Source organism: Mesoplodon densirostris, chromosome 6, assembly GCF_025265405.1.
Source record: "Mesoplodon densirostris isolate mMesDen1 chromosome 6, mMesDen1 primary haplotype, whole genome shotgun sequence".
Lineage (NCBI taxonomy): Eukaryota > Metazoa > Chordata > Mammalia > Artiodactyla > Ziphiidae > Mesoplodon > Mesoplodon densirostris.
The window spans coordinates 115,341,496-115,450,503 of record NC_082666.1 but is presented as its reverse complement, the minus strand read 5'-3'; the positions used below and the strand labels follow the sequence as shown (position 1 = coordinate 115,450,503).

General features: G+C 44.5%; 2 protein-coding genes across 10 annotated transcripts; both read left to right on the top strand.

Moving 5' to 3' along the window:
* Positions 1-55,577: 55,577 nt before the first annotated feature.
* On the top strand, positions 55,578-60,975 carry CKS2 (CDC28 protein kinase regulatory subunit 2). The gene is made up of 3 exons (XM_060101659.1): positions 55,578-55,756; positions 59,265-59,392; positions 60,652-60,975. The coding sequence occupies exons 1-3, from the start codon at positions 55,698-55,700 to the stop codon at positions 60,702-60,704; spliced, it is 240 nt and encodes a 79-aa protein (XP_059957642.1). The 5' UTR covers positions 55,578-55,697; the 3' UTR covers positions 60,705-60,975.
* Positions 60,976-62,954: 1,979 nt separating this feature from the next.
* Positions 62,955-102,541, top strand: SECISBP2 (SECIS binding protein 2). Of its 9 annotated transcripts, none has more exons than XM_060102457.1 (17): positions 62,963-63,093; positions 64,095-64,243; positions 69,409-69,658; positions 69,904-70,027; positions 71,307-71,536; positions 74,794-74,875; positions 76,576-76,664; positions 78,214-78,336; positions 79,640-79,729; positions 81,050-81,182; positions 88,580-88,746; positions 89,456-89,594; positions 91,123-91,246; positions 91,883-92,103; positions 100,494-100,648; positions 100,968-101,160; positions 101,607-102,541. In XM_060102457.1, the coding sequence occupies exons 1-17, from the start codon at positions 63,058-63,060 to the stop codon at positions 101,708-101,710; spliced, it is 2,409 nt and encodes an 802-aa protein (XP_059958440.1). In that variant the 5' UTR covers positions 62,963-63,057; the 3' UTR covers positions 101,711-102,541. The 9 variants fall into 9 exon arrangements, with proteins under 9 accessions (XP_059958446.1, XP_059958440.1, XP_059958439.1 ...); XM_060102456.1 differs by having other exon boundaries at positions 76,573-76,664; XM_060102454.1 differs by having other exon boundaries at positions 76,459-76,664.
* The last annotated feature ends 6,467 nt before the right edge of the window (positions 102,542-109,008 follow it).

Below are 109,008 nucleotides of genomic sequence, written 5' to 3'. Positions count from 1 at the left end.
GAATTAGGCTTTCTCAGAAGGCACGTCTTAGAACCAGCAGGTGAGTTGGTCGAGTGCAGCTCTGAAAGCTTTGCTTACCAGCCTTGAATGCTGCTTCTTGCTCTGGGCCCTTGAAACCTCCTTGCCTACCTATATTAATGCCCCATGGCTTGAGCTTTGCCACTGAGGATCACCTGGACCCACTGTCTTGGGGTCAGAGTCCCTAGGGAAGATGCCATCTTCCCTGGAGCTCACCTCTCCCTGGGCCACTTCACCCTGTCCTCTCTCCTACTTCCTCAGAGGCCTCCTCAAGTTACCTGTCTATCCTGAGGGAATCTTCCCCAGTTTCCCTCTAAGGACCCGTTGACAGTCCCCCACCCTCCTCCTCCTGAGAATGGGAAATGGCATCCAACTTCCCATCACTACAGATATGCACTATCCCACGAAAATAAAAATAATCTGAATATAAACAGTACTCATGGAGAATTGTCAAAGTGAAATTATTTCCAACCAGTCACTGCTGTGCATTACTTAGCCAGCCCTAGATAGGAAATGCCTTTCAATATTCCTTTGTGTGTGGAATACCAGAGACCCTTTTAAAATGTAAGTTGTTCCTGTTTATAAAACACACCCAACAAGCACAACTGGTACGATGTAACACAAATGCAATTTTATTTTCCTTTCTTGTTGTCTCTTTAAAAATGTGCTCGAGGGCTTTCCTGGTGGCGCAGTGGTTGAGTGTCCGCCTGCCGATGCAGGGGACACGGGTTCGTGCCCCGGTCCGGGAAGATCCCACATGCCACGAAGCAGCTGGGCCCATGAGCCATGGCCGCTGGGCCTGCGCGTCCGGAGCCTGTGCTCCGCAACGGGAGAGGCCACAACAGTGAGAGGCCCGTGTACTGCACACACACACACACACACACACACAAAATGTGCTCAGTGGGGGATGTTTATCAACCTCGGCCCTTGCTCAGGTAGGTCCCAAATATGCCCAAGTTAAAAAAATTTTTTAGGGCTTCCCTGGTGGCGCAGTGGTTGAGAGTCCACCTGCCGATGCAGGGGACACGGGTTCGTGCCCCGGTCCCGGAGGATCCCGCATGCCACGGAGCGGCTGGGCCCGTGAGCCATGGCCACTGAGCCTGGGCGTTCGAAGCCTGTGCTCCGCAATGGCAGAGGCCACAACAGTGAGAGGCCCGTGTACCGCAAAAAAAAAAAAAAAAAAAAAAAAAAATTTAAATCTTAGGTGATTTTAAGTGACCAACACAGGCTCATTTGGTAGCTGAGTCACCTCTCCCCGCACTGGGCTCTGAGCTGGGCTGCAGGGAGAACCAGTTCTGCCTCCCCTTTCTTGCTCGTCCCCTCCCCCTACACTGATGAGCTACCAGTGTCTGGTCTCTGGGCTCGGCAGGAGAAAGGAAATGGGGGCACAGAGTCCTTACCTGACTGAAACGATTACAGAATGCTTTGCCCTCTCTGGGATGGCCGCTGACAAATGCCAGCTCTTTGCTCTCATAAGCACTTTCACAGCAGAGAAGCAGTGCACACACATCCCCTCCCCTCCTCCCTCCCCCCTCACCCAGGTCCCTTCCACTGCAACACCACCACTCCCACCCCACCCCCCAGGCATAGGCAATACATCTCATCCCCCAGACTGCCGCTCCCTGCTGTGTCCCGGGCTTCTGATGGTCCTCCCCTCCAGACTCACCTAGGGGAAGTCCCACTGGCCTCCCACGTGCTCCTGCCTCCCCAACTTGTTACCAACTAAATCAGGTCCCGCTGTTAGCCCTTACAAAATCAATTACATACTCCTAAATGGTAGAGGAGAAAGGGGCCTTCAATCAGAAGGCCGGCCATCTGGGGAGATGGTGGACTCAGCATCCCCCAAAAACCACCTCTGAAGATTCGGCTTGGCCTTGAGAGGTAATCTCAGTTAATCACTGGGATGTGCGCAGGCTTGTGTACAGGCTTGTCGATTCCTTGTGATCTTCCTCTAGGTGTTATCTTGTTCACACAGTTTGGTCCACATAGTTTGTTCCTGAGATTACTGAAGGGGAAGCTAGGGAAGAGATCTGGTCATCAGTTAATTACTTACTCTTCATTTCTACTTCTTTGATCTATAGAAAGAACCGACAAGTTAGGCAAGGTTTTGTGTGATTAAAAGATTTGAAAGGTGTGCTTGGGCTGGAGATGAACAGAGCGTGGGGGTGCCTGGGTTAAATGTTAGTTGCAATATAGCTTTGAGAAAGTGACAGGAAAAGGGGCTTCCTGCTGAGAGCAGTTTCCTGTAAAGAGCTGCTTACAAACTCTTGCTCATAGGAACCTCATTTATTCCCGTGTACCCTTTAACTGGGGAAGCCTTTCCAGTTATTATTGCTATATAACAAAATACCCCAAAACTTAGTGGTATAAAACAACCACCATTTTGTTGTGATCATTTGGTCAGTTAGAAACAAACATCCCAATACAAAACAGGTAAAAGATTAGAACAGATACTTTACCAATGAAAATATAAAAGTGGCATATCAGCACATAATAGGATGTTCAATAGTATTAATCACGAGGGAAATGCAAATTACAACGTCAATGAGATGTCAACACACACCTATTCAAATATCTAAAATTAAGAAGACTGACCATACCAAGTGCTGGTGAGAAGGTGGAGACGCTGGAACTCTCACACGCTGCTGCTGGTGGGATGTAAAATGGGACAGCCACTTCTGAAAACAGCTTGGCATTTGATTCAGTTCAGCATGCAACTACCATGTGACCCAGCAACTTCTCCCCTAGATATTCACAGGAGAGAAATGAAAACTGATGTCACACAGGCTTGTACAGGAATGTTCCCAGTGGCTACACGTAGCACAACATCAGGTCGTGGTCAGGGAATGTGGTGGTCCTGACGTTGATCTTTTGATGCTTGTCCTTCCCTGTGGCCCCACATGCTCTCAGTTTTCATAACTCTCCTACATAAGCTAAAAACGGTGCAATCGCAACAGAGTTTAGTATAGGAGTTGGTGAACCACAGCCTATAGTCCAAGTATAGTCACCTGCCTGTATCTTGTAAATAAAGGTCTATTGGAATACCATCCTGCCCCTAATTTAGGTACTGTCTATTTAGCACTATGACTGCAGAGTTAAGTAGTTGTGATACAGACTATATGGCCCTTGACCTCTGGTCAAGCAGAGAAGAGCTCGGGATCTGGTTCAGGTAAGCTCAGATTCTGCTGTGCCTCTAACTGGCTGAGTAATCCCAGGTCAGTTACTCAGCTCCTCTCTGCGTCAGTTTCCTAAGTTAGCAGGAGTTAGGCATGTAAAGCACATAGAATGCTGCTGGTAAGCACTTCACAAATGTTAGCAGTTATTATTATTTGTTTGGCACAAGGTCCTAAGAATGTGCTTTATTTTATTTCCAGCTTTTGATTTGGTTCTTCAAATATTTCATATCTTTACTAAATATTTGGCTGATTGATCTGTTCATTTCTGGAAGAGATGTGTTAAAATCTGCCACTATCCTTGTAGATTTTTGCTTTATAATATGTTGAAAAAGAGTTGTTATGTATAAAAATTAATAAAGAGAAACCTCAGTTAAAATAGAGTCAGGAGGCCAGAAGGGGGAGCTCTCACACCCCACAGGTGATAGCAGAGCCCGAGAGGCAGAAGAAAGTCTTTCTCTTCTTACCTGGTAAGAGCTCAGCCAATGAGAAACTGCTAATTCAGCCAATGGAAAAGCAGTATACTCTCAATTCCTCCAATGGACTCTTGGTTTACTATGGCCCTCCCAACTTCCTTTCCCTCTCTTTCAAAGAAAGAAGTCTTGCACATGGCTTGCCATGGTTGCAGACCCCAAATTGCAATTCTTTGCTGATACCAAATAAACCGATTTTTTGCTGGAGAAATAACTGAGAGTCTATTGTTTTAGGTCAACATAGGTTTTGTGCTTTTTAAATTGTTATATCTTCCTGGTAATTATTCCTTTATCATCAATAATGACCCTTATTAATCCTTAAATATTTTTTCTTCAGAGTCTAGTTTATCTTAAATTTATACTGCTATATCATCTTTCATTTGGTTACTGTTTTTAAAAGTTATATATCACGGTCATCATTCCTTGATTATGTCTTAGGTGCTGTCTTATAAGTCATAGAACTCAATTGTTTTTTCTTATTCCAAATGAATTTTTTTTCTTGTATTGGATATGTTTAATAAATTTTCATTTATTGGATTATAGATATATTTGTTTATTTCTTTCATTTGATTTAGCTTTATGTTTCCTTTCTATCAAGTTGATAATATTTTCTCCATATTCCTTTTCCTCTGAATTGCTGAAAGGAAAACCATAGCCCCCAAAATGGTGTCACTCATGCTAAAAGCCCATGATACCAAAACTAGATTTAATACCTGATCTAATTGCAGTTTCAACCTCTTCCAGAAATGTAATCTTAATCAACCAGTTTGGAATTTTCTGGTCAGCACCAATGAGGAAATCTGTCAAGAAAATGTCCTGATATAAAAATAATCCTTTCTTTTATTTTGCTAATATCTCCCTTGCTCCACCTTTCTTCCTATAAAAACCTTCCATTTTTTTACAACCCCTCCGAGCACCCTTCTAGTTGCTAAACAGGATGCTGCCTGATTCATGAATTGCCTAATAAAGCCAATTAGATTTTCAAATTTACTTGGTTGAATTTGTTTTTTAACAGTATTAATTTAGAAGTTATAATCTTTTTTTGCTGAGATAGAGACAGAAGAGAGAGATTTTTAATAATAGGTAACCCAACATAAGGATTTTAAAACTTAATCATGAATTACATGTCCCATCCCCCAGCTTCCCTCTCCAGAGGCACCAACTCTTACCAGGTTTCTTCCAGGAACATTCTATGCTTCAGATACTGCGTTGAATTCTCCCCCACGTTAATTTTCAAGTCTACCATCTGTTTTTCTCCCCCTTATTATATTCCTCCTTTTTCCTTAATCCTTCCATTCTTCCACCAACCTTAGCAGGAGGAGACAAGCAGAGAGAGACAAGAAGTGGAGAACAGAATTTGGAAGTGAGGGAAGAAGAAAAGAATTATCAAAGAAACTTAAACTCAGAAAGAAGCTTTAAAAGGACTAGTCCAACCAGAGTTCCATATATATTTGGTCTTTGTCCCCAGTTCCTGGCAGAGCTCTTAAAACCCTCACAATCTCCTGAGTGGTTAGAGTGTCCATTATTATTCATAAAGAGACCCAGTGAGTTTATTTTAATGAGGTGACTCAAGCTGGGGTCTCAGGATGGGGCTGATCACCAGAAGGACCAAACAGGAGATTAGAGGGTGAAGACTTTCCTAGACTTCCAGATGTGGAGGGGAGATGGAGATTGAGTTATAAAAACCCTTGAACAATGAGATTCAGGCCGCTTCCAGCTTGATGAACACATTGATGTGCTGGGAGGTGGCTTGTCCGGAGTGGGCATGGAAGCTTGCACCTCCCACCCCTTACCTTGCCCTATGTATCTCTTCCATGTGGCTGTTCTGATTTGTCCCCTTTACAGCAAATCAGGGAATGTAAGTAAAGTAAGAATAAGGTCTGTGAGTCTTTCTAGTAAATTATCAAACCTAAGGAAGAGGACATGGGAACCTTCTATTTATAGCTGGTGGGTCAGAAACACAGGTGACAACCTGGGGTGAGAGTTGGTGTCAGAATGAACCAGAATGAATGAATTGTAGGACACCCACCTGGTGTCAGAATTGGAGAACGGATTGGTGTCAGGAAGCACCCCATGTCTGGTGTCAAAAAAGAGACATCACATTTCCAGAAGAGGAAAACAGGGATGACAGGCATGAGGGACACTGCATTGCTTCACCACACTCTGATTATACATGTGTGAGAGTTAAAAAAAAAAAAAAAAAAAAAAAAAACCTTCAAGAAGATTGAGCCAGTCCTGGATGAGAGGAGCAGAGATAGCTTTTGGGAAGAACCTGAAGTCCCCAGATGTGCTGATCAAACGCTGTCCCACTTCATCACATGCATCCTTCTGATCTCAGATGAAGGAAACAAGTCAATACGGTACACAAATCCCTGCGTAGGAAAGACATTGGTGATGTGCAAGTGTCTCTTTTGTTTCTTGGTAAGAATTTTCATTCTGGGGACTTCCCTGGTGGTCCAGTGGATAAGACACCATGCTCCCAATGCAGGGGGCCTGGGTTTGATCCCTAGTCGGGGAACTAGATCCCACATGCATGCCACAACTAAGAAGTCTGCACGCCGCAACTAAAGATCCCACCTGCTGGAACTAAGACCAGGCACAGCCATAAATAAATATTAAAAAAATAATAATTTTCATTCTGAAGATCTTTTACTAGGATTTGAAAATCTGGTAAACCAAAATTTTGTTGACTTGATTATAAGAAGATTGCCAAGGAAATAGCTTTAAAGTATGCAATTTTATTTGCTAAGTAGGGTAAACATTCCATATTTTACAAAGTTTTAAAACATTATATTTTCCTTTGACTAATAAATTTAAGTAACAAAATAGAGCATGCATACATTCATAGACATATGCATATTTTTAAGCTACTCGAATTGCTAAACTTCTTACAACCAAAGAGACTATATTAGTCAGGAGTTCTTCTGTTGCAAGGGACTGAAACAGAATTCAAAACTATCTTAAAAAAGCAAAGAAAACCTAAATAAATGGAGGGCATGCCGTATTCATAGGCTGGAAGACTCAAAATGGTAAAGGTGTCAATTGTGCCTAAATCGATCTATAGATTTAATGCAATCCTATCCAAATCCCTGCACATTTTTCCCCCTTTGGTATACATAGCCATGCTTATTCTAAAACATATATGGAAATGGAAAGGTCCTAGAATAACCAAAACAGTTCTGAAAAAGAAGAATAAAGCTGCAGGACAAGTCTTCCTAATTCTGATGGGCTGAGTTGTGTCCTCCAAAATTTGTATGTTGAAGCCCTAACCCCCAGTACCTTAGAATGTGACTGTATCTGGAGACAGGGACTTTAAAGAGGTGATTAAGTTAAATGGGGTCAAACAGATCATGAACTTAGATGTAAAACATAAAAATATAAAACTTGTAGGAAAAAATCTTTGGGATCTAGGACTAGGCAAAGAGTTCATAGACTTGACACCAAATGTGAAATTCACAAAAGGAAACATGACAAATTGGACCTCATCTAAATTAAAATGTTTTGATCTGTTAAAGGCCCTTTAAAAGAATGAAAAAATGAGCTACAGACTAGGAGAAAATACTTGCAAACCACATGTCCGACCAAGGACTAGTATCTAGAATATATAACTCAACTCACAACTCAACAATTAAAAATTTTTTCAATTAGAAAGTGGGCAAAAGGGGGGCTTCCCTGGTGGCACAGTTGTTAAGAATCTGCCTGCCAATGCAGGGGACACAGATTCCAGCCCTGGTCCGGGAAGATCCCACATGCCTCGGAGTAACTAAGCCCATGCGCCACAACTACTGAGCCTGCGCCCTAGAGCCCACGAGTCACAACTACTGAGCCCACATGCCACAACTACTGAAGCCCGCCTGCCTAGAGCCCGTGATTCACAAGGGAAGCCACCGCAATGAGAAGCCCGTGTACCACAAGGAAGAGTAGCCCCTCTCACCACACCTAGAGAAAGCCCACGCGCAGCAACGAAGACCCAGTACAGCCAAAAACAAGTAAATTAATTTTTTTAAAAAAGAGAGTGGGCAAAAGGGACTTCCCTGGTGGTCCAGTGGTTAAGAATCTGCCTTCCAATGCAAGATACACAGGTTTGATCCCTGGGTGGGGAACTAAGATCCCACATGCCTTGGGGCAACTAGCCCTCTCACTGCAACTAATGAGGTCATGTGCTCTAGAGCCTGCGCACCACAACTAGAGAGAAGCCCGAGCACTGCAATGAAGAGCCCACGCACCACAACTAAGACCTGATGCAGCCAAGTAAATTAATTAATTAATTAATTTTAGAAAAAGAAAAAATGGGCAAAAGACATGAACAGATATTTTACAGAAGAGGACGTACAGATGGCAGATAAGGACTTGAAAAGATGTTCAATTTTATTATTCAATAGGAAAACATAAATTAAAACCATAATGAGATATTGCTACACTTTTATCAAAGTAAAAATTAGTGACCACACTAAATGCTGGCAAAGATGCAGAGAAACTGAGTCACTCATACATTGCTGGTGAGAATATAAAATGGTACAGCCACATTGGTAAATGGTTGGGTAATTTCTCAAAAAATTAAACATGCAATTACCATATGACCCATAATTTTGTACTCTTGGGCATTTATCTCAGATAAATGAAAACTTGTGTTCACATCAAAACCTGCATACTAATATTTATAGCAGTGTCATTAGTAAGAGCCAAAATTGGAAAGATCCTGGGTGTTCTTAAACTGCTGCGTGTGTGACTTACCATAGAATCTACTCAGTAACTTTTAAAAAATGAACTACTAATGCAAGCAACAACTTGGATGAATCTCTAGAGAACTGTGCTAAATGAAAAAGCCAGTCCTAAAAGGTTACATACCACATGATACCATTTACATAACATTCTTGAAATGGCAAACTTACAGAAGTGAAGAACAGATTAGCAGTTGCCACGCATTAAGGATGGAGAGGTGAGAGAGGCAGACAGGGAAGGCATGTGACATGACAACACTAGGGATCCTTGTGGCGATGGAATTGGTTGGTACCTTTGTTACCAGGCAAGGGCTGGCTGCCTGACGCACATAGAAGACGATACTATGGCACCAGCTTTTGAGAAAAGAAAGAGCTTTATTGTGAGGTCAACCAGCAAGGAGACAGGAGGCTAGGCTCTCACATCTGTCTCCTGCATCCAGGGTTCAGGGCGAAATTTAAGGGGGTAGGGGAATTTCAAGCTTGGAAGCTGATTGGCTAGTCTCATATCAGTATAAGCTACACATGCTGCTGGAAGCCAGCTTTTCCTCACTGAAGGACTTCTCACTTCATAAAGGGCTCCAGTGGCAACATTTCTATTCTTTATGTTCCACATTCTTGGTTCCGGGGTCATTCGGGAGACATGGGCTCCTGTCTTGCATATGCGCAGTACTGTCTCTGTAAAATAACTCCAGGTTTGATTCATCAACAACCTGCTTTAAGGAGGCAAAACCAGTGTAAGCTGGTCAGTGTTTCATGTGCTATTTTATGTTGACTCTGGTGTGGATACACAGACCTGCACATGTGATAAAACTGCACAGGATGACACACACACACTCACATACACATAGAGTTGCACACAAATGAGTATGTGTAAAACAGGAATTCTGAATAAGACCTGTGGATTATATCTGTGTCAATATCCTTGTTGTGGAGGTACTACAGTATTGAAAGATGTTACTGCTGGGGAAACTGGGTAAAGGGTAGATGGGATCTCTCTGTATTATTTTTCACAACTGTATGTGAATCTACAATTATATTAAAAAGTTTAAATACACTCATTGTCATAGCACATTATTCACAATAGCCAAAAAGTGGAAGCAGCCCAAGTGTTCATCAGTGGATACATGGTATAGAAAATGTGGTCTATCCATACAATGGAATGTTATTCAGCCTTAAAATGGAAAGGAATCTGACAACATGGGTCAATCTTAAGGATATTAGGCTAAATGAAATAAGCCAGTCACAAAAGGACAAACAAACACTGTCTGATTCCATTCGTATGAGGTTTCTAGAATAGTCAAATTCAAAAAGACAGAAAGTATACTGGTGGGTGCCAGGGGCTGGGGTGAGAACGGGTGGGAGTTAGTATTTAATGAGGGCAGGGTTTCAGTTTGGGAAGATGAGAAAGTTCTGGAGATGGATGGCGGTGATGGTTGCACAATAATGAGAATGCACTTAGTGTCACTAAACTGTACACTTAAAAATTATTAAGATAGGGCTTCCCTGGGCTTCCCTGGTGGCGCAGTGGTTGAGAGTCCGCCTGCCGATGCAGGGGACACGGGTTTGTGCTCTGGTCCAGGAGGATCCCACATGCCGCGGAGCGGCTGGGCCCATGAGCCATGGCCGCTGGGCCTGCACGTCCGGAGCCTGTGCTCCGCAACGGGAGAGGCCACAGCAGTGAGAGGCCTGCATACCACACACACACAAAAAATTAACATGGTAAATTTTAGGTTATGTGTACCTTGCCACAGTTTTTAAAAATTTTTTTTATGTTTAAAAAGAAAAAGACAACTAGCTTAAGCAAAGGAAAAGTGACTCACTGGCTCATGTAATGGACAACCTTAGGCATGGGTCTGGGTCCCGGCATGGCTGGCCCCAGGGCCTAACGTGGGGTCACCAGGACCTGTCTCCTCCATCTTTGGGTCTGCTGTTTTCTCTGTAACATCCATCTCAGGCAAGCTCTCACCACTTGAGGGCAAAAATGGCCAGGGGCAAGTCTCGGGTGATATTGTTTACAAGAAATGACGTCCAGAGGGAAAAGCAAAACGCTGTCTCTCCAAATAGCCATTTCACTTCCTAAAAAGAACTCAACTAGTAGAGCCCAGGCCTCAGGTTGCACCTGAGGTGGGGAAAATGGGGCATGTGATTGACACCCCCTGCCCAGTGTTACCTGGAATGAACTCAGTTCCATTTCCAGGAGGAAGGTCTGCAGGTATGTCCACCACAGTGAGAACACAAAATTCATGACATCAAAATTGTACTTCAGGACTTCCCTGGTGGCGCAGTGGTTAAGAATCCGCCTGCCAATACAGGGGACACGGGTTCGAGCCCTGGTCCGGGAAGATCCCACATGCCACGGAGCAACTAAGCCCGTGCACCACAACTACTGAGCCTGCACTCTAGAGCCTGCGAGGTACAACTACTGAAGTCCGTGTGCCTAGAGCTCATGCTCCACAACAAGAGAAGCCACTGAAATGAGAAGCTCACACATCACAACAAAGAGTACACTCTTGCCACAACTAGAGAAAGTCCGCATGCACCAACGCAGCCAAAAATAAATAAATAAATATTAAATATTAAAATATTAATGATGAATTATTTTAAAAATTGTACTTCAATATGATGGTATCAAGAGACTTTTCCCAGAAAAAATAAATCCTGGAGCATCTAGACACAAAAATGGGCAAAATTGTACAAATTTATAGAAACAATTCTCTGATGATAACTGAATCACTAGGTCTATGGAGTATTACAATTTATATTGTAAAGAAAATGAGAACTTATAATCAGTGGAGACAAAGAAGGTGGCTTGGAATTAGGAACAAAGTTTTCTGTGCTTTAATGGCACATATTTCTGCTGTATTTGGCAGGAAGCTTTGTTTCTATTAAGATTCTTCCATTTAGTTTTTCTAGAATTCCTCCTTGAAACAGTCTGCAGGGAGTGCTGGTCAAGGACACTGGGTACGCACATACAACACAGTATTAATCTACTTTGCAAGTATAACCTAAGGTGCCTCTTTTGCTAAGACAGGACTCTTTGTTGAGCAGGCATTTGCAGCTCTTGTGTGTGTGGTGTAGAGATAAAACAGAACCAGGGACAAGGGTGGTGGCCTCGGCTGACTCCAAGACAGTTAGAAGGAGCCCATGTGGCTCCTAACGGCTCTTCCCACCCCCTTGCGTCATGCCCTCCCCCGTCCAGAGTGTGGGCGTGAGCAAGGTGAAGTGCGCATGTCCAGGAAGTTCAGAGCAGGCAGTTCAGGTCTGCTCTCTGGAACCGTGGGCCCCAGGGCAGAGCCTCTGGCCTCTTTGCATGATTCTCCTGCTGCACTTTCCTTGCTGTGTGGCCGCAGGCCTTGGCCCTCTGTGCCTCCCTCAGAACCCTGCCTACAGCCTAATACCCTGAATGTATGCCAGCTCAAGTGGCTTCCTTGTCTCCAGGAGGCAACAGAGCCTGGAGGGTCAGGATTCAGGGCCCGGTTGCAGAAGACAGCTTCAGGAGAGCATTTTCCCAGGGGCAAAACATTACTTAAATTACCATGAGATAGACAGACCGAGGTATCCACAGGTAAAATGACACGTTTTCTGGGATCTGCTTTAAAATACTCCAGTTTAAAAAAAAAATACGAGGGGAGTGTTAAAACAGTAGAATGTTAATATCTGTTGAAGCTAGCAATGGATTCGTGGGGCTTACAATACTGGTGTCTCTACTTTTGTGTATTATTTGAAGTCCTCATAACACAACAGATTTTTAAAGTTGTTGTCAACTTTGACCTCCTACACCTTTGACCCCTTTGGCAGGCTGAGCAGTCTCACACAAGGCACGCTGGAGGACACAGCAGGGCTCTCGGCCAGCAGGCCCGAGTACGGCATGGTGGTTACTAAACATAGTGTATGGTCAGGCCACTCAGGTTGACTCTTCTCTTGATCCCTGTACATTCCCTGCCCAACGAGTGCCTGCTTCACCTACACCCTGCTCACGACTCACCTTCCTACCTACTTGCCCCAGGCTCCAGCTAGTGATGGTTCTTATCAAAGGGTGGTGAGGGGCGTGCCCCTCTGCTGGTTTCCCTGGTAACTAATGAGCCCACCTGACATCAATTCCCCTATAACTGGTAATCTCCCCTTCCCCCGGGAGCGAAGACTGCCACCATGTCCTGCCCGCTGTCCACCGCACACGGTGGGGTGTCACCCCAGGACCTTGTTTCGGACATGTAAGCTCCCCCATCCTTTAAACCATTGATGTCTATGTTGCTGACTCAGGGTTCTTTCTTTGGTCTTGAAGCTGTGCAAGCACAGGTCTTGTAGGCCTGCGGGGTGCAGCCCAACACATGGGAACACTTCTGGACCACTCTCCAGAGCCCCGAGTTCCTTCCCTGTCCCCTGAGTCACCCCCACCCTCCACAGAGACCCCAGAGACCCCATAATCCAGCCAGTGGAGGAGGGGCTTGGAGGGGCTCCTCTCCAGCTGTCTGGCTTTTCTGATTGGTGCCATTGCCAAGCGAGTTGTTAAGGTTTGCATGTGGTCCCTGAGGATGATTAACAAATAGGAGAAGGGAGGTGGGACCAGGGATAGATGATGGTTCCCTCCCTTCACTGGGTGACTGAGTTTTCTGTTGGGTGAGGGGTCGTTGCACCAGCAAGAGCGAGAGCGGGAGCACCTCACGGGTGTGGTGAGGCTGGGGGGCTGAAGGGTGGGCGGTGAGACACAGGGCAGGTGGGCTCACTCAAAGCCAGCTTCCTTCCAGCAGGCTTTCCCGCACTGCAGTGACTAGAAAGCTAAGTCTGCATTTCCCAGTCTCCCTTGCCGCCAGGACCCTGAGTTCAGCCAAGCAGATGGGAGAAGGGAGTGGTGAGAAGTAGCGCAGGGAAACACATCTCCTGGTGCAGGTCCAGTGGAGGTTCTAGAATCACAGAGGATTGATTCTGGCATGGGAATCCCATTATAAAAGTCCTAAGCATCTTCTGGTTCCCCTTGGTTCCTCCAGGAATTTCTTTAAGCCAATCGATACTCTTTTTGCTTAAGAATGCATTTCTTTTTGCTTAAACCCACTTGAGTGGATTCCATGCCCACTTTGTATAATAGTTCATGCTAGAAGAGCCACAGTTTTCTTAAGAATTTAGGGAAGAGGGGCTTCCCTGGTGGCACAGTGGTTGAGGGTCCGCCTGTCGATGCAGGGGACACGGGTTCGTGCCCCGGTCCGGGAAGATCCCACATGCCGCGGAGAGGCTGGGCCCGTGAGCCATGGCCACTGAGCCTGTGCGTCCAGAGCCTGTGCTCTACAACGGGAGAGGCCCCAACAGTGAGAGGCCCACGTACAGCAAAAAAAAAAAAAAAAGAGAGAGAGAGAATTTAGGGAGGAGAGCGCTGTACTCAAAGGATAATAGATAAAAAGCTAAACTAGAATGAAAGACCCCAGCCTGAGCTCCAGAAAGCGTGCCTCAGTTGGCAGGGCCTGTGACCACCCCTGACCTGTGGCCCCCATCCCCCAGCACTCTGGTTCTCACTTCTAGGACCCGAGCCTTAGCATCGGTCCACTGTCAGCTCCATTCCCGAGTCCCCTGAAGAAGCTTCTCCTTTCTCCACAGCTATTGACTTGCCAGAGCCCTCCTACGCCTTTTCATCCATTCCTTCACCTTGGGAAGGATGTTCATTTCCAGGGCTCGGCCTTTGCTGACCAGCACATCTAGGACCCCACCCTTGGTCAGTCCTGACCAACTCAGACCCCCTCATGTCCAGGTTCACCTCCCGGTCCCCTGTGTCCCCTCAGTCCTCATTCACTCTGTCACCTACAGGTATGGATCTCGATTGAGTGTTGTTATATGAGGGCCCAGGGTCCATCATCACTTTTTCTAAAAAGCCTTCTCTTATCAAGTCAACCTTGTCACTGCTGTGCCCCCATCACATTGGTCTGCCATGGCCTTGTCACATGCCTGTCCTCCCTGGCTGAGAGGAGGCACAGAGACCAGGGATCATCCCCGATGATCCTGATGTGGTCAACAGATGCTTTTTAATGGAATTAAATGTACTCATTGTATTAGGGTTTCGCAAAGAAACAGAACCAATTGAATGTGTGTGTGTATAAAGAGAGGTTTATTTTAAGGAAATGGCACACACGATCGCAGGGGCTGGCAAGTCTGAGGTCCGCAGGGCGGGGTGCAAGGATGGTGGAATAGCTGATGCTGATGTTGCAACCAGAGTCAGAATCCCCTCTTCCCCCTGGAGGTCAGTCTTTGCTCTTAAAGCCTTCAACTGAGTGGAAGAGCCCCACCCACATTATATTAATATAAAGTAATCTGCTTTACGCAAATCTACTGATTTAAATGCGAATCTCATCTACAGAATACCTTCACAGTGATGCGTGGACTGGGCACCATAGCCTAATAAAGGTGACACATAACATTCACCATATTGATACACCTTTTGTCCAACACCTGGTAGTTGTTCAACTCTAACTGAGCAGGACCCTATGGGGCCTTCCCAGGGCAGACCTTTCCCCCCATCCTTTGCTTTAGCTCCTCTCTGAAGTCCCCAGATAACAGTATCTGAGGCACATTTCCAGATGTGAAAACCCCCCACCAAATGAAAGATGTTAACTACTTGACGACCATGAGCACGTAGCCCCCAGACCTACTGGTGCCTAAGGTCTGATCATGTTAACGCCTGTTACCTCACCAACAGCCTATCAGAGAATTGTGCACGAGCTGATCACATACCCTGCCACCCCCTTCCCTCACCTGGCCTTTAAAAATGCTTTGCTGAAACCCGGGAGTTCACGGTTTTGGCGGGGGGGCATGAGCCACACATCTCCCTGCATGACCCTGCAGTAAACTTTCTCCGCTCCAAACTCTGACGTTTCCCACTGTGCTTCAGGCACACGAATTTGTGCTAACACAGTAAGTGAGGGAAGGAGGAAGGTCGGAGGGAGAGGGAGGGAGGTGGGGGGGCTTCGCCCTCCCACCCGCCCCAGGTTAGGTGCGCGGGGCTCATGAGAAGACAACCAGGCATCCGGATTCACCTAACTCTGTGGTGTTAAACAAAATCCAATCCCATAAGTGGTAAAGCTCTAGCTGGCTTTATTGAACAATTCATGAATCAGGCAGCAAAGGACTACAGAAAAGGAAAGGTTTTGAAAGGCATGACAAGGAAGTCATAAACAAACAAACAAAAAAAATGATTTCAGGCTTAGGTGACCTACCTATGAGGGACGGAAGGGGTCTATGTGGTAGATTACCTTGTCTTCCTTTGGGGCATGGAGAGTGCCCATGTGACAGATTACCTCATTGGGGTTGACCAGAAAACTCCGTTCCTGAGAGAGGCTGTAACGGTGGTTGGGTTAGGTATAAAGCCCCGGGTTTGGTGGCATGGCTTAGCATAAGTGACTCCATTTGGGACCTGTGATTTTCCTTTTAACAGTAGCTAGGTGGAAGTTTCCAGAAACAGGGCATTTCTTTTTTCCAGCTTTAGTTTCTGAACTTCCCAGTGCTGAGTTGAATGGACACCTCACTGCCTCCTTCCTCTGGGATTAGCCTGGCCTCCTTGGGTTTCCTAGGAAAATCAGGAACATGCTAGTAGACTGGACCTTACGAAAAGCAGCATGACTGCAAAGGAGTGCCTTCGTCAGCCCCACAATGCCCACCTTGAATTTCAAATTGCGGCCCATTTTTTTAAAGCAATGTTTTGTCTCGGTCTGCCTGTCTAAACTCTCCCAACCCAGAGCCTCTCTAACCACTTGCTGGCAGCTCTGAGGAAGGGCTGCGTTATCTCCAGAAGGCACCCGCACCCCAGTGTATCTCCCCAAATATTCACACATAGCATAATGTGTTATTTTAACATACTCCAAACACTCTCTCAGAATATAGTTTAAAACACATCGAATCACTTCCTTATGATGCAGTGATAAAAACTCGAAAAACAATTTAGTTGTGACAGATTCCATCAGGGAAAAGAAAAAAATCTTGCTTTAGTTTTCACTTTCTGTGACTAGTTACCTCTCTTTTAAATGTTGTTTCAAATCTTCCTCATTTGGAAGCTCCTTTACACCATTTATGCCATTTCATTACATTCCTTATTCTTCTCCTAGACTACACCGACTCTAAATTTGCTTCCTGTTTTCAGAAAAAAAGAAGAAAGGTGTCTTCAAAACAATACAGTAATGTTCCTAATGAGGGTCTGAAGCCCATGGCACACTTCATCAGCAGAAACCATTTTTCCCAAGATTAGAAAATTTCGGAGGCAAGGCGAGGAGTTCCAGCTCCTGAATCTTGTCCCCGGAATACCCTGGGAGGGGTAGGCGTGGTGGGGCAGGGCTGCTGAGCTCTGAAGTAGGAGCTCCCTGTGGCTCCCAGGCCAAGTTCAAGTTCAGGGACCAGACTGGAGGTCAGGTCCAGCCTCTAAGACACACACATCAGCTCAGACATGTGCTTTCCCGGAAATTCGTTCATCCATACCAGGCAAATATCAAAGCCGATAGCACATTCTCAGGGAGCTGAGACGGATGGTAGACCAAATAGGACATGGTAGAAAAACACACTTGCTCACCGTGTACTTCTGAGAGCTCACTCCTGACTTTAGGCATTTCTTTTCTTCACACTTCAACACACAGTCAAGTGGCTTAAGCCTCCAGTGAGGAACCAGTCCCACTTGCCCAGGACTGTCCCAGTTTTAAAACTGAAAGTCCTGTGTCCCTGTTATCCCCTCAGTCCCAGGTAACAGTTTGTCACTCTACTTAAGTGGGCATCTGACTGAACCCAGGTATGAGACCCTCAGAAGGCACACACCAGATTCATAGCAGGCAAAAACAATCAATGCCGTTCGAAGTTGGGAGAATGCTGACTTGAGGAAAGGGCTAACAACTGAAAAGGGACCTGGGGTCTCCGGGAGGCTGGTCAAATTCTAGTTCTTTATCTGGTGCTGGTGGTCTGGAGGTTCAGTTTGCAAAGATGCTGTGAACTGCTCCACGTGACGTGTGTACTTCTTTGTATGGATAACACACTTCGATACAGAGAGAGTCAGAGAGAGGAGCTAGATTTGCAGCATCCCTCAGGATTTCCTACAAGGTTTTCATTAGATTCCGCTCCTGAGACTGGAATGAACTAAATTTTGTTCCCTCACAATTCATACGTTGAAGCGTTAACTCCCAAGGTCACTGTATTAGGAGATAAGGTTTTAAAGGAGGTGATTAGAGTTAAATGAGGTCATAAGGTTGAGGCCCTAATCTGATAGGATTAGTGTCCTTAGCAGAAGAGCAACAGACATCAGGGCTCTCTCCCTCCATGCTGTGAGGAAAAGCCATGTGAGGACACAGCAAGAAAGCAGCTGTCTCACCAACACCAACCCTGCCAGCACCTCGCTCTTGGACTTCAGCCTCCAAAACTGTGAGAAATAAATGTCTGTTGTCTAACCCACCGAGCCTGAGGTATTTTGTCTTGGCAGCCAAGCAGACTATGATGAAACCTATCTGAGTACACTGTAAGAAGTCTTCCTCCCTCCCGGTCACCCCACTGAGGCCACGGTCACGGCCAGCACCCTGGGTATCCTTTTAGAGATATTCTGTGCAAGTACAAAGGGTGATATAATATACCTGCTGTTCTGTTCTGCCCACGGCAATTTTCACTTTCCACATTAATAAGGAAAAGTCCGCCTTAGTCTTCTTATTACAGACAGAGTATACCATTTAATGAATGTAGCATCATTTATTAAACCATTCCCCTGTTAATGGACATTTTGGTTGTTTCCAATATTCCCATTCCATGTTTCAATGGAGAACTTTTATTTATGTCATTTCACGTGTGCATGAGTATACCTGAGAAAGCTCTAGGAGTGGACTTAACTAGGCCTCTTGGTCAGATGTATTAGTTAGGTCAGTAGATGTTGCACAAGTGCCCTCCATAGACCTTGAACCCATGGCACTGGCAGTGCCCGTCTCACGTCCTCACCCCACGGTGTGTGGTCACACTTACTAATCTTGCCAATATGAGAGAGGAAAGTGATCTCTCAAGATTAAGACCACTCTCATGTTCTGGTTTTCTATTCATTTCAATAAAACAATGCCAAGCCCAATAGACTGGTCAAGGAATTACACAACTGAACACTCCTGCTGAGAGAGGATGGAAAGCGGCCAAGTGGCATCTTGGCTGGCAGGCAGAGGTCCCAAGCCATTGCGCAGAACCTTCATTTGTCAGCAGAATTTTGCATCTCAAAGGCCGTTTAGGTGTGACAATATGAACTGTGCAAAAATCTGTGTCCTCAGAGGGGAGGCACAAGCAGCCGAGGCCCAGCTCTTGCTGAGGCAGCCCAGTTCTTCCTTGTCCACTGACCAACACAGAGACCCTCTGCCTCTCTGCTCTGGTCCAACGTGACTTCATCTGGGGGAGACTGGGCCCCAAAGGATTTGCTAGGCCACAAATGCATGAATGATATATTGCATTTTTACTTTTGCTCCTTGTCACTTATACAGCATCCCTTATCATATTTGTATTAATTCACTCATTTGATTACTACTTATAGAATACTGCACCCAGTGCAGACCAGGGAAGACCACTATAGATCAGTGGAGGTCAGTATAGACCAGGACAGACCAGTATAGACCACTGTAGACCAGTACAGACCAATATAGACCTATGCAGACCATAGAGACAATGCAGACCAGTAGAGTCCAGTACGGACTAGTGCAGACCAGGACAGACCAGCGTAGACCAGTGCAGACAAGGACAGGCTTCTGCAGCTGCTCGGGTGGCTGTGACTCTTCAAAGGCTACACAGACCAGAGCAGCCTGCTTGACCACGCAAACTTGACAAGCACCCATTTTGTGCCAGGTATCAGGATACAGCAGGAAACACAACAGAAGGACAGCCCTGACCTCTCAGAGCTTACACTGCAGTGGAGGAGAGAGAAGGTAAACAAGATACATAGGTAAGATGTCTAGTACACCAGGCAGTGATGGGTGCTGATGAGAAACATAAAATCAAAGAGTGGAACCAGGGTGTGCTGCAATGGGTAGGAGGTGTGAGTTCAGGCTGGGTGTCCAGGGACGGCCTGCTGAGCAAGGGGCATGGAGGGAGTCCTGCTCCGGAGAAGCCGAGGGAAATTGCAATAGAAGTCTAGGAGAAAAGCATAGGGCAGAGGGGATGGCAGATGCACAGTCCCTGAGCGGAGCATTTTGCATGCTCAAGGAAGGGCTCAGAAACCGGATGCCTGGACAGAGGGAGGGGAGGGAGCGCGGTAAGCCCTGAAGCAGAGGGTCAGTATGGGACGGCCATGCAGGGCCTTGGAGGCCACAGGGAGCACTGAATTCACTCTGAGCAAGACGAGAAGGTGTGCATTCAGAACAGACTTACATTTTTTCTCCTTTTAGGATGGCGCTGGCTGCTGCATGGAGAACAGAGACAGGTACAGGGGCAGAGGGCAAGTTAAACTGTGATGCAGCAGTCCAGGTGCGAGGGCACGGTGCCTCGGACCCGGCCAGGAACAGAGCACGGGGTAGTGGCATTCTGGGTGTATCTTGAAGGTAGAGCGGATGGGATTTGCTCATGGATTCGATGTGGGTTGTGGAAAAGGAGTCAAGGACAAGCTGAAGATTGTTGGCATGTGAACGGGAAGCATGCTGTTTCCATTTGTGACTTGGGGAAGACTGTGGGCGGAGCAGGCCTGGCAGGGAGGGGGGGATTGGTTTTAGACATGCTAAGTTCAAGATATTAGAAGTCCAAGGGCAATGTTAAGAAAGCTGTCAGATATAGGAATCTAGAGCTGAAGGAAAAAGTAAGGGCTAGACGTGTAAATTTGGGCATGGTCAGCATATCTGTGGTATTTAAAGCCATAAGATCATGGCTCGAGTGTGGATAGAAAAGAGAACACAATCCAAATCCGGAGTTTGGGGAGCATTCCAGCAGCTAGGGTTTGAGGAGAGGGGAAAGAATGGCCCGAGAAGAAGGAAAAGAGGGAGAGAGTAACCAACTTTGTCCAATGGTCCTCAGTTAGATTGAAACAGAGAGTGGATGGTTGGATTTAGAAGTGTGGGCATTTCTTGGGACTTCCCTGGCGGTCCAGTGGTTAAGACTCCGTGCTTCCACTGCAGGGGGCGCTGGTTTGGTCCCTGATCAGGGAACTAAGGTCTCACATGCCCCATGGCGCGGCCAAAAAAAAAAAAAAAAAAGAGGTGTGGGCATTTCCTGGTGGCCTAAGTAAGAGCAGCTGTGGCAGATTGCACTGGACCCAGAAGAGAACAGGAAGACAGAACACAGAGATGACCCTTACAAGGGTATTTGTTGTAACCTTAGAGTATAAAGCTAAGAAGAGATAAGGGGTAAGGTGTTAGCCAGAAAGGGAGGTGAAGTCAGGAAAGAGATTCGGCTTTAGGAGGTGGTAAGAGGTATCTCTCATTCTATGGTCTTGCTAGTCTTTTACTTTGGGATCCATTTTGAAGACAGTAATGATGATGGTAAATAGAAAGATAGATGAATTTATAGCCTAATTCTTTCAGTCATTCTATTGATTCAAAAATACCTGGTGCATATCTAATATGGGGCTAGCACCATGGTAACACCAGAAATCAAAGGAAAAGCAAAGGGGCCTGGTCTTCAGAGGCACGGTTGGGGAACATTCTTCACTAGACTGGCAAATATGTTTCATTTCTAATATTACCACCGAGTTTAGTAAGAAACATCTGTGCTACCAAAATGGGATGGGGAGATATTTTTTGTTTCATTCAACAGCAATCTGCATTTCCAATGACTCCTCTCAATATTCATGTGTAGTAGAATTCTGGTATAAAATAAAGATCATCATTATAAGAATATAGGTATACCTGGAGATATATAACAATTGGACACACAAAGTGTAACAACTTGGAACAGTTTAGGCCTGGTAGGGCGTAGTTAAGGCACACTTCTCCTCATCTAGTTCCCTGACACTCCAAATATGAAGGACAATGATGATTTTAGTCATTGATGCTGTTCCACATTTCTCAAACAAACATCTCACTGAGCACTCACTAAGTCCCTGGTCCTGTGCTAAGTACCAGGAATAGAGTGATGGGGCAAAGACTGACACAGCCCCTTCCTGAAAGCAAACTTAACAGTGGGACCATATCTCACCTGGAGGAACAGTGAGGGCTCCCTGAGGAAGTCATGTAGGAGTTGAAACCTGAAAGACATGACGGTTGGGAGAAGACTTCCCGGGGGAGGGAGAAGAATAGGCAAAGGCTCTGCAGCATGAGGGACCTGGAGCATAGAGAGAACAGAAGAAGGCCAGTGTGGCTGGAGAGCAGAGAGAAAGGGGAGAGTAGGGCCCACAGGTCCCTGAGGTCAGCAGGACAAGCCACCCAGAGCCTTCTTGGACCCCAAACGTCACTACGTGAAAGACAAGCTCATTGCTTCTTATGGACTCTTCATGCCATGTTCCATGCCTCCATAGTGAGCAACGTGGGTATCACAAGAAGATGGGAGAACAGAATAGAGTGACAACCAGGTGTCTTTAGTGTCACCATTGACACTTAGGACTGCAATAGGAAATGTATTTATTTGTGAGAACTTGTCAAGTACACCAGCTGCTCCTTTGAAGTCTCAAACCTTTGAGACTCAACAAAGAACTTTGGAATAGTTAGAACTAGGCTCCTATAATGACAAACTCCAGATAGTTTTTGCTTACCTTAGTAGAAGTTGATTTCTCTTACACATAAATAAACCTAGCCCAGAAGCTTTAGCAGCACCCACATTCCAGAAAGCTAGGAGAAATGAATAAAGACGGCAAAAGATGCAAGTTGCTGGATCTTAAGGAAAGCTCCAAGAAGGTTAAATCGTTTTAACTGCGTAGAGACACAGCCATGTGACCACAAGTAGCTGCAAGTGATGCTGGGAAATGTAGTCTTTACTCTGAGCAGCTAGGAGCCCGTCTAAACTTGTACTATCACCAGGAGAACAAATTGTGAGTAATAACAAACCCCTGACTTTATATCACACCTTGTAATTTCCCAGTGTTTCAAGTACCTTGCAAAGGTAATATAATTTAAATTCTGATGATTTCGATGATCTCAATTGATTCATTTCAACATTTTCAAAATGTTTCAATAGTTTATAATCCTCCACACTGAAATCTAAATAAGTTCCTATATTTCATCTACCTCTAGCCAACATTCTCCAAGTTTAAAAATATTATTCATAAAATAAAGAATATTGTTAACTAAATGTTCATATTAACTTTTCTAATTTTCATGATATATATGTAAATTAAGAATGTTTAACACAATAATTAATACACCACCCTACTCTTGGCAGTAATTCATGATAATTCTAAATGGTAGGACTTTTTGAAATGTGTTTATTTTAGCCTTAATTCTGCTCCAAATTTCTACACCAGTAAGGCACTTTCCTCTCAGTAGCTCCATCTGCTAATTGAAATTTTGTTTTAAGAAACCATGGTAACACGTGTTTTGCCATAACACAGAGTGGAGGAGTTAATTTCAGGTTCTTCGCGCAAAATCAAGCCTTCTGTGAAACACAAAGGCAATCAAATTATTGGGAGAGATGTTTCTTAAGAACCCCATTCAGATAATTCATGATTGGTGGAGTTCCACAGAAGGGTAGTAACAAGGTAGCCTACCCTTATAAAATGCATTTTTTTAACCTTGGGTAAAAGTGAGTTGAGTTAGTCATACTTTTTCATTTGTAAAATATAATTAGCATCAGTCTGTGCAAGAAGCTTCTCTTGTTTATTCTGCCCTCCACTTCAGAACCTGGCACCTCCCATTTCCTACTTCCTCCTCACCACTGGCATCCTCTTGAGGTGCTGTGTATTAGATTTCCATGAGCTTGTCTCTTGGTAGTGTTGTTTTGTGTGTGTGCACATTTTAGGTCACAGAAATGGTTCTGTGCTTTTGTAACTGAGCAGGACCCTATGGGGCCTTCCCAGAACAGCTCCCCAACCCATGTCCTCCACCTGCCTCTTGTCTATAGAAAAACATTAGCTTCCTAGGCCTTAGCCGAATTCCAAAGAGTAAATTTAATCAGAGAAGTGAGAAAATGAAGAAGGAAAGGAAAACAGTCAAACTAGACAAAATATTAGTAGTTTGGCCATTAAACAAAGTCAAGGACCTTTAGTTCCTCCTCAAGGGCTGTAGGTAATATTCTGAGCCATGTTCTTTGAGCTGTTTTGCAGATACTGAAACCCCCACCGGGTGGAAGAAGTTAACTGTATGCTGCCCACAGGCACATATGTAGATAGATCACAGATCCACTGGAACCAGAAGACTGATGATATTGACTCCTGATTACCTCACCACCAACCAATCAGAAGAACGTCCACGAGCTGATCATGCACCTCACAACCCCCTTCCCTCACCCTGTCTTTAAACACCTTCCCCCAGGGACTTCCCTGGTGGTCTAGTGGGTAAGACACCGCCCTCCCAATGCAGGGGGCCTGGGTTCGATCCCCAGTTGGGGAACTAGATCCCACATGCGTGTTGCAACTAAAGATCCTGCATGCCGCAACTAAGAAGTCTGCACGCTTCAACTAGAGATCCCGCGCATCGCAACAAAGATCCTGTGAGGGCTTCTTAAGCACTAGCTGCTCCCTGGACTCTTTGCTTGGCACCCTGCAATAAATGCTGCACTTTCCTTCACCACAGCTGGTGTCAATAAATAGGCTTTACTGTACACAGGCAAACGGACTCAAGTTTGGTTCAGTAACACTTTCTCCCACTGGTTTTCCCCCTTCAACACCATGGTTCGTTATTTCTAGCCATGTATTTCTGAGCTTGCTCCCACTCCATTTAAATTATCCATCCTCCCCAAGATCAGCATCTTGGCTGCCCCAACTCCCTGCCACACCCCACCATCACGAGCACTGTGGTGTATGTTCCCTTGTCAGCCTGCAGGGGGATACCTGGCAACATGCATCCTGGAGTGTGTCTCAGAGACAAAGCCAACCGTATCCTTCATTTCAATGGTATCTGTCAAGTCTCAGCAGGAAGCAGATGAAAAATTATCCACTAGGCAATTGGAGGAGGGCTTGATAAAGAGATTCTGTGAAAATACACTCACAAGGGTTAGTGAGAGTACAGCCATGACCACCCCTGGGTCCTGTGGTTCCAGGGAAGGAGTCCTGTGGAGAGGGTCACCTTGATGGAGCATGGCCACTAGCAGAGGGACTGAGGCAGCCTGACCCTCCTCATCAGTCTCCCACCCCTCAGAGCCCTCCACTGGGAAACACACCAGAGGGCAGAGGGCAGAGGGCAGGATTCCCTGATGTAACTGTCTTGTCCCCCCACACAGAGGATGGGGACCCCATCAAAGAGCCAATGTCAGGTGGCGGCACAGCCATGTTCTAAACTATAGTAAATCTTATCATTACAAATTCAATTCACCAGAAAGTTCTACATGCACCCAATCAAGCGGGCCCCTGGGAGGCCACGGACACCGAAAACAATTTTTCTAAGTTGTAGGGTTGCCATTTAACATTTATGGTTCTGTGGCCAGTAGATACGACCCTGTCGGTCTGATTCTGAAAATCACTTGTAAAGGATGTAAAATGTCACTTATCCTCTGGGTTTGATGGAGTACCTGCCACGAATCTTCGTTCATGGTTTTGAAGCGGCTTTTTGTTTTTGTGCGTGTGTTTAGTCTAAAAAATATTAATACTGAGACTCTACTCCAGAACAATGAAATCAGAATCTCTGGGCCTGAGGTGTGGCCTTGGGGTGTGTAAGTGTGCGTCGTGTACATGAGTGTGTATGCACGTGTGCATTCACTTTTAAATCTCAGAGGGAAAAACATGTAATTTCTGGAAGTGTTCAGTGGCACCAAATTGCCATCAGGGACCACGGAGAAGAAGGAGGACACAGGAAGGGACACCAAGGCAGCCAGGGCACCTGGTGCTTACTACCTCACTCTTTCTGACCCTCCTCCTGCACCGAATCAGCCACAGATGAGAGAGCCGGCTGCTGAGTGAAGAGATGAGAGAGATGTGGCCTCGCCACGTGCGAAACTGTGGCCTGATGTCCCAGGCATTGCTCTGCTGGCAAGCTGTCTGTGTCCCCTGCAGAGAAGTTTCTGGGGCTCAGCCAGCAGGGAGTGAAGACGGTTTCAATTACAGTTCATCAGCGTGTCCAGTTAGGAAGGCAGCACAGGACCAGATCTCGACGTGGATCCTACCTCCAAGAGCACCGTCCACCCATGGCAGTAATAGGCTGGATGCAGAACTGAAATTCATTCCTTTAAACACAGTTTTAATGAGTTTTCTAAAGTGAGATTATTCACTTGATCTTTTTTGAACTCACTGTCTTCCAGCTAACTCAAATTGCTTCTGAAACAAATATCCTTTTAAATATCCTCAGTCAAGATTTCTTCTCTACAAGCTGGGCTGGTCCCAGTTCACCAGAATAACTTAGATCAGCATGGTGTTTACAGTTCTCAGAGGGTTCTCCTGTGTGTTATTCTGAGCAGCTCGGAGAAGCGTTTGTAGAGTGTGTGACCTGGGCCAGGCACTGGCCAGACGCCTCCTCAGACTCAATCTTTTTTATTCTCTAATGTCACGAGCCAATGTTATCACCTTACACCTAAGGTAAGGGAGAAAAGCGAATTCAGTGCTTTGGCCTGAGGTCCCATCTCCTGCCAGGGCAAGACTGGAGTCCAGAAGGTCCCAGGACAAAACATGCACTTCTCCACCCCGTGAAGATGTCGATGCCCTGATCCCCAGAGCCTGTGACTGCTATCTTACATGGCTAGTGTGATTAAGGGCACGGACCTTGAGATGGGGAGAGTAGCCTTCCTTATTCAGGTGGGCTCAATCTAGTCCCATGAGTCCTTAAAAGAGGAGAACATCTCCAGTTGAGAGAGAGGGATGTGAGGATGGAAGGTGGCTGGGGAGATGTGACATGAGGAGGACCACCTCTGCTTTGCTGGCTTTGAAGATGGAGGAAGGAGGTCAGAGCCAAAGAATGTGGGGAGGCGCTAGAAGATGGAAGAGGCAAGGAAACGGATGGTGAAGTGATTTTATGAGGTGATTCTTCATAAAATTAAATAGAGTTACTCTATGATCCAGAAATTCCACTTCTGTGTGTATACCCCAAAGAATTGAAAGTGGAAACTCAGATATTTGTACACCCATGTTCATTGCAACATTATTCACAATAGCCAAAAAGTGGAAATAACCCATGTGTTCATCAATGGAAGAACTGGATAAGCAGAATATGGTATATCCACCCAATAAAATACTATTCAGCCTGGAAAAGTGAGAAAATTCTAATACATGCTACAACATGAATGAACCTTGAGGATATTATGCTAAGTGAAATAAGCCAATCACAGAAGGATAAATATTGTATGATTCCACTTATGTAAGGTACTTAGAGCAGTCAAATTCATAGAGATTGAATACAGAATAGTGGTCACCAGGGACTGGGGGAGAGGGAAATAGGGAACTTAATGCACATAGAGTTTTACTTAGGAATGATGAAGAAGTTCTGGAGATGGATGGTGGTGGGGTTGCACCACCATACACATGTACTTAGTGCCACAAAACGGTACGATTAAAATGGTTAAAATGGTAAATTTTATGGCATGTACATTTTGCCACAACAACAAAGAATCAGAGGAAACAACAAGAAGACAAAATTCTGAAGCATTCAAGTCGTTGGTTCCAACTGCATCCTGATCCCTGGGTTGCATGAAACACCCATTTCTCTAGTTGGTTTGTGTTGCTTGCAACCAAAAGAATTTGGTTGTTACTTGTAATAAAGATACCTGCCCCCCACCCCACCCCAAGATCATAAGGATCTGGAGAATGTGATCCTATCTCATTATTGATATGAGATGTTTACTGATAAAAATAAATAAACATATAGACAGAGAGGAGAGAAGGGGTGTCATTCTTGTAAGTTGTCTGTGTTGGTCACCTTGGTCGGCCCCACTGCAGCTATAACTATGCTTTTGTGCATGGTGAGTTGGTTGAATCAAGGGTGTGAAATAAGAGAGATAATAAATTCCCCAAATTAATCTAGGATAGAAAAAAAAAAACCTTCTCTGAAAACTAGTTACTGTAATGTTGTAGTAACTGAGAAACTGAGCCAGGGAAAGCACATTAACACATCTGCAAGTTGGCACTACCTGGACCCTTCTCAGTAACCATGGTAACTACTGATATGTGGGTAAAAATAAAAAGGTATTAACTTTTAATGCCTATATAGCTAGTTTAATCAGTCTTTGCCTAAGTACCAGACATTTTTATTTAAAAAAAGGACGGAATCATTGAATTTTAATGAAGATATTATGAATTACAACAAAAACTGGAAGCCAGTGGATAATAAAAACTAATATGTTTTGACCTTGAAACTAACCAACAGTGTAGACTCTGAAGTTTACAAGGATAATTTTTAAGGAACTGTCTCATATAGAACATCACTGAGGATGAGGACACTATAAATGAACACAAATTAGAAGTTATACATTAAATTAAAGTTATGTTTCTTCCTTGAAATGGTTTAAGTCTAACTCATACTGGAGTCTGAAGCAATAAAAAAAGAAGAGACATTAAGAAAAAAAAAATAGAGCCTTACTGCCCAATACCCGCTATCTCAAAAAGCAACTGCTTCAAGATGCATCAGGAAACTCTACCAATAATATTCTAGTTCCTCAGTTGAGCATTAGGAGTGTGAGTGTTGATTTTATCATTCTTCTTTTAATTTTACACATACAGTAAATATTGTCTTTTGCATCTAAGGTTTATTTCACAATGAAATAAAATAAAAATAAAAAATAAAGAATAAGTAGAGGAAGAAGCCCCCCTTTCAAAACATAAGGTCTCAGGCCAGCCTAGAGGAGAGAATAAAAGTTGCAGCTGAGAGAGAGAAAAAAAAACATTCCCTGAGACCCTGTGATTCTCAGACTCACCAGGAGAGTTTGTTAAAACACTTGTTGATGGGCCCACCCCAGAGTTTTTGACCCAACAAGTCTGGGGTGAGCCTGAGAATCTGCATTTCTAACAGGTTCCCAGGTGCTGCTGGTGCTGCTGCTGCTCTGGGCCACACCCTGGGAACCTGTGCTCTGAACCATTCATTCTGAAGTCAGTCTGCCCCACCCTCTCTATTTGTTTGACTATTTTATTATGCTGGGTCACATGGTGAGGTCCCACCAAGGGCTGACTTCCACCTTCAAAAGAGGTATGGTATTTTGTGACACATAAAAAGAACTTTTTGCTTTTGTTCCAGTATTCTTCCCTTCATTTTCATTTCTTTTTATTTTAAATTTCACATGCACCCAGTTTACAGGGTCAAAGTCATTGGAAAATCAAAGAATTAAAATATTTTCCTTTTCACCCAGCATACTGAAGACATTATATTCATTTGGCAATGACAAATACATGTAATATATCAAAATTAAACAGACATTCCATTCTTAAATTTCTTCTCTGGCTTCAGCTACCTATTGAACCACCTTTGAACCACCTATTGAACCAAGCCTAATTGTTGCAGGAAGGGGGACCCCTTCCAGGGCCCGAGACTGGGCTCTTGTTTGACACTCAGAAATGAATTGTCTGAGGAGACACACGTGCTGACAAAGCAAGAGACTTTATTGATAAGGGGCACCCAGGTGGAGAGCTGCAGGGTAAGGGAACCCAGGAGAACTGCTCTGCCTTGTGGCTCACATTCTTGAATTTTACAGTAATAGGGTTAGTTTCCAGGTTGTCCCTGGCCACTCATTCTGACTCAGGGTCCTTCCTGGTGGCGTGGGCATCACTCAGCCAAGATGGATTCCAGCGAGAAGGATTCTGGGAGGTTGGTAAAACATACGGACTGGCGTTTCCTCTCTCCTTTTAACCTTTCCCGAATTCTTTCAATTTGTGTTTTTAGCTCATTAGTTCCACATTCCTTATCTTACAACAGGACCTCCTGTTGTAAGATAACTCATGCAAGTGGTCACTATTGGGCCTGGCCAAGGTGGGGGGGTTTAGTCAGTGGTTCCCCTAACATAATTATGACAAATTAAAACAGTGTTGTACTTCATTAGAGGTCCATATTAAGTGCTCATGATAGAGGTTTACAGTAGTGCTTACTCCTATGAAGTGAAACAGGAGGGAAGGGGGCAGGGCACAACCTTTGAAAGAGTGACATAGCCCTTGAGGATAGACATAAACTGGTTAGAACCAACTAGGTCCAAGATGGCGGAAGATTCGACTTCTAGTGGACCTCGAGCCTCATTATACACTCATTGTAATACATCAGCATGCGAAATGACACACAAACAAGCACCATGACACTTCTGAGACCAACCATAAAAGGTCAAAAAGTGGGCAGTGGCCCGATCCCTGAAAATCTCCACCCCCTTCCCCCAAATAGTTGGAATAATCCCCCCACTCATTAGCCTGTGAAATTACCTAGCACATAAAAACTAACCACGTGGGACCTCCCTGGTTGTCCCAAGGCTAAGACTCTGTGCTCCCAGTGCAGAGGGCCTGGGTTTGATCCCTGGTCAGGGAAATAGATCCAACATGCATGTTGCAACTAAGGGTTCTCATGCTACAACTAAAGATCCTGCATGCAGCAGTGAAGATCCCGTGTGCTGCAACTAAGACCCAATGCAGCCAAATAAATATATAAATATTAAAAAATAAAAAAACTAACCACACAATATTTTGGGGCCTCTCGCCTTTTAAGATAGCCCATACTCTGTCTGTGGAGTGTGTTTCTCTCTAAATAAATCCACTTCTTTTTTTTTTTTTTTTTTTTAATTTTATTTTACAAATTAAATCAGTTATACATATACATATGTTCCCATATCCCCTCCCTTTTGCGTCTCCCTCCCACCCTCCCTATCCCACCCCTCCAGGCGGTCACAAAGAACCGAGCTGATCTCCCTATGCTATGCGGCTGCTTCCCACTAGTTATCTACCTTACGTTTGGTAGTGTATATATGTCCATGCCGCTCTTTCACTTTGTCACAGCTTACCCTTCCCCCTCCCCATATCCTCAAGTCCATGCTCTAGTAGGTCTGTGTCTTTATTCCTGTCTTACCCCTATGTTCTTGATGACATTTTTTTCTTAAATTCCATATATATGTGTCAGCATACAGTATTTGTCTTTCTCTTTCTGACTTACTTCACTCTGTATGACAGACTCTAGGTCCATCCACCTCATTACAAATAGCTCAATTTCATTTGTTTTTATGGCTGAGTAATATTCCATTGTATATATGTGCCACATCTTCTTTATCCATTCATTTGTTGATGGACACTTAGGTTGCTTCCATGTCCTGGCTATTGTAAATAGAGCTGCAATGAACATTTTGGTACATGACTCTTTTTGAATTATGGTTTTCTCAGGGTATATGCCCAGTAGTGGGATTGCTGGGTCATATGGTAGTTCTATTTGTAGTTTTTTAAGGAACCTCCATACCGTTCTCCATAGTGGCTGTACCAATTCACATTCCCACCAGCAGTGCAAGAGTGTTCCCTTTTTTCCACACCCTCTCCAGCATTTATTGTTTCTAGATTTTTTGATGATGGCCATTCTGACTGGTGTGAGATGATATCTCATTGTAGTTTTGATTTGCATTTCTCTAATGAGTAAAGATGTTGAGCATCCTTTCATGTGTTTGTTGGCAGTCTGTATATCTTCTGTGGAGAAATGCCTATTTAGGTCTTCTGCCCATTTTTGGATTGGGTTGTTTGTTTTTTTGCTATTGAGCTGCATGAGCTGCTTATAAATTTTGGAGATTAATCCTTTGTCAGTTGCTTCATTTGCAAATATTTTCTCCCATTCTGAGGGTTGTCTTTTGGTCTTGTTTATGGTTTCCTTTGCTGTGCAAAAGCTTTGAAGTTTCATTAGGTCCCATGTGTTTATTTTTGTCTTTATTTCCATTTCTCTAGGAGGTGGGTCAAAAAGGATCTTGCTGTGATTTATGTCATAGAGTGTTCTGCCTATGTTTTCCTCTAGGAGTTTGATAGTGTCTGGCCTTACATTTAGGTCTTTAATCCATTTTGAGCTAATTTTTGTGTATGGTGTTAGGGAGTGATCTAATCTCATACTTTTACATGTCCCTGTCCAGTTTTCCCAGCACCACTTATTGAAGAGACTGTCCTTTCTCCACTGTACATTCCTGCCTCCTTTATCAAAGATAAGGTGACCATATGTCCGTGGGTTTATCTCTGGGCTTTCTATCCTGTTCCATTGATCTATCTTTCTGTTTTTGTGCCAGTACCATACTGTCTTGATTACTGTAGCTTTGTAGTATAGTCTGAAGTCAGGGAGCCTGATTCCTCCAGCTCCGTTTTTCGTTCTCAAGATTGCTTTGGCTATTCGGGGTCTTTTGTGTTTCCATACAAATTGTGAAATTTTTTGTTCTAGTTCTGTGAAAAATGCCATTGGTAGTTTGATAGGTATTGCATTGAATCTGTAGATTGCTTTGGGTAGTAGAGTCATTTTCACAATGTTGATTCTTCCAATCCAAGAACATGGTACATCTCTCCATCTATTTGTATCATCTTTAATTTCTTTCATCAGTGTCTTATAATTTTCTGCATACAGGTCTTTTGTCTCCTTAGGTAGGTTTATTCCTAGATATTTTATTCTTTTTGTTGCAATGGTAAATGGGAGTGTTTCCTTAATTTCACTTTCAGATTTTTCATCATTAGTATATAGGAAGGCCAGAGATTTCTGTGCATTAATTTTGTATCCTGCAACTTTACCAAATTCATTGATTAGCTCTAGTAGTTTTCTGGTAGCATCTTTAGGATTCTCTATGTATAGTATCATGTCATCTGCAAACAGTGACAGCTTTACTTCTTCTTTTCCCATTTGGATTCCTTTTATTTCCTTTTCTTCTCTGATTGCTGTGGCTAAAACTTCCAAAACTATGTTGAATAAGAGTGGTGAGAGTGGGCAACCTTGTCTTGTTCCTGATCTTAGTGGAAATGGTTTCAGTTTTTCACCATTGAGGACGATGCTGGCTGTGGGTTTGTCATATATGGCCTTTATTATGTTGAGGAAAGTTCCCTCTATGCCTACTTTCTGCAGGGTTTTTATCATAAATGGGTGTTGAATTTTGTCAAAAGCTTTCTCTGCATCTATTGAGATGATCATATGGTTTTTCTCCTTCAGTTTGTTAATATGGTGTATCACGTTGATTGATTTGCGTATATTGAAGAATCCTTGCATTCCTGGAATAAACCCCACTTGATCATGGTGTATGATCCTTTTAATGTGCTGTTGGATTCTGTTTGCTAGTATTTTGTTGAGGATTTTTGCATCTATGTTCATCAGTGATATTGGCCTGTAGTTTTCTTTCTTTGTGACATCCTTGTCTGGTTTTGGTATCAAGGTGATGGTGGCCTCGTAGAATGAGTTTGGGAGTGTTCCTCCCTCTGCTATATTTTGGAAGAGTTTGAGAAGGATAGGTGTTAGCTCTTCTCTAAATGCTTGATAGAATTCCCCTGTGAAGCCATCTGGTCCTGGGCTTTTGTTTGTTGGAAGATTTTTAATCACAGTCTCAATTTCAGTGCTTGTGATTGGTCTGTTCATATTTTCTATTTCTTCCTGATTCAGTCTTGGCAGGTTGTGCATTTCTAAGAATTTGTCCATTTCTTCCAGGTTGTCCATTTTATTGGCATAGAGTTGCTTATAGTAATCTCTCATGATCTTTTGTATTTCTGCAGTGTCAGTTGTTACTTCTCCTTTTTCATTTCTAATTCTATTGATTTGAGTCTTCTCCCTTTTTTTCTTGATGAGTCTGGCTAATGGTTTATCAATTTTGTTTATCTTCTCAAAGAACCAGCTTTTAGTTTTATAGATCTTTGCTATCGTTTCCTTCATTTCTTTTTCATTTATTTCTGATCTGATTTTTATGATTTCTTTCCTTCTGCTAACTTTGGGATGTTTTTGTTCTTCTTTCTCTAATTGCTTTAGGTGCAAGGTTAGGTTGTTTATTCGAGATATTTCCTGTTTCTTAAGGTGGGATTGTATTGCCATAAACTTCCCTCTTAGAACTGCTTTTGCTGCATCCCATAGGTTTTGGGTCGTCGTGTCTCCATTGTCATTTGTTTCTAGGTATTTTTTAATTTCCTCTTTGATTTCTTCAGTGATCACTTCGTTATTAAGTAGTGTATTGTTTAGCCTCCATGTGTTTGTATGTTTTACAGCTCTTTTCCTGTAATTGATATCTAGTCTCATAGCATTGTGGTCGGAAAAGATACTTGATACAATTTCAATTTTCTTAAATTTACCAAGGCTTGATTTGTGACCCAAGATATGATCTATCCTGGAGAATGTTCCATGAGCACTTGAGAAAAATGTGTATTCTGATGTTTTTGGATGGAATGTCCTATAAATATCAATTAAGTCCATCTTGTTTAATGTATCATTTAAAGCTTGTGTTTCCTTATTTATTTTCATTTTGGATGACCTGTCCATTGGTGAAAGTGGGGTGTTAAAGTCCCCTACTATGATTGTGTTACTGTCGATTTCTCCTTTTATGGCTGTTAATATTTCCCTTATGTATTGAGGTGCTCCTATGTTTGGTGCATAAATATTTACAATTGTTATATCTTCTTCTTGGATTGATCCCTTGATCATTATGTAGTGTCCTTCTTTGTCTCTTCTAGTAGTCTTTATTTTAAAGTCTATTTTGTCTGATATGAGAATTGCTACTCCAGCTTTCTTTTGGTTTCCATTTGCATGGAATATCTTTTTCCATCCCCTTACTTTCAGTCTGTATGTGTCTCTAGGTCTGAAGTGGGTCTCTTGTAGACAGCATATATATGGGTCTTGTTTTTGTATCCATTCAGCCAGTCTGTGTCTTTTGGTGGGAGCATTTAGTCCATTTACATTTAAGGTAATTATTGATATGTATGTTCCTATTCCCATTTTCTTAATTGTTTTGGGTTCGTTATTGTAGTTCTTTTCCTTCTGTTGTGTTTCTTGCCTAGAGAAGTTCCTTTAGCATTTGTTGTAAAGCTGGTTTGGTGGTGCTGAACTCTCTCAGCTTTTGCTTGTCTGTAAACGTTTTAATTTCTCCATCAAATCTGAATGAGATCCTTGCTGGGTAGAGTAATCTTGGTTGCAGGTTTTTCTCCTTCATCACTTTAAGTATGTCCTGCCACTCCCTTCTGGCTTGTAGAGTTTCTGCTGAGAGATCAGCTGTTATCCTGATGGGGATTCCCTTGTGTGTTATTTGTTGTTTTTGCCTTGCTGCTTTTAATATGATTTCTTTGTGTTTAATTTTTGACAGTTTGATTAATATGTGTCTTGGTGTATTTCTCCTTGGATTTATTCTGTATGGGACTCTCTGTGCCTCCTGGACTTGATTAACTATTTCCTTTCCCATATTAGGGAAGTTTTCAACTATAATCTCTTCAAATATTTTCTCAGTCCCTTTCTTTTTCTCTTCTTCTTCTGGAACCCCTATAATTCGAATGTTGGTGCGTTTAATGTTGTCCCAGAGGTCTCTGAGACTGTCCTAAATCCACTTCTTACCTATCACTTTGTCTCTCACTGAATTCTTTCTGTTATGAGACAAAAAGAACCTGAGCTTCATTAAGTCCTGAGACCAGGTGTGTGATCTCAATTAAAAGACAGTGGGTTGGGTTGTTTGTTTTTTTGCTGTTGAGCTGCATGATCTACTTATAAATTTTGGAGATTAATCCTTTGTCAGTTGCTTCATTTGCAAATATTTTCTCCCATTCTGAGGGTTGTCTTTTCGTCTTGTTTATGGTTTCCTTTGCTGTGCAAAAGCTTTCAAGTTTCATTAGGTCCCATTTGTTTATTTTTGTTTTGATTTCCATTTCTCTAGGAGGTGGGTCCAAAAGGATCTTGCTGTGATTTATGTCATAGAGTGTTCTGCCTATGTTTTCCTCTAAGAGTTTGATAGTTTCTGGGCTTATATTTAGGTCTTTAATCCATTTTGAGCTTATTTTTGTGTATGGTGTTAGGGAGTGATCTAATCTCATACTTTTACATGTCCCTGTCCAGTTTTCCCAGCACCACTTATTGAAGAGGCTGTCCTTTCTCCACTGTACATTCCTGCCTCCTTTATCAAAGATAAGGTGACCATATGTGTGTGGGTTTATCTCTGGGCTTTCTATCTTGTTCCATTGATCTATCTTTCTGTTTTTGTGCCAGTACCATACTGTCTTGATTACTGTAGCTTTGTAGTATAGTCTGAAGTCAGGGAGCCTGATTCCTCCAGCTCCGTTTTTCGTTCCCAAAATTGCTTTGGCTATTTGGGGTCTTTTGTGTTTCCAAACAAATTTTGAATTTTTTTGTTCTAGTTCTCTGAAAAATGCCAGTGGTAGTTTGATAGGGATTGCATTGAATCTGTAGATTGCTTTGGGTAGTAGACTCATTTTCACAATATTGATTCTTCCAATCCAGGAACATGGTATATCTCTCCATCTATTTGTATCATCTTTAATTTCTTTCATCAGTGTCTTATAATTTTCTGAATACAGGTCTTTTGTCTCCTTGGGTAGGTCAGAAAGAGAAAGATAAATACCATATGCTAACACATATATATGGAATTTAAGAAAAAAAAAGTCATGAGGAACTTAGGGGTAAAACAGGAATAAAGACACAGACCTACTTGAGGATGGACTTGAGGATATGGGGAGGGGGAAGTGTAAGCTGTGACAAAGCGAGAGAGAGGCGTGGACATATATACACTACCAAACGTAAGTTAGATAGATAGTGGGAAGCAGCCGTATAGCACAGGGAGATCAGCTCGGTGCTTTGTGACCGCCTGGAGGAGTGGGATAGGGAGGGTGGGAGGGAGGGAGATGCAAGAGGAAAGGGATATGGGAACAGATGTATATGTATAACTGATTCACTTTGTTATAAAGCAGAAACTAATAGACCATTGTGAATCAATTATACTCCAATAAAGTTGCAAAAAAAAAAAAAGAATCTGCTGTATATAAAAAAAACAAAAACAAAAACAAAAAACAAACAAACAAAACAAAAAAAAGACAGTGGGTTCTGGCTGGGTTTGAGTTCTAGCCTGTGGTTTCAAGTCCCAGTCTGGGTTTGGCTTGGTTCGAGTCCCGGCTCATGGATTCAATTCCCATCTGAGTTGTGTGGTTTCAGCAGGACAAGTCTCATTTCTTAGAATGTATCTTTTTTTGGCTGTAACTTGAGGCTTGCGGGATCTTAGTTCCCTGACCAGAGGGATTTAACCCATGCAGTGAAAGCGTGGAGTCCTAACCACTGGACCGCCAGGGAATTCCCAGTAAGTTTTTTTTTTTTTTTTTTTTTTTTTTTTTTTTTTACTATTTATTTATTTAGGCTGTGCCGGGTCTTAGTTGCGGCATGCAGGATTTCTGTTGCCACGTGCGAGATCTTTAGTTGCTGCATGCAGAATCTTTAGCTGCAGTATGTGAACTCCTAATTGCGGTATGCATGTGGGATTTTGTTCCCTGACCAGGGACTGATCCCCGGCCCTCTGCATTGGGAGCACAGAGTCTTAGCCACTGGACCACCAGGGAAGTCCCCCCCCCCCACCGCCGTAAGTATCTTTTAACACTGGAGTCAATAAAGGGTATTCTTTTGTTTTCTACCTTTCCTGCTGTCTGTTAGCTTTTTTTTTCTTATTTTATTTGTTACTTTAAAAGTTACTAATGAGAAAAGCCCACATTTAAAGATAACGCTTTTCCAGCTACCTGTTCCTGAGACTGGCCAGTCTTCTCCCTGAGCCCCAGCCCGCTCCCTGTACCCTACAACCAGCCACGTGCTGCAACTGAGCCTATGTTAGTTATCAGGAATCCTGTGAGTCTGTTGCTAAACAGTTGGAGCTTGAAATCTGGTACTGGGGGAGGATTTACACCAAGGAAATGGGGGCAAATGCTGCTAGGGCTTCCTCCACCCCCAGAGCGGGTTGTTAACTGTTACTTAGTGCACACTGCCTACAAACCTACAGCAAAAAGAAGGAAGGGAGGGAGGGAGGGAGGGAGGAAGGAAGGAACACAGGGAGAGAGCGGGGAGGGAGAGAGAGAAGGAAGGAAGGGAAAAAGGAGAAAAGGAAGAAATGGGTATCTCTGAAGCTTATAAACCTGAGGAGCAGCAAACCCTCTTGTGACTGTTCCCAGAATTGCAGAGGATGCAGGGAGAAGGCGACACGATCAAGATTTCATCCCAAACACATTTTATATAAGGCTTTAGAGGGAGAGTGTTGTTGGTTTAGTTCAATGTCACCTATCTCCAAGCAGACTTTCCTTAAACCACCCGAGGACGTCACTTAAATATCTTTCTCAAGAACTGGAAATACCTTCTTATGAAGAGTAGGCTTTTCTTTGTGTTAGTATAGAAGGCCTACAACATTTTTTTTTAAGAACATAAATTTTCTGTGGGTTCCTGTGGGCCTGTCCCAGCAAGGTGGTGCGCCCTGAAATTGTCTGTGTCCTCAGCCGTCCAGAGAACCCATGTGAGGAAAACAAACAGACATATAAAACACAAACCCCACCAGGCCACCCAACAATGGTTTCCCACTGTATCTAAAATAAAGCCCAAACTCCTCGCCAAGCCCCATGGCCCTGGGCCACGTATGTCCTGCTAGTTCTGGTGCTTGGCTCCCACCCTCCCTGCCCATCCCACCCACCCTGCACTGTCCCCTACCCATTAAGCAGGTGTTTGCTCAAAGACCACTCTTCAGTGGGGTCTTTTCTGGGGACCTGTTCTAAATCAGTGCACACCCACCATCTGTCCATTGGTCACATCACCAGGTTGGTTTTCCTCCATCTGTCTCTACCTGGAATCATGCTGATTGTTTCTGTGTTTAAGTAACTGTCTGACTGCTCAGTAGAATGGAAGCTGGAGGCTCAGTGTGAATAATGCCTTTGTCTTACTCGCAATGTGTCCCCCATGGCAGGCCTCTGGCATCGGGAAGGCAACAGATGTCCACAAAGGAATTGGGAGCCCAGCACCAACCCAGCCTCCCACCTGGGTGTAGGGTAACCAACTCTCCCAGTTTGCCTGGAGTTGTCCCTGTTTTAGCATTGAAAGTCCCCATCCTGGTCAACCCCTCAGCTCTGGTCACCCTCTAACCGGGTTATATACTTACCTAGAATTACCTTCTGGAATGATTGTGAAAAGTAACTTAAATGACACTAACATATTTTAATATAAAAGCTTCCACTGAAAACAGAATTAAACTTGCAGATTATCCTTTAATACTCTGTGAAAAGTTATTTGAATTAGCAGAATTAACCTGTCTTAGTATATTCATTTGTATTTGCCTTAGTACTTAAAATATATATGCACCATATTGTTTAAAAAAAAGGATCATATTGCATTTGTCAGGTAGTGTTTTTAATTTTAAATATCACTGCAGAAATAATGTGTTACAAACACTGCATGCATGACTCATTGCTGGTAGGGTTTGAAACTTCCCACTCGAAGTTACTTAGATTCCTAAAATAAGTTTATTCCTGTGTTTCTTTTACATTATAACTTCCTGATAAGAACTCAAAATATTGCGTTTTTCCCATTTTCGAAAAAAATATTCTTCAGCATTTCTACTTCTCCTTGAAATTGAAGGGAAAACCACTGTCAGAAGTAATTACACCAAGGACATTGATTAAGCTATCAAAGTTATCTAAGTTGGGAAGGGATTAATTGGCTTTCTGTTTATGTTTACCAGAATGACTCGCTGAAATCACCAAACTTTTCAAAAGGTAAATTTAAAATCTCTATTTAGTGAATTAGAGAGCAACCATGTGCAATCTGGGACCACCCAAAGTGTTCAGAAGAGCTGTGATCTCTATCATATGTGTGCTGAAAATGTATTAGAGGCCAGCAACGTATTTCTGACTGCTGTTTGTATCATCCAGTAGGCGAGGAGACAGCTGGCAAAGAGAGACATGAGGCCAAGGGCCACAGAGGACATCGGGTAGTGAAGTGGATAAACATCACCCTCCCTGATCTTTCCAGTGCTCACTCTCACCCTCGTCAGGCTGTCCACCTGCCCTCTGAAATCACGAAGAGCCAGCAGGTTGGGAGAGGGCACAGAAGCAGCTTGTAAGCTTTTCCAGTCTACGTTGACTGCTGACCTTGCAGAAGGAACTGCCTCTCCCGTGTCCCTCCCCTACTGACTGTTGATCATATTCCAAGGCCAACAAGAGACTTGCTAGACAAAGTCTCGAGTACAAATCTAGAAAGTCACTGCCTTAGTTCACACCCATGGCATTTCTTACAGTGTGAGCCAGTGAACACCCACATCCCCAAATCACAAAAGAGCTTTTTAAGAAGACGGCTTCCTGAGCTCTGCTGCATCAGAATCCCTGGGAGGGGCCCCAGGAACCTGCATTTGTAACACATCCTCCGATGGTTCTGGTGCACACTAGGGTTGAGTCTCGGTGACCCTTGATCTTCAGAGCATAACTTTCATAAACCCCTCCCCCGAAAGACATCTACCATCCCAGCCATGCCCGTGGACAGCTCCCTTCCCGACATCCTTCTCTATGGGAAATACCCATGGGGCCTGAGGATCTGAAATTAAGTGCACACAAAAGTGCCTCCCTGACTTGGTCTCCTGAAAAGAATAGCCTGTTTCCCAAGTCAACGTCACATATAAAATAGCACACGTCGGTCTTCTCTGCAGAACTTGGTCTTCCCTTGACTTGAAGAGGCCAACTTCACGTCTGCCTGTCCTTGAGCGTGTTTCTCTGGCAGACAGACAGCGAGCCACTTGGCAGGTGTGGCTATCCCTGTCTCTTGCACAAACCCTGGACCCACAAGCTAGACTCGAAGCTGCCTGTGACAGTGCTGTTCCCACACCCTTGCTGACATTCTTCAATTCGGCAGTATCCTGGTAGCTGTTTTTAGAAGTAAAGCTTCACTGGACACTCAGAAAAAGTAAATATTAAAACATACCTGGGGACTTCCTTGGTGGTCCAGTGGTTAAGAATCCACCTTCCAATGCAGGGGATGCGGGTTTGATCCATGGTCAGGGAACTAAGATCCCACATGCCGCAGGCAAGTAAGCCTGCGGGCTCTGGAGCCTGCGCACCACAACTAGAGAGCCTGTGTGCCGCAACGAAGAGCCCACATTCCACAACTAAGACTCAATGCAGCCAAATAAATAAATAAATAAATAAATAAATAAAAATAAAGCATAACTAAGCTAGCAATAACTAATTTATTAAATGTAACTACAGCACAAAATAATGCCAGATGTGTTGGAATATTATCAATATAGAGCAGTGGACTCTAAAACACACAAAAAATGGATTTACGTAAAAGCATTGCCTAAGTGCAAATAAATTTTAAAATATATGTAATTTAAAATACTATATAATGATTACAAATAGGAATTGGGTTGTTGTCTTTATAAATAGTTCCTACTTTCTCTTTTTCTTGGTTACCAGAATCAAGTTTTGGACCAGCTCATTCTGGACTATCTCTAAATACCTCAGCTACTACCAGAAAAGCACCAAGAACTGTAACTATAAAAAAATGAACATTGGGCTTCCCAGGTGGCACAGTGGTTGAGAATCTGCCTGCCAAAGCAGGGGACACGGGTTCGAGCCCTGGTCTGGGAAGATCCCACATGCCGCGGAGCAGCTGGGCCCGTGAGCCACAGCTACTGAGCATGAGCGTCTGGAGCCTGTGCTCCGCAACAAGAGAGGCTGTGATAGTGAGAGGCCCACACGCCGCGATGAAGAGTGGCCCCCGCTTGCCACAACTAGAGAAAGCCCTCGCACAGAAACGAAGACCCAACACAGCCATAAGTAAGTAAGTAAGTAAATAAGTAAGTAAATAAGTAAGTAAGTAAGTAAGTAAGTAAATAAATAAATAAATAACAATGAACATTGCCTGGGATCGAAGAAGGCCCTCAGCTGATATCAAAGGCTGCCCACGTGCCTCCACGACTCTTGGACAATTGATTTTCCATTGATACCACCTGGGAAAAGGGCACTGATCTTCAAGGTTCACTCCAAGGAGACGGCTGTCCTCCTGACAGGGCACCTCTCCCACTCAGCTACTCAGTACAACACATCCAGGCACCAACCAGCTCTCTCCACTTCTAGAGCAGCCCTAGCAATTCTCCACCCTCCCAGAAGGCTCTAGTCTTGCAAATCCCAACTAAGCAGCATGCTGGTAGAAACTCAGAGTAAAAGTTCTGGACAGTGAAAATAAATAGCATGAAATCCTTGCACGTAACCTCATCAGAATCCTTCAAAACCTTCCACAGGGCACACTGACTATTCTCGCTTAGATTCGTGTGGCCATTTCTGATCACAAGTAGCATTAGAAGGAAAAGTATAGATGGGGATGGAGGTAAGTGTTTAAATAATAGATACATGAATTCGCCAGTGATGAGGCAAAATAAAAACAGGAGATACTCAGTACCTACTACAAACCAGGCATTGTGTTGACCCTGGAGACGTAACTGAGCAGGATCCTATGAGGCCTTCCCAGAATAGACCTCCAGCCATGTCCTCTGCCTGCCTTTTGTAGAAAAACTTTAGCCAAGGAAAAATTTTTTTTGTTTTGTTTTTGTTTTTTTTGTTTTTGTCTTTCTTTTTTCAAGGAAAAATTTTAATCAGAGAAGTGAGAAAATGCAGAAAGAAAGGAAAACAGTCAAGCAAGACAAAATAATAATACTTTAGCCATTAAACAAAGTCAAGGACTTATAGTTCTACCTCGAGGACTGTAGATAATATTCTGAGCCATGTGCTTTGAGCTGTTTTGCAGATACTAAAACCCCCACCAGGTGGGAGAAGTTAACTGTATGCTGCCCACAAGCATGTAGACCCCAGACCGCTTAGAACCAGAAGGTTGATGATGCTGACTCCCAATTGGCTCACCACCAACCAATCAGAAGAATGCCCACAAGCTGATCACGCACTCCTCTTTGAACACTAAAAGACTCCTCACTACCCCCTCCAGAGCAGGGTGTATAGTCTGGAGGGCATTAGCCCCCTCTGGCCCCCTTTTCCTGGCAAAGCTATTTCTTTCTATAATACTTCACCCAAAACTCTGTCTCTGAGATTTAATCCAGCACCCGTGTACAGAGGCCGAATTTCAGCAACAGAGAGACGAAAATAAGTAAGATCTTGCACTCAAGTTATACACAGTCTGTGTGTTTAGACTAACCCACAAATGATTAACTTTAATATAATGAAAAGAAAGTAGCCATTACATTAGTACAGGTACCAAATTTGACCTAACTTCAGCATAAATGGCATTTGCTGGAACGGTGTTGGTGACTCAAATAATTATTGGCCAATCTAGACAATCAGCCAAGAGAGACAGAAAACGAAGCAACCCCAAAGATCTCAGTCACAAGAATTCCTACGCTGTCACCTAAGTTTGCTGCCATTCTAATTGCCTCTCATCTCAAGATTCACTTTCCTGAGAGAAAAGATGTTGTCGTTCTAATATGCATTAACAACCCTTCTTGTGGTCAGGGGGACAAAGTCCCCTAGATTGCAGACCAAGAATCACCTGGAGTGAGGACTGAAGTGGGAGATGCCTTGTCTTGCCAGCACACACAGAGACACATCTTTCCATACAGATCTCTGCCTAACCAAGAGGCCTCTGACTAACATTCTGCAAATACCACCAACACAGTCACCTACTCCCCAGTGGAACACAACCCAAAATGACATTTAGCAACTGCATCTGAGGTAGGAGAAAGATGGGCCCCTGGGCTGGACAGCTGGTGTCTGTCAAGTGGAGTAGATTTGAAGCTTGGTTCTCACCCAGATACTCCAAGGACAAAGCAAGTGGCAGAAGCTGAGCTCTGCTGAAGTAAAGAGATAAGATGACCACTCCTAAGGTCAAGGAAAACTTCCCTGTCTGCGCATGTGCAAGAAGGCTCCTTGGGGGTTAAAAAGGGAGGGGGCACCACCCCATAATAAGTGTGGACATGCACCCACAGCCCTCTTCAGTGGGATCCATCTTAGCAAAAAGTTGTGCATGCATCTTGGGGAGGGTCCTGGGACCAGTGAGGTGTGAAGAAAGAAACAAGATAATTGGTGAAAGGTAACTGTCCTATACAAGAGATTTAAAAATAATGTATTTCTTCCTTGCTTCTGTCATAAGTAAACAAACTGCTTCTCTGTGTGCTCTCCCACATGTTATGCTGTGTCTCTAATAATAAACTTTGTACCTGTTTTTACAGGTTTTGCCTCCTTGAAACATTCTTGCTTTCAATGGGGGTAAGAGCCAAGGGAACTTTGTTTCTGACCTCTATAGCCTCTGGTGGTCTAGTGGCTAGGATTCCTGGTTTTCATCCAGGCTACCCAGGTTCAATTCTTGTTCAGGGAATTAAGATCTCGCTTCACGCCACCGCTCACTGCTGCCTTTCCGAGATCACATCCAGAGTAAGATATGGTACCCAGCTGGTGCTACACATTGGTTTATCTTGCTGGCACATTGGACACTTGATTATGGCCAAGTGAGTTGTATCAATAGAAGTTCATGTTTTTGAGTCCAAGGAAGCAGAAGAATCTTTTAATAATTGTTCCTCCAGACCCCCTAGTTGTTAAGAGTCTCTCCTATAGAAAGGGCCCTTTGGTTAGCATTCAAACTGAGCATTGTATTCTTAGGTTCTGGGCCTCTTCAAGCAGCAGAGTCTCAGGTCCCTGCCCCGAGTCCTGTTGCCTGCAGACCTCCAATTTCAGTCCTTCCAAGTACCTGACGGATGACAGGACCCATGTAAGGACTGACACAAGCATGACAGAGGGGTCCCCCTCCCCACTTGCCTTCTCCCTTTGCCCGCTTTCTGTCTTTTCGACTACCTGCCTTCCTTGTGCCATGAACTTAGACTACCCAGTGGACCACAAGGCTAGCAAAAGCAGTAACTGGTAAATGGTTATCAGGATTGTACCAACAACTCCAAACAAAGGGCATGAAAATAGGAAACCACCCCCCACCCACGTTTTGGTTAAAATAGAAAATGCTGCCTATGTTAAAACTGCAAGGATGTGTACTCAACTTTCTCCTGTCCTATAAAAATGCTGACCCTTCTCCAGTTGGGGGCCGGGGGTGGGGTGCTCACTGGGTGCCCATCAGCTGAAGAAAGCCTTTAACCTCATTTGGTCTCTTAACTCATTTTCCTTTTTACGAGGCATAGGTCCAGATCTGCGGCTCAGGCCATCTTGGTTTGCAGGCAAAGTGGACATTGAGGTGCTATATTCAAACAACGCCTACTTGGAAGACATTTGTCCTTCTCTGTTGTCCATCAGAGCCACCTAAAAAGGACGCAGTGCCTCAAGTGTGTATTTCTCTTAAGTGCAGCCATATTCTTACACCAAACTCCTTTATTTTTCATTTGTAATTCTCAGTGAGTCAGCCACAGGGTCATATGTTTCATATGTTCAGGTGGAGAGAGATGAAAGAGTGGAAACACAGGCACCCTAGGAGGGGAACAGTGCAATCCCATGTCTTCCAGAAGCTTCTTTGTGTTTTCACGGACTTGCCAGGCCCAATTCAGTACTGACCACCATCTTGTGATGCTTCAGTGTTGTTGGAGGAGGTCATCGAGAGGATGTGACCTCTAGTTGATGTGAGAGCAGGATCCTGGCAATCAGAGGTTCCTTACCCACTCCCCTGTCCTTGGAATGTACACTCCATCCACTATTCCCACAGCTGGAGCTGTTTCAGAGACTTAGTCTTGAGAGAGCTCTGTGTTGTTGAGACCGTCTGGACTGAATATGTGACTGAACCCAGGTAAGGCCTCTCTGTAAACTCTTAAGATTCTTGTGGGCAGGTGTGAAGGTCTACTGGTCTGCGGCCACCCAAGACGGACTCCTATGTAAGCTCCCTTGATTATTACTGTCACCTACCAATCTGGAGGGTTCTGCCTCTTTCTTTGGTCTTTCCTTGCCACCTGTGTAAGGGGGCCAGTTTGCAAACCAACAAATGTTCCTGGGTACAACTGCCTTATGGCCAGGTGAATCAGCTGGAGCCCAAGTCAGGATGGAAGCTTGGAGCCCTGGGGTCCATGATCATAGGGGAATTCTGTCCCCACAACAGGTCCATATCTGTATGCCTCTATTCTGACATTTTAAATTTCTTCCTATATATTTTATGCCAAGATTTCTGGCCCTGTAATGTTCCTTTGTTCGAGCCAGGATTTGGTCTAGGTTGTGTCAGCCAACCCAGGAAACTGTTGGAATTGTAACCAGCTGCAAGCTAGCACCTTGAATGCAGAACTTCTGATAAGGACATCCACAGAAGCGATGTCGTCCTATCCAAAATTAGGTTTTGCCCTTCTTAGCCTCCCACGCTCAGAAAATTTCTTTCCTCAAGTATAAATTAGTAAACTCCTGCAATTCCTCCTCTTTCTTACTCTGGTTCAGTCACACACACCCCACCTACGCACCATATACCACACCCAATCACACACACAACACAGTGCACCCACACCCCAGGCAGGTTAAGTATGAATCCTGGGAAGCTCAGAGCAGGAGGATAATGTTTTTCTACAGGAGAGGCAGCTTTGTTGAGCTAGAGAAGCATACGGGAAGGGGATACTTAAGAGGACTTAGGGTCCTCTGAGTCTTCCAAATTGCCCCGATGACACCAATACCAATTTTGGGAACCCATCCTTTCCAAATTAATGCTGTAATTTCAAGGAAGAAACCTGGTGAGATAGTGAATTCAACTGGCAGTCTAGTTCAGGAACCTGTAAAATCCGTCTCTGAGGTTTGGTTTTGCAGAGATCTCAAAGCCAAAGCTTCAGGGATGCTTTCAGAATGTCAAGGAAAGACCCTGAGATTTGTCTCCTGCCTCACAGGGGAACTGAGATTCGTGACATTCTTTTCTCATTTTAAATCAGCTCCTGAGTCCAAAACAATCGTGGAACACTGTGTTCTTGGCAGTTCCCTTCTCCTTTTATGGGGTCTCGAGCTCTGTCAGGAGACCTAGAGCCTCAGGGAGCCGCAGGCAATGGCTCAACAGGCCAGCTCTCTGCGGTGCACTGACTGTCACAGAACAGGAGCCGGTGACACAGCCCTCCCTCAGCCAGCTAACACTTCCAATGTCCCACAAGCCTATAACCCACTTCTGCTGAAAGCCTTTTTTTTAAAGTCATTATGGTTGTTTGGAGGCTAAATCTATAAAAGTGAATTACCCCCAGGTCACTCACAGGATCAGAGAGCAGGAGAGGGGCAGCCCGGGGGCTTGGGGAAGGACACCCAGCCCACGACTTGGGGACAACTGCCACTGCATGACTTGCTTCAGCTGTGTTCAGTCCCTCTCAACATCCAGACTCCAGGAGACATGACAGCTTGTTCATATGGGGCCACGTGCTCTTCAGGCGGTTGAGGGTTAGGGTCCCAGGTTCTATAGCGCAAATGAAAGATGTCTGTGACAGGGCTAGTGGGGGAAAGTAGAAAGATCTATGGAAACAGAAAGGAGGGATTGCACTGATTTCACTTGGAGTAGAGGGAGTAATGGGAATTTGCCAAACAGGAAGGAAATTCTGGATCAACATACCCCTCAAAAAACTAAAAAAAAATTAATACTCCTGGGGCCATGAGCAATAATCCACTCGGCCCTGAGGTAGCGATCAGAACCAGTTATGGGGAAAATCACATTCCCCATGTTGGTATGTCCCATGGATGGGTGTGGGCTGTAGACCCAAGCAGCTTGGGGGACGTGGAGTTGACATCCACGGTCATTGATGCTCCCTTAACCTGGCCTGGGTCAGGAACTTCTGGCAGCTCCCTTGGGCACTTGCTGGCAGGGTCAGAGTGCCAGTTGAGGGAAAGGGCATTGGGTGGGGGGGGTCACTAAGGGTCCACAGAGGGGTCCTGAGACCATTCTGTCCTGTGGCCTCCTCATTTCTTCTCAGACTTAAAGTATTCTGAGGAAGCAGGGAGATTTTGTGAGCTCTACCTTCAAGTATAAAAAAAGAGAGGTGGGACTTCCCTGACGTTTCAACAGTTAAGACTCCCGTTTCCAATGCAGGGGACGTGGGTTCCATCCCTCATCGGGGAACTAATATCCCACATGCTGAGCAGCCAATGGGGAAAAAAAAAAAAAAAAAAAAACCAGAAAGGGAGAAGAAGTGCAGCAGAATTTTTCAGCTCTCACTGAGTACAGAATATAGGGCCTACAGACCCAGAAGCTGTCTGGGGTCCACTAGCCAAGTGCTTCCCTGTTCAATCTCCAAAATCTATGCTAGTTTTGACTTAGGAACTTCTAGGGGCATATATAGTAACTGTTATTTTTTATAAAACCATGCTTAAATTTATAATTCATGCTGATTTTTAAAAATGTTTTACTTTGGAATAACTTCAAATTTACAGGAAAATTGGAAGAATAATACAAAACACTCCCATATAACCTTTACCCCCAAATCACATTTTTTTCAAAATTACCTCAATTCACAATTTTTTACATTCCATCACATTTGTTTTATCATTTCCTCTCTCTGTCTTTCTTTCTCCATACACTCACAGACACATTAAAGAATGTCCTCATTCTGAGGAAATTACTGTATTTGTGTGTATATACTTATAGTGTTTTATATATAAAAATATATATAGTATGTAAGATATGTAGATATATATAGTAAAACAGTACATGCCTTTTTTTTTTTTTCTTTTGGCCATACCTCACAGCATGAGGAACTTTCCTGACCAGGGATTGAGCCTGAGCCCCCTGCAGTGGAAGCACAGAGTCTTAACCACTGGACCACCAAGGGAGCCCTGTACATGTCTAATTTTGAAGCATTTGAGAGTAGGTTGCAGACATGCTCCTTTATCCTTAATACTGAAGTATGTATTTCTTAAGAATGGGGACATTATTTACCTAACCACCGTATACTTATCAAATTCAGAAAATTTAACTTCGACACTTTATATGACCTACCATCCTTTAAATGTCTCAAAAACGCCTTTGTACCCTTTTTTCTTTTTCCTGGTACAGGATCACATACTGCATTTAGTTGTCATATCCCTTTGGCCTGCTTTAATCTGGAACTGTTCCTCAACCTTTGTCTTTCATATTAACAATTGTTAGTACCTCTGTTCATTTATTTTAAAGACTACTCCATTTCCGTTTGATGTTTCCTCACTGGTAGATTTAGGTGGTGTATTTTTGGCTTAAGTGGTGGTGGTCCCACATCTGAAGGCATGTGATTTCCATCTACTCTTATGGGTGATGTGCCTTTGATCACTTGGTTAAGGTGTCCAGTTTCTCCTCTTTGTAAGTAGGATTTTCCCCTTTGTAATTAGTAAGTAACTTGTGTGGAAAATTGTCACACATTTTACCAAACTATCAGAACAAGATAAAGAAAAGCTTTCTGCATATGACTTGGCATACCAAAATGACTTCCTAAGTATTTAACAGATTCAGAAATGGGGACATCATTGCATCCAGGTCATGGATTCCCGGAGGCACAGCTCTGCAGCTCTCTGCAATGCACAGCACCTTGCAAAGTGCAGATAAATGAACAATACCCCAGTCCTCCTCCTCCTCCTCCTTTTAAAGGCCTTCACAGTACCATGACTGAGGTCTTTTGTTCATGGCCCCAGGATTATTAGGTCTTTTTGTATTTTCTGAGGGGAACATTGGTCCAGAATATTCCTCCTGTTTGGCAAATCCTCACCCCTCCCTCTGGAAGCAGCAATCACTTTCTCCATGAAGTTTACCTGGGGCATTTTTCCCTCCTCTCCAGGTGAAAAGAATTTATTCCCTCCTCCTCCCCTCCTCTGAATCAAAACTGCTTCCAACTGTGCAATGTCTCACCTGGGAACTAGTAGGAAAATCTATTTAACTGAGGTGGCTCCTCAGCCCTTAAGTGTTTGCGTTCTTCTAAAACTCTCTGATTGTTAGGACTTTATGTGAAATTTTTCTGTCTTGAGGGAAGATTTGCATGAGGTAACACAGGATGCAGCTAGTGCCTGTGCACACAGCCTAGTAGTCTGCATGCAGCCAAGCTCCAGGAGGCTCTGCCCAGAGACTGAAATGAGCAGGACCCTACGGGGCTCCCGGGCACAGAGCCTTTCTGTTTCCCTGTTTCTTATTTGTAGGGAATAGACTCCAGCCTCCACTACCTTCCCTGAGTCCCAAAGGACAGATTAGAACAGTTGCTAATCAGGGAAGGGAGGGGAGGCAGAGACAAGGGAGGAAACCACCTGAGGCCAGATTAAAGGAGTGCAGGCTCTGCACACACCCTGATCCTTCTCAGCAACGTTGCCCTTGAGCCATTGCTATAAAACTCCTCACTAATCTTCCCAGTTGGGACATACGGTTTTTCAGGGCACAAGCCTGCTGTGTCCCCCTTTGCCTGGCAGAGCAATGCAGGTATCCTTTTTTACTTCACCCCAAACTCCATCTCTGAGATTTGATTCAGCACCAGTGCACAGAGGTTGAGTTTTCAGCATCAAGACCACGAGGTGAAGGGCCTCCCAGGAGCTGTGGCTCACAGCCGACCAGAGGGAGATATCCCACATTCTAGTGGAGATTTTCAAACGTAAGAAGTGTACAGATCACTTTTGAAGGGAAGTAAGTCTCTCCAATCAATCACCAGTGTAAACTTTATATCCATTACCCTAGGGGAAAAAAACCCACATAGTTTTATTATGACGTTATATACCTAAATATACAAAAATAGAATACGGCTTATACCTTTTAAACAAAGACATCAAAATGTCAAATACAAGCTAAACTAACTTCAGTTTAAATACAAATTAAATTGACTTTAATGCGATAGATGTTTTGCTGAAACCAATCATCACCCTCAACACACTATGATAGTCTTAAAGACGGGTTTTTTTTGAGGCCAGCATGACTTACCAATCCCACTGGGCTTTTTGATACTTCATATTGTGACACTGATTTATAAAAGCAATACTTAGTTGGTCTTTGACCTTGTTTCTGGCACTGAGCTCCTAAAATGCTAGTAATTTACAAAGACCAGAGAGCAATAAAGGCATCCTCCTATGTTAATGAGGTGACTTTCAGAATGCACATAAGAATGGGGGCTGGCTACCAGTGTAACCAAACACCGGAGTAGAGTGTTGGAAATTTCAGTCCCACCTCCTGACCTCCGGGGAGGGGAGAGGGGCTGGAGGCTGAATCAGTCGCCAATGGCCAGTGATTTAGTCAATCAGGCCTGTGTAACGAGGTCTCCATGAAAACCCAAAAAAGAAAAAAGATGGGGTTTGGAGAGCTTCTGGTTGGTGAACGTGTGGAGGCTTGGTGAGAGCTCAGGGAGGGCATGGAAGCTCTGTTCATGCCTTGCCCTGTGCATCTCTTGCATCTGGATGCTCCTGAGTTGAATCTTTTTATAATTAACCAGTAATCTAGGAAGTAAGATGTTTCTCTGAGTTCTGTGAGCCACTCTAGCAAATTAATTAAACCTGAGGAGGGAGTTGTGGGAACCTCTGATCCATAGCTGGTTGGTCAGAAGTTCAGGTGACAATCTGGACTTGCAATTGGCATCCTGAGTTGCAGGGGGTCGTAGGAACCTCCAGTTTGTATTTGGTCGATTAGAAGCACAGGTAACAAAACTGGGCTTGCAACTGGTGTCTGAAGTGTGTGTGTGGTGGGGCCGCGGGCAGTCTTGTACGACTGAGCCTTAACCTGTGGGATCTGATGCTATCTCCAGGTAGTGTCAGCACTGAGATGAATTGCAGAATGCCCAGCTGGTGTCAGAGAATTGCTTGGTGGTGTTGGTAAGGGGAGCCTCCCCCGGTCCCACACCGGCCCCAACCATTCAGGAATTTGTGATCAGGAACAAAAGACAAATCCTTTATTACTTTATTCTAACAACTGCAAAAACCTTCCTATAGTGTACCTTTTGTTTTCCTTTGACATATTCTAACTCTGTTAGTTTCTCATTGGTCCACACAATTAAAGGAAGACTAATAGGAACAAAAAACATGCTTGGGCTCTGAAATTAAGAAGTCATATAGATGATGTACAATTAATTTGTCCATGGACTTAAAACGCAAAGTTTAAACAGCCTGGCAGGGAACTTGAGGATCCTTCCCATCTGTGGAACATAATTTGAGAAACGTTGCTCTTAAAAGCTGTTTTCTTTCACAGCTTATTCTCTTCATCCATTCACATCCTTTGGCAACCTTTAAAAGATTCCATAGTAATAAATGACAAAAATCTTAAGCAGAACCCAGTTTTTCACCTATGAAAAGGTGACAAAATATTTCAATAAGAATAGTAACAATATGATTAGGTAAATTCAGACTTTGCTTTTTTAGACAATAAATGTATGAAGTTACTTACTTTGCTTTATTTCCAATATATTTTAAATTGTCTTGAATTTATTCTACTCCTTTCAACACTTTGTGAACAGTAATACATTTTCTTCTTGAATCCAGTGTTGCTTTTGAGATTGTTATTGTCTATTCTTGTTGCTTTGTAGGTGTGATTGGCAACTTCTCCCTGGAAGCTTTTAGAACTTTCCTTTCTCTTTGATGTTCTTAAATTGCACTATAATCTCTCTCTGGCACTCTATAAACCCTTTCAATCTGAAGTCTTTTTTATCTTGCCTTAAAACTGGGAAATTCACAGCCATTATATTTGTATAGTATTTCCTCTCCTGTTTATTCTCTCCCTTGTATCAAATGAGACTCTTGTATCGAATATTGTCACTTCTCCCTTTAGCCTCCAGGTCTTTTTACTTCATGTTTTCCATCTCTACCCCTAACTGATGGTTTCTGGGACTATTACTCAGCCCTGTGTTCAGCTCACTGATTTGCTCTTCATTAGTATCCACAATGCTTTCAGTTTACCTACTGAATTTTTATTTCAACTATTTAGCTTTCAATAATATTGCTATTTGACCTTTCCTTAAGACTGCAATTACTAATATCCTTTAATCTCTTATGATATTTATAACTTATAGTCATAATTCCAAAAAAAATAATCAAATGTAAAAAAGAAAAACTTTTAAAGTATGTGGTGAACTACAATGTGTATTTATGATAAAAATTTAGCAAATTAGTAATGAAAAGAGTACACACAACCTCAAAATGACAAAGTATCTAGAACTTCAACAAAACTGCAGTGAACATTATACTGGGCTGGTTATTACATCCCAAAGTCAGTTTGTCTATCAAGTTATCTTAATTTTTATAAGCCACTGCTACACTGTGTTAATTACTATTGGTTCTTAATAAATCACGATCTACTAGAATCCATTAGTGTCTTTGCTATTCTTGGCCCTTTTTTCGTCCATATTATTTATAGTCAAATAAGTCCTTTGAATATGGTATTTTTATTGGAATTTGACTGGACCATCAATTTGGAGATAATTTATATCTTAACCATATTGAGTCTTCCTAAGCATGAACATAGTATATTTGTCCATTTATTCAAGTCTTCATTTATGTCTCTCAAAATTTCATAATTTTGGGCTTCCCTGGTGGCGCAGTGGTTGAGTCCACCTGCTGATGCAGGGGACACGGGTTCGTGTCCTGGTCCGGGAAGGTCCCACATGCCGCGGAGCGAGCGGCTGGGCCCGTGAGCCATGGCCACTGAGCCTGCGCGTCCGGAGCCTGTGCTCCACAACTGGAGAGTCCACAACAGTGAGAGGCCCGTGTACTGCAAAAAAAAAAAAAAAAAAATTTCATAAGTTTGCATATCAGCACTTTGTATATCCTTTGTTAGGCTTATTCCTAGGTAGGTGAATTTGATGCTACTACTTTCTTTTTGAATAGGTTTTCTAGTTGTTTCTGCTCTATAGGAATGCAACAGACTTTGGATATTAATCTTAGACATATAATTACATCAGTTGCAAATGATAGTTTTATTTCTCTTTCCAAATAATTTGCCTTAAACTTCTCTTAATTGTGATGGCTGACTTCTGTACCTTGTTCAATGTAACTGGAGATAATAGAACATTTTAAAGAGAATGCTCCCAGTGTTTCCTCATAAGAATTATATTGTTTTTTATAGATACCTTTACAAGGTTAACGAAGTTTCCTCCTACTCCTAATTACTAAGTGTTATCACTGATGAGTGCTGGGTTTACAAAGAGTTTGTATTATAAGAGTGGTGAATTTTAACAAATGTTTTCTTCTGCTTCCATTGAGAGGATTTTTTTCTCAGTTACACTGTTAATGTGGTGAATTACATGAACAGATTTTCTAATATTAAACTATCCTTGCATTTGAAGATAGTATATCACCCTTTCAAAAAACACAATTGGATTCAGTTGGCCAGCATTTTATTTAGGATTTTTACATGTATCTATTTGAGTGAAAGGTACAGGTACTTTCCTTTCTTTCTTTTTTTTTTTTTTTTGCGGTACGCGGGCCTCTCACTGTTGTGGCCTCTCCCGTTGTGGAGCACAGGCTCCGGATGCGCAGGCTCCGCGGCCATGGCTCACGGGCCCAGCCGCTCCGCGGCATGTGGGATCTTCCCGGACCGGGGCACGAACCCGTGTCCCCTGCATCGGCAGGCGGACTCTCAACCACTGCGCCACCAGGGAAGCCCTCATGTTGTTTTTTTTTTTGAATCAACATTATTCTTGCCTAATAGAATAAACTCTTCTGCTCTAGAAGAGTTTATAATTAAGAAATAAACTCTTGGTAAAACTTTTCTGTAAAGCCATTTGGGGGCTAGAGCTTTATTTTTACTTTATGTTTTTAGTTGAAATATGCATATACCGTACATACGATTCACCCTTACCTATACAGTTCTGTTTTTTCCTATTCACAAAGTTATGCTGCCACTACCAGAGTTGGACTTTTAATTACTGCTGTAAGTTAACTGATATAAGGACTCTTCAGTCTTTCTCTGGCTTCTTGAGCCAGTAGAGGAAGACAAGCAAGGGGAAGCAGATGAAGGAAAGACGGGGAGACCAAATAGAAAACAACTATCAGAGAATAACGAGGAATCATAAGTGTAGTAATGACACGGCGCTAAGTATTTTTTAAATTTTTCTTGAGATCGTATACCGTGTACAGAGACATACAGAGAAGTATTATCTCAGAGTGAAATAACATTATATTTGGGATCTCTTTAAAAATATTCTAGGAAAAAGGGGGAATAGATGAAACAAGATGGGCCAAACGTTAATGGCTGAAGCTGAGCAACTGGTATATGGAAGGTGATTACATTACTATTCTACTTTTCTGTGTCTTAGATTTTTCCACAATGGTCTCTGTAAAAATATGCCTCTTAGTAAGCTTTTCTTTCCCAGGTTCCACCAAAAAGTTAGTGACTTCCTTACCCATCTCCCTTAACGGGTTATTCACATCTTTTCTTTTTTTGGCTGAGTCATGCCGGATCTTAGTTCCCGGACCAGGGATCAAACCCACGTCCACGGCAGTGAAAGCGCCCAGTCCTAACCACTGAACCGCCAGGGAATTCCCTACACGTACCTGTATTTTAAACTAGGATTCAATGCTAAGAAGCCAAAGGAATTTTTGCTAACCACTTTTAATCCCATTGTCGTCTACTAAATATCATTATTTTAGTAATCTTTTTATTTTCCCATATGCACGCACACACGCATATCTACAGAGTTGTCGGAGTGCGCAAACGGCATGGGAAGCCAGTTTTCACCTAACATAGGTCTCTGGGCCATGGCCCCACCACCATCTACGCAGCACTCCGTGGCGAAGTTCCGGAACGTCCCACTCCTCCTGGCGGCGCGCATCGCCGCGGTGAGACATCTGGACGTCTTCCTCATGTCTGGGCACAACTTCCGCTTCTCCGCGTCCTTACTCCCACAAACAGGCCTCGGGCACCCGCCGTAATACTCCTCCCCTCACGCTTCCCACGCCTGGGTTTCCCACAGTCTAGGACCATTGGCTGGCCTTCCTCACTTTCCCACTGACTTAAGACGCGAAGCCGGGTCTGGGGAAGGTGCGCGTGCGCACAGACTGCCGTTCGTTGGGCAGCACCGCCCCCCTCCACCCTCGCCAAACCCCGCGATACCTTACCCCTCCCGCAGGTTCGCTGCCCCAACGGCTCCGCGGACCTGGAACTTTCTAAACCCCTGCGCACGCGCTCTTCGGCCCTTAACGTCCCGGCTCCGCCCTTCCCTGGCCGCTCCCCTTTTCGTCAGAGAGCTCCCCGCCCTCACGCCACGCCAATCATCCATTTCTTTCCTAGTCCGACCTCGCAACAGGCCTCTGATTGGCTGACCTTGGGTGCGAACGCCGCGGAGGGGCGGCGACGATAGGCTAGGAGCCGGTCCCGGCCTAGCCGCAGAGTGCGTGGAAGGTGATTGGTCAACACCGTCGTCCAATCAGAGGCGGGCTGTCGGATTCAAACCGGACTCGTTTGGCTTACGGTCGGTTGGTCTCAGTGAAGTCGTTGCCTTCACTTGACGAGGACGTGTCGCTCTCCTGCGCCCGTTCTTCGCGCCTCGTCGCTCCAGTCCCGTGCTGCCCACCGCCCTCCCGCAGGATGGCCCATAAGCAGATCTACTACTCGGACAAGTACTTCGATGAGCACTACGAGTACAGGTGAGCGGACCGGACGGCCTAACTCAGCCGCGGCCCCGGCCGAGCCTGAGCTGGAACTCGGGCCGGGGGGAGGGTACCAGGGGCCAGGACCGGGAATCGGGGTCGAAGCGCATCGGGCTGAGGTTTGGGTCGGAGCTCGGGGCCGGGGGCCGGAGGTAGGGTCAGGGTCGAGCCCGGGGGCCGGCCGGGAATCGCGGTTGTGTCGGGATCGGGCCGCCCGGGCGGGAGCTTGCGCTTCTCCTCGCCTGGCGGGCCAGCCCGGCCGGCTTCCGCCCTTTGTTTCTGTCTGTGATGAGGACGAGGCTGGGGCGGGGATGGGGCCGCTTCTGGTGCAGAATTGGTGCCTTAAGGGGAAGGGACCGAGGGCCTAAGCGGACCCCGCGTAGCTGAAGTGCAACGCCGAGAGCCCGAATCGCAGCGGGTCCTAAGAACCTTAGGCCTAGTTCGCATTTAGGCAAACGTCCCCCTCCCAGTCACAGCGGGCGAAGGGCTGTCGGAAGGGTAATTTTGCTCAGGTAACGTCGCCAGAGAAACACTTCTCTTTTTCTCTCATTTGATGTTAATGGCACTAAAAAGTAGCTTGTGGGGGAGTCCCCCTAAAATGAGCTTCCTTGGGATTCGAAATGTGTCTGGGGTATGGCGACTTCGGCAGGGGCTAGTGCGTATTATCCCTCTTGGGTTATTATTAAAGGGGCTTCCTTTTGAGACAAAATTGAGAACTCGAATGGATTGGGGGCATTTTTTTTCTGCTAGTGTGTATCGGCAAAATTTTTAGCTTTGAGGGATTTTTGGTTTCTGCATCATTATGTGATGCACTAGAGCATAGTTGCTAAATGTGTAAGATTAGCAAATTGGATTGTGTGAGGGAAGAAACACTTAACATTAGCCTTAAATGTATGCAGGAGACTTAGCTGGGGTGTGGCTTCAGAGACCAGCGGCACCCAGTTCTCCTGGGTGGTGACTACGACGCTGCATTCTGGGAAACTACCAACTTGTAGGAGGGGCCAAATAGTGACCTTATTTTCTGCCTCCTATCCTTCTACGTTAGATTTCCAAGAATGCTATTTGAGTTAGACAGGATATAACAGTGGGTGGCCTCTTTTTTCCCTCCCCTTATAGTACCTTGTAATTCTTTCTTAGTATCTTGTAAATCTTTCTCTGGAGAAAAACGGAGGATTTCTCTGGGCAGCTTTGCAGGTTAGTAATACCTGCATTGTCCAGCAGGGGTTATCCAATAATGGACAGGATGTAAACCACAATCTTTCTAAAACTGGGAAAATATTAATTGTGAGACATGTCTGGCTCCGAGTAGTACTTTTCAGGACTTTTCCTGGCAGTAGTTCCGTTTTCTAGTTTCAGTAATACTAGCATAATCATTGATGAGCACGAAGTAAACTAGTGCGTGCTATCAAGATTTTAGCCTAATAGACTACGTGGTTTGTGTGTAGTAATGAATAGAAGAAAATCCTGTCATATCTGAAATGATACGTTCTAATCCAATTTTAATCTAATGACTATCTAATCCAGTATTAATCTAATTAGTATCTAATCCAATATTAACTAAACCTGGACTTTCTTGACCAAGCCACTTGCCTTTATCCAACAGGACAGTAATGTCCAGAGAAGGGAAATTTAATTGTATCTTGCAGTGTTATCTTAGTAGCTCCTTTGTTGTTTGTACTGTTTTGGACTTTTTTTTTTTTTTTAAACCCCCTCTTCACCCTCCATGATAAGCCCTTGGTACTGAAATAAATGTTAGATTTTTGGAAACAATTCTCCTTACATGTAGTTAGAAATATATAGAGGAGTTATATCCATGCAGAAAAAAATACAGGTAGACTCCCCATCTGAGTTTGAAGCTACTTACACATTTTTCCCTCGTAATCAAATCCTGATGAAGTTAGCCTGTCTCCGTGGTTTATGGAGAAGGTAGGGTATATGACTTATATCTAGACATAAATTGGAACATTTTGTACGGCATACATAATATGCGTACAAAAGCTAGTTTGCATTTTACATTTCTCTTGAGACTAATCAACAATTAGGTGGAAGATAGAAATAAGGTAACAGGCTATTTGCAGAGCCTTAAAAGTAGATGTTGAAGCAGTATTTCAAGAGTCAATGAGCTAGCTGGTAAGTATTGCTAAGAATCATCATGTAGTTCACTGGAACTGGTAAAATTTTTACCAACTATGATAGTAAGCGTAATTTGACTTGGTGGCCTTGTGGCCAGCAAGCAACATAACACAACAGTTCTAAGGCTTGATTTTGTTATGCAAATTATAGGGAATTGGTACTTAACCAACCACTCACAGACTAGAACTTAAGTTGATGACAATTTAGTGCTTATTATGGGTTATGGGTTCAGTTTTCCTGTGACCAGACTGCGCCTTTCTTACACCCCAGCCAACAAATTCGCAGACATATATCTAATACTGGTCAAAAAATTTGGTTGGTGGTAATGGATGACGGTATAAAACTACTGCTGCTGGAAGTGATTAAAAATGAGCCCGTGAATTTTGATTTTTATAAAGATCCTTTGAATTGTAATTAAATAAGTCGGTGGGGGTGCATATTTGTTTTCTAAGAATTTTTCAAAGCTCCAATTGTACCTATTCTTGACGGTTTGACATTGAAGAATATTGCATGCCTTCCTTAAAAATTGATTAAATTTTTGGATATAGGCCAGTAACTTATTGGAAAACTGAATGTCTGTTTTAAGTAGCAGGTACATGTATATGTGCATTTAGTGTTTTTTGCTTTTAATTTTGAACAAAGTATAAAGCAAACTTCTGGAGTTATGTACAAGGACTTGTGTCTACTACAGATCTATAGAGTAATAGGAAACCCAAATTAACTGTAACAAGCTAGATTCCCCCACCCCTGCTACCTGGGGTTCGTATGACACTTCTTGAAATCAGGGACCATTCTTAATTTATAATCACTTCTGTGGTCTTAGATGGTTTCTCTAGCTCCCTGATCATATCAATCTGCTTCATAACTAACAGGAAGGAGAAAAAAGAGAATTGGGCATGTTCTTTTCTTTCGAGGATACTTTCCATAAGTTGCATAATTTCTGCTTATATATATCCTGTTGGGCAGGATTTAATCACATGTGACCAGAGGTAGCTGCAGGGGATGCTGGGGTGTCTTGGATAACCATGTGTCCCACTTAGTTTTTGAGGTTCTATTCCTGAAGAAGATTGAGACAATTAGCAAGCAGTGTCTATTAGGGAAAAAAGTTAATCATAAATAAAATGCCTTCTACTTTTGGACTGCATATTCTAATCTCTAATTTGAACACAGGCCATCAAGATCAGACTTAAAGGTAGTAGAGAGTAGTCTTTAAGATTGATGCTAATGGTAATGTAACAGGGTTGCTCTAAAGAACTTTAAGGGCAAAGAACTCAAATTTTAAGTATCCTAAAGATGCATGTATAAAGTGACCATGGCTGTAGGAAAGGCATATTCACTTAGAGCACTAATATTTCGCTGTATTTTTTAACAGGCATGTCATGTTACCCAGAGAACTTTCCAAACAAGTACCCAAAACCCATCTGATGTCTGAAGAGGAGTGGAGGAGACTTGGTGTCCAGCAGAGTCTAGGCTGGGTTCATTACATGATTCATGAGCCAGGTAAGTTTTGCTATTAGGGAAGCACTAATTGAATTAAAACAGTAGGGGTTGTTAAAAATTTTTTGGTAATATTGACGTTTCAGTGGTATCCCAAAGTAACTCTGATAAGCTTGACTATTTTTGAATGACTGATACCTCCCTAGAGAAGGTTCCAATTTTATAGTAAATAAAATACCACAAGTGAAAATAATGCATTCTTCTAAACTGCAAAAATAACCTATTTAGTTAAGGGGGAAAAAAAGGATATTCTGTTTTATTTTAACATGCGTGTCATTGCTAGTAGTATCTTGAAGTATTTTGCCATAAATATATTTCGAATTCTGGTATCTCCTCTTTGAAAACTAAGAACTTAATGTAAGACAACTTGAGTGTCCTGAAGTTCTGTGTATAGAAATTGATGCAATTTGAAGTGATTTGTTTTTTTCCTTTAGACAATTAGTATCTACCACATTAAGATGAAATGAGAGAGCATAGCTAGTGAACTCAAATGTGCTGCCTGTGTTATACTTGAGTGCTTATGCTATTACGTGGTATTTACCAGTTTTCCAGATTACTGTTAGTAATTATTAGTAAACCAGACTAAGAAACTTTGTGGTGTTAAACTGTGTTTTTGGGTTATCAGTAAATCTAACTAAAGGACTTATACTGCGTTGAACAAAATTTGAAGTCTTAGAAGCTGAATTAGGTGAAACTAAAGCTATCTTGCTTTCTGCTTTTGTTAAAAGCAGCAGCAGCAAAAACTCTTAAGACTTGTGACTTTCTTGGGATTGGAGCATATAATTATATTAAAAAGGTGTTTCTCCAGATAATACAATGCAACTGAGGACCTTACCTATAGGTTCATAGGCAGTCCTCCACCTGCCAAAACAGAATCTACAGGGATGGGCCCCTAGGGCCTGCATTTTTTGAATGAGGTGTTAAGTGTCTTCCAAACGAGAAGACCTTTTTCTTTTCACTGGGATTGAGATTCTAAAGATAGAAACCATTCTCCTTCTCAAATAGCATCTTTACTTAACAGCCCTTTTCTCCGGGGTGTGTAAAAACTGGGGGAATATTCAATATTAGGTTGTTTTCTTCTGTTTACTGTTTACAATGACATGGAGCAAAATTTATTTCAGATACCTCAATAAGTAACATTAATTGACCATAGATTTATTTTACTTTATTTTGGTTCAACTGAGAATTCTTTGAATTTTTGTTGAATGAATGAAAATTAACCATATAATATTAAAATAATATAAAACATTTTCTTTCTACAGAACCACACATTCTTCTCTTTAGACGACCTCTTCCAAAAGATCAACAAAAATGAAGTATATCTGGGGATCATCAATTAAATCTTTTTCAAATTTAATGTATATGTGTATATAAGGTAGTATTCAGTGAATACTTGAAAAATGTACAAAGTGTTCATCCATTCCTGTGCATGAGCTGTATTCTTCACAGCAACAGAGCTCAGTTAAGTGCAACTGCAAGGTTACTGTAAGGTGTTTAAAATTTCTAGTCAGTTTTTCTTTTCATGTAAGTGCCTGTTTGACTTTACCTGTTACTTTTGTTAAATAAAAGTTTGTATGTTGCATTTATCACTGTTTGAAGTTACTGAGGTTTGTTTTCTTAAGGTTAATTTGTGACTATTGAGAATGTTGGATGATTTCAGTTTTATAATTGGTCCTGAGGAAATAAATTCGCTTTATAGAAATAAAATGTTAGGTGGGTTTAAACCCATTAGCGTGGTGTGATTGAGGGTACCATTTTTTAATTAATTTATTTATTTTTAATTTTTGGCTGTGTTGGGTCTTTGTTACTGCACATGGACTTTCTCTAGTTGCGGCAGGTGGGGCTACTCTTCGTTGTGGTATGCGGGCTTCTCATTGCAGTGGCTTCTTGTTGTGCAGCACGGGCTCTAGGCATGCGGGCTTCAGTAATTGCAGCACGTGGGCTCAATAGTTGCGTGGCTCTAGAGCGCAGGCTCAGTAGTTGTGGCGCACGGGCTCAGCTGCTCCACGGTATGTGGAACCTTCCCGGACCAGGTATCGAACCCGTGTCCCCTGCATGGTCAGGCGGATTCCCAACCACCAGGGAAATCCTGAGGGTACCATTTAAATTCACTTATGAAGACACTAAGAACTAGGGATAAGTTTAATAGAGCCAAGGTAGATCTTATAGCTCTGTCATTAATTTAGTTCCTAAAGAATTGTCTAGAATCTCCAACTAAACAAAAAGAAACCCAACTTAATACTCTGGGCTACTTCCACTTATGTAAGTACTGCCACACCTAGTTACCTTGGGAGAAACCATTTAACCCCATTTCTCTTTTCCATGTGCCAAATGGGGATACAGTTTTCTATAAAATATCAGCAGTTTAAAAACTTCGAAAGCACTGTAAAAAGCACCCTTCCTTTGGTGTGCATTTTGTGTCTGTTAAATTGCTTTTTTAGCTGCTAGGAAAATATTTTAGAGTGAATGCAAACAGAGGCTTTTTATCTTCATTGCTTTACGCTGGAGAAACCTTTTAGGTGAGCTGCCAGTAAGCATAAGACCCCAGACCCCAGTGTGGTGGTCCTCTATGCCCCTCTCTTAGAAAAGGGTGGTGCCTTTACACAATGAGCATAATAAACACTGAAGGTGGTGATGGGCAGGAGCCTAGAACTTATTCCATCCCCAGGGACCCACCCATTGGCTAGAGGTCCCAGGTTAGGACAACAGAAGGATGCCAGAATCGTTAAAGTAAACTATTGTATTTAGTACAGACCAGTGTACTGCATAATGCTCAACCTCTCCCCACTCTGGAGGTTTGGGTGTGTCTAAGTATGTTTAATCGCCCTGTGGGATCTGCACAGAAGGACACCAGGAGATGAGCTGGAGCTGCCTGCATTTACTGCTTGAAATACCTGGTAGTCACTGAACAGGAAACCTACAATCAGCCTCCAGTTTAAGATTTTCAACCTCATTAACCCCTATCGGTCAAAGGCTTGCACTCTTCACCAAGTAAGCAAGAGTGCTTGCCTCTGCACCGTCCCTCCCTCCCCACTTCCTCACTCCGTGTCTCCCACTTTAGGTAGCTAAAGCCTCCTGCCCTGGAGACTGCTTACTTCCACCCTACTTTTCCATCTCTACTGTTCCCAGCACATTCCCTAGTGGTCAATAGCTGTCTGTTGAACTGAGCAGTTTTGAAATTCTTTTCCGCGGTTACTTCCAAACTGCTTTAGGTTCCTGGAAATTTAAGATGCCAAATCTTGTTGGCTTTCTCCCTTCGTAGGACCACAGGGTATGCGGTTCCCTTAAGTCCCCAGCCTCCCCACAGACCCCTGCCCCGCTCCAGGTGCCCGCCACCCTGTGCACCGCCCCTCGTCCTGGCCTGGCCGACCGCATTCCGGGGGTTGTCCGCTGTCTGCGGAGACAGGTCTCCTGTAACTGCACACTTGGCACGCGCTGGGTTTCGGCGGCCCAGAGGGTCACCCCACCGGGCACCTCGCGCAGGCCCAAAGCCGTCATCACGCACACTTCCGGCCGGAAGCAGGGCGGGGCCAGGGCGCGTTTTTGTGACGCAGTTCCTGGAGTTCGCGCCGAAGGTGGAAAAGCGGGGAGGAGGAGCGTCGCGCTTCGGTTCCGCCTGCTGTCGGGCTACTGGCCTACCTGGCCAGGCCTCTTCCTAGCCACCCGCCATGGCGTCGGAGGGACCGCGGGAGCCCGCGGGCGAGGTGAGGATGGCGGCCCTGGGCACCCCAAAATGATGGTCTTGCGCGGACGGGGTAGGAGCTGGATTAGCGTGGCCCGGAGGCTGGTTGGGGACAGGACCGGGGGCGTCGGGGTGGGCGGCCGCGGTCCCCAGCCCCCAGGCGCGCCCACACGGCCCGCCGTTAAACGCGCTGAGAAAGGACGCTGTCGACGGGAAACCGCCTCTCGTCCCGAGGCTGCAGAGGGGTTGCGCTACCGTGCCGGCTCACCTCACTGCTGATTAGGAGCGGAGTGTTTAAAGCAGCTTGTTAGTAACGTTTTCTGAAGCGGAAGTTTGTTCGACGTGCTCAGAGTACCTCTAGAAGGAGCCCTGGCAAAAGCATAAATCGGCTTTCACACAAATTAAAAACCATGATTATAAGTTGTTAGTGGAAGTAAATCTCTCAATACAGATAGAGAAGCTGAAAGAAAAAAAGCCCAACAAATTTTTTTATATTCATATTCCAAGGGTTCATGGCGATAGAAAGATTTTCTAGCAACGCTTACTTTTGCGTTTCAACAAAACAGCGTTTAGTGCTTCTCCGAGTGAAAAGCAAGTTTTAAGTTCTTTGGGAAATTTAATAGAAATAAACTTCCGCAGTGTGTTTTGAGCGCTGCAGTTAAATTTGACAGTCTCGATTGTCCCTAACTCAGCTGAGAGAGGTAAACTACCATATTCTATGTTAAAGTTAAGGAAACATTGTCACTTGTGGTTCTAACTATACAGTCTGGGTTGACTTTTACTCTCACTTTAATTGGTTGTCCTTATTTTTCATTTTTAATATTTGGTAGACTGCTTTTTCTAGTGAAAAAGTGTTTGCGGAGAAATTGTTAGCAAACAAATTCTTGTCTTTGCTAGGCAGAAGTATTTGGACAGCAGCATTAGCATTTCTGGGGCTTCGAGAAGGGAGGGACTCTCCCTTTCCCCCCCACCCCCCACTTGGTTGATCTCAGAAGGTAGCCAAAACCCCCTTTTTTTCCTCAGGGCATCAAGTTGTCAGCAGATGTCAAACCATTTGTCCCTAAATTTGCTGGGTTCAGTGTGGCATGGTCAGAGTCTTCAGAAGCACGCGTTTTTCCCAGCTGTGCAGCCACGACATACTATCCATGTGTCCAGGAACTAGCAGTGCCTGAGTATGTATCCTTCTGAATGTCTTGCCTTACCTGGGGGCTTTGTTGCTTGACTTTAATGGTGATTAGAATTGAAATATGCTGCTGCTAACACATTAACGTTTTCAGAGCAACTGGAGAAGATGCTCCTCAGCCAAGAAGCGTCTGAGCCATTACCACAACTGAACTGTGTCCCACACCAAAAACTGAAGCTCCAGCTCTCCTTTCTCCATATTCATTTGATTATTTTTGGCACAGGAAGTGGAGACTGCATTGCATTTATTAGTGGGAAGTGCAGTTCATTTGTGCATGCAGTTTATAACTGTATCATGTATCTAATGGGAGACGAAATGGCAGGAATGAGTGGGCGAGAGGAAATTGGGCAAAGACACGCCCAAACAAATAAACATGAGGAATGAGTGGGTTTTGCTTTTATCTGTTTTGCTTTATACATGTCCTATGGAGATGGAGTCTACAAATGTTGGTTATAAATTCTTCTAGATTTGAGTTGAAAGAAGGCTTCTATTGTCCTTTAAATGTTCTTTTTCCTTCTCAGGATTTATTCTCTAGGTAGTTACAAAATGGTTTCCATTTCTTAGCTGAATTTAGAAAAATAAGTGTTAAGCCTTGCACATAATTGTGTGGGTTACTGGTAGGTTTATTTTTAAGGCATGAATCACCTTTATGCTTATGTAAAAATCCTTGTCTTTATGTTCCTTTGTTGGGTCAGACTTGTTTCCTTTTTTTCCCCATACCTACATGGTGTAATTGAAAATAGTTTATACTTCATACAAATTCTAGAACTGTGTTCACAAGAATGAAAGTTGAAATGAATAAGAAAATCGTTGGGTTGTCTGGTGTGTTTAGGGAATAAGGAAAGTTATATTTTTTGACGAAAGTTGAAGTCCTGCCTGAAGGTGCTGAAGGTCTTTGGTAGGAATACCAGGTTTTCCATTGTAATTTCATCCTTTGTAAAAGGGAGGTTGGCATGGGTCTCTTTTGAGTCATTTCCTACCTTGAGTGGCTCACATAATAAAATACAATGTGTATCGCAGTCAGTGACAAGAACTCTTAAGTCATCTGCTGGGTGAAATTCTAGTGACCCAAAATAAAGGTGGAAAATATTTGTATAGCTAAAGCAGCATTCTGGCAGTAACATGAATTGAGACTAATCAGAGGCTCAAGGATGCTAAATGCTGAATTTTAAAATTATGTTTCTTAACCCCTTATCCCTTTATAGCTTTGATTTTTTTTTTAATTGTTTATAACCACTGAAAAGGTTGACTGACAGTATTCCTGCCTGGCAAGAAAACAATTAAAGACAAAGGAGGCATGAAACCAAAGGGCAAGTTTAGAAAGAGTGAGTGCCTTTAAAGTGGGGATGAAATGGTGAGACTTTACACAGTAGGGAAGTGATTATCTAGTCACTTCTAATATAAGTTAAGACTTGCATTGCTATAGTCAGATTTTGTTTAAATGGAGATCTCTTGCTGCCTTGAAAAAAGGAGTAGAATTTTCTGTAACAAACATATGATGTGTCCTCTTTCCTACTTATTCCAGTATAGCAACCTAATTCTGTATGTCCTTAAAGGAGTGACCTTTTACAGAATATCCATCTCTAGTACCTCTAGCAGTGCTTGCCAAGGGACTTCATTTATTCATTTGGAGTTCATTAGTGAAAGGCTATTATATGGAAAAGCACTAGTTCCTAAGCGGGGAAAGAGTGTCTCATGAGCTATGCTCCTGTTTTTGTCTTATATATAGATTTGAACTGGTGGAGATGGAAGAACACGAACTACCAATCTCCTCCAGGTTTATGTTATAGACAAGACAAATATCAGTAGTATTCTGGTATATAGAATTGGCCATGTTTGGGAAGTAGTGAGTATTTACTGGTGTAATGAACAAATAGAGGTTATGCCAACAAAGTAAGCTCTCTGTGCCCAGTCATCATCCCTGGACGGTGGCTTTGTTGATTGTCATGGTACCTGCTTTGTGACAAATCCTGTGTAACACATGCATGAGGACATGTGTGTTCTGTTTGGGAATTACTGAATATGTTCATTGCTTTCATGCTTGCCACCATCCATGAGGTTGGCAGGGAGGTGTAGTGTTATTTTACATGGGAAACTGAGACTAGAAATGCTTGTCCAAAGTTCCTCAGAGACGTAGCACCAGGACCAGAATTAGCATTCAGTTCTTCTGACCTGAGTTCATTGTATTCCCCAAAGCTGCTATTGCTGTCGGTAAAGTTGAGCCTTTTCAGTATCTTGTAGTATACTGTAAAAATCACAGTGTCAATGGATGCTTTTAAGTTAAACCTCTCATCTATGAGAATTAGCAGTTCTCCACAGAGTGTGGCTCATGTCAGGAGGGTGGGTGGAGGAGGGACTGGATTCCTGACGGGTCCTGGGCTGGTTAGAGGGGACCAGGTGCAAGATACGTTTGGGAGAAGTAGAGGAGTAAGGCCCCATTGTTAGGGGGAAGCCACTAGTCGATTGGCCTACATGGTACAGCTTAAAAGTTAGGTTTGTTGGGTAGGAAATAGAGAGCTCTTGGGGGTGTTTTGGTTGGGGTCATGATAATTCCTCCTGGTTTCTGGCTCAACTTAAGGGAAAGGGGCTTGAAGGTTTTGATTGGGTTCTAGGCACTGGAAATAGAGAAGAAAATACCTGGAGACCTGCTGCAAGAGAAGAGGGTTCAGTGGTTGTCCATATGGGTTTTGGTGGAAAAGACGCTATAGCAGTTTCCAGTTGAATACATGGAAAGATTTGGGATTATTCGTGAGAGCATAAGTTGTCAAGTGGGGCTGGTTTGGGGACCAGTTGTTATGTTTTGGAGCTATATGTGCCAGATGGGGGAAAAGTGAACTAACTATTAAGTGGAAATGACCTGTAAGTTGGAGATAGAGGCCTGGAGGTGGTGAAAGTGTTGGAATTGAAGTATGTAAGTGAAGTCCTGAGCAGAACGAGGAGAAATTCTGACTCAGAGTGAGTCTGCCAGATGAGATAGGGAGAGTGTAGGGGAGGCCACGCCATGGAGGAACCTTTGGAAAATGGGTGAGAGCAAGGAGAGGGCAGAGGCTGCCAAGTGCAGGCTAGTGGAGCTTTTCAAGTGATGTGATAGAAGTAGACACCATGCAGTAGAGGCTACTGAGCTTGGCAGGAAGGAGGGTCCTGGGAGACTTGGTGGTCGTCAGTAGGGATGGGGTAAGGGGAAGTGGAGCTGAGAGATTAGCAGGGGAGGTTAGGGGCTGCTAATAGCAAAAGGAGGGGGGCAGATGAGACGGTGGGGCATAGAGGAAGTGTGTTACTGTGGTTAAGGGCCGTCTGAGTGATTTGTGGCAACTGCAACTTTAGAGATGAGCCATTTGAAGCCCCAACTGCAGATGCTGTGGGTTATCTCTTTGAAGTTTTGTGTTGTATATTGCTCTCTGCATGTAACTATATTTACCTGGGATGGAAAGGAAAAATATCAACTTTCCAGAGGAAGAAGGATCAGTGAGGGGATAGAAACCCAAGTGACTTGTCCAAAGGGGGAAACCAGATTGTGACCCAACCTGAGGTCTCCTGATTCACAGGAGAAAAATTTTCTGGGTGACAACAGCCTTCAAAACCACTACTGGATCCTGCCTCCTCCCACCTCCCTTTCCTTCTTTACCTGAATTTCATTGCTTTGTTCATTTATCCATTTTTTGGACTTGGGATAGTCATTTTAACTTTTTTTTTTTTTTTTTTTTTTTTTTTTTTTTTTTTGCTATCAGCCCATCTTCTTTGCCTGTCTTCTTTTGTGGAGAACAGGTTCTTCACCTTCATCTGCCCTCCATTAGATTTTCTGAGCATCAAACAAAATAAAACAGAGATTCACATCTAGGGTTAGCATCTGGGGAGCAGGATGAAGCTTTGAATCTTTCTCTTCTCAGCAAAGAGCAGCACTAGGCCAGGTGTTCTGTGGGGCAGAAAAAGGTCAGTAAAAGGGTTCGTTGGGGTTTTAATCAGGAATATTTCATTACTAGAATCAGTTGCTTACAAGAAAAAGATCTTATAAGATTTAAACTTATTATAAAATGTCATGAATTAATGGACAGTGATTCCAGGCAGTTCAGTGCTGCATGGAAGCGAAAGCAGTGGACATTCTCATCAGTGTGTTACAGGTCTAGCCTGTAGATAGCGACTCCTTTCCTTCTTCAGTGCAGACTCTTACTTGCAGCAGAGTAGAAACACGACTTCTAGTAAGTGGCGCCTACGCCCATATCTCCTGACACTTGAACAGTTGGAAGATCATGTGGGATGTCTCATCATTAGCTTTGGCTCTTCCTGCCTTTCAGTGGACCAGTACACTTTGGGATTTCATTGATTTGCTACAAGATACTTTGGAGCTCTGGAAAGTCACAGAAACATCTGCTGGTGCTTATTTGTGGGAATGAGAAGATAGTGATTTGTATTTAACTCAGCTGCTTAGCATTTTGTCATTGTATCAACTTTCATTGCAAAATGGTTGAAACCTCTGGCCGTGTACCAAATTTGCTGAAAAAAAATCAACGTTAGATTATATTTCATTTTAGCCTGGCAGCTTGAGAAAGTTGAGGCGGTATCAGTGTTCACAGGTGGTTCCACCTTGTTAGCAGCGTGTGTAGTTCCTGGACCACCTTGTGTGTGGTGTCCCCATTGCAACTCCAGCCCCAAGAGTCTGTAGAGCACAGGATGTGGCAGTGGGCTTGGAGCAGGGAAGGGGCTGGACAGCTGTCTGCGGGCACCTGGGGCCTCAGGAGGCAGGCCCTGCAGGTTGTCGGGGTAGAGGTTGGATGGGCAGTAAAAAACTCCCTCTACTGAGGGAATGGTCTGGATGGCTCCTTTGGCCAGGGTTGCCGAGAGAGGCTTTTCCAAATATTTGACAGCATGAGAGTGGAAAGCTGCTGGAGCATCCTTGGGCTTTTCTAATGTTCCTTTTAATAGGGTTCTTTCATGGAGGTTCCAGATAAGTAATGAAAAAAACAGAACTAGGTGAGCATCTTTCTTTGCAGGTTAAGAAAGAAGTGCTCAGAGGTTTCATTTGGTTTTTAATTTGAGGTATTGCTAGAATCAATGACCTCAAAAATAGTAAAAAGTTTACATTTGTTTATTACAAAATATTAAGCTCCTTGGTTTGTGGTATGAAATCTGCAACTAAAATTGACCCTTTTTATTTAGACAGAAACTCTATGCTGAAGATATGGCTTTTGGAGCTTCAACTTTTCCACCTCAGTATTTATCTCCTGAGATCCCTCTTCATCCGTATGCCTGTTCTCCTTACACCCTGGAGTCGTCACAAAATGTTTGCCCGGTGCCTGGCTCCCAGTATGATTACAACCAACCCAGTTGTTTCAGAGGTTTTCAAACCGTGAAGCCACGAAACGAGCACATGTGCCCTCTCCCGCAAGACACAAAAGCTCTGTTTAAGGTCTGTAAATGTTTTGGTTTTGTTGGTCACTTTAGCATTTAAAACATAAAGAACTGGTAAGTTTTTGCGTGTTATTTAAGGTATTTAAATTTTGAGATATTTAAAATTTGATATGGTCTAACTTTTCTAAAAAATGGTTGAGTTGTACTTACGAATTTGCAAATTTGAGCCTTTTTATAGTGAATTTATGTTACTTTTTAATATGTTACTTTTCAATTATGTTTACTTTTTAATGTTTCCTGCAGAAGAAAACCTGTGATGAGCCAAAGTTTGACACTAAGAAGACTGATGGACCTATATCATCTGATTTAAAATCAGTTAAAAGTTCACCTCGTATGTCCATTCATGCTGAGAACAGTTTGAAATCAGGTAAAAATAACATGCTCTGTATGTTATGTCTTCCTACCCTGTCTACCCCCAGAAACGTCTCTGTTCTTTGAACTATTTTTGTGGGCTTACTCATCATGAAAAACTGAGACCATCAGGTTTCCTGTGGGATCCTGGGGGCCTTTCCTCCCGGGGAGGGAACTTGTTTGTGTGGGCTCTATGACATGTCCTTAACATGTTATTACCTTGTTTTATGCAAGAACTTCTGTAAAGTCACATAGCAAGTAGGTGATAATCACCTGCCTCAAAACAGTTGTTAAATAAAAGTGAATTACAGTCACATCCCTTGTACTATATTTGATCATGTTCATCCCTGAAATAGCTTCTCTGGTATTCTGTTGGGACACTTTTTAATACGTAGGAGAGTTGACTATGGTTTAAATCCCATCCTAAACAATACCAAACCTGGGGCAGGACAGTCATTCAGAGGACATGTCTGCTCTGGTCTTGAAAATTGCTGTTCCAGTCTCTGGCTGAAAGTTAGTGATTATATGTGATGTCTTGTTTTTTTCCTGTAAATTACTTACTATTGCACGTTGATCACAGCCATCATCTGTTTATATAATAACTTAAAACCTTTGTAATAGTGTACTTACTGGGAATGGTCTGTCATTTTACTTACATGTGTAATTTATTGTTACTTGATATGTAACTTTTTCTCTTGGTGTTGACTTCACTCTTAAACCATCTGGTACGTGGTAATGTGAAAGAAAATTTGAACAGTTAACTGTAATAACTCTAGCCTTACAATTAAGTAATTTTAGAAATGCTGGGGCTTTATGGCATTGTAGCCTGTAGCATCATTCATTTGCATTTGAAGGAGAAAGATGGGAAAGAGGTTATAAGTTTAATTTTACTTGTTTCTCTCCAGTTTCTTCCAGCAAACTAAAACATGGAAATTTTATTATTTAAAGAAAATTTGTAAGAGTCCCCTTAATCTCACAAATCTCTAAAGTGTGTATTAAGAATAATTGAAATGCCCAGCTGCACAGTCAGGTTAAGGTAGCTATTTCATCCACTTTAGAATTACTCCTAAAATTTGCAGTGTGTTTTCGTTTTTCTGCTTGGTGGCCCCCATGGTCATTTATGTTTTCCACTGTTACAGAGAAGGTTAACAACACTACAAAAAATTAGGCTGTTTGGACAATAACGTGTTGTTGCATCAATAGCAATAGACTTTCTACTCTGCAATTTAAGTGTGAGTACAGGTCATTAGACAACATCTAAATTTTTACCCCTACTTTTAATTCTGTAAATACAGATGGTTATTATAAACGAACAGACAGGAAATCCAGAATCATTGAAAAAAGTGGATCTGCCTCCAAACCTGAGTTTGAATTTACCAGGTTGGATTTTCCTGAACTGCAGGGTCGAGAGAACAGTGAGATACCAGAGATACAAAAGCAGCTCAAGTGGGGGCCGTTACGCTCTGCCTCTACTGACGTTCCTCTTCTAAGAGAAGTGGGGAAACCTGCTGCGGTGTTAGCAGAGGTGAGTGCAGCCTCCTGCTCTTTTTGTTCCCTTCTTTCTTCCTTTCTGCTCAGTGGTGGATAGTGATGCAAGGACATCACTTCAAATACTACACTTCACATCTTGGTGTGGGGGGGGCCTCTCAGTTCGCTTGGGTGACTTTCTCTGTTGTTTGAATTGTTTATAGTCAGGCTGTAACACCTGGTGTGGCTCTTCTTTCCAGAGAATCACTTAGCAAGTGTCTTCATATCTGGTGGCTAGAAAGCATTGCAGTGTCTCAGGAGAAGATTCTAGCATGGGTTCCTGCTTCCACAGCGCATTGTGAAAATGTTGTTTCTACCATTGCATTCTGGTAGCACTTTTTCCAATACAGGGAAAAAGATTTTTTTAAATCCACTGCGTAGTGTAACTTCTGATTTTTCCAGGCTCTTTATCTGCACCTCTGTCTTGTCATTGATACGGAAAATGTCATTGCAATAAGTGCATTCAGTGCCTAATAATTTTAAATTGCACTGTTTTCACCATTTGATGTCAAAGTTTTACTCCATCAAATTGACGCATTTTCCTCTCAAACAGATTGATTTTGAGACTTCCAGGAAAAACCTTTATTGGGTTAGTAGTCCCTAAAATGGCTTGTGACAAATTGGGGCGCCCATCCCAGTATGGAGGTAAGGAGAAAGAAGAAACAATGAAGAAAACGGAGCTCACCAGTTCATTTACCTCTTGAATGGAGAAAGGATTTCCATTTCCTGTCCTAGCACTTCTGTTGGGTGCCTGGATACTAAACCCTCTGAAGACTTGGTGGTAGTGGCTTATAATGTGCAGAAAATAAATCATTCCCCACATGTTGACCCTTAGACTGTTACACCTTGGTGTTTTCCTTTTACACAGTGGTGATAAGTAAGGCCGATTGACTGATATAGAAAAATCACAGTTTCGTTAGGCAGCTTTGTGACTGCTTTCTGGGCCCTGGCTGGGTGTATGGAATAGCTGAGTAGTCGAGGGGCTCCATGCTTTCATCATGGGTGGTCAGTGGATAATTCCAAACCTGTGAGCACTGTACAAAAGTAGGACAGAGTACAGCGGGTCCAGGGTGAGTGGAAGCATGACTGACACTTTATGTCATGGTCACTTGTTACATATGAGTACTGCATATGTGGACAAGAAGTAAGGCATATCATGCTATGTGGGGAGGTGTACATACTCACTGCTTTATATATTCACACTCTTGAATTATGTGTGGAGTATTTTTTGTGTTTTTTTTCCCATTTTCCCTCTAAAAGAAACCTTTTTTTTCCTGATGGTATTAGTAACATCTTTCAACATGAGAAAAATATTCAGAAAAAAAAATTGAAGCTGTACAACCAAGAGAAAACCATGTTTGACACTTATTCTTTTTTTAATGGTACATTGTGGGAATTGAGGGGCATTCCCCTCAATTTAGGATACACATGTATGATACAAGCTTGCGTTTGAATTTTTCAAAACTTGTGGGAGTTTTCCAGTGTCATTAATAAGTGTTGCATTGAATCTTTGGTATTGTTACATGTAATTTACTTAACCATTCTTGAATAGGTAAGCCATTTCTAGTGTTTCATTGGCTTTGGTGAGCATAAAAGTTACGTTTACTCAAAGAACAGGCTGTGTTTAAATCATTTATGTTATTCTGTTTTCTCCTTTGATGAATTTATTTTTTTTTAGTAAACATAATTGCCTTTACATGCTGTGTCTATCTGGAGCCCCATAGAGAACACAGCAGCCTGTAGGATGGGGCCGGAAGAGAATTTGTTTCTCAGTGTGCAGTCACTTCCACAGAGCCATGCTGATGCCACATCACCTCCTCCAGGACTAGCCCAGTGTTTTGGAAGCTGAGAAAGGTGCTAATAGAAGGGAGAATGGCATCTTTCTCTTTGCCAGACTCCCAACCTCCCCATGCCTTTGGAGTTTCCAGAAATGCTTCATTGAAAATAAAAATTCACTTCCCCAGTCACCCTTGTTTTGCATCCATTTGGTAGTAGCAAAATGAAATTATCGAGATTCTGTTCAGAGGTTGGGCCTCAGGCCTGCAGCGGATTGAAGCAGACAGCTCCGCACTCCTGGGACGGGATGGGTGCTCTAGGCGGCACCTCCTGCAAGATTTGTATGGTGTGCATCTGTCAGGCAGTAATTTGGAATTTGCAGGTTAGCAAGTGACACCTGCCCGCCCAGGAAGCCCTGCCTGATGTGTGTAGGGAAGTGGTGGGTCCTCTGGGGAGGCCCTGGGGCAGGAAGGCCCAGGGTGAAGTAGGTATTTCCAGGCCCTTAGTGAGCTCTGCCACGGGGCCAGGAAATCAGCGGATGCCACATGGAGGATTTGGCTTCACTTCTATTTGTAATGAAAATGGGGGCTTTCTGTCCTAGTTAAGGAACATGTTCTTTCCATTGTTCTGAAACAGCTCTTGGAGGTTAACAGGCTTCTACTATCCAGGCTGAGAAGTGGCACAAGGCATATTCAGCAATCAGCTATTTTGGCCACTGAACAATTTTTTTTTTTTTTTTAACTGGGCTTAGATGTAATGCAATGGTAAAATGGATAAGTTTATGAAACATGAACTTCAGAATTTATTTTAAATCCATTCAGTGTGAATTTATCAATTTCCTTTCACCTTGGCTGCTGGTCATTTTGAGGTCTCTCTTAATGTACTCACTTGTCCCCAAGTGTCGTTTGGTGCCTCTTGTTCCATGCATGTGGCAGCTTTCTGTCTGTGAAAGGGAGTACGTATTAGAAGGCCTGTATTTGTTTCTGTGGGCACGTTCAGGGATTTTTTGAGCCTTGGTGTGGGGGTGTGGTGAACGGGGTGTGGTGAACGGGGTGTGGTGAACGACAGCTTTTGCCGTCACAGTGGGCACTTCGGCTCTAAGAATCGTGTAGGTAGTCTGTGCTGACTTGGAAATTGTTGGTTGTATGTTGGGTTTTTTTTCCTAAGTTACATGATACTGCATGTGGTGTGATCCCATTATGGAGATCCATTTAAAATGATACACAAATGTTTATCTCCTAAGCAAAGAAATAGAAGGATGCTAGCTAAGCTGTAGACGGTGGATGGTTTTTCCTCTAGGGAATGAGATTTGGCAGAAGAAAGTAATTTAATTTTTCACATTATGTACTTATCTGTTTGGAATTTTTAATTAGAGTTATGTTTTGCAGGTTTTAAGAATGGTGAAGGAAGCTGTATATTTCAAAAATAATGATGACTTTTATTTTGAAATAGTAAGAAAAGAACTGGTTTGTTTTTTAGGGTGAAATAGTGGTGAGGAATAATAATCGGACCGAATCTGTAACTGATAATGCTGCTACCCGTCGCTCTTCATGTACGAGAGGTAAGAGTGGCTACCAAATATTATTTTAAAATATAAAAATTGTCTATTGTTGTTGTCTGTTTTCTTAGTTCATTTTCAGTCTAGTGCAACTGAAATGTTTTTGTTTTAAAGCCTTCTTTAAGGCAGCTGATGGGTTGATAAACTGGCATCATTGTTAGAAGACTGAAGTAAGCAAACGAGATCCCACATCCATTCCCAAGGAGTGTAAACTACATACAAGTAAAGAATTAAAAATGAAATGTTTGTCCAGTTGAGACATTTTATGAACTCAGAAATGATTCCTTTCTTAAGCATTGCCTGTATCAGTGGTTCTCATAGTTTTTGGTCTCAGGACCTCCTTAATACCCTTTAAAAGAACCCCAAAGAATTTCTGTTTATTTGGATAACTGTCAATATTTGTAATATCTGAAATTAAAACTGAGAAATACAAAATACTTACTAATTCACTTTAAAAGTAACAGTAAACCCATTACAGGTTAACATAACATATTTTAATTAAAAAAAAAAAAACTATTTTCCAAAGTTAAAAAACTAGTCAGGAGAGGAGAGCAGCCTTTGCGTTTTAGCAGCTCTTCAACGTCTGGCTCAGGAGCTCTGCTTCGGCATTCACCTGTTTCACTGTTCTCTGTCGTACAGCCTCTGGAAAACCCCACTGTACTACGCTCATGGGAGAGTGAGAGTGGGGAAGGCAGATGGCACATTCCTGTTACCAGGAAAACAGTTTTGACTGTGGACCCCTGAAAGGGTCCTGGGAGTCTCAGAACTTTGAGAACTGCTGGTCTGTCCTGACCTGGCCCAGAAGTGAGATATTCAGAGAGAGTTCAGTAGATTCTGCTTTTGAAGTTTTTGTGAGTAGCTTGTCCTAACAGAAGACCTTTTTACAAAATTATTGTAGATTTATTCACAGGTGTGTGTTCTATTGCGTTAGCATGTTTGGTACGTACGTGGTTCAATAAAAGACCTTCACTTTAGCAACTGCTGTGAAGATGCACAGCTCTGTGGTGACAAGAACAGCCTGTCTCCCCACTGTGGGGTAGCCACAGGCTGCTGACATGACCTGTCCATGTCCTGATGGATGTCCTTTTGTTTTGTCTATATATACAGTTTCATGGGCACCTACGGAGTAGTGTTGCTATACTTATGCCTATGTTCTAGAAAGAAAGAAATTACCAGTTATTGTGGTAGCTGAAGTTTAGTGATCTTTGATTTCTGATGTTAAAGGTACACATCAAGGTTACTAGGGCCACAATTTGATCTTTAGCTTATTATTTCTGTGTGTTTGCCACATGGATGTATTTGTGGATTATTGTTTTTTAATGGAAACTTTTTTGTTTACCGCCTGCATCTCCAAGTTAACAGAACAGTTCCTAGGAAAGTCAGTTGCCCTTACAAGTTAATTCAGCATGCATGTTCCAAGAAGAAAAACAAATTTAGTGGATGCTGTAGTTTCCAAGAGAATGTTCTTAACAACACCTTAATTTAACTATGCTCTTGAGTACTTCATGTAATGCATGCTTGGAATTTCTAAGGAATTTCTTTTTTACTGTTGGGATTGTTCAACAATTTTGGTTATCTTTGAGCAGAATTATCTTGGACACCAATGGGTTATGTTGTTCGGCAGACATTATCTACAGAACTGTCACCAGCCCCTAAAAATGTTACTTCCATGATAAACCTAAAGATGGTTGCTTCATCAGCAGATCCTAAAAATGGTAGTATGTCATCTTCTGAAGTTTTATCTTCGGAGCCTTCGTACAAAGAGAAACATGTTGTCCATCCTACTAAAAAGGTACGTGTCACACTTTGATTATGTTGCTCTTCTGTACCACTGGATTGGCTTTCTTTTTTTCTCAAAGCGTTTTGAGAAACGCCTAACTGAAAGCGTTTCCATTCAGTACTGTAGGCACTAATCTGAGTTGGTTGTATTCAGTACTTGAACTGAATACAGTCTAGGGACACAAGTGGTAGCTTTTATACACAAGTAAGGATGTGCATGTTAGACCTGTGGTCTTAAAATATCTGTGGACCATTTCGAATTCTTTACAAGAGAGATGCTGGCAGTAGCTTATGCTCTGGTATATAAAATACTGCAGTCTTTTGTCTGTTGATTTTCCATTGCTTTTACCTACCAGGTACTGGTAGCGAGATAATTGTGTGCCACATTTTGCGATCATCATGTATGTTAATTGATTCTTGGTTAATTGCAGCTTACTTACTATATGATAGCATTTCAGAATCCATTTTTTCCTTTCAATTCAAATAATTTTAAGTTGCTATTTTCCAATCCCTAGATTTCTTTCTTGAAGAGCCTTTTTTTACTGGGCTAGATTTTGGTTTTGATTTTCATCGTGTACTGATACATTATTTTAAGTTGAAATATGGTCGTATTTGTTTAGTGCTGGTTTCCTATCTTTTTGAGTGTTAGGATACTTTTTGATATCCAAAGTGTCTTAGACCATCCCACACAAACAGAAGCTGTGTGTTTACGCTTGGTTGATTGAGGAATCTGTGCTGGTAACAATTAATGGTGAAGTCAGACCTGTGTGCCTGTTCCCTACAGCTTTATGCACATACTTGTGAAACACAGGAGGCGGCTGTGAGACCCCTCCAAGTACACATGGAGACTGGCCAGCTCCAAGGCCCCGCTGGCGTCGGGGTGCAGGCTGCACAGTAGGCCACCAAGTCACCATCTAAATGAGCTTTTAACACTCTTAAGAGTTAACAGATTTTGTTTTATTTTCCCAGCATCTTTTTAAAAATTATTTTTTAATTAGAGGTGTAAGAAAAGTTTATTTTTGAGAAGTCCCAAAATAAAGATGAGAAAATGAGGATCTCCTGTAATCTTATGACCCAGATGGCTTTGCATTGTGGTCATAATTTTTTTTTCCCCTCTAAAACTTTCTGTATTGTGAATTTTTATTACTGAAATAGCACCTGTAATATTACAAGGATCTAATTACGGAAAAGGTCCTTTTCCCGTGGCCCTTTGGCCCCCACCCCTCTAGGAACCTCCATTAACAACCTGCTGTCTGTTCTACCTCAGGGCTCCTGAAAACATAAATAAATAAAGATCGTTTGTTTTGTTTTAATTTTTTTAAAAAAAACAGAAATTGGGGGGTACTTCTCTGGAGGTCCAGTGATTAAGACTTCGCCTTCCAGTGCAGGGGGTGCAGATTCGATCCCTGGTTGGGTAGCTAAGATTCCACGTGTCTTGCGGCCAAAAAACCAAAAAAAAAACCATAAAAGAGAAGCAATATTGTAACAAATTCAATAAAGACTTTAAAAATGGTCCTAAAAACCCATGAATTTTGCTTTTTTTTTTGTTGTTGTTGTTCTAGTCCAGAGCATCACAAGGTGACGATCCTGAGCAAAATGAAGCCTCAAGGAAGAATAAGAAAAAGAAAGAAAGGTCTAAATCGAAATATGAAGTCCTGACAGTTCAAGAGCCACCAAGGATTGAAGTATATTTACATTTATTACTCACCTTGTTTGATATAATAAATGGGTCTTCCTTAATAGAAATATGGGTTCATACTGGTTGCTGAAGTAAAAATTCTCCAACATTTTCTTTAATAATTGTGGTGCTAAAGAAAATAGTTGTCACCCATTTTCTTCAGTTCTTCATTTTCATGTCCCCAGCTCAGTGCCCATCTCATAGCAGGCTCTCAGTAAACGAATGAATGAATGGCCTAGAGACAAAACTACTTGTATTGAAATTTAATGGTGTGTATGCCCTACTACTAATATATACCCCTCAGTATCTTCTGGCCTGTTTTTTTTCTTTGCTTTGGCATGCTGGCTTCTGCAGGGCCTCCTTTTCTATCTAGATGTTTTGGTATAATGTGCTCCACTATTGAGAGAAACTTAGAATACTATAGATCTGTCGTGGACCCTGGTCAAGAAGAGAATATCATGAATTTCCGGAAGTGGTCTTTAAATTGTTGTCCAGTGATACTCCAAGAATGTCCCTGTTCTCCAAGGAGCCGTCCTGGATCCTGATTATGTTTCTCATGGGTCTGCAGTACCAGACTCAGCAGCCTGGCTCCTGGTGCTGGCAGAAGGGTCTCTCAGCAGTGCTCCCAGGCAGCCAGCTTAGGGTCAAGCCCGAGGTGTCCCCACAAACTCGAGGGGCTCCCGGGGCTTTTGGAACATTCCCTTGAGAGTAATGGGGTTGCATGTTTGAAAAACCTATGACTGCGGTAGAGCATTGTTGTTTGGGCCAACAAAGAACTCATTATTTCTGCCCACATTTTTCACATAACTTCTCCAGGGTCCCTAAAATGTTGACAGAAGCACATAAGACATTTTAAAATGATTTAAACATTGTTTAGAGACCTGTTCCTTTGTTTCTTTTTTCTAGTCTAGGCTCAGCACATGTGACAAGATGCTTACATCTCCTGAGTCCAGATTGATGGTTTCCCTAAAGAAAAGCATAGTTGAAGGATGGTTGCTTGAACACTCTTGTGCCAGGGTGCTTGGAGCAGTGCGTAGACTGCTTGGTGAACCCACATCCTTGAGGCCCCTGCTCTCTCTCTCTGGAGCAGGGAGATTCAAACTGTGGTCCTTAACTTTGTTCTAAGAGTGAAATAAATCCGAAGCACTTACATTAGTTTTTTGTTTTTGTTTTGACTGTTTTATAACACCTTTGAGCACTTTTATAAGGATATTTTTATGGAAAGAAAATAAGAGCAAGGAAAAGGTTGTAGTTGGGCTTATTTGATAATTGTGATTTGCGAAGAGCTAAAGGGTGTGTGGTTTACTTAGGATGCCGAGGAGTTTCCCAATCTGGCAGTTGCATCTGAAAGAAGAGACAGAGTAGAGTCACCGAAATTTCAGTCTAAACAGCAGCCACAGGTAATTTTTAGATTGAAACCACAATTGCTTTTGGCTTAACTTTTCTTGCTAAACTAAACTCCTGAGAAAAACTGCTTTCCGGACTTCTCTGTGTACGGGGACAGGTGGTTTTGTTTTGATTCATTCCTTCACTGGGGAACCACATCCAGTATGTTGAGACAAAGTTGCTCTTAAGCTAAAACTGCTTTGTCACTTTTGTAATTAGTCTATTGGTAACTGCCATTGCTGTATCAGAAAGGAGGGGAACACAAACTGCCTAACTTGGAGTTAAAGAAAAAACGTTGACTTAGTTTATTCAGGAACAGAAGAATCCCTTTGTGAGGCAGTAATGTCTTGACAGAAGGAAAAAAGAAAGCCACCAGCATTTCACTCAGGTAGTCAGGATCAGAGGAAGGGATGATTCTTCTCTTGCCTCAGCCCCTCTGTGGATTCAGGAATGAACTTGTAGTTCATAATCTAGATGGAGAACTTACATACTTTGGGCATGTTCATTGTCATTTTGCCTTTCACAGTGGGGTGATTGTTTTCACATGTGTGAAAAGTAAAATTCTAAACCCATGTACCTTGGCATTCCTATGTTGTAATTTGGTTATCTTCCATCCCCGCAGAGGTCTCTGTAGCCCGCCTGTGCTGTGCTTAGCACTCACCCATTGCCATGAGCCCTCACCCAGCATGAATTTGGCATCAGGGAAGAGAAGAGTGGCGGGGGGCAGGAGTGGAGGTGCTAAAGCACAAGAGACAACACGTCCATACAGCCTTATACAGCCTCAAAACCCAAATCAGAACGATTTCAGAAATAACATTTGTTTAGAGTGTATCTGACTTCGCGCCTAAATATAATACTCACCGGCTGGGTGTGTCTGGGACTTGTATAAATTTTTGGTCATGCCTCCATGGTTTCGTGGCCCTTGGTTGGCTCACTTAGGCAGTTGGAGAGCGAGTGGTGTTCATGAGGCAGTCGTACCAACCGGCTAGCCCCACACATACACTTCCGTAGCCCAGGACGTTAGACAGGTCTTTGTTCCTTACCTGTAGATGCGTGCTGTTACTCACAGTGGAGATGCAGACGTGTACGTGGTTTAATTAAACCAGTATTATGAACGGAGGAGGAGGAAATAAACAACCTCGGTGGTAATATTGGCAGATAATTTGGAATGGACTGGGGTTTTAATTACTTTAATTCTTTTTTTAATTTTAAGATTTGTATAGTCCCTATATCTTTTTTATCTTATTAATTATATGATTTTTTATCATAAAATGAAAAGCACAATTTCTAAAATATAGTATTATAAATAAATGTCTGATTTTTGAACTTTTTAGAATAATTTTAAAAGTAGTGGAAAGAAGAGCCAAATTCCAGTACAGTTGGATTTGGGAGGAATGCTAACCGCATTGGAAAAGAAGCAGCACTCCCAGAATGCAAAGCAGTCCTCCAAACCAGTGGTGTTCTCAGGTAAAAGAGTCTTTTCATTTCAGACAAATGATTGAAGTCTTTTTCAGTAGACTATTTTGTGACTGTTTTCTCTTGTAATCAGAAGTTGTTTATATATGATCAAAATAATGTGGTGCTGGAATAAGGATAGATATAGACCAGTAGAATAGAATGGAGAATCCAGAAATAAACACACATATCTATGGCCAGTGAATTTTTAACAGGGTTGTTGAGTTCATTAAAAGGACAAAGAACAATCATTTAAAAAATGGTCCTGGGGCAACTGGATTTCCACATGCTTAACAATGAAGTTAGGCCCCCACCCTCACACCCTCACAGTTAATATACAAAAATTAACTCAAAATGGATCAACAACTTAAATATAAGAGCTAAAACTTGAAACTCTTAGAAGAAAACAGGTAAATCTTCATGACCTTGGATTAGGTGATGAATTTTTAGAAAGGACACCAAAAGCACAAGCAACAAAAGCAAAAATAGATAAATTGGATTTCATCAAAATTAAAAACTTTTGTGTACCAAATGACATCAAGAAAATGAGAAGACAACTTATAGAATGGGAGAAAATATTTGAAAATCATATCTTATAAGGATTTAATATCCAAATATATAAGAACTCTTACAATTCGGTAGCACTCATTTAAAAAATGGGCAGAGCTCTTGAAAAGACATTTCTCCATGGGAAGGTATACGTACGGTCAATAACACGTGAAAAGATGTTCAACATCAGTAGAGAAATGCAACTTAAAACCACACTGAGGCAGTTCTTCAAACCTACTACAATAGCTCTAATCAGAAACATGGAAAATAACAAGTGTTTATGGGGATTTGGAGAAATTGGAACCGTTGCTGATGGAAATGTTAAATGGTGCACTTACTTTGGAAAACGGTCCCGTGGTTCTTCAGAATGCTAAATAGAGAGTTGTCATGTGACTCGGCAATTCCACTCCTCTGAATGTATCCAAAGGAATTAAAAACAGAGACTCAGACGCTTGTATACCAGTGTTCATAGCAGCATTTTTCGTAGTAGCCCAAAGATGGAAATACCCCAAATGTATATCAACAGATGAATGGGTAAACAAAAGGTGGTATATACATACAATGGAGTATTCAGCCTTAAAAAGGAAGGAAATTCTGTCATAGACAGAAAGTAGATTAGCGGTTACCAGGGGTTGAGGGGAGTGGGGAATGAGGAGTTATTGTTTCATGGGGATAGATTTTTATTTCGGGGCATGAAAAAGTTTTGGATATGGGTAGTGGTGATGTTTGCAACAATGTTGTGAACGTAATTGATGCCACTGAATTGTGAAGTGAACGGTTAAAATAGTAGTTTTTATGTTAATATGTATTTTATCACAAAATTTTTAAAGTTATTTAATTATGATGATTTTAAGAAATAGGTCTTATTAAAAGGTGGGTTTGGGGGACTTCTCTGGTGGTCCAGTGGTAAAGAATCCACCTTCCGATGCAGGGGATGCAGGTTCAGTCCCTGGTCAGGGAACTAGGTTCCCACATGCCACAGGGCAGCTAAGCCCGTACGCCAGAACTCCTGAGCTCAAGCGTCTCAGCTAGAGAGCCCATGTGTCACAAACTACAGAGCCCACGCACCCTGGAGCCTGCGCACCACAACTAGAGAAGAGAAAACCCGCGCACCACAACTATAGAGAACCCTGCACGCCACAGCAAAAGATCCCACGTGCCGTACCTAAGACCCGATGCAGCCAAAAATAAATAAATAGATAAACATTAAAAACAACAACAACAACAACATGGGTTTATGGGTTTTCCACTTGCTGTGACGACTTGGTGTACCTGAAGATCTTATGATATGTAAGTGCCCTGTACAGGTTGTAAAGCTTCACCAGACTGTAATGAATTACCTGCCTGTCCATGGGGACGCAGGGGGTGGCAGTGTTGTCTTGGTAGTGATGCAGTCACTCTCTCTCCTGAACCACCTCTTAGAGCCAGGATAGTTAAAATCGGCAATATGTCGTACAGAGAAATAATGCACATTTGCCACCATAGTCTTTTAAATATGTTTCCCTCTGAGGCATTTTATTTATTTTAAAAGTGAAAAATAGGTATCCAAGGAAATGGTGAAGAAGCTTACTTTTTTTGGTTTCTGAAGCATTTTAAAGCAATTTGTGGACATCATGTCATTTTACTTACAAATACCTCAATCTGCATCTCTAACTGGTGGTGATTTTATTATGGCATTAATCCCAGAAAGGATAAACATGATTTGTCTCTTCAGGGGAGGGAGGTAGCATTTTTTTTTCTTGTGAAAATTTTCAAACATCTGGAAAAGCTGAATAAAATCATGCAGTGACCACCCATGTACTCACCATCTAGATTGTACAGTCATTCCTAATTTTTTTCAACCACGTTATTTTTCCAGAGGTCAGCAAACTATGACCTGCTGGCTGCTGGCTGTAAAGTTTTATTAGAACACAGCCAACACTTGTTCATTTAAGTATTATCTGTGGCTGCCTTTGAGTTATAACGGCAGTTGAGCATTGCAATACGCGTATGCTCATTAGCCTAAAATATTTACTCTCTGGCCCTTTAAGGAAAAGTTTGCTGACCCCGATCTATCCATTCATCAATATGTTGTTTTTTATTTTTGCTGCATTTAAGGTAGGTTGCAGACACCACTGTATTTTACCCCCAAGTGTTACAGCACGTATATCATTTACTAGAGTTCAGTATTTATTTATGGCTCTTCTTTTCCTTTGGAGGTAAACTATGCATTTAGTGACACGCACAGATCTTAAGTGCACCATTTGAAGCCTTTCGGCAAACGTATAACTGTCTAACCTAGACTCGTGGCTGTGTGGAACATCGTCAGCACCCTTGAAACTTTCCTCAGCCGCTTCCCATCCCAGTCATTCCCTGCTGCTACCCGCAGGCAGCCATGGTTCTGATGTTTCTTCTGCCATGGACTAGTTTTTCCTTGTTCTAGAACTTCATGTAAGTGGAATCTTAGTATATGCTTCTTTGTGTAAGGTTTCTTTCACTCGACACAATATTTTTGTGACTTACTTACACTGTAGATGTATGTCAGTAGTTCTTTTTGTTTTTTATTGAGATGAAATTCATGTAGCATGAAATTAACCATTTTACACTGTACAATTTAGTGGTGTTTAGTACATCCACAGTGTTGTGTGACCATCACCTCTGTCTAGTTCCTAATATTTTTATCACCCCAAAAGGAAACCCCTACCCATTAAGCTCCCCATTTTCCTCCTTTCCCCAGCCCCTGGCAACTACCTGTGGATCTGCCTATGCTGACATTTTATGTAAATGGAATCATATAGTTTGTGACCTTTTGCGTCAGTGTGCTTTCACTTAGCTTAATGTCTTTGATGTTCATCCATAATGATTCATGTATCTTATTTCACCAGTGTTGGTGATGGAATCATATTCTGTTGACCACAGTTTCTTTATCTATTGATGGACATTTAGGCTGTTTCCCCCTTTTGGCTGTTGTGGATAATACTGCTGTGAATATCCATGGACAAGTATTTGAGTGTCTGTTTTTAATTCTCTTGGGAGAGTGGAATTGCTGGGCCACGTGGTATTTAGTTTATAACTTGCCAGACTGTTTTCCAAACTGCCTGTGTACCATATTACACTCACCAATAACGTATGAATGTTCTCCTGGTTCCACATCCTCCTCAACATTTGATGCTGTTGGTCTTAATTTTAGCCATTCTGATGGGGGTGGAGGTGGGATTTTTTTGAAGCTGAAAATTCTTAACACTCTTTCTCCGGCAGATGATTTTATATGGGTTGCTGAATGATACAGTCAGCAGTTTCCTAAATAGCCTTCTCATGGCTACAGCAGAAGTAAGTTTTAGTGAGTTTCATAGTGACCTTTATTAAAAGCCCAGAGTACAAATTTAAGATGTCTGAATACAGTTAATTTAGCCCAAGTACAGTGTGGCTGAGGCACCAGTCGACAGCGTGTCCCTGAACCCAGTGTTTCTTTTTCACACAGCATCCCCAGGACTGCCAGCCGTGGTACTGGCATTGCTGAAAGTGCAGGTTCCAGGAACACCTCAGAAGTGGAGCACTAGAACCACTTCATATGGGAAGGGCAGCAGGTGTTTTTAACAAGCACACAGTGGGATCTTTGGTTTTGTTTTGTCTTTGTTTTTCACTTTTTTGTGGTGGAAACTTTAAAACATAATCAAAAGTAGAGAGAATACGATGAATACTGCCACCATGTGCCCATTACCCAGCTCCATCAGTTAACAACGTTTTGCCAGTCTTGTTGCATCTGGGACTCTACTTTTTTTTCCCTGAAGTACTTGTAGACATCATGTCATTTAGCCTGTAAATACATCAGTATCTCTAATTGACGGTGATTTTATTTTTAATTGAACCACTCTGCCATCCTTCCATCTAATAATATTAATGATTATTTCTTGCTAGCGTCTTGTATCCAGTCTGTATTTAAATTTCTTTGTCTCAATGATTTTGGTAATTTTATTCATTTCAGGATCCACAGTTTTATACATCACATGTGTGAGTAATTCTTACATATATCAGAACTTGGGACCACTGCTTTGTTAGATATTCCTCAAAGTTGCTTTTCTCAGCTCATCTTCTGTTTGGTAAAGGCCTGCAGGGTTGGCCTTTCCAGAGAAATCTGCAAAGTGCTTGGCCAACCGCTGATTCTGAAAAATGTAGCTTCTGGGGGAGCCTGCAGGGAAGTGTGTAAACTGCTGACTGAGCATTCTAGATCTCCAGTCAAAGGTAAAAGCAGGAAAAGTGAGGGAACTACCTCTGAGGCTATATGAGGTGGCTCTTTTGCAACTAGGTTCAAGTTGGACCTTTTAGATGCAGTTGTGTATGAAGTACATAAACAGTTTTGCAAGGAGTGGGGGCCCTCAATCAGATGATATTTTTAAGTATTTGAGGTTGTCAGATTGTAAGGTTCGGATTTTGGTAGTATTGAAAGGACATTTTGGCCAGAGATCCCAGGAATACCCAAATACTGACATGTCCATCACCTTCCTTTTTGACATCAGTAATGGAACCATTCTTTCCAGAAAAAGTAAAAATTAGCTAAGAGGAATTCAGGGTTCCTCTTTATTTTAGATGAGCCAGTACCAAGTACCCCTATGTGGGGCTTTCTTGCCAGAACACAACTTAAGTCAAAGGCCTTTGGAGGCTTATGTCTATTCTGGAGCCCAAGTCAGGCCTTCCCAACTGGCTGGTCAGATTAAAGAGGAGGTGAATGCTTTTACCAGCAGCATAGGGAAGAGTAGCCCTGGCCACCTAGCAGACAGTGTGTTTAAGATATGTTTCTTGTAGACAGCATATAGTCGGAGCTTTCTTTTTTATCCAGGCCAACAATCTGCCCGTTGAGTGGGGTGTTTTACTCATTCATGTTTAATGTAATTGTTACTGTGGTTGCATTTACTGCTGTTGCTATTTTTTTCTTCTTCTTGCATGTCTTATTTATTCTTCTGTTCATCCTTAACTGCTTTATTTTATGTTAAACAAATATAGAGTACCATTTTGATTCCTCTGTTGATTTTTTCCTTTACTTTAAAAACATTATTTTCTTAAAATTAAAAAAGTGGTTGCTTATAAATAAGTAAATTAAGAAATGAATTCTGTCAGTCATTGTTTATCTAGGAACATCTATATTTTACATTCATTTTTTTGAAGGATAGTTTTGCTGGGTATAGAATTTTTGGTTGACCTTTTTTTTCTCCCAATATTTTGAATGTCATTCCATTGCCCTCTTGCCTCCATTGTTGCCAGTGAGACGTCAGATATTACTTGTCTTGTTGTTCCACTTTCTGTGATGAGTTGTTTTTCCCTTGCTACTTCCCATAGTTTTTCTTTGTTTCCACCTTCAACAGTTTGACTATGATATGTCTAGGGTGGGAATCTCTATATTTATCCTACCTTTGGTTGGGTAATATTTGTCCTATTTTGGCTTTGTAGATGAAAGTTTTCATCAAATTTGGGAAATTTAGGGCCATTATGTCTTCAGAATATTTTTTGTCTTTTCTCTTTGCTCTCCTGGCACTCCCATTATATGTATAGTGGTATGTTTGTTATTGCTCCACAGGTCTCTTGAGGCTGTCTTCATTTTTTCAGTCTTTTAAAATCTTCTTTAAAATTTTTCTTTAAATTGAATAGTTTCTATTGATTTATCTTCATGTTCACTGATTTTTCTGCCATCTCAAATCTGCTATGAGCCTTTCTCCTTTGTTATTTGTATTTATTGAAATCCTGTGTTTTCATCTGTTCTCATAGTTGCCTTGAAGTCTTGGTCACCTGTGTCCCACAGCTGGGAGCACTCAAAGACAGTTTCTGTTAACTTCCTTTTTTCTTTAGTATGGGTCACACTTTCTTGTTTCTTTGAAAGTTTGAAAAATTTTTTGTTGAATACTGAATATTTCAATTAATATATTGTAGCAACTCTGGATTTGATTTTTTCCTTCTGAGAGTAGTGATTGTGATGGGGTTTTTTTGTTTTGTTTTGTGTACGGAACTGCCCTGGTCTGAATTTGGTGGCTGTCTTCCCCACAGTGTGTGGTTGTTGATGTCTCTGCTCAGTTATTATTATTTTTTTATTATTTTGTTTTTGGCTTGCCTTTCCAGGAGTCACCCCTGTGTCTACACAGCACTTTTAAAACATATTCCAAAATTAAGGAGGGTGGGTAAAATATATTTGGAAAAATACTGATGGTTGTTGAAGCTGGACAGTGAGTACGCGGGTTTGTTGTTATACATTCTCTTTTTCTTTGTTATGTGTTTAGCAATTTTCCTAATTAAATAGTAGGGGAAAGTATGAACAAGTTAACTGTTTCCTTGGGAACAGGAACAAGGTGGGAAGTAGAACAGAACCATAGTACGCAGTGGAAGTGTACTGAGTAGTGATTGTGGTCATGTATTTACACCGTGCAGGGAATTTAGGGAAGTATGTTTATGTCTAGAAAACTCAAAGAGAATCAACTTGAAATATTACTAGGATCTTATAAGGTAGCGAGGTAGAAGGTATGCGTAGGGAAGCCAGTGGCCAACTCCTGCAAAGGCAGTGTCAACTGAAAATGGTGGAGTAAAAGGCATCTTAAGTACAAGCTACCCGGAAAAATTCTTAATCAAAAAATGAGACCCACACATCATCAGACTTTACTGAGCAACATAGGAGATTTGATTACAGATTTGATTACAACATAGGAGCAACATAGGAGATTTGATGACAGGGATAGGAAGCTAGTTCTCTAAGGGACCATTTGATGAGGATGAGGAAGGTTGTGGGGATGGGCGGGCAGCATAAGGAGCCCCCGAGGCAGATCTGCAGCGAGCCTGCCCTCTGGAGCCAGGCAGGTGGCGGGCGGCAGCCTGAGCCATGTGTCCCTCCTGTGTTGTAGTTGGGGCGGTGCCTGTCCTCTCCAAAGACTCCATGTCAGGGAAGAAGGGCCACCGCTTTGGCCAGGTGAAGACCCCGCACAACCCCTTAGACTCCAGCGCCCCCCTGATGAAGAAGGGGAAGCAGAGGGAGGTCCCCAAGGCCAAGAAGCCAACCTCGTTGAAGAAGGTGTGTGGTGTTCTGTTCGAAATCAGGCGCGAGAAAACCTACAGACCCTCCTGTATCTGTGTTACTCCTTTCGACCCTTACATTTTTAGAGTTCAACCTTCACTCTCATTTGAACCTGCCCTTATCAAGATGGGTACACGATTCTCTGCAAGATGATCCCTTGCTCTTCCCACATGGTGTGCTAGAGCGAGTGAAGCAGGGTGCCTTAGCTGCTGGAGGGGGAGGCCTTATTTATTTATTCACTGTAATGCTTTGGAGTGACGTGGACAGAAAACCAGAAATGGGGGGAGTATGTTCTCATTCACGTTTTTTACCCTCATTCCACCCAAGGCAATCTGTCTGATGCTCAGATTTGGGAAATATTGGACACTTCCTGGCACACGTTCTTTGATTTAATTTTCAAAGCAGCCTGTGGAGTGTGGTGGGTCTCAGATGGAGGAAGGCGTGTCTTGCCTGGGGCCAGGTAACAGTTGAGCTGCACAGTTGCATCAGAGCTCAGTTCTCACATGCCCTGCTCTGCGCACCCAGGGGGAACATGCTGCTCCTGGGCTGTGGGTGAGAGGGTTAGGCCCACCCATGGGGGCGGTGGGGAGTAAGGGCACAAACAGGCACAGTGCCAGCCAGCTGAACGTGGGTGGCTTATTTTGCAAAAGAGCTTATTTTTAAGTACAAGTATTTAGGTGTTTTGATCGGTTATTTAATTTTAAAGATTATTTTGAAAGAGCGGCAGGAGAGAAAGCAGCAGCGTCTCCAAGAAAATGCTGTGAGCCCAGCTTTTGCCAGTGACGATGTGCAAGATGGAGAGAGCGGTGGTGACGACCAGGCCCTCGGGCAGCCTGACCCCTCAGGTACCGAGTTCTGTTGGTTTGCTTCTTAAAGAATCCTTCAGCGGGGGCGGCCGTATGCACAGCCAACTGTCTGGGCTTTGCCCAGCCCTTGTCCCTGTGTGGTAAAAGCACGTGGGCGTTGGGCCTCGGGAATGCAGAAGTTTTCTGTCTCCTAACTTGACAGTAAGAGGACGTCCCTATGAGCAGGTGGAGCGTCTGGTGCCTCTGCTTCTCAGGGGTGAGAGGGACAGAGGGGGTGAGGCCCCTGAGTTCGATCTGTGTGGCACTGGATGGTCCTCGCAATTTGAAGTGCCATGAGAATTAACACCATTAACTGCAAGAGCTGCTTGCCCACAAGTGTGTGAGGCATGGTGTCATACAAAAAATGGGTTAAGTAAGCATTTTTAGTGAATTACACATTCAGAACAGTACACAAATCATAAGTATATAGCTTGAGGACTTCTTACCAAGTTCAGAACTGTATCAGCCCCACAGTCCCCATGATTCCCGCTCAAGGCCGCAGCCCTGTCTGCAGCCCTACCCGTGAGCTTTCAGGCTTTGTACCAGTGGAATCTTGCAGTGTGTGCCCCTCTGGCCAGCAGTATGTCTGTGGCCTGTAGAGGTAGTTCCCGATTGTCATTGCTGCATAGCATCCAGGTGTACAAACGTGCCAGGTGGCATGTGAGTGTTGTGGGCGTTTCCACTTCGGGGCCATTAGAAGCACAGGTGCTGTAGCAGCGTGCGATGTATATAGGGGACGTGAGCACCCCTCCTGCTGGCATTTCCTCGGGGTGGATCTTGCGGTTCGGTCCACTGCCACCCAGCCTAGAGGCTCCTGCCATACAGACTGCCAGGGGTTTTACAAGCTACGCCTATGGGTGGTGGAGAGGCCAGCCATGGGACATTGTCTTTCCTGGTGGGTGAACTCCTTCCCCTGGTGATGTTATGGCACGTGCACTTTGGAAGTGTCTAGGAGCATCAATTTGAGTGTTGTAAGCTGTTATTGAATCCTGTCTGATGGGTTTAAACACACCTATTGTGGCTCTCCCAGTTTAGATGTTCAGCTTCTTTTTTAAGGGTTATTTGATAAAGGAATGGTTTTAAGCATTTAAGTGCAAAAAAATTGAGAACTAATAAACCTGCTTTTAAAACTTACCTTACTTGATAAGAACTTCAGGTTAAATTTCAAAATTAAAAAATAAATTTGGCCACTGAACTACACATTTAAAGATGGTTAGGAAGGCAGCTGTGCTCACCACTCTACCACCAACGCTGCACAAAAATAAGCAAATAACTAAATAAGGGACGGGGAGGCACCTCTAGGCAGTGCAGAGAGTCGCCCAGTTCTTCTGATTTCCCAAGCCATTCCCATCGCTCCTCTGCCTGCTGTGACGCTCGGTGGCCGTGTCTGGATGTGGCGGGTGTGTGCCGCCAAGTCTGGCTTCTCTGGCGACACTGCCGCTGTTGAGCATGCCCTGCCTCAGTCCCCGCAGTCTGTGTGTGGAACCCCAGAGGGGCCATGCTGTGACTGCTTTCTCTGAAACTCCAGGGGGAACGGAAGAGTTGGTGTCCTGTGCTTCCGTGGCAGAGAGCAAGTCAGAAGACCGGCTGGGAGCTGAGCCCCAGAAGGAGGTGGAGGCCTGCCCCAAGATCCACAGCCGGCGGTTCAGGGAGTGAGTGAGCCGGGCAGCTGTGCCTGCAGTGGGGCCCGGGGCACTGTGCCCCCTCTGACACTGGGCGTTGAGTTCTTGGCCCGCTGGCTCGGCTGGGCCCCGGTGTTTGCATCCTCCCGGTGGAGGGTGGCTAGGACCTGGCTGTAACACAGGCCAGGGCTGCCTGATCCGCTCCCGAGAGGTCCTAGTGCCGTGATGCCAGAGGTGCCCTTGAAGCCAAGTTGTGGTTGGGGGGACGGGTAGTGAGGTGACAGCCCGTTGCATCCGGGTTCCCTCTCGTTGTGTAATTTCTGTATGTAATTTCTTAGGGCACTCCGCCTCCTTCCCTCCCACTTTTCTTCAGGGTAGACTCTCCAAACATTTTTTTTTTCATGAGGAGAAGCACCCGGGAGTGGCTGCCCTGGGGGCATGGGGCCCAGAGGTCTTTGTCCCTTGTAGTTGGGGCTGGAGAGGATGCCTCCATCCATACCTTGCGTAAAATCCTATCAGGAGTTCCACCTTTTTGACTCGTATTCCTCATCAAAGCGTGATTGCTTGAAAGGGGCGTGCCGTCCACCTCATCTGAGGTGTGCCAGGAGCAGTGCGCTGGAGTGTCGCAACCAGTGGGAACGTGACCGTGTCTAATGTTTCTTTCAGCTACTGCAGCCAGATGCTCAGTAAAGAAGTTGACGCTTGTGTTACGGACCTGCTGAAAGAGCTGGTTCGTTTCCAAGATCGTATGTACCAGAAAGATCCAGTCAAGGCCAAGACCAAACGCCGACTTGTGCTGGGGCTGAGGGAAGTTCTCAAACATCTGAAGCTCAGAAAGTTGAAATGCGTCATCATCTCCCCCAACTGTGAGAAGATACAGTCGAAAGGTAAGGGCTCTGTGTCGTCCCTGGCGTGTGGCCCCCTGCAGTACACACCCTCTGGCCACCACACACCCGTCAGCAGCTAAGGGGCACCGAGGCCTCAGCAGCTCAGTTTGTTTCATTTTCTCTTAATTGAGTAATTTGTTTCCAGAGTTTATCGGATCAGCCAGCGCATCCCTCTGTGAGGCAGGCTGTGGTCTTCACAGTGTGGCTCAGCTGGCCTGCGCAGGCCTCCCGTGGTTACTGGTCACTCACACCACAGAGGCTTTGTGACTGGCAGCTAGGCGGTCCCTGCATTGGGCTTTTGTCAGTTTTAAACGTGCTTGCTCAGTCTGTGACTAACTCATCTGTCCACTGATTAAAGATGGGTTTGTTGGGCTTCCCTGGTGGCGCAGTGGTTGAGAATCTGCCTGCCAGTGCAGGGGACACGGGTTCGAGCCCCGGTCTGGGAAAGATCCCACATGCCGCGGAGCACCTGGGCCCGTGAGCCACAACTACTGAGCCTGCGTGTCTGGAGCCTGTGCTCCGCAGCAAGAGAGGCCACGACAGTGAGAGGCCCGCACACCCCGATGAAGAGTGACCCCCGCTCGCCCCAACTAGAGAAAGCCCTTGCACAGAAACGGAGACCCAACACAGCCCCCAAAATTAATTAATTAATTAATTTTAAAAAAAGGAAAGATGGGTTTGTCCAAGCACTTGGCCATCTTACTGATGCTGGAAGGTTGGTTCTGTTTTTCGGGATGTGATATGCTGGGCGAGGCGACCGACAGATGGGACGTCTGTGACACCTCCCATTGGCCCTCGGGTGGTCCATTTTGTGTCCTCCTCAGGCTGCGCAGTAGAGGGGTTGTCATTTAAGAGCAGAACGCCATCACTTAGACACTGGCCCTCCATCTTCGTGTAAGTGTTCGGAGTCCTTCTCTGGTCCTATTCCTCTCTCCTTCAGTGTAAACTTCCACTCGGCTGGAACTGGACTTTGAGGGATCCAGTCCAGATCCTAGCCCTGAGCTTTTCCGGTTGCTGTTCCAGTCTGAAGACTTGAGGTTTCCTGACCTGCCTGCAGCACCCAGGGGCACTAGGGCAGCAGCTGGACCCGCTCGTTGCCAGCCCAGTGGGCTCGTCCCCATCCTAGTTCAGGGCAGGTCCAGTCCCAGCCATCAGAAAGGGGTCTCAGGGGACCTGCCTGTTCGGTTGTGTGCTGGCAGTGTCCCCACCACAGTCCCATGGCAGGTGCTGAACTTGAAATGAATCACTCCTCAAGCTCTCAGCCAGCTGCCTGAACCTCTTAAGGCAGTGGGTGCATCGGGCGTTCTGCAGCTTCTCTTCTGGAATCGTTCCAGGCTCTGTGCTTCCTGTGCAGCTGTCGTCCTGGGGACTGCCTCCCCCATCTCCTGTTGGGGTGTGGTGTTCAGTGGCTCTCGTGCACTCCTTTGTCTTGGGGTGTGCACATCCCCCAGTGGCTTATGAGAGAAAGGGTACATGGCGGCACATTTAGAAGATGGTGCTTGAAATCCAGTCTTTCCGATTTCTGACCTTTTCCCCTTTGTTCTCCCTTCTCTCTGGAAGCTTGTGGGAAATTCTTTGTGCGCAGGGTTCCGGGAGGTGGGGCGGTTTGCAGGCAGTGCTCTCAGTTCTCAGACGTGCTGTTGGGTTTGTGCTCTGACTCTCCCTACAGTCGGTCCTCTCTAGGCTCTTCCTGGAACCATGTTGCTCAGATGCTGGGCCTCCTGCACTGCTGTCCTCCTGTGACTTTTCCTCTTCTTTCACCTCTTTCGTTTGGTTCCGTTTTCTGTAAGGATTCTTCAGCTATGTCTCTTAATCTTTCTGTAGAGGTTTTTATTTTTGCTATTATTTTTAATTTCTGGGAGCTATTTTTATTGTTCTCTGAAGTTTCTTTGTGTGTTGCAGCTGCCGTTGCTCTGTGGATGTGTTTCCTCCCTGAGAATAATAGTGATGTGAAGTTGCCTTCTCCCTGCATAGCCTCCCTTCCCAGGTGGTTTGCTGTTTTGATCTCATGGCGGAGGTTTCTGCAGATACCGGTGTCTGCTATCTTTTTGTCTTTTTTTATTATTATTATTAAATTTTTTTGGCCGCACCGTGGTGCATGTGGGATCTTAGTTCCCCGATCAGGAATCGAACCCGTGCCCCCTGCATTGAGAGCACGGAGTCTTAACCACTGGACCGCCAGGGAAGTCCCCTGTTTGTCTTTAACAGCTATTAAAGCTGACTAGAAATCTGGGGGCGGGGCTGGCATTTAAAGGCTTTGAGCTGCATTTGAGGGCAGTGGTTCTCAAACTGTAGTGAGCATCAGAGTCACCCAGGAGGCTGGTGAAGACAGATTCCAGAGTTCCTTCCTGAGCAGGTCCAGCAGGCCCCAAACTTTGCATTTCTAGTAAGTTCTTAGTTGCTGCTGTGGATGCCAAGCTAGAACCTCTGCTGTAGGATGACAGCTGGGCTGCTGCTCAGTCTCTCTGACTCCATATTCCCTGGGGAAGAACTCTCTTACCTCCTGCTGGGAGTCTGTGACCTTGTCCTTACACTCACGGTTAGAAGTGTGGGTCCCAGTGTCCCACAGACCTGCCGCCCTGCCCCACCAGAGGCCCGGCACTGGCATGTCGGCTGGGTGAAGTGGGTCTGGACACCAACTTGCTGTCACCTCATCTGAACTTCACCCTGTCTCTGAAGTGCCCAGTGCTGCCAGTTAGCTGCCAAGGTCTGGGGATTGAATTCTAGGGTATAAATGGCTGGGTCTAGGGGTTTTCCCATTGTTGGCTTAGGTCAGCTGAGTCAACTGTTTGCGTTTCAGCTTCCAAAACATTTTTGCTCTTATCTTGCATCCTCCTGTGGATTTTCACCTTTAAAAGACAAACCAGGGACTTCCCTGGTGGCGCAGTGGTTAAGAATCTGCCTGCCAGTGCAGGGGACATGAGTTTGAGCCCTGGTCCGGGAAGATTCCACATGCCACAGAGCAACTAAGCCCATGTGCCACAACTACTGAGCCTGCGCTCTAGAGCCCAAGAGCTACAACTGCTGAGTCCGTGTGCCACAGCTACTGAAGCCCACGTGCCTAGAGCCCGTGTTCCACAACAAGAGAAGCCATCCCATTGAGAAGCCCGCGCACCTCAACGAAGAGCAGCCCCCCGCTTGCCGCAACTAGAGAAAGCCCACATGCAGCAACAAAGACCCAAAGCAGCCAAAAAAAAAAAAAAAAGACAACCCAAAAAACGGGAATGTGTGTATTCAGTTGGCAGCCCACCTTGCTCTTTCTTTAAGCCCCCACTCCTCTGACTGTGCCAGAGAACGGAGCTAAGAATGTACTGATGGGCATCTCAAGGATTTGTTACGCATTTAAAATACGTTGTTTAATCATCCGTCCCTACATTGTTTTTTTTTTTTTTTTTTTTTTTTTTTTTTTTTTTTTTTTTTTTGCTTTGAAGCATAAAGAACTCGATTATGTGTTTTAAGAATGTTTATTCCTTGGAAAAGATAGCCAATAGATTGCAGTCATTTTACATGTAAAATTTAGTATTACAGCCTGGGATTATGTTAAAATACTGTATTTGCTCCGAGTGGCATTTGCCTGATAATTCTGAACTTAAACTTTAAATGGAAATTGTTTACCTGATTGAGCATTTGCTTGTTTTAAGTTGTCTTCCTGTGGAACTTTGAGAAGTCGGCACTTGGAGATGCTTTCAGCTCTCACTAGTAACGTCGGCTGGGACTGGGCTGAGCAGAACCATCTCGACTTGGCTGCTGTGTCGGGGAAAGCAGGGCATGCTTCCAGTGTCCTCTCCCCGGGGGAGTCAGAGAGGACGCGCTGAATTCCCGCAGAACGAGATGTGACAACACGTGTGAAGTGTGATGTCATCTACCAGGGAGGCTCCTTGGGGCTGGTCACATGGGCACCCTCTGCCTGGCATGTCCCCACATTCCAGGCTCACAGAAGGAAAGCTGGTGTTCAGTATAATCCTCATATGCATTTTGGGTACAGTAGCCACTCTTCCCAGGTGGGGTGACAGGGGTCCTCCCAAAGCCCAAATTCAGGGACCAGAAGGGTCAACCAAGTAAGCTGGCCTTTTTATGGATGGCGGCTGTTGGGCCGGTCGCATTATAGCTCTTTTCTGTACACTGCTGTAGCAGCCTTTGTGACCAGCTCCTGGGTTGGGGTGGACACAAGGCAGAGACAGACCCTTGAGTGAGAGGCCATGGGGCTGATGTTGAAGAGACTCGGTCAGCCTCCCATGATAAGCTGAAAAGATCTCACTGTAAGGAGCACAGCCATCGCCTCACCTCTGGTCCTGTCTCCCCCTTCTCACCGCCTGCCCAGAACTGTTTTTCCTTGAAAGTTTATGTCCCCAGGGATTCCATCCTCATCATCTTTGATACTCTTCAGGTGGATCTGGGGCAGGGGGGTGGGCAGACTTCAGGGATATGGGGCTTAACCATTAATCCCCAGTCAAACCAGCTGCAGGAGGAGTTCCCAGTTCCCTCAGAGCAGTAGGATGTGCATTTGAGAAGTTCCTCTTGAAAGAAGACTAGGTAATCGTATGTAATTAGATACCACGTGATAGGAGATCTTGGGCAATTTTTCCTTCTCATGCAGACGTTGTGTGTTCGCTCAGGAACTGGTCAGTTTGCAGAGGAACCGGGGCAATGCCATGCTGTAACCTTCCAGATGCTAGGTTCAGACAGCTCACCATGCAAGAGGGCAGGATTCAGTGCTTGTTACTTTCCTTTGGGAGTAAGTCCCCCAGATAATTCCCACCACACAGAGGCAACCACCATTGCCATATGTTGATGTGTCCTTGTTAGTCCGTGTGTGTGTGTGTGTGAGATCTGGTGTCCTGGATCCCAGTTGTGCCTTGCTCTTTTTAGTATCACAGTCTGGCTCGGGACCCTCCCATTCTTCTGGCTGCGCAGTCCCGGGCTGATGGTCACTTCAGTTGCATTCAGATTTCTGTAGCCGTAAACAAGGATGCACCTTTCACACTGTAGTTTTTTTCTTTTTTCTTTGGCCACGCTGTGCGGCATGCAGGATCTTAGTTCCCCGCCCAGGGATCGAGCCCACACCCCCTGCAGTGGAAGCGCAGTCTTAACCACTGAACCGCCAGGGAAGTCCACACACTGTCGTTTCTTACTGAACATCTCCGTAGGTACGTTCCTAGAGCGAAACGGCCTGTGCACTTACCAGGTTAACGCACATGCCACGCTGCCCCCCGGGGACACTGCAGCCCCCGCAGCCGGGCGTGCTGCTTCCTCCTGGCCTCCCCACCCTCTTGGGAAGATTCTGTTGGCATTTTCTTGTGAAGGGGGGTTGAGCACCTTTCCACTTGTTTAAGGGCTTGGCGTTTTCTGTAAGTTGTTGATTCTTTGCCCATTTGTCTTTTAGGATGTCAGTCTTTTTTATATTTATGTGTACCTTGTTTTAATAAGAGCCCCTTTGGGTAAGAGTTGTAAATATTTTTGTTTTGTCATGTGCCTGTTTTTCTTTAAACCTTTTTTGGCCATGCAGAGACTTCAGGTGTGTACATACTGGTATTTTTTTATTCTTGTTTTTATTGCATCTAGGTTTTGTCATTCATCGACCTTCCTACTCCAGGGTTATTAAAGATTTTTTTTCTTAATTCTGTTTTTTCCCTGGGTCTTCCATGTTTTCATTTTTGCTTAGGTTGAATGCACTTTCGTCTAAGATGGATCTGTGCAGAGGCTGACCCGCTCGCTGTCCCTTCTGCACCTTGTCCGGTGCTTCAGGGTGCTTTTGCCGACGTGCTCAAGTGCCACGCATTTGGGTTGTTTCTGGACCTTCCATTCTGTCGCTCTTCATCCCCTCGTTTACGTCCTTGTAGTTTTATAGCAAGCTTTAAGACCTGGCGATGCTAGCCTGACGTTAGTTTCCTTTTTCAAAAGGCTGTTCTCATATTATGTATTGGGTTGACCAAAAAGGTTCTTTGATTTCTCAGTAAAAATAGAAGACACATTTTTCATTTTCACCAAGAACTTTATTGAACAACATATTCACCCTTTTTTTTTTTTTTTTTTTTTTTTTTTGCGGTATGCGGGCCTCTCACTGTTGTGGCCTCCCCCGTTGCGGAGCATAGGCTCCGGACGCGCAGGCTCCGGACGCGCAGGCTCAGCGGCCATGGCTCATGGGCCCAGCCGCTCCGCGGCATATGGGATCCTCCCAGACCGGGGCACGAACCCGTATCCCCTGCATCGGCAGGCGGACTCTCAACCACTTGCGCCACCAGGGAGGCCCGTATTCACCCTTTTGTTCCACTACCTTCTGCCATTTTTCAGGCAGCTTCATAATTCCATCTTCCCAAAACTTTTTGAGCAAAGAACTGTCCCGGGTGCCTTTTACAGTCTTTCAGGAAATGGAAATATTTTCAGTCAAGAGATTTTTGTAAAGACTGAAATAATTGGAAATCTGAAGGTGCAGTGTCTGGTGAATATGACGGATGAATCAGAACTTCCCAGCCCAGCCAAGCTGTAACAGTTTTTGCCTGGTTATCAGAGAAACATGCAGTCTTGCATTATCCTGGTGGAAGATTATGCATTTTCTTTTGACTAATTCTGGACGTTTTTCAAGTGTTGCTTTCATTTCGTCTCACTGAGAGCAGTACTTGTTGGAATTAATCGTTTGGTTTTCCAGAAGGAGCTCATGATAGAGAACTCCCTTCTAGTCCCACCATGTATACACCATCACCTTCTTTGGATGAAGACCAGCCTTTGGTGTGGTTGGTGGTGGTTCATTTTGCTTGCCCCACGATCTCTTCCGTTTCACATTATTGTACAGTATCCACGTTTCATCACCCATCACAATTTGTTTTAAAAATGGAACATTTTCGTTACGTTTCAGTAGAGAATTGCATAAGGAAATACAGTCAAGGAGGTTTTTTTGCTTAACTTATGTGGAACCCAAACATCAAAGCGATGAACATAACCAAGCTGGTGCAAATGACTTTCAGTGCTTGATTTGGATATTTTGAGTATGTCAGCTGTCTCCTGAGTGGTATAACGTTGATTGTTCTCAATTAATGTCTTGATTTGGTCGCTATCAACTTCAACTGGTCTGCCCGACCGTGGAGCATCAGCCAGCGAGAAATCTCCAGCACGAAACTTTGCAAATCACTTTTGACACATTTGATCAGTCACAGCACCTTCTCCGTACACTGCACAAATCTTTCTTTTGCGTTTCCGTTGCGTTTTTACCTTTCTTGAAATAATAAAGAATAATATGCCGAAAATGTTGCTTTTTTTCTTCCATCTTCAATATTAAAGTGGCTACACAAAAATTCACCAATTTTGATAAGTTTTTTTAAATGCATGCTGAGATGACAGCTGTCACAATACAATCTAACAAAACTGTTTCAAATGAAGTTAAAGACAGCTAAGTGCTACTAGAGACATCTTACGGAAAAAATAGAACGAACCTTTTGGCCAACCCAATATTTTTTTATTTCTCAAAAAAATCCCACTTAGAGTAAGTTACAGTATAAAAAGTTTTACATTAACATAAAATTGACATGTGATCATATTGGATCATTCCATCCAAGAGCATAGGTGCCTTTTGTTTAGATTTTCTATTGTGTTTCACTAGCATGTTGAAGTTGCTCTGTAAATCTCTCACGTTTCTTGCCACATTTATCCCCACCTGTTGTGGTGTTTGGTTGCTGTCACATATAGAGTCATTTCTTCCATTTTACGTTCTAGCTGGCTGATGCATGTGTGCATACTGGCGGTTTCTGCATTACTTGTGCACAGACGCCCAGATGTGATCCTCCTGTTGGTGGTAACTCGTCAGTGCTGCTGGGTTTCTGGCTCCACAGGCACGTCACCCGCATGCAGGGCTCCCTTCACCCTCTCTGCTCTCGGTGCCACTCCCTTCCCACTCCTGCCTGGCTGGTGCTTCGCTGGGAGGCAGGGTTGGAGGTACTCAGTGACCTCTCCGGGCTCTGGATTTCCATCTCTAAGTGGGGTGCAGCCTCCCCTTGAGGGTTTTGTTGAGGATATAGGAGCCAGTCCACAGGAGGCCGTTAGACCGAGGGTGGCACGTGGTATTCAGCAAGTACTTACCAAGCCTTCATTTTTCCGTTACGCCCAGCACCGGCACCAGCACCAGCACCAGACGTTGACTTGACGTGGACATGTTTTATCACGTTTTATTGCGTTTAGAAGTGTCTCTCTTGGAGAGTTGATTTCTTCCACGTGGCCGAGAGTAATAGTGTCCTTGCACCGCAGCGACTGGCTCTCTCCCGGTGCGCCCTGGCCTGGTACACTGGCTTGAGTCAGGAGATGGCCAGGAGTGTCACTGTCGGGAAAAGCCCTTGGCGGCCAGTGTCACCAGCGTGCTCGTGTGACGCACTTCCTTGTCATTTTCGTTGTCCTTTGACCAGGTGGGCTGGACGACACCCTGCACACCATCATTGACTACGCCTGTGAGCAGAACATCCCCTTTGTGTTTGCTCTCAACCGCAAAGCTCTGGGGCGCAGTCTGAACAAGGCTGTTCCTGTCAGCGTGGTGGGGATCTTCAGCTACGACGGGGCCCAGGTGAGATGGCGAGGGGGCGCCGGCCTGCCTTGCTCGTGGGAGGGAGTCAGGAGGGATGGTGGTTGTCTGCCCTGAGCCTCAGGGGCCCCAGTGTTGAAGGCAGCAGCGTTGGTGGCCTTGTTTCCTTAAAAGCATGGAAGTGTGGTTCCGAATTTAGCTCCGGGCTCACCGCTGCCACAGAGGAACCTTAAGCAGGCCTGAGGTCAGCACCTGCTCTTCCCTCGGGCAGCACCGCAGGCGGGCGTCACCCTGCTTCCCTGTGGAGGGCGCCACTGCCAGTTTGCAGGGGGTGTCACCTGTGCTCTCGTTTCTGCCCAAGGACCAGTTCCACAAGATGGTCGAGCTGACGATGGCGGCCCGGCAGGCGTACAGGACCATGCTGGAGAATGCGCGCTGGGAGCTGCCGGGAGAGCCTGGGCGCCTCGCACCCGCGAGCCCGCCCACGCAGGGCCCCAGCTGCTCTGCAGAGGACAGACCCCTGGCCCCTGCCGGAAAAGAGGAGCCACACTACAGTGAGTGCCGGGGGAATGGATTTGGGGTTGAGCCTCCTCTAAGTCTGCATCGACGCTGATTAAAAAGGGTGCCCAGGAGAGCAGCATGGCCACTGTGGCAGGACCGGCTGCAAAAGGCCCCGTTCAGACCCGGCCCTTGTTGAAGAGGTGGCCTCAGACTTGGGAGGGCTGGTCAGTGGATGTCCCAGACCTCGGGTCACATGGCACCCAAACAGAGGGCATCCTTGAGGACAGCTGTATCCCTGGCGGGCGGTTGTCAAGGCCGGCGTGCGCCGAGGTGTTTGGTGCTGCTCGCGAGGGGGTTGCAGCTGGGGACTTGGGCTTGAGTCCTTGCCGGGCCCCATCTAGGGAGCCGGTTCACTGGGCAGGCCACATGCTGCTTGCTTTCCAAGAGACTTCCCTGGCTGTCCCCGCCGTCCATCAGCTGTGTGCTTTCTTGTTTCCAGTTGAAATCTGGAGAAACCATCTGGAAGCATACACTCCACGTGCCCTGGAACTGGAGGAATCGCTGGAGGCTTCGACCTCTCAGATGATGAACTTGAATTTATAAGAAGAGTTCTTTTCCTGTGTGTTTGTGTATTGGGGGTAAGGGGGCGGGGGCTGAAAGACTTCGGGGTCTTTTTCTTCTTCTCAGTTCTTCGTTGACCTAGTGTGTGTTTTGTATGACTGTTTAATTGGGAAATTAACCAGCGGTGTTCGTAGGCATCCAAAAGCTGCGAGTCCCATGGACAGGCACTTGGTATGCTGGCGGAAACCTTTTCACCAAGCCTCGGGATGTAGCCTTGGCCCTGTGAGTGCAATATGAGTCTGGAAAATGCTGGAAAAGGTGGTACTCGGAGTACTCTGCTGCTAAGGGAGCGTCTCTCCATTGCAGAGTAGCTGAGCCAAGTCAGTTTGTGGAAAGCAGCGGGGGGCCGAGGTGATGTGGCTGGGCGGCAGCGGGGTTCCAGCCTGACGTTCCCAGTCCCGGTGACGGCACAGCCCTGCAGAAGCCGCTGGACGGGCGCTGCGGGAACCAGTGTCAGCACAGGAGCAGCGGCGGGGGGAGGGGTGCCTTTCTCAGGTTGTGGCTTTTCAGCCAGAAGATTCGGGGGTACTTGGAGGGTTTGCTAAAATGAGCCTCAGGAGGAAAATCGGTTCTCTAACCTGTGACCTTTTGACATAAATTATTCCTCTTATTATTTTGCAAAGAAACAAATGTATATTGAAGTTTCTAAATTTCGGTTTTCATAATCTACAAATATTTTCTTTCTCTTGTAAGTGAACATATTTTGAATGTGGTTTCTATCTTAGAGGCCAGAAGGATAGAAGTTTACTTTCATATTTTCCTGTAAGTAAGAGGGCTTATTTATTTTGAATAAAGAGTGATTATTTAATTTCACTGGAGACTCCAGTCATCTTGGTCTAATCAGTGGTCCTGCGTCCTGATATGTGTCTTTTGGGCACTCTTCTTTGAACTGAAGGGGACTGAGCAGGGATAGGTTTGCTCAGGCTCAGGCTTCTTGGGCCTCGAAGTAGTGACTAACCCTTAAGAGACTGTTGCTTTACCTGCCTCGGTCCAGCCTGCTGGCGTGCTGGTCACGGGAAATGGCAGGAACGCGTTTCACTGCTTTGCACCTTGTCAAGCACGCAGGGTATCGTGTGGCCTTGAAAATACTGTTAGTTGAATTGTCATGCCGAATGTACCTCTGAGAGTGAGTGGGCCTGTGACAAGCAAATAAAAGTGGAATAAGGAGTTGGAAATGGCCCGCTGCGTGGCCAGGGCTGGCGGCGAGGTGGAGGTCGTCTGTGGGAAGCACCAGTGTGTCTTATCTGTTGTTCCTGGTGTGTGCCCTGCTTTTCCATACACTTTCTGAGCTGTTTAAATGAGGGACATGCAAGCTGGTCCACCAAGCCCTCCATCCTGTCACAGGTTTCTCCTTCAGGGCCACCAGGAGGAATAGCAGGGAGGACCCCACCCCGTGTCAACTATAGTAGGTTTGAAAAGATTGAGAGTAAAGGTTCCAAATGAACTTATAGGGAGAAAGTTAAATAGCTTGTCAGCTGCATTCAGCAGTCTAGAATTACAAAACTGACAAATCAAAAAATCATTAAGAAATCTCTGCTAGAGATGCACGTTGTTTGTCCAGAGCCCCCAAGGCCTCTGGGTCTGTGGTATTTGTTGAGATTAGCTGAACAAAGTACGTTGGGTTTTTAACATCGCATTCATTCAGCTCCTGAGAGGGTTCGCTTGTGTGACTTAATGCTGAGTTGCCCTGGCCATGGTGTCACTTTCCTGACAGAGGCCACTGCTGCAGGTGACACAGTGACCTACTCTGTACTGATGGTGCCACAGAAGGCAGGCAGGCTTCCCAAGTACAGACACGCTTCACTGAGCAAACGTAGAAAGAACTCTTTATTTTCTTCCACCAGTTCAGAGAAAACTCATCCTCATAACCGCATTTCCCACCAGGACCCTGCGTGCTGATGTGATAACTGGAAGTGTCTGTCTGTTTTTGTTGGGCGTGAAAGTGCTCTGACTGTATCCAAACTTGAGAAGAATCATAGCACCAAGGAGAGGGCCCCCAGTCTTGGAGCCGTCCACTCCACAGCTGTGGTGGCTGGAGCCTACCCGCACGAGAACCACAGCGAGGGCCGATGGGTGTTTCACCAAAAACCCCGTCACAGTGCGTGGCGGTCCGTGAGCCAGCTCGGCGTCTGCTGGCAAGGTGGGCCAGCAGCTGGGTGGGCAAATGGGACAACTTTAACCCCAAAGCCAGCCGTCCTCAGAAGCCTTGTTCAGAACGGATCCTCTAGGTGACTGGCTGGAAATGTGTGCTGCTCTTGTACGAAGGTACCCAGCTTCAGGACAAGGGGGCCTGGAAACGGCTGTGGTCATGAAGCTGAGGAGACATCCATTTGCTAGGGTCACAAGAGAGTACAGCTTAACAGAGGTTTTGGTTTTATGATAGACTGGCATTCCATTAAAAAACATCATTCCACAAACAAAAAGTATCTGTAAGGTTACAGGCTGAGCAGCTTCGGCCTTCACATTTATACACACACACGGCAGCGTCCCCAGGTGCAGCGTGAACCACTAGGGACCCCGAAGCGTGTGTACAGAGTAGCCTCGTCAGACCCGCACCGCTGCGAGAAGAGCGACTGTGACCCGGGAGATGCACACAGCTGACCTGATGGCTTCTCCTCCTCACACAAGCTTGGTGCCCGGGCCGTGGCTGCCGGTGCACAGGTGCACACTGGGAGCTTTAGAAAACAGGCCGAAGCTCTGACATCAGTGAGGAATAACACAGAGTCTCTTCAGTCCATGTTTGTTAGCTCCTGAGTTGGGACCTCAGCACTCCAGGTTTAAGGCAAATTCTTGTCATTTGAAGCCTTGCCCTTCCCTGTCCCTTAGAGTCGAGGGGCTAAGTAGGAAGGTGGCTCCACAGCAGTAAAACCAGCAGTTACGAGGGGACTGGGCTGTTGAGGGGGCAGGGGACGGCCCCTTCGCATGACATGAGATCAGTCAGATGGTGAGGCGTGGCCTGTGGAGCGTAACAGCAGTGCCTCTGGGGGAGGGACCGTCACGCACACTGCCGTCTTAACCAGAGTTTCTGTCTGTAGCCTGTTAACACCTTCTCGGTTTCCTGTTTCTGCCAGACAGGCCATTCTGTCCCATCGAAGCACCTAATTAAAAGAGGTTTCGGCTACTGGCGCGGGTTCACTCAGGCCTCCGTGTTCTCCACTGAGCAGCCCTGATGGCCTCGTCCAGCAGCAGGGAGGCAGCTCACTGCCCCGGGGGCCTCCAGGGCTGCATAAGGTCGGCTTGGGGTTGGACTCGGCACTGCCTCCTGGCGGCTAGGTGTCCTGGTTACAGCGTTCCTGAAAGAACAACGTGGGCTTCGAGTTCCTGGCGGAACGGGAGGGCCTCGAGCCCCCTTCCCGTGTGCTCCCCGTGGGGTCTAGGGTCCCGCGGGAGGGAAGCCTGGTGTGCTGAGCTGTGTCTGGGGGTCGCGGTGGCCGTGGGGGCTTCTCCCCAGAACCAGCTGGCCCTGCCTGATTTCGATTTCCCGTAAGGGCCCCACCCTGCGCCGACTCCTTTCCGGGGATCGGCTCCAGGCTGGACGGCTGCGGGTGGCAGGGGTGCAGGTTTCAGAAAGCAGAACTGCTCAGTGGGCCAGCAGGAAGCACGTGGGGCCCACTGGCAGCACGGGCCCCCCAGACCCCTGCCCTCCCTCGCGCCCGGCCACGTACCCACTCCTTCCTCCAGCTGTGCATCATGCGGTCGTGTTCCCCGACCACGGCCCTCCAGGTGGCGAGCTCTCTGGTCCACCTCTCCTGCTGGGTCGCCTCTGCAAGACAGAGGCGGGGCTCCAGGTCTCAGCTTGCCGGCCTTCACGGTCCCCCGGGGGCCCTCCACGCACCGAGGCTGTGCTGCGAGCTAGGTGACGCCCCTGTGTGGGGCCGGGCCGGGCCGAGGCAGCCAAGTGGGCAGGGGTGAGGCGTTGACCCCTCGGGCCTCGCCTTCCTGGCTGCAGGGGCTTCCACAGTCAGTGTCCCCTGCCTGCCCTTCCCCGGGCCACCACCTCCCACGGCAGCCGCTCCCCAAGGTCACAGTGGCCCCAGCCCCACATCTCACTGGCCCTTTCTGTGCAGCCAGGAGCGGGGCTAACTCCCCACACCTCACGGGCAATGCAGATACCCTGGGGCTCGGGGCAGGCAGGGGCGGCTGCTGCTTCCCTCGGGTGAGGCGGGGAGCTGAGGTTCAGACAGCTGCTCGGTAGTGAGGTCTGGCGCCCCCTTACATCACGTGCTACTCGCCCCGCACTGCCCTCCTTTTGTGTTTGATCCTGAATTTCGAAAATGAGTCACTTGTAGGGGTTGTCAGGGTGGCATGAGTCTGAGAGCCATAGCTTTTCTCTGTAGTAAAAATGCACCCTGTCATTGCTTTCAACTATAGCTCATGTGACTCATTTCAGAAATGGGTTCCAGGGACTTCCCTGGTGGTCCAGTGGGAAGACTCCGGGCTCCCACTGCAGGGGGCCTGGGTTCGATCCCTAGTCGGGGAACTAGATCCCACATGCATGCCGCAACTAAAGATCCTGCATGCCGCAACTAAGACCCAGCGCAGCCAAAATAAATTTTTTTTAAAAAGCAAGAAAGAAATGGGTTCCAAAGACCTGAGTCCTTCAGACAGTAAGTCGAACTCATACCCTGAGTAGAGCTGAGCAGGCCCAGTGGTGACAGTACCCATACGACCAGCCCTCGGCTGGAGCTGCCCCCTCCCAGGACCACAAAGGGAGGCACCCAGAGTTGTGGACAAGGGCCCTTAGTGGCCCTTCCCTCCAGGGGCCCTGCAGGGGCTCCTGACTCAACACGTGGGAATCGGAATCCCAAAAGAAACATTTCATCTTCTAACACATCCTCACCCACCACCACCCGTACCTTCAGTAAACATGGTGGGGTCTGTGGGGAGATAGAAGATACTGAGTTGTCTTAACTGTGCTCATGCCCTCTGCTGGATTTGGGGGCTACTGTCCGTAGAGTGACTCAGGTATACATTTTCTTGCCATCCAAGTCAAGCCCTGCTCCGTACTGGCTGGTGAGCTGCGTGACCTTGGGTGAGTCACTCAACCTTCATCATCTGTGAGCTGTACCTTCCTTATAAGGCAGCTGAGTTAGATGAGGTCAAGCAGTAACGGCCCCAACTGCCTAGTTGCTTCTCTGGCTGCTCCTCCTTAGCTATTTGCTGATAGCACCGTTCACTTGACTTCTGGATAAGAGGTCACAATTTGTAAGGCACACTTAGGACAAGATTATTCATTTTATCTTGACAGCAACAGGCAAGGGCATTCTACAGAAATGACAGGAACGGAGGTTCTGGGTGGGAGCGAATACTTGTAACTTCCTTTTCTCTGTAACCCCCACTTAAAGGACCTTTTAAAATATGTACATTGACATATAAACTCTTGAAAAAGGACAGAGAATAGGAGAGGAAACAGCGAAAACCTGAAAGCTGAGAGGCAGAGGGAGTGGTGGAAACGGCCCCCGGCAGAGTCAGCAGACCCCAGCACACAGGGTCCTGGGCCAGCAGCGGGGAGACGCTTGGGAGCGCGGGCGACGGGGAGTTGGCGCGCAGGCTGCTTCAAAGGCTGTGCAGAAGCAGAAGCACGTGGCCCCCAGGGCCCTAACCTCTCTGCACAGCCGGGAAGGTGCCCCGCCTCTGCTCCAGAAGACACTGTGGTCATGGAGAGCATAGGACGGGTGCCCTGGGCAGTACCCGCACTGAAGGCAGACAGGATGGTGGGCTTTATGTACTGAGTGATGAGGCCCCAGCCTCTGGCCAACCTAAGTCCTCACTGATGGCCCAACCTGAGCCCTGGACGGCCTGCTGCGCCCAGTGTGAGCTGTAGCCGGAGGCCCTCCGCACGACAGTGGACGGGTGCGGGGCAGACCAACCTCCTCACTAGCGCAGGTAGGAATCTCCTGGAGGAGTTAACACGAGGTGCTCCCGGGACCTCTGAGTCGCTGCGCATTTCTAACGAACTCCCAAGTAGCAGGAATGCTGCCTGTCCAAAGACCGCGGCTTGGGTAGAAAGGGCCTCGTGGGAGGGATCTTTGTGCCGCGCTCTTAAATGTAACCAACAATCAAGGGTCCCAAGACTTCTGAGGGAAACTAAGACAAAACCACCAAAAAAGGGCAACTGGGAGGGAAAAGAAAACTGGAAAAGCCTCTCCATAACCCTCAGAGAGGGGAGAAGACACCGCATCCACAAGACAAGAGAATGCACTCACGATAGAACAAAATGAAAACCTCTGAGTAATAAAGTGTGAGAGTGGGATGAAAACTAACAGGTGTGCAAGATAAAGTTGAGAAAAGCTAACAGAAGCAGAGGTGACAGGATAAAGAGAAGATGGACCCCAAGTAGCCCAACATCTTGGAAAATAGTTCCAGAAAGAACAGGAAATGAAGTGGAGAAAAGTGAATAAGTGTTGAACGCTTCCGAAAGTTGAAGGGGGTGGGGGGGCTTCCACATGTGATGGGGCCCAGCCAGGCGCGCACTTGACAGCTCTCAGAAAGACAGTGGTCACACAGGGTCACTGGCAGGCCCCTAGGGGCCAGAAGACGGGGCCAGCCTCACACACCAGGGAATGACTTTCAGGCCAGAACTGTCTACCCTGCTGGACTCTCTAAGTGTGATGATGGAGAAAAGACATAGCCTCTCAAAACGCTGACTCCCCCCAGGCACCCTGGGTGTGCCAGAAGAGACACTTCACAGAAGAATGAAATCGAAGAAAGGAAGGAACGCCGGGAAACACAGCACGAGATCCAACATCAGAGGAATGGAACCTCTAGCCTCAGCGGGAGAGGGCCAGTCCCAGGGAGGTACTTGGCTTCTGGTGCAGAGGTTCTGGGGATGCTGACCACAGGACGCCAGTATGTCTGTACTGACTGGGGACTGAACTGCAGGGTCTGATGTGGAATTAATGACAAGTATGAACCAAGCAAGTAGGAATCAGCACAGTGGTTACCTACACGGGAAACAAAAGTACAGGAGGGGAAATCATCACAGACTACGGGGTCGGCCAACCTAATAAGGTTAACACAGGGAATTCCCTGGCGGTCCAGTGGTTAGGACTCCGCGCTCTCACTGCCCAGGGCCTGGGTTCAATCCCTGGTCAGGGAATTAAGATTCCACAAGCCATGCAGCCAAAAAAAAAAAAAAAAAAAAGATGGAGTCTTCTATTGGGAGGACGGGGGATTGGCAGCCAGCATGCATTCATGTGTGCACATGGGTACAGGTGTGTGCGTGTGCAGGTGTGTGTGCACACACACATGCATGCACCCATGAGGCAGACAGTGAAAAG

Bases quoted from the DNA above. Each gene is read 5' to 3' on its own strand.
- CKS2 (XM_060101659.1), top strand. From the start codon at position 55,698: ATGGCCCATAAGCAGATCTACTACTCGGACAAGTACTTCGATGAGCAC. The intron at 55,757-59,264 runs GTGAGCGGACCG...ATTTTTTAACAG, and splicing joins GATGAGCACTACGAGTACAG to GCATGTCATGTTACCCAGAG. The intron at 59,393-60,651 runs GTAAGTTTTGCT...TTCTTTCTACAG, and splicing joins TTACATGATTCATGAGCCAG to AACCACACATTCTTCTCTTT.
- SECISBP2 (XM_060102454.1), top strand. From the start codon at position 63,058: ATGGCGTCGGAGGGACCGCGGGAGCCCGCGGGCGAG. The intron at 70,028-71,306 runs GTAAAAATAACA...CTGTAAATACAG, and splicing joins TGAGAACAGTTTGAAATCAG to ATGGTTATTATAAACGAACA. The intron at 81,183-88,579 runs GTAAAAGAGTCT...CCTGTGTTGTAG, and splicing joins CAAACCAGTGGTGTTCTCAG to TTGGGGCGGTGCCTGTCCTC.